The sequence below is a fragment of the Oryx dammah genome, unplaced genomic scaffold (genome assembly GCF_014754425.2).
Source record: "Oryx dammah isolate SB20612 unplaced genomic scaffold, SCBI_Odam_1.1 HiC_scaffold_26, whole genome shotgun sequence".
Lineage (NCBI taxonomy): Eukaryota > Metazoa > Chordata > Mammalia > Artiodactyla > Bovidae > Oryx > Oryx dammah.
The window spans coordinates 92,552,848-92,697,026 of record NW_024070210.1 but is presented as its reverse complement, the minus strand read 5'-3'; the positions used below and the strand labels follow the sequence as shown (position 1 = coordinate 92,697,026).

Here is a 144,179-nt window from a genome sequence, read left to right as displayed (position 1 = left end):
TTTTGTTTTTCGATGGACATTGAAACTATCATTTTTGTTTTACCATGGTAAATAATAGTCTACTAAATAGTCTTGTACATACTCTATTTTTGTGTACTTTAGCTAGTATACATGCAGAACAAATTCCTAGCAGTAAATCAGTGGGCCATAGGGCAAGCACACTTAAAATTTTTGATATTTTGCCAAATTGCCCTTCGAATAGATTACACCAGTTTACACGCCTCTGAAAAAGCAATCCAAATGACATAGAAGGGTATAAAGGTAAAAAAAGTAAAGTTCTCCCCTCCCCACCCATTTCACTCTAGAAATAGCCAGAGTTTATGGTGTAGTGGGTGTTTTCCTAGACTTCAGATTTGTTGACAAATTATGATTTTGTTATATAGACGGAAGCATATTATTCCACCAGTTGCTTTTTCAGTTGACACTGTATTGTGACTGTCATTGTATTTCAGTGTTTATTAAGTAGTTCATCTTCACCCTGTAAAATAGAAATGATGTTGTCTGGTTTACGGATGGGTTAGAAGCTGGGACGGCATCCGTTCTAGACAAGTTCTGTGAGTTGAGGACACTGTGTGAGGTAGAGGCCTGTGCCCTGTGTTGGAAGGGCTTCAGGGCACCTTGAGCAGCAGCTCGACATTTACCAGTGTTAGTACTGAGTAGTTCTAGCACTGCTCGGTTATACCAAGTGGCATGCTGGTTGTGTGCTCTGCCACTGGGTCGATGGACACAGCTAATGTGAATGGTATTTTAGAGTGCAGTCATTCAGGGTTCTATGTGCAAATATTCTCAGGAAATCTTTCTTCCTCACTCTTTGAATCCTTCCCTACCTTTTTGTAGTATTTCTGGCTCCTTCCCCCTGCCCCTCTTTATTTTAGTATCCTTACATAAAATAGTTTTTTATCTCTTTGCATGAACTTTTGTGACCTGGTGTATGTTTGTTTTTATGGAAAATTCTAAACACATGAAGATAGAATGTTGCAGTGAGTTCCTGGTACCGCTCAGTCAGCTTTAGTAATGACACCTCAGCCTACTTCCTGCCTTCCATCAGATGTCATTCTTTAACAGGTTTATTAAGATGTAACCTGCAAACCATACAGTTCACCTGTTCAAAGTCTACAATTCAGTGCCTTTTAGACCATTCACAGATAATCTATCCATCACCACAATCAACTTTAGAGTATTTTTTTACCCTATAAGAACACTCCACCCTATTCCTTAGCCATCATCCCCCAGTTTGCCCCATTCCCCAGCTCCTGGCAACCACTCATCTGTTTTTGGTCTGTGGATTTGCCTCTTCAGAACATTTATTATAAACGGACTCCTACAATACATACTCCTGAGGCTTCCTTCAAAAGCACAACTTTTTCAAGCTTCGCCTGTGTTGTAGCACGTATCAGTACTCTGTTTCCTTTCATTGCTGAGTCATGCTCCATTGTAGGCATAGACCACGTTTTGTTTATCCATTCATCAGCTGATGGACATCTGGGTTATTTCTCCTTTGGGGCTCTAATGAGCAATGCTGTTCTGTACGTTCCTGTACAGGTTTCCGTGCTTTCCTGTGTCCTGGGTATATCCTTAGGAGTAGGAATTGCTGGGTTGTACAGCAATTCTATGGTGAACCCCTCGAGGAACTGCCAGATGGTTTTGCACAGTGACTGTACCACTTTACCTTCCCACCAGCTGTGTCTTAGGTAGAGGAAAAAATGATGACAACACATACAAGTTATCAGATAAGCTTGTGAGTAGGTTGAACATCCTCCCTGGTACAAACGTGCCATGGTGAAGGGCTGCTCTTCCCAGAAATAAAGTCAGGGCCTTCTATGTCCTTACATTGCCCCTCACTTTGTTCCGCAGGTCGATGGACACTTGGTTGGGGCAGGATGTAGGCTGGCCATGCCATTCATTTGTAATTTCGGAAGTTTAATTCATAATATGGGGATGAAAGTGGAAGTTGTTAAAGCTTAGCGTATTACTTGCTTAAATGTCAGAATACAAATTTGTCTGAACAGAAATCGTGCACCCAGCTGCCCGGTAACCTTGAGGTCAGAAGGTTGCTGCCCGCTCTTCTCCTCGGGCAGGTCTCCAGAAAGCCCTCAGGGAAGTGGGAGACCCCTGCCCTGGCTGAGGCTGTCCTTGTGTCTAGAGAGACAGTGTGTCTGAGCTCCTGGGACCCTCACTGTGTTGGACTTTGGGCTAAGGAGTGATGGGCCAGGCTGAGTTGTCTTGCAGCACAAATGAGATAGATGGCCATTATGAGAACAGTTTGGAAACTAATGAGTGTGGACAGTTTGTAGAACTAAATGATATACTGTCAGTTTTTCCCAGGATTCACAGAAGTCATTGTTATGTTGTACACATACTTCAGAACCCTCCCATTAAAAAGAAATACCCATTGTAAAAATACACACACGCACACACACACACACACACACACACACACACACAGCAGGGGGACTTCCCTAGTGGTCCAAAAGTTCAGACTTCATCTTTCAAAGCAGGTGGTGCAGGCTCGATTCCTGGTCAGGTAGCGAAGATCCCACGTGCCACATGGCCAAAAACCCGAAACATAAAATAGAAGCAATATTGTAACAAATTCAGTAAAGACTTAAAAAATAGAAAATTAGGATTTAAAAAAAATAACAACAAAAATAACACAGCAGACACATAAATCCAGACCATAGAAATCCTAGTAATCCCGCCACCCATCAGAAGCCCCTGGAAGCATTCTGGGTGCCCCTCCTGTCTTCTTTCTCTTCCTTCACACAGTGCGGGAAACTTTCTCCATCTACACTGCCCTGGAGAAAGGCAGGCTCGCCTAACGCTGTCCTCTCCGGCTTCTGCTGTGCTGTCTCAGTCCATGTCACTGCTTCTTTCTCTCCTCAGCTGCTGTCCTCCTATTCTCCTCTGCCTGAGCTTTCAGGTGGTAGCTGGAGTGCTGGGCACCATCTTGCCCGTGCCCTTCCCACCAGCCGTTCTTTCTCTGAAGCGCTTGTATTTGGACAAACCAGCATCTCTGCGGAAACACGGATTTCTGTAATGACCCTTGTCCGCCTTGCCTTTCTTGTGCAGGAGACAAGAGACTGTCTAAAGGAAGAAGCCTCATTGGTAGCGTGGATAAGTCACCTGTGGTCACTGGCAGAGGCGTGACAGTGAAACCAGGCTTTTCCGTGGATGAGTTTTCTACCTCCGTCCTCACTGGAAAGCTGACCACTGTCTTTCTTCCTGTTGTCTACACGATTGTATTCGTGGTTGGTTTGCCAAGCAATGGCATGGCCCTGTGGGTCTTTCTTTTCCGAACAAAGAAGAAGCACCCCGCTGTGATTTACATGGCCAACCTGGCCTTGGCCGACCTCCTCTCGGTTACCTGGTTCCCTTTGAAGATCGCCTATCACATCCATGGCAACAACTGGATTTACGGGGAGTCTCTTTGCAAGGTGCTCATTGGCTTTTTCTTTGGCAACATGTACTGCTCCATCCTCTTCATGACCTGCCTCAGCGTGCAGAGGTACTGGGTCATCGTGAACCCCATGGTGCACCCCAAGAAGCAGGCAAACATTGCCTTTGGCGTTTCCCTGGGAATATGGCTGCTCATTCTGCTGCTTACCATCCCCTTGTACGTCGTGAAGCAGACCTCCTACATCCCGGCCCTTAACATCACGACCTGTCACGACGTTTTGCCGGAGGAGGTGCTGGTGGGAGACATGTTCAACTACTTCCTGTCTCTGGCCATTGGAGTCTTTCTGTTTCCAGCCTTCCTCACGGCCTCGGCCTACGTGCTCATGATCCGGACCCTCCAGTCTTCTGCCATGGATGAGAGCTCAGGAAAGAAGAGGCGGAGGGCCATCAAGCTCATTGTCACCGTCCTGGCCATGTACCTGATCTGCTTCACTCCCAGTAACCTTCTGCTCGTGGTGCACTACTTCCTGATTAAGACCTGGGGCCAGAGTCACGTCTACGCCCTGTACATCGTGGCCCTCTGCCTCTCCACCCTCAACAGCTGCATCGACCCCTTTGTCTATTACTTCATTTCACAGGACTTCCGGGATCACGCCAAGAACGCTCTTCTCTGCCGGAGCGTCCGTACTGTAAAGCGGATGCAGGTATCCCTCTCGTCAAAGAAATTCTCGGGGAAATCCAGCTCTTACTCTTCAAGTTCAACCAGTGTCAAAGGCTCCTACTGAGTGGTCCGGTTCCTCAATGCAAGTTCTGCTGGAGGCTTTGGGGCCTGCTTACCATTCCGGAGATGCTTCTGTTGTTTCCTAACCAAGTAGGTTTCACCACATACCAAGTATATGCAGCACCTCTCAGGGTTGCTGGAAGCTTCCCTGTTTGCATGAGGAAAGTCCCCCAAATTCACGTGGAATGTCAGTTTCAGAATTCCTCTACTCAGGGGCTCCCAGAAATGGAACTGATCGAATCAGACTTTTCAGACAGTGCAGAAAAGACGGAAACCCCATGATGTGCAAAGACTAGTCTTGGTGTGAAGGCTTAAGTTTTTAGCTGCAACTACGTCTCTTTTACATCTGGGGTCGGTCCAGCTGCATTAGGGCTTCAGGGCCCTCAGAGAAGATCAGTACAGTTGACTGGCTATACAGATGAGAAAACTAAAGAGGTCAGGGAGCTGCCCCAAGTCAGGTTTCCAGCCAATGGCAACAAGTTTGAATGGTGGGGTTCTTGCACCACTTTGTCAAAATCATTGTGCATCTTGTTTGAAAATGTAGATTTATCGTACTCAGGAATCAGAGCTCAGAGTTTGGGGCAGGGCCCAGGAACCTGCATTTTAACAAGTCTTTCTTACACTCCAGTGTTTGGGAACCTTTGGTCTGGGTACTGCTTCCACTTGACAAGGAGCCATGGCAATTTTTGAAAAATGAAGCAAAACAGAACGTTTTGTGTCTCTTTCCCATCCAGCTCAGAACAAAGTCTGTTCATTGACTTATTGGGACTTTCAGTCATTTCTTTATTAATGCTTTGAGCTTTTGTATGTATCATCACGTCTAGGAAAATACGACGAGCATTTTAAATGTGGAAAAGCTAATTTTGTGTCTTTACTGACTTGAGTGAAATCTTCAGGTTGTCTGAATAGTAGATTTTTTTCACAACTAAGAATAGTGTTTACCACTTAGTATTTTTAAAAATTATTGTTGGACTATTTATTGCCAGTTTTGTTGACTTTTTATCAAATATGAAATGATAAAGCCGTCTCTTGAGTTTGAACCACATCTGTCTGGAAAAGAACACTAAAATAGAGATGATTTGCAGTGTATTTAAAGAGGTACTTGACTCCAAGCTGACTTTATGCAACTGTTGTATTTGTGACCTTTTAAAATAATTATTTTACTGTATGATTGGTTTATAAATAACACACGGCTTTTATTTTTTATGACTTGTCTCTGAATTGTGTGGTTTTTGCTTTCATTTTTGTTTTTGAGGAAGGGAGAGTAGGGAAACAAAGGCATCACTCTTCTAAGAAAAAAGAAAGTGATTCTCACATCTTATTTTTTATGTAAAGAGGGTCATATTGTACACATTGCCCTGTAATAATTATTTTTCTTTTAACTACATTTTAGAATTCACATGTCTGCATCTATGGATTGACCTACATTTTTAAAGGATACAAGCTACTTAATATTTGGGGTATATTGTGAGGTTTTAGTCATCTGGTCATTTCCATACCTATGGCTCCTGGAGTTGTTTCTGTCTCCCTCTCTTTTTTTCTCTGTTAAAACAGTGCCACACTAAACATCTGTATGTAGACATCTTCGTGAGTATTTCTGTAGGATGAGGGCTTCCCTTGTGGGTCAGCAGATAATCTGCCTGCAATGTGGGAGACTTGGGTTTGATCCCTGGGTTGGGAAGATCCCCTGGAGAAGGGAACAGCTACCCACTCCAGTATTCTGGCCTGGAGAATTACATGGACTGTATAGTCCATGGGGTCGCAAAGAGTCAGACACGACTGACTGACTTTCACTTTCATTGTAGGATGAGTTCCAGGAAGTACAATGGCCAGGTCAAAAGTTGGGTGCTCATTTTAAATTTTGGTAACACTTGCCAAACGGCCTTCAGTAATGTATACTTCTACCAAAAAGTGTGTTTGCACTTATTTCCTGAAATGCTCATCCATCAGTCTTCTGAAATGTTTGGCAAACAACTGTTGCATTAGTTTGTGTTGAAGCAGCACAGCCTCCCGCCAGGCAAGGCTGAATTCTCACTCCATCATTTCTTTGTTTTGGGTTCCTGAGGAAGATGCTTCTCTGTGCCTCAGTTTCTTGTTTGTAAAATGCGGCTTAGGATGAAATGTTTGGCACGTACTCATAAGTTTAATGTGGCATTATTACTGTTCGTCTCTGATGACTGGTGTGGTCTCATTTCTGGCCTGCTGCTTTTCGCTTCTTGGCCAGATACACCCTGCCTTCCTCGCCGGCTCAGCTTTCAGGCTCCTAGCAGGCTTCCTCGTGGTGGGCTTGCTTCCATTTTACAGGTGGGAAAGCAAAAGATGTTCTACCCAGGGTAAAAGCGAGCAGAAACAAGGGGCTCACAGGCTGATCCAGTGGAAAGCATTTTTTTTGGTCTTTGCTGTTTCTTTATTAGTCATTTTTATAATACATGCTGATAGTAAAAAAAAATCAAACAGTAAAAATATATAAAATGAAAAATGTACTTCTTTGCCACTCATGTCCATTCTTGTCTCACAAAGGGAACTAATTTTTATAATTGTTTATAGAAAAAAATATATTTTGTATGTAATACTCTTAAAATAAAATGAATGTGTTTGTGTATGTAAATACATATATGTACATGTATATGGCAACTTCTAAATCAATTCACATGGATTTTCCTCATTTTTTTCAGTGACTAGGTAGTATTCTGTACCTGAGTGATCATAATTTAATCCCTACCCTATGGAAGAAGTGTTTTTCTTGGTTCATTTTCACCAAATCTGTGAATTTATGTGAAGAAGTGTACAAGAAATAATGTGGGAAATAGAATCCTAAGAGTGTCTGTTTGCTGAATCAAATGCTCCTCTAATCGTGTTTGTTTCCCTTTCCTTTGAGGAGCAGCTCACAAAGGCCCTGCCCTGCCTGAATTGGGCCCCTGCCAGCGGGGAGGGGCAGGCGGGCAGAGGAACTCTGGCCCTGGGCTCCGGAGTGCCCTGGGTGTGCCTGTCTTCCCTCTGTGTTCCCTATCTTGCTGGGCTCTGATTCTGCTAAACTATCTGACAATTTGAATGTTGCCCTCTACTGGCTCTAGTGACTAAAGGAGGGCTCTCAGTTTGAAAGCGAATATGCATTTGTGTCCCCTTGTGCAGGACACATGCTCAACTGAAGTTGTTTGGGCATTTCTCTGTGTGTCATTTCAGTTGTTTGCAGCCTTCAGTTGTTTGAGTTTCAGAGGTAATTAATTTCCCTGTTAGCAAGATTTCATCAGTCCTGGGGCTATAATCTTATCACTATGCATAGTTTAGTGATTGCAACTTTGTTCCTGTAACTTTTCCCTTCTGGAGATGCTCAAGAGGACTGGAATTTATCACCAAATCAAAGGTACAGTTTGCTACACTGTTCCCTGGTCTCATCAATTAAAACTGTGGGTCTGGGCTGCAGAGTTTGGTTGTCATCTTAAAAAGCAAAGTTTCTGATTTTACACTAGTCAAAGGCATGTGTTTAGTCCACCCCCACCGCTAATTCTGAAGAGGGAAAACCAAACTCAGGGCTAGGTCCTCCATTTTACCCAAGCCTTGGAAAGTCACTGAGATGGTGGTTCTGTTTAAATGTAAATCACTGGAGTCCCTCTGGTCACACTCTGGAAAATGTCTTTATTGAGGGAGAGCGTGACGAATTCTGTGGTTTGAGTGTGAGCCGCCTTTGCCTTTACCTGTTAGTCACCCTGTGGAATATTCCCAGAGTTCGTCTTTACTGATGTGAAACTAGGCGTGACCAGCTGTGGCTCACCACCTACAGAAACCGCAGCCCTAGCCTGTGGGCTCCTCGAACTCTAGTTAAGTCATCAGCACACCGAAAGTGTGAGTGGCTCATACATTCACCTCGAAGTTATTTTCATCTTTTTCTTTATTTGTTTTTAATTAGAGGATTATTACTTTATTGTGACGGCTTTTGCCATACATCAGCATGAATCAGCCACAGGTATCCTTAGGTATCCTAAGGTGGTATCCTTAGGTGGTATCCTTAGGTATCCCAAGGTGGTATCCTTAGCTATCCTAAGGTGGTATCCTCCCTCCTCCCTCCCCTTCCTGCCCTTCTAGGTTGTCACAGAGCACCAGCTTTGCATCCCACAGTTACTGTAACATTGTTACCTTATTAAATGCAACTAATTAAATCAGGATCCCAATTTTAGCAGCATTCTGATTGTAGGATTAATGTTCTCCGTGAAATTAATCTTAAAAAAAAAAAACAAAAAAACACCCTCCAGTGTTTGGGTTACTGGATAAAGAAGAGACTGTTCTAAAGCCAGGTCCTGAGAGTGGGAGGAAGTCAAGGAAAACAGAAGGTAAGAAGCCTTAGGAAGGGCCATTACTGTGGCTTCTCTCTCAATATTGTGCTAATAGCCTTTAAAAAAAATAAAAATTATGAGTAATAAGTGGTTGTTGTAAATAAATCTGAGAATATCGGAGCATATACTGAAAAGTGGACATAGTCCCTCCCTACCCACCTATCCCTTTGTGCCTCCTTTGAGGTATTTTCTGTGCATGAATAAATGTAAGTGCCCATATGCTTTTTTTAAAAAACAGTAAAAGAGTTATACTACCTATGTCTTTTATGCATAATCAATTTCCTCAAAACTTAGTGGTTTAAAATAACAGTCAACATTTACTGACTTGCACAGTTTCTGTGAGTCATGAACTGGGGAGCCGTTGAGGCAAGTGGTTCTGGCACGGGGGTCTCAGGAGGTTGCAGTCCTCTGAAGGCTTGATGAACTGGAGGATCCACTTCCCGTGTGGCTTCCTCACAGGGCTGGCGTGTTGGTGCTGGCTGTTGGCGGGAATCCTTGGTTCCTCTGTGCAAGGGCTTGTCCACAGTCCTGCTCAAGTGACCTCAACGTGAAGGTTGCCTTTCCCCAAAGTGAGTGATCCAGGAGAAAATGGAGGAGCTGCCCTGCCCTTTCCAGCCTGGCCTCAGATGTCATCCACCGTCGTCTCCACCTTACTCTACGGGTCATGTATGTAGATAGCTTCTGTTCACTTTGGGAGGAGGCTACATAAAAGCGGAAATACTAGGACTCAAGAATCACGGGGGGCCGTATTGGAGGCTGGGTACCACACTGTTTGTACAAACACATCTCGGAATTGTTTCCTTACCAGCATTTATAGATTGACCTCATTCATTATTATAAATGGCTGTACCCACTGTATGGATATACTTAAAGGAATCCTCTAGCTTTGAAGTCATTCCCAATTTTTTTTTTTTTTTTTGCTATACTTGTATTGCTATTCAAGCAATCTTTGGGTGAATATCTTTCTGTATCTTTACATACTTGTTCACTCAGTATTCTCCCACCAGGTACTATGTGCCAAGTCATGCTCAAGACACTGAGGAAGATTGTGGAGGACAAAATAGACAAGATCCCTGTTGTCACTGCTAATGGAGCAGAGACCAGAAATAAGGAAAACATCTAATAGTAGTAAATTCTAAGAGAGGGTAAATGCTAGGAGTCTTTCGTACTATGGTGTCAGGGTAGGTTTCTAAGAAGGTGAAATTTAAGTTGCAATATATAAGGACAAGAAAGCCAGCTCTGGGAGGATCCTAAGCAAGGGCTTCATGGGAGTGGGTGAGGGGGAAAAAGTATGAGCGAATAGATGGGGGAGAGAGGCAGGTGCTGGGTAGCTGAAGGGGCTTACTTGTAAGGGAATAAGAAGCTTGACTACTGGTAGTCACTGGCTGCTACAGGCTATAGATTATAGAAGGGCAAGAGGGAAGCAAGAACAATTAGGGAATTCCAGCAATGCAGGCAAGAGATGATGCTGTCTTGAACTGGGATGATAGAGATGGAGAGAAGGGAACTAATTTGGGCTGTTTTGAAGGTGAAGTCAACAGACGTAAGGAAAAGAGAAATCTAGGAATCGAAGATAATACCTAGATTTTATTTTTTTCAGTGGATGATAGTGAAATAATTAGGAGTGAAAGTTTGGAGGTTGAAAGTCAAGAGTTCTGTCTTGGCCATGACATCTTGAGTTTGCGATGCCTGTCAGACATCCATGGAGAACGGTTGAGTAGGACATTTGGATATCTGAGTCTGGAATTTTTTTAGAGTGATTAGGGCCAGAGATCCAGACTTCAGTCATTGGCCACGTCACTAACACTTTTAAAGTAAAGGACTTGGATATTCTAGGCAAGAGAAGAGATGAAGAGAAGGGCACCTGGGACAAAGGCCTTTGGCACTTAAAACTTTCTGAGCAGAAAAGGAACCAGTGAAAGAGACTTAGAAGGACTGGCTACTGAGGCAGAAAGGAAGTCCAGAGAATCTGTTCTGGGCACATGCCAAGGGCGTAAAGGAGAGGGGTCAATCATAGGAAATATTACCAGAGGTCAAGAGAGAGAAGAATAGAGAAGTGACTGTTGGATCTTATCAATGGAGAACATTGGTGACCTTGACAAAACCTCTAGTCTTTTCAGAAGGGCAGGTGTTCAAGAGAGAATAAGGAAGTGAATTCAGAGATGATAGACAATCCTGTCCAGCAGGTTTACTTGTGAAAGGGAACAGGGGAATGTAGGGCAAAGAGAGGCGCTGAGAGTGGCTGTTATCTTTAGAATGTGTTAATGGGGGTGATCCAGTAGACAGTAGGGAGATATTGATGGTGGGAGAGAGAGACTATATTTCTAGAAGTAGAGTTTCTGGGTCAAAAGGTATATGTCATGTTGATCATGATTAATTGCCCTCTTGAGATGGTGCACCAGTGTCTATGACCCACACTGTTATAAACACAGTTTTCACAGTCTTCAATATTTACCAGTCTAAACGTCATGCATTGAGTGTATTGATCACGCAGAGCTATGGGCATGTTGGGAGAAATGAAACCGTGTCTTACCTCATTTATTTACTTCGTTCTTGGGGCATATTCTTCTCCTGCCACTCTTTACTCCAGCAGGGCCACTTAAAAGGTGCTGGCCTGGGGGAGACTTGGTCTCGTTTCTCTCTGTATTATCTCTGAAAGGAAACCTCAGTTATTCTTCTGGGTGAGTTGCAGAAATCTTCTGTTTCATTTGGAACCTCCTTTGTTCTAGAAAGTCCTTCATTGTTCTGTAGAGAATAGGAGGGCATGGCTGCAGCCCCTCCAGCTGGTACCTCATAGCTTGGAGTCTGAGCACTGGGCCCCAGCCAGCTCACCTGCAGATGAGAGATTAATTCTGTGTCATTGTTTTTGGCTCTTTGTCTGAGTGCCTTACTCCAGCTTCACGGCGTAGCCTGGGGTAGATGACTTCAGTTGGTACAAGAGTTTAATTAGAGCTTCTTTGTAGCACCGGCTAGCTAGACTTAATTACCTAATCCTGAAAGAGCAGTTTTAGCCAAGTTTTGCATTCTGAGCTCAGGCACTTGGAGGGGACTGTATCTAGTTCTTATTGGTGACAGACAAAGTTTCCCTCCAACTAAAGACATTTTGTAGATGAGGGATTTTGTTGAAAGTATAGCTGATTCATCAGAATTTATGGTTTAAAAAGAATTGCGGGGCAAGGAGGAAAATGATAATATGTATTCCAATGATATATTTCAATTAATTTAAATGATTTTTTTTCTTTTTTAAAAATTTAATAATTGTGGAGAATTGTGTACCCACCCAGAAGCTGAAAGAATTGTATAAGGAAGCTCCAGGCCCAGGTATCCACTCAGCCCCAACAACCGTCAATCCTTCAATTCTGCCCCATTCACTTCCCTATCCCACTTATTCTGAAGCAAACCTCAGAAATCATATTATCTCACTTGTAAATGTTTCAGTGACTCTAAAAGAAAGACTACACCAGGTCTTAGTAGCAGCATGCAGGATCTTTATTTGCAGCATGGGGGATCTAGGTCCCTGACCAGGGATCGAACCCAGGTCCCCTACGCTGGGAGCATAGAGTCTTAGCCACTGGACCACCAGGGAAGTCCTGGAAAGGAATTTCAAAGTCATACCTTAAAAATAAATAATTTTTAATATCAACTATCCTGTCAGTGTTCACATTTTTATTCATCTCAAATGTCATATTGGGGTTTTTAGTTAAAAAATAAAGACTCCAAATAAAGCTCACACATTGCGATTGATTCATTTTTTTTAAGCCTCTTATCTTTTTTTGTTTTCTTTTTGCAATTTGTTGAAGAAACAGGTTATTTGTTGGGAGATTTTCCCATAGTCTGGATTTTGCTAACTCTAGTCCCCTGACAATTTATTTTTTAAAAAAGCTAGTTGTAAATTTAAAAAATTAATTTATTTTGCTTTTGGCTGTGCTGGGTCTTCCTTGCTGCACACGGGCTTTCTCTCGTTGCAGCAGTAGGGGCCACTCTCTAGTTGCCACGCGTGGGCTCCTCATTGCAGGCGCTTCTCCTGTGCCGACAGGCTCTAGTGCCAGCAGGCTTGTTGCCTCACTGCATGTGGGATCTTCCCAGACCAGCGATCGAATGAGTGTCCCCTGCATTGGAAGGTGTATTCTTAACCACTGCACTGCCAGGGAAGTCCTTCCACTGGCAATTTAAAAACCCTATGGCAGGAAAGAAAAGGCTCTGTTAACCCAAGAGCTCTGATTATACATCTGTTCATTTTACACTTTATGGGAAGCAGCGGGAATTCAAAAACCCTTATCACTTTGCTCTTATCACTCTCTCTTCTCTGTGTGGCTCTGAATGTGCTCTTTTAAGGACAGGGAGGACACCCAGGCCCTGGCCGCCTCTGGCTGGCTGTGCCTGGGAACTCCCCTCTGACAGCACCATCATTAACTGTGTGGGCATTTCACATCGACCTTCTGCGGCCACGCGCTCATTCCGGCCTCCCCAGAATGTCCAACATTCTTTAAATCCACAGTTTGGAGCCTTTCATCTTCTTTTTTCAGGTGGGCTGGAATAGTTATTTTAGAAAGAGCGGTGTTTTGGTCCTCAGAACCTATCCTGGAGTTTTTTCTTCCAGGATCCTCCTGTGTGTGTTAGACTCCTTCCACCCCTCCATCTGTGCCTCCCTTTGCTTTGAGTGGCGATTCTCCAGGCCAGGAGCGATCTCAGGTCCAGTGCTGATGGCCACGTTGCCCTGGGCTGGCTGCTGTGAGGCAGAGCCTGAACGACTCCTATGTCTGCTTGGGAGTGGTCTTCGGCTGGCGTCTGGAAAGACGCTAGCAAAACTGAGTCAAATCTCCTGAGCAGATCTAGGGAGGCCAAGCCACACCTTGAAGGTCCTTCTGGATCTTTCAGCTTGGACAGGAATACGACACCTGAGTTTCTCCCAGTGAGACGGGAATGAAGCAGGAGGCCAGGGTGGTCCCAAGAGCCCGAAGGGAACCAGCTGTGCCGGACAGGGGGCCTGCCGGAAGCCCAGGTCTCTGAGCCACTGTCCGCTCCTGCCTCTCTCTCCCTCTCTTTTTCTTCCTCCTTGTGATCAAGGTAATGAGGATGCCTTTTACACAGGAAGCCTCATGGCAACCACCCTGTGACCTTTGCTGTCGTCCCCAGCCCCCACCCAGGGACTCTCCACTCAGCCGTCTGGTTTCTAACTCTAGTTAGAAACCAGAATAATCTACTTTTTGTTTTTTTATCCGTTAAAGCTGCCTTCCAGGGGGATGAGGTAAGAAGAACGCTCTTATCTTGATTTCAGGCGGGTGGAGAAGACAAGCTTCCTGCAGAAACCTAATTCTGGAGCCCTGGCTGGGAATCACCTAGGTCTGAGGAAGCCTTTGCGGCTATGGAATCCAGACTCAGGGCAGGGCAGATACGGTGTTTGTTATCAGGGGAGCACGCAGACAGAGCTGCAGTTTATGACTTGGAGCCTGTAAATCTGAGTAAACAGAATGGGCAGGAGAAACAGGTTGAGACAGACCCTGGGACCACCAGCGCCTCCTGGTGGTGAAGAGCAAGTACTCTGGAGCCAAATGAACCGGGTTCTCATTCACCAGCAACGACTTGAGGGCAGCTACTGATTTCTTTGTGCTTCAGCTTAATAACCTATAAACCTGGGCTAATACTTCTGCATACGGTTTTTGAGGATGAAACAAACGAATACATTTGAACCGCCTAGAATGGTGCTTGGCCAGTGTGCGTGCTGATTGCTATTAACCACTGTCGTGAAGTGAAAATAGCTCAGTCGTGTCCGACTCTTTGAGACCGCATGAACTATACAGTCCATGAAATTCTCCAGAGTAGAATACTGGAGAGGGTTGCCTTTCCCTTCTCCAGGGGATCTTCCCAACCCAGGGATCGAACCCAGGTCTCACACATTACATGTGGACTCTTTACCAGCTGAGCTGCAGGAGAAACCCAGCTACTATTAACTACTATTATTTTCTTTTAGTCTAGTTCCTGTGCAGGGACAGAGGAAAGCATGAGGTGATGGGGGAGCACTAGGAGGTCTCTGATATTCTGGGGAGCTTTGGGGTGTCAGGGAGGCTTCCTGGGAGGACCAGTGCCTGAACTGAGTATCTGAGTGTCCCTGGAGCAGTGTGTTTTGTGGGGCAGAGGGGGCTGGTGAGACACTGAGCTGGGACTTACCCAGGAGACGGTGGGGACCCTCCATGAGGTTAAGGGAGGCAGAGGGTCAGGCATGCATCCCAGCAGCTGGCAGAGGCTGAGTTTGAAGAAAAGCAGAGAGGGTGCAGGAGGTGAGTCTAGTCTCTTAGAGTAATTCAGGCCAGAAATGGCCAGGGTCTGAATCACCATGCTAGGGTCCGAGAGGAGGGGATGGGACTTCAGGAGGTAAAGCCTGACCATGATTGAATGAGCGGAGGAGGGATCAAAAATAGTGTAACACTCAGGCTCCTGGTGGAGAAGCCAATGGCACCCCACTCCAGTACTCTTGCCTGAAAAATCCCATGGACAGAGGAGCCTGGTAGGCTGCAGTCTTCACTTTCACTTTTCACTTTCATGCACTGGAGAAGGAAATGGCAACCCGCTCCAGTGTTCTTGCCTGGAGAATCCCAGGGACGGGGGAGCCTGGTGGGCTGCTGTCTATGGGGTCGCACAGAGTCGGATGTGACTGAAGCGACTTAGCAGCAGTTGGATGAGCAGGGGCGTTGCTGCTGGTTGAGATAGCACACAAAGAGGGGCCCCGTCTGGATCCTCCAGAGGAGGAGTGACGGAGTCGGGAAGGAAAGGGGCCAGTTCAGTCTGGTGTGACTCAGGTATTTGATAAGCCAATATGCTGTCTAAGGGGAGACGTCCTGCAGTCAGTACATTTATCTTCTTCTCTGTCCCACATAGGGGGCTTCCCTGGTGGGTCAGTGGTAAAGAATCTGCCCCAGTGGGTTGGTCCCTGGGTCAGAGCAATCCCCTTGAGAAGGAAATGGCAACCCTCTCCAGTATTCTTGCCTGGGAAATCCCATGGAGAGAGGAGCCTGACAGGACAACCATCCCAGGTAGAATTTAAAGTGATATGCAAGGTTACATAAAGTAGAGGAAAATATTAATTGAGTAGAAGCAAAAGAAAGAAAAATAAGAATGGAATGTAAAACTGAGGAAGGTGATACAGAATACGCAGCAGAAAGCAGAAGTCACAAGGCGACTAGAGTTGTCTGACCTGTATTGTTTGCACTTGCCTGTACTTTAATGTTTGTTTATTTTTGGTTGGGCTTTTAGTTTGTTGCTTTTTTGGAGTATAGTCTTAAAATCCAGGAGTCTTCAAAAATTAGGACTTCTGGCTTTGTTTTAAACATATTGGAAGTTCTGGGAGTCCTGAGCCATATTCTACTCTGGCAACAATTATCTGGATCTGAGGAGCAGACATTGTTCTTAAGAGGGCGTGGGTTCTCCAATTTACCACAGTCCCCACCACTCCCTATTGTCTCCCCCACACTGAGGTAGAGTGTCAGGCCCGTTTATCATCATGGACTATCTCTATCAAATGTGAAAAAAAAATAGATTGAGACTTCTTTTTTAATTCTCACTCTAGTTTGCCCGTTTCACTCTGTAGCTGCCTGGCTGTCAATGAAGGCTGCTGCTCATGGTTTACAACAGTTGCGCATTCTGATTGGTGCCTTTGTTGTACCTGCTGTTGAATAGTTTGGATCCTGCTGTAGGAATTTGAGTTTATGACAGGTGGTAAATTCATGTATTTGGCCTAGGTGGCCCACAGACTTGGTGCTGGGTTTTCAAGCAGTCAAAGAAAAAGAGGGCATCTTACCAGCCAGGCAATTCATCTTGTCCGTAAGATGATTGCTTAAGCAAATCAGGGCTCTTTTTAGCACAAGACCACACAGAAATTTCTCCTGAGAGTCTTCATAGAGAAGGAATGATATGTTCCATCTCCAGAGTGTATACGAATCTAAGGCTCATTCTAGAAGCTTCCCTCAACTTAGTCAAGTGCCATTTCCCCAGGCACAACTGCTTAGCAGTTCTAGGGGAAGCCATTCTGATATAGTTCAGGAACTGAATTCTCTACCAGACTGACCTATTATAGGGATAATTTTAGAAAATATACAAAATCTGGAGAAATGGATGGACTCCAAGTAATCTTTCATAGATGATCCAAAGATGTGATGTCTGGACTTGCAGCAGCCACCTTGTAAGCATGAGGGGTGAGAGCCAGCATACAGAAGATGATAAGGAGGAAAGACAAAAGGTTTCAGGTTTTTAATGACATTGTTAAAACACTGAAAGAACCAACCCTTGTTGTTTGAAATAAATGTCCTTATTAAACTACTTTTATTTGGTTACTTTAATTTGCTGACACACACCATATCTAGTAAAACCAATTACCAATTCAAGTCCAAGAGCAATGAAACCCATTCAGTTCAGTTCAGTCACTCATTTGTGTCTGACTCTCTGCGACCCCATGAATCGCAGCATGCCAGGCCTCCATATCCATCACCAACTCCTGGAGTTCACTCAGATTCATGTCCATCGAGTCAGTGATGCCATCCAGCCATCTCATCCTCTGTTGTCCCCTTCTCCTCCGGCCCCCAATCCCTCCCAGCATCAAAGTCTTCTCCAATGAGTCAATTCTTCGCATGAGATAGCCAAAGTACTGGACTTTCAGCTTCATTCCTTCCAAAGAAATCCCAGGGCTGATCTCCTTCAGAATGGACTGGTTGGATCTCCTTGCAGTCCAAGGGACTCTCAGGAGCCTTCTCCAACACCACAGTTCAAAAGCATCAATTCTTCGGTGCTCAGCCTTCACAGTCCAACTCTCACATCCATACATGACTACTGGAAAAACCATAGCCTTGACTAGACAGACCTTAGTCGGCAAAGTAATGTCTCTGCTTTTGAATATGCTATCTAGGTTGGTCATAACTTTGCTTCCAAGAAGTAAGCGTCTTTTAATTTCATGGCTGCAGTCACCATCTGCATGATTTTGGAGCCCAAAAAACTAGTCTGACACTGTTTCCACTGTTTCCCCATCTATTTCCCATGAAGTGATGGGACTGGATGCCATGATCTTCATTTTCTGAATGTTGAGCTTTAAGCCAACTTTTTCACTCTCTTCTTTCACGTTCATCAAGAGGCTTTTTAGTTCCTCTTCACTTTCTGCCATAAGCGTGGTGTCATCTGCATATCTGAGGTTATGGATATTTCTCCTGGAAATCTTGATTCCAGCTTGTGTTTCTTCCAGTCCATAGACAATCTAATTTTTCTTCCAGGGAGTATAAGTACTGAAGAGGCAAGTAGATGAGTTGTGAACAACATTGATAAGTCACAAGAAGTTGTAGATCTATATTCTAGATGAGTAGAAATAAAACCATACTGGTATGATTCTCAAGGGCTTCCCAGGTGGTGCTAGTGGTAAAGAACTGACCTGCCAGTGCAGGAGACTCAGGTTCGATCCCTGGGTCAGGAAGATCCCCTGGAGAAGGGAATGGCAACCCACTCCAGTATTCTTGCCTGGAGAATCCCATGGACAGAGGACATAGCTTTCCCTACGGTAAGCTACAGTCCATAGGGTCACACAGAGCTGCACACAACTGAAGCAATGGAGCACACACTCATGACTCTCAAGGGTTTCAGATGTCAGGTCGGAACTGGGGAAACAGACTTGGAAATTGGAATCATATAGTTTGTAGGTAAAACCGTCACAGTAGATGGAAATGCCTAGGTTGACCACATAAAGCAATGGAGAACATCCACATTCAAAGGGCGGGCATTAAAGGTTCCTGCGAGGAAAGAACATAGAGGAAGAAGAGAGAGGTTGTAAGAAAGTCAGCATGGCAAGAGGTGATGGAAACCAAGAGAAAAGAATCTTTAGAAAGGTAGGAATTGGAAACAATGTCAAGTACAGACCAGTAATATAAGGACTTGCATATGAAATCTGGGTTTAATATAAGGACTTGTGGATGAAACTCTTAAGAAATCTGGACCTCTACACAGTCCTTCTGAGATGTCATTCTGCAGAGAAAAGTTGCCCTGGTCTATCCCATTCTTGTTTTTCCTAAAGTCTTCCATAGAAACTTTCTAGTCTAAGATTTTGAGGGAATCATAAAAAAAATTCTGTAACACAACATACCCCCATGAGCTCTTAGGAACTTACATTCTTTAATTTCCCTGTCCCTCAGTCACTCGGTCATGTCTGACTCTGTTGCGACTCCATGAACTATAGCCCGCTAGGCTCCTCTTTGCATGGGATATTCTAGGCAAGAGTACTGGAGTGGGTTGCCGTTTCCTTCTCCAGGGGGCGATTTCCCTAGCCAGTTTTTAAAAATGGCTTTCTGGAAGTTGTTGTCTACCCAGAAATTGAGGCAATAACATCTTTGCTTGCTAAAAGATGGACCTGTCAGGACCAGTTTCAGTTTGTCGTTTATCTTTTGAAAGGTCCAATGGATAGAGCCTCTCTTGTTGTTGATCAGTCCCTCAGTCATGTAGGACTCTTTTTGACCCCATGAACTGCAGCACACCAGGCTTCCTTGTCCTTTGCCATCTCCCCGCGCTTACTCAAACTCATGTTCGTTGAGTCAGTCATGCCATCCAGACATCCCATTTTCTGTTGTCCCCTTCTCCTCCTGCCTTCTATGTTTCCAAGCATCGGAGTCTTTTCCAAAGAGTTGGCTCTTCGCATCAGGTGGTCAAAGTACTGGAGCTTCAGCTTCAGCATCAGTCCTTCCAGTGAATATTCAGGTTTGATTTCCCTTAGGATTGATTGATTTGATCTCCTTGCAGTCCAAGAGACTCTCAAGAGTCTTCTCCAGCACCACAGTTCAAAAGCATCAATTCTTTGGCTCTCAGTCTTCTTTATGGTTTAACTCTCATATCCATACATGACTACTGGAAAAAACATAGCTTTGACTAGACAGAGCTTTGTTGACAAAGTAATGTCTCTGCTTTTGAATATGCTGTCTAGGTTGGTCATAGCTTTTCTTCCAAGAAGCAAACCTTTTAATTTCATGGCTGCAGTCACCATCTGCAGTGATTTTGGAGCACAAGAAAATAAAATTTTCACTGTTTCCATTGTTTCCCTATCTACTGGCCATGAAGTGAAGGGACCAAATGCCATGATCTTCATTTTTGAATGTTGAATTTTAAGCCAGCTTTTTCACTTTCCTCTTTCACCTTCATCAAGAGGCTCTTTAGTTTCTCTTCACTTTCTGCCATAAGGGTGGTGTCATCTGCATATCGGAGGTTATTGATTTTTCTTCCCAGCAATCTTGATTCCAGCTTGTGCTTCTTCCAGCCCAGCATTTCACATGATGTACTCTGCATTCAAGTTAAATAAGCAGGGTGACAATATACACCCTTGACCTACTCCTTTCCCAATTTGGAACCAGCCCATTATTCCACGTCTGGTTCTAGTTGTTGCTTCCTGACCTGCATACAGGTTTCTCAGGAGGCAGGTACGATGGTCTGGTAGTCCCATCTCTTTAAGAATTTTCCACAGTTCATTGTGATCTGCACAGTCAAAGGCTTTAGTATAGTCAGTGAAGCAGAAGTAGATGTTTTTCTTGAATTCTCTAGGTTTTTCTCTGTTCTAACAGATGTTAGCAGTTTGATTTCTGGTTCCTCGGCCTTTTCTAAATCCACCTGTACGTCTGGAAGTTCTCGGTTTACGTACTGTTGAAGCCTGGCTTGGAGCCTCTCTGGAGGCAATCAAAACAGAGTTCCAGAAGTATGTGAAACTCAAGGCATTTCTGACAGTCAGTCATTCCTTCTCAGTTTTCTGCCATCTGTTCCCAGGCTTGGCACAAACTATGTTAGTTATCTGCTGTCGCGTAACAGTTAACCCCAATTTAGCTTAAAACAACATTTATTGTCTCTCATACTTTCCAATGGTCAGTAATTCGGGAGCTGTGTAGCTGTTGTTGTGGCTTGGGGTTTCCCTAGAGGTCATGATGCAGACATCTGGAGGCTTGCCATGGCTGGAGGGCCCGCTTCTAAGGGGGCCCATCACACATTGGACAGACTGGTGCCGGCTCTTGGTCAGTTCTCTGCCACATGGGTTTCTCCAGAAGGCTTCTTGAGTATCCTCCCAACATGGCGGCTGACTTTCCCCGGAGCCTGTGATCCAAGAGGAAGCAAAGCTGAAGCCATGGTGCCTTTTATGCCCTTGCCTTGTCAGTCACACACAATATCCTATTGCTAACACAGGTCTGCTCTATTCACTGTGGGCAGCATCTACACAGAGGTGTGAGTACCAGGGTTAAGGATCCTTGGGGGCCATTCTGAGGGCGGGTCACCACTGAAACTTTGCAGAGAGGGGCTGTGGTTTTAGCTGACAAGGGAAGTGTAATTGCTGGACTTGCTAATAGCTAGTCCTAACAACAGACACAGGAATGCGGTTCAGGCCTGTGGCATGGATACACACCACTGTCCAAACACATTCTACCTGCTTGCTTTCGGTCTAGCCATCATGGCTGTCTAAGTTCAGACTGCCTTGTTTGGCCCCAGAATAAATTTGGGCAACTAACAAGCATTCGTGTTTTCCTTCTTCACTATCAATATGAATAACTCAGTTTCACGTTCTATTTTCAGTGAAAGAATTTCCTTAGCTATCTTCTCCTATGATTTATCTCAGTGTTTAACAGCCTTCAGGATTAGGTTTTTAAAATAGTCTTTTAATATTGGTTAAGTTGCTCTTCTTCAGTTGATGGCATCAGTGGCAGAAAGCAAGTGGCCGCTTCTCCTGTCAGAACTCCTCCATATACACAATGCCGTTAAGTTACTTCCTCTCTTCTGACAGACAGTTCCAATTTGGTTTACCTTTGCCTCGTGCTGACTGGGATGGGGATTGCCTGTATGTATGTGAATGTGTACTTTTTTTTCAGGAGGACTTCAAATGTACAGAAAATCAGAATGTAGAGTTCTCTGAAGAGCTCTCACGTCCCCAGTACTCACCTTCAACAGTTCCCTGACTCATGGCCAACCTGGTTTAGTGTCTTTTCTGCCCACTTCCCACCATATCACCTACCTCTCCCCAGCTGGATTATTTTGAAGCAAAGGGCAGAAATCTTCTCATTTTGGCCAAGAAAAATAGATGTTTTAATTGTGTTAAAGAAATTCTTGCCTTTAGGATTCCTCTTTTTGATTCTCAGCTGTCTGTGGGTAAAAGGCAAGATAAATGCCTTTAATTCAGCAAGGAACTCAGGGGCTTAGGGACATGATTGAAGGCAGAGAGAGGGGAAAATCCCCTTTCTGCAATTGCTAAGGCAGAAACATATGACTTGTGTGGCAGGAATGTGTGGCTGGGCCTCTAAACCTGTTTTTCTGGATTGTGAGGGTAGAAATATCAATAACCTCAGATATGCAGACTACACCTTATGGCAGAAAGTGAAGAAGAACTAAAGAACCTCTTGATTAAGGGGAAAGAGGAGAGTGAAAAAGTTGGCTTAAAATTCAACATTCAAGAAAACTAAGATCATGGCATCCGGTCCCATCATTGCATGGCAGATAGATGGGGAAACAATGCAAACAGCAACAGACTTTATTTCCTTGGGCTCCAAAATCACTGCAGATGGTGACTGCAGCCATGAAATTAAAAGACGCTTGCTCCTTGGAAGAAAAGCTATGACCAAACAAACAGCATATTAAAAAGCAGACACATTACTTTGCCAACAAATGTCCATCTAGTCAAACCTATGGTTTTTCCAGTAGTCATGTATGAATGTGAGAGTTGGACTATAAAGACAGCTGAGCACCAAAGAATTGATGCTTTTGAACTGTGGTGCTGGAGAAGACTCTTGAGAGTCCCTTGGACTGCAAAGAGATCCAACCAGTCCATCCTAAAGGAGATCAGTCCTGGGTGTTCATTGGAAGGACTGATGCTGAAGCTGAAACTCCAATACTATGGCCACCTGATATGAAGAACAGACTCGTTGGAAAAGACCCTGATGCTGGGAAAGATTGAGGGCAGAAGGAGAAGGGGAAGACAGAGGATGAGATGGTTGGATGGCATAACCAATTCGATGGACATGAGTTTGAGCCAGCTCCAGGGGATGGTGAAGGGCAGGGAAGTTTGGCGTGCTGAGGTCCATGGGATTGTAGAGAGTCAGACACGACTGAGTGGACTGAACACCACCCCCACAGATCAGTCCCTGAAGAAGGGCCATGGTTTACAATTTCAAGCACACTCTGGAAATTAGGGGGCTTTCCAGGTGGCACTAGTGATAAAGAATTTGCTTGCCAATGCAGGAGACGCAAGAGATGTGGGTTGCTGCTAAGTCGCTTCAGTCGTGTCCGACTCTGTGCGACCCCACAGACGGCAGCCCACCAGGCTCCCCCGTCCCTGGGATTGTCCAAGCAAGAACACTGGAGTGGGTTGCCATTTCCTTCTCCAATGCATGAAAGTACAAAGTGAAAGTGAAGTCGCTCAGTCGTGTCCGACTCCCTGCGACCCCATGGACTGCAGCCCACCAGGCTCCTCCATCCATGGGATTTTCCAGGCAAGAGTACTGGAGTGGGGTGCCATTGCCTTCTCCAAGAGATGTGGGTTAGATCCCTGAATTGGGAAGAGGAGGAAGTAGCGTCTCTCTCCAGTGTTCTTCCTGGGAAAATCCCATGAACAGAAGAGCCTGGTGGGCTACAGTCTGTAGGGTCACAAAGAGCCGGACCCGATTGAGCATACAAACAATGCCAAGGCCATCTGGGAATTAGAGCTTCCGGATGCAGTGCTGCAGCGTGACACTAGAGGGCACCATATACCAAAGGAAACATCTGGCTCTGCTAAAGCCAAGCAGAAATCACCTTGCTTTTAAACCCTAAGAGCAAAGCACACCAAGGTCATATGTATTTTGCATCTCTAGAATCAGATTACAATTACAACATTATAATTTTCAATATTAAAAATTTTCCCTGCCAATTGAATTTTCCAAGTAAATTATTTTGGGTTGAATATGATTTAGATATAATATTGCTGAGACCCACATATTTTGTAAGACTTACCCATTTTAGTACATTTAAAACTTCAGCAGTTTAACCTGAAAATAGTTCCAAATTCAAACTCTTTATATTCTCAGAAATAACTGTTGTCTGTCTCTTCGATGAAACAAATTTTGTATGTGGAATAAATGCAAATCAAATACTTCTTTGGACAATTAAACCCGACAAGGCTCAACTCTTTGAGGAGCTTAGTTTCCCTTTCTGAGGCATTTGTTCATTAATCCATCCATCAGCACAGATTTCTTTTTATAATCTATAATGAATAAATTTATTGTCCTACAAAAATCATTGTCTAGAAATATTGGAATACAAGAAAAGATATTTGCAGTCAGGTGTCTGGTGGTCAACAGCCAGGTTTCCAAGCTTTTCCTTCATATGCTTGACGCTGTGCTAAATAATGTGGAGTGCAAGGATGAACCAACTATCAATTCTGCCCATTCAGTCTGGAGAGTGAGGAGTATGTGGGCAGACCCAAAAAGAAAAAGTGATAAAAAAAGAAAAGGAGGTGCTCTAGGGGACAAGTGAGAGCAGAGGTGGGCACCTGTCAGAGGAAAGGGTGAGCAGCTGGGAAGCTTGCAAGAAAACTTCTAAGAGGAGATATTTGAACGGAGCCTCGAGGAGTGACAGAATTAGCTTTCCAGGTGCTGGGCCCCGAACAGCTAAGGCAGGGAAGAAGGAGAGAGCACAGCATTTTGGTCAGTTTGTAGGCAGGTCAGATGGATGAATGGCCAGGAAATTGGGTGTTGATTTGTGTTTTAGATTAACTACTCTTGAGAGCAGAATGAAAGAGAATAGTGAGTAGAGAGAGCAGTAAGGAAGCTATCACAGTAACGAGACTCCAGATCACCAAGTCCTGTAGGTGGTGAAGGATGGAGAGAAATGGATGAATTCAACTGATATTTACAAATGGTGCCAGATGCTGGGTGACGGGAGCAGAAGGAGCAAGTGGGTGGGGAGACGGTGTGGGTTTGGCTTTGGTCCTCACTGAGTGTGAGAAGCTTGTGTGACACTCTTAGGAATGGGGTCCAACAGGCGGTTGGATAGTGGTTTTGGAGATTAGTAGAGAACTCTGGGCCAAAAGATATGATTTGGGGAGTGACTGAAATTTTAAGTGTTAGTCACTCAGTCACGTCCGACTCATTTTGACCCCATGGACAGGCTCTGCTGTCCATGGGATTCTCCAGGCACAAATACTGGAGTGGGTTACTATTCACTCCTCCAGGGGACCTTCCCAACCCAGGGATCAAACGTGGGTCTCCTATATTGCAGGCAGATTCTCCACTGTCTGAACCACCAGGGAAATGATCAGCTCAGTTCAGTCGCTCAGTCGTGTCCAACTCTTTGCGACCCCACGAATCGCAGCCTGCCAGGCCTCCCTGTCCATCACCAACTCCTGGAGTTCACTCAGACTCACGTCCATCAAGTCAGTGATGCCATCCAGCCATCTCATCCTCCGTCATCCCCTTCTCCTCCTCCCCCAATCCCTACCAGCATCAGAGTCTTTTCCAAAGAGTCAACTCTTCGCATCAGGTGGCCAAAGTACTGGAATTTCAGCTTTAGCATCATTCCTTCCAAAGAAATCCCAGGGCTGATCTCCTTCAGAATGGACTGGTTGGATCTCCTTGCAGTCCAAGGGACTCTCAAGAGTCTTCTCCAACACCACAGTTCAAAAGCATCAATTCTTCAGTGTTCAGCTTTCTTCACAGTCCAACTCTCACATCCATACGTGACCACTGGAAAAACCATAGCCTTGACTAGACGGACCTTTGTTGGCAAAGTAATATCTCTGCTTTTGAATATGCTATCTAGGTTGGTCATAACTTTTCTTCCAAGGAGTAAGCATCTTTTAATTTCATGGCTGCAGTCACCATCTGCAGTGATTTTGGAGCCCAAAAAAATAAAGTCTGACACTGTTTCCACTGTTTCCCCATCTATTTCCCATGAAGTGATGGGACCAGATGCCATGATCTTCATTTTCTGAATGTTGAGCTTTAAGCCAACTTTTTCACTCTCTTCTTTCACGTTCATCAAGAGGCTTTTTAGTTCCTCTTCACTTTCTGCCATAAGGGTGGTGTCATCTGCATATCTGAGGTTATTCATATTTCTCCCGGCAATCTTGATTCCAGCTTGTGCTTCTTCCAGCCCAGCGTTTCTCATGATGTACTCTGCATAGAAGTTAAATAAGCAGGATGACAATATACAGCCTTGATATACTCCTTTTCCTATTTGGAACCAGTCTGTTGTTCCATGTCCAGTTCTAACTGTTGCTTCCTGACCTGCATACAGATTTCTCAAGAGGCAGGTCAGGTGGTCTGGTATTCCTATCTCTTTCAGAATTTTCCACAGTTTATTGTGATCCACACAGTCAAAGGCTTTGGCATAGTCAATAAAGCATAAATAAATGTTTTTCTGGAATTCTCTTGCTTTTTCCATGATCCAGCGGATGTTGGCAATTTGATCTCTGGTTCCTCTGCCTTTTCTAAAACCAGCTTGAACATCTGGACGTTCATGGTTCACGTATTGCTGAAGCCTGGCTTGGAGAATTTTGAGCATTACTTTACTACTGTGTGAGATGAGTGCAATTGTGTGGTAGTTTGAGCATTCTTTGGCATTGCCTCTCTTTGGGATTGGAATGAAAACTAACCTTTTCCAGTCCTGTGGCCACTGCTGAGTTTTCCAAATTTGCTGGCATATTGAGTGCAGCACTTTCACAGCATCATCTTTCAGGATTTGAAATAGCTCAACTGGAATTTCATCACCTCCACTAGCTTTGTTCATAGTGATGCTTTCTAAGGCCCACTTGACTTCACATTCCAGGATGTCTGGCTCTAGATGAGTGATCACACCATCGTGATTATCTGGGTCATGAAGACCTTTTTTGTACAGTTCTGTGTATTCTTGCCCCCTCTTCTTAATATCTTCTGCTTCTGTTAGGTCCAGACCATTTCTGTCCTTTGTCAAGCCCATCTTTGCATGAAATGTTCCCTTGGTATCTCTAATTTTCTTGAAGAGATCTCTTGTCTTTCCCATTCTGTTGTAAATGATAGGAGTGGCTAAAATTGCCAACATTTAGGAGTCAAAGAAATTGCATTCGGAAATGAGCAGATCAGGAGAGTATAGTCACAAAGCCATAGGGGAGTTCTTGGTTAGAAGACCCAACATGAAAAAGACACAGTGTTTCCTGCATTCTCTCTACTTAACACAACCCCAGTACAAAAAGCAATCAGATTTGCTGGGCAAGGTTCTTCCCCTGTATTGACCCAGGGCCTAGCATAACATTAGTACCTGACAAATATTTCCTGATTATATGTAGGGATATGCATCCAATGGAATAATACATGATCTCAGCGAAGAATGGGGTAGATCTATCTGTGTTGATATAGTAAGGTTTATTTTTAATTTTTATTTTTTACTTTACAATACTGTATTGGTTTTGCCATACATTGACATGAATCCGCCACGGGTGTACATGAGTTCCCAGTCCTGAACCCCCCTCCCACCTCCCTAAGATTTATATTAATTAAAAAAACAAAGTGCACATGTGTTAATGCTTTCATGTGTGTGCATGCTAAGTTGCTTCAGTGGTATCTGACTCTCTGTAACTCTTCAGACTGTAGCCCACAAAGTTCCTCTGTCTATAGGATTCTCCAGGAGTGAGTTGCCATGCCCCCTTCCAGGGGATCTTCCCTACTCAAGAACCAAACCTGAGTCCCTTAGGTCTCCTGCATTGGCAGGTGGGTTCTTTACCATTAGTGCCACCTGGGAAGCCAATAATATTACATATAATTATATAAATGATAAATGTATCTTTTTTTCTATAAGGATAATAATAGCTGATACAAAAAGCACTCAGTATGTTCCAGGCACCTGTTTAATCCTTTCTGTTGGGTAGGCAGTACTGTGATCCTGTTTAAACAGATTGGGAAATGGGGACACAGTGGAGGCGACTAGCCCAGGATCCCACAGCTAATCGGGGACAGAGGTGAGAGCTGGAGATGGGCAGTCCACGCTTTCCACGATCCTGCTTCTCACGCAGGTAAGTGTTACCTGGGAAGAACTTGGGTGGGACATGGTGGAGAGAAGTTTACTTTTATTTCACACTCCTGAGTATTCAGAACACTATTTTACCACAAGCATTATTACTTTCATCATAAAAAAAGCTAATTTAAAATTATTTTTTTGAGAACTGAGCTTTAGGTACAAGGTGACAGAGTCTCTGGGGACCTCTCAGGAGGTCCTGTGGGCTGCCTGATGACGAGAGGGATGGGCGTGGGCTGGCTGAGGACACAGCCCAACTGGCTTGTGAAAGGAGATACAAGGGGATAACTGGTTACTTTCCATATAACCCAAGTTGAGCACAGGCAGCATTGAAAGCACAGTGGCCAGTCTCTGGCTTTGGTTTTTCCAGTAACTTTTGCTTTGGTAAGTTTCTCTCACTTGGAAATTCCCCGCCGTGGATTCCTGCATACATGGCTTCAAGGGCTTCATCCCATTGATTTTTCTGTCTTTCCTTTTTAAATTAGGCAATATAGTACAATAACTGAAAAAGTTAAAATCAGTTTGAAAGGGGTAAATGAGAAATCCTACTCCCAACTTCTCTGTTTCCATCTTGACCCTTGTAGCTACTACTTTTTTCTTTCTTTCTTTTGTAAACTTTCAGTGATTGCTTAGGCACATTCAAGTATATATGCACATATATATTCTTTTTTTTTTTTGACTGTGCCTCTCCGCATGTGGGAGATCTTTGTTCCCTGATCAGGGAACACATATATATCCTTATTTTTATTTTTTTCCTACATACTCAGAGTCACTGTTTTTTCCCTTTCTAAACTGGCACGCACAGAGCTTTCTCACTGCCACCTCCTTTTTTTAGAGTTAAATAAGTCCCTGTCTATTGCATGGGTTTAACGGGTGTTCTCTGAGTGTGTTCCCTTGACTTCACTGTTGGCCTTGCTGAGGAGTCTCCAGGTTTGAACCAGTGTTTCTTCTCTGCTTCTCTATATTTAGATTTCTTTCCAATCAGCAACTTCCTAGCAACTGACTGCATTTGTACCCACATTCCCCTTAATGAAGGGTAACTGGAGGCTTTACTTCTTCGCCTTCTCCTCCAGGGCACACAGTGAGGGCCAGCCCTTTCTGGATGGCCCTTGGGGTAGCAGCTCACACCTGTTCCTTTTCCTGGTTAAAAAACAAGCTCGGAGTTATTTCCACTTGAATCTCTTGTCACTGGCAGTTTTCATCTTCTTGGAAACAGGTGTGCTGAGGCAGAACCCCCCCGCCACCTCCCCGGGTATAAATGGTTAGAGTTTAATTGTATAAACACCTGTTGATGGAGCCCTGCGTTGGCTGAACAGTTATGAAGTTACATGTTTCCTTTCTCTTTTTGTTTATTTTTTAACCTGTGTTTTATCATGGCTCTGAATTTGTTGTCTGATTGCTAACTTCCAAACACTCTGAACCAGCTCCATCATGGAGGAGAGGGGATTAGGGGAAGAGGAAAAAACTCACCCGCAGAGATCTCTGGAGCTTGCCCTAGAGAGGCAGAACACTTGGTTAATTGAGGATTATCCTGCTTTAACAGTCATCCCTTGGGGTGTGAGCTGAGCAGGGGATGGCAATATTTCGTTTTAATGAAGGTGTTGGTGTTTCTCCACCGGCTTATCCTTCACAAGCGTTTTCTCCCTGGCTTTGGTGGCCCACCCTGGAGTGCTCCCCTCTGCTGCCAGCATGCCCACCCAGCTGGAGACTGCCATGGACATCATGATTAGAACCTTCCACCGCTACTCCTGCAGGGAAGGAGACAGGTTCAAGCTCAACAAGGAGGAGCTGAAGATGCTCCTGCAGCAAGAGCTCACGGAATTCCTCTCGGTGAGTCCGGTTGTCCTCCCCGTTCAGGTGAGGGTGGAAGCCGTGCCCATCCAGGGACAGCCTCTGTGCCCACCGTCTCCTGGGTTCTGTCCACACCATGTAATTCCTATCGAGATTCTAAATCCCGGGGAGCAAACACTAGGACCTTTGCTGTGTCTGTGGGCACATATCCCTTTCCATGGTGTCTGGGGTGGGGGGTGGGGGAGGCGGGTAGGGTTTCCAGGTGTTGGAAATTATATTTGAGGCTTTTGTCAATTATTCAATGTCGTAGTGCAGCAAAAGTACAGCCAGTTATACTTGGTTGGAGCTATAGTTACACCAGTGACATAACCTGGAGCTCTATCCAGCCGTCTGTAAATGAGTAAATATAATGTTTGGGGCCAGAAATGAAGCCAGGGGTACTGCACGCTGTGGTAGCAAATTTCCTAGTGAATGATAAACACTAGCAAGTTTGTCAGCCAAGAACAAGCTGATTGGGACTGAGGCAAGAGATGTGTGGCCTGTGAACAGCAAACAGATTTACATCTCAAAACAGGCAGGAGTTGAATAAATCCACAGGTGAAACCTTACAATGGAGTGTTTGGAGCCTACCCTGAGGAAAATGCTCACTCTGGTGTTTTTGGAGCTTTGGAGTTTTAGTACACGTTGTAGCCTGGCATGATGTTATTCTGTCCAAACGCTGTGTTAAAACAGTAGTAATTATGACAATCCCTTATCCCCACCCTCTATGGGAAAAAATTTAAGAAATTTAACATACAATACCTTTTTAGTGATTTTAGGAGTCCCCAAGAACATTTTTATTTTTCAAATTCAATTTGGCAACTGTCATGTAACATTTAGAATAAAAGACTTAGCAAGTGAAACTTGGCACATTGATTTATTCAAGTGAAATTTGTGATTGTTTTTGATTGAATTGATCAGTTTAGTTTAAATGTCCAGCCATTTAGTGGTTGGCAGCTAATAAGAGGACAATGGGGAATTCTTGGAGGAAATGAACTATACTTTGGGAAACATTTCTCATCAACCTCTAATTATAGGAAAAGTGGGTGCTGCATAGCCGCATACTTTCTGAACCTTGTGTTCCTCAATGGGCTCCTTGCTTTCCTTTCCACCAATAAAATAGAGTCATTCTTATAAGATCTACCCTTTATTGGGTGCCTCTGTTTTGTTTTGTGATACACAAAACAGGCTGTCGGATAATATATAATATGATATGCCTTATTGGGGACAATACTTATACCAAAAAAGTATTCATTGTTCATCTGAACTCCACGTTTGATTGAGTGTCCTGAATTGTTATTTGCTAAATCTAACAACCTCGTGCTAAGTGCTCATAAAAGTGTATTGAGATATCCCCTCAATTTGTAGGAGATATTATTCTACTCATTTGATGAAAAAGGAAATATTAACACGTTAAGTGATTTGCTGCAAGTCTTGTTGTTGGTAAATGGCAGAGTCACTCACGCTCCCTGGTTGGCTTCAAAGCTCCCTTCTTTTCATGTCCCCCCACGCCCCCCGACCACTGCTGCCTCCCCCCCGTTCTGGCCCTCCACCTGTGCTATCTGGTAAATGCATTATTCAGCAGCAGCAGCTCACTTTGATGTGTTGCTGTTTGCTCCTCTTGGTGTTTAGGTCTGAGGACTATATGGACTGGGGGCGGAGGCCCAGACTCATTTAGAATGTGTGCCCGGGTTCACACTCACCTGCAAACAGGCTCTTGGAAATTGCTTTTGATGCTATAAATGGAAATGGAGACTTTAACGTAAAGGGAAGGGGTGATTTCAGTTGTCATGAACCTCAAAACCTGGGAGTTAGAAGCTTTCTTTTTCCTTTTAGTGCCAGAAGGATCCCGAGCTCGTTGATAAGATGATGCAGGACCTGGATGTCAACAAGGACAAACAAGTGGATTTTAATGAATTCGTGGTCATGGTGGCAGCGCTGATGGCCACTTGTAATAACTACTTTGTAGAACAACTGAAGAAGAAAGGAAAGGAAAGACAAGTAGTAAGCTAATACAAAGGCAGAAATATATCCACAGTTACTGTTCGTCTGTTCCTTCCAGAGCCATAGTCACAGTAATGCCATTTATAGGTATGATATACATGTATTATAATCAGTTGCTAGGATTATTAGGTGATGTATACGTTAATAAATTGATTTAATAAATATTCCAAATCTTGTATGCCCTACTTGGAATTTTCCTATGTGTATGGAATTTTCCTATTTTTATTGAAGTGTAGTTGGTTTTCAATGTTGTGTTAGTTTGAGGTCTATATCAAAGTCATTCAGCTATATATATATGTGTGTGTGTATATATATTCATTTATATATATATATCTTATATATCTTTTTTCAATTTTTTCCAATAAAGGTTTTACAAGATATTGAATATAGTTCCTGGTGCTATTCAGCAGGTCCTTTTTATTTACCTATTTTTTATATAGTAGTATGTATCTATTAATCTCAGTTAAAAATGTTATATGGTTTTTTTGTCTGTTAAAGAGAGAGCATCACAAAAATTAGCTCTTTCAAGTGAGACTAGAACTTAGCAGATTTCTCACAGATGTTCATCACCCTTCAGTTGTACTTTGAATTTATCCTATCAAAGAAATAAATTGGTTCTTGCATCCTCTTGTGATTCAGCTTCAAGAGGAAGAAGCTGTGGGTCTGGAAGCAGAAAAACCGAGAAGTGGGAAGAAGCGCTGGCTTTCGCAGTGAGTTAGCTCAGGACCTCTGGAGAAGGAAATGGCAACCCACTCCAGTATTGCCTGGAGATTCCCATGGATAGAGGAGCCTGGTGGGCTACAGTCCACGGGGTCGCAAAGAGTCCGACATGACTGAGTGACTTAACTTTCAACTTTCAACTTAGCTCAGGGAAGGGCTAAGTCCAGGGCTAAGGCGTTCGGTCACCCTTGGGGGCTGGTGGAGAATTACTGACTTGCCCCTGCTGCTGCTGCTGCTGCTAAGTCGCTTCAGTCGTGTCCGATTCTGTGAGACCCCATAGATGGCAGCTCACCAGGCTCCCCCGTCCCTGGGATTCTCCAGGCAAGAACACTGGAGTGGGTTGCCATTTCCTTCTCCAATGCATGAAAGTGAAAAGTGAAAGTGAAGTCGCTCAGTCCTGTCCGACTCTTAGCGACCCCAAGGACTGCAGCCCACCAGGCTCCTCCGCCCGTGGGATTTTCCAGGTAAGAGTGCTGGAGTGGGGTGCCATGCCCCTGGGGTCACGTAATTCTGAGGCAAGCGTCTTGCGGTTTCCATTGGGCTGAGTTTCCGTGGCCAGTGGGGAGGAGGGCTTCCTGCACCTGCTCTGGGCTCCCGTCCCTTCCCGGTCCTCTGCAAAGCCCCTCCCATGTGTCCTGCGCCTCTCAAATAAACTACGACTCAGGGTCTGCTTGGAGGAGACTCCAACTGTGATGGATCCTTTGGAGAATTTAAGAAAGGGAATGGTGTGATTCTATTTTTAAGTCCTTGTCCCAGCTGTGGTGTGAAGAAAGAGCTAGAAAGAGGGCAAGTGTGGAAGAGGCCGTGGGCTGTCTTCTGAGGGAGAAACAATGGCATCTCAGGCTGGAATCGGAGCAGGGAAGATGAAAAGCAGCAGCTGAATTTGCTATCTTTCGGAGGAGAGAGTGATAGGGCTTTCGGAGGGATTGGTAACGAGGCATAGAAAAGAGAGCAGTCCAAGACCGTAGGGTGGGCACTCTATTGCCTATCTGATATCCACTCCCCCTGTCTTCCACATACTAAAGCCCTGGTTTGTGCAGGGTAGCAATGTGCTGAGCTAAAAAGTCTTATTCCCCAGCCTCTCTTACATCTGAAGTGGAGCTTGTAACACAGTTCTGGACAATGAGAAATAAGCAGAAATCTACTAGGAGTTTTGGGGAATTTTTGCTATTTCCGTACAGGCTCCGTGCCTTACCTTGTTAATTCCTTCCTTTTCTTTCCATTGGCATGTAGCTGTGAGGCTGGAGGTGGGGCTGCCATCTTGCGACCATGAGGACAGGGAAGAAAAAAGGAGCCGGGACACTGTTGGCTGAGAGGAAACAATAACTGCACTGCTCTGGCCTGCCTGCCTCTGGTCCTCTCGTTATGTGAAAGCAAACAAAAACTGCTCCTTGGTTAAGCTGGATTCCGTTATACACAGGTGAATGTAATCCCTAATATTTAGATTTTGGCTCAAGCAGATGATGTACTTTACGGAATGGGAAAGACTAGGGTAGGAGCAGCTTTGTGTGGGGACATATGGGAAATAGCTCTGTTTGAGATTCCTGTTGGACATCCAAGTGGAGGTATCACATGAGTGGTTGGATATAGGACCTAGTCCAGATCTCAGATTAAACAAGAGACTGGGAATACAGATTTGGGAGCCATTAGCATCTAGACGGTGTTTAGCCACAAGACTAGAGAAAATCATTTAGGAGGAGAATGTGGATAGAGAAGAAGAAAGGTCCAATGGTTAGCTCTCAGGAAAAAGGGAAGCCAGCAAATGATACAGCAAAGTTGTGGTCAGGGAGTAGAAGGAAAACCAGGTGAGTGTGGGGCTTCAGGAGCCTAGGGAAAAAAATGTCTGGAGAAAGAAAGAGGGTGAAATCCGCTGAGAGGAGGAATAAGTTGAGAACAGAGACATGCCCTTTATGTTTGCCAAGACAGGGGTCATCAGTGAATCAATGACCCTGACCAGAGTGATTCTTTACAGAGGTGCCTGTCTCCCTAGTTCAGGCTTCCCTGGTGGCTCAGACAAGAAAGAATCCACCTGCAATGCAGGAGACCTGGGTTCAATCCCTGGGTCAGAGAGACCCCATGGAGGGCATGGCAGTCCACTCCAGTATCCTTTCTTGGAAAATCCCATGGACAGAAGAGCCTGGTGGGCTATAGTCCATGGAAATGCAAAGAGTCGGACATGACTGAGCAACTAACACTTTTATCTCCCTATCTGGCTGCTGCTGCTACTGCTAAGTCACTTCAGTTGTGTCCAACTCTGTGCAACCCCATAGACAGCAGCCTACCAGGCTTCCCCGTCCCTGGGTTTCTCCAGGCAAAAACATTGGAGTGGGTTGCCATTTCCTTCTCCAATGCATGAAAGTGAAAAGTGAAAGTGAAGTCACTCAGTCATGTCTGACTCTTAGCGACCCCATGGACTGCAGCCTACCAGGCTCCTCTGCCCATGGGATTTTCCAGGCAAGAGTACTGGAGTGGGGTGCCATTGCCTTCTCCGATAGTAGGTGCTTAATAAATATTTAATAAGCAAATAAAAGAATCTGCCAATTGTTGATTTTCTAGTGCTAAGTAAGACTTGTAATTTTTTCTTTAAATAGGATAGTATTTTTTATTTCCTGTAAGCCAATTCTGAACAGATAGGACAGAATTTAGAAGTCAGAACATTCTAGAAAAGAAGTATTTATTTCTTCTATCCCTCAAAAGGTTGGAAGAAAAAAATTGAACACTTATTTCAGGGATATTTAGGATTTTTTTCTTACAAGAAGGTATATTGCTTATGCAAGAGAAAATCTGACTATTCCTCAGGGGTCTTTAAACTTTTCATTTAATTTGGTCCCCAGGTTTACATATTCTTAAATGAGCCACTAATTTATGAGAAGTAAATCCAAAAATTTCCCACATTTTATTCAAGAAAGGACATTCTCAACAGGGAGAAATAAATGGAAAAACAATGTTCATTTCATGGTGTTTCTAAAAATCGATCAAAAGTGAGGAAAAGTAATTTATGTGTCAAATTAGATTTCAAATGAGTAAAAATTACATGATGTACCAAAAGCTCTTTTCTAGTATAGACTTTGTTTTATATGTCTGTGAGGTATTTACAATAAGTTTGCAGGAGGAAAAATTGATTATTTCTTCTGCTCAGAGGCACTGACCTTGCATTTCTGGAGCTCAAATCAACTTTAAACAACATTCAAGGATCATCTCTAAATTAGTACATTCTGATGTTTAACATTTTCTCAATGTGGTTACTGGAAGACAAGGCTTATGGAAGGCAACAGCCTACATTTGCTTGGGGCCCTAGCCTGGATATGTGACTGACAATACAGACAGCTAGAAAGCATTAACAAAGCCCCCAGACCTTGAGTTTTAATTTTAAGAGCAGATTTTGTATTTGCTTAAGAATCAGGGGCTGAAAGAAAGCTTTCCGGAAGCAAAGAAATGGGGAAAGGATGTTAGAACATGGGCCAAATCGTGCAGTTCTGAAGTCCCAGGACATGTTGTTATTTGGGGTCTCCTAGGGTGTGGGAGAGCAGGGAATGGGGCTGGAGAGGTAGGGCTTGGAATCAGAAAGGGCCTTGAGTATTAATGTGAGAAATTTGAAACTTATCCTGAATGTAATGATACATCATTTTTTCTTATTACTTAAAGCAGTTTTTATGTTTCTAAATGTCCCCCTAAAATATCTGAATCTTTAAAGCAGTGTTTGGTGTGTTTTAAAAATTACTAATTTTACTTTTTGGCTGTGCTGGGTCTTCGTCGCTGCGCAGGCTTCCTCTGGTTGTGGTGAGCAGGGGTACTCCTCCTGCGGTACCTGGGCTTCTCCTCGCAGTGGCTTCTTGAGCGGAACGCAGGCCCTAGGTGCATGGGCTCCTGTGGTTCCAGCTCTAATGGAACGCAGGCCCTAGGTGCATGGGCTCCTGTGGTTCCAGCTCATGTGGAACACAGGCCCTAGGTGCATGGGCTCCGGTGGTCCCAGCTCTGGTGGGACGCAGGCCCTAGGTGCATGGGCCCCTGTGGTCCCAGCTCTGGTGGGACGCAGGCCCTAGGTGCATGGGCCCCCGTGGTCCCAGCTCTGGTGGGACGCAGGCCCTAGGTGCATGGGCCCCCGTGGTTCCAGCATGAGGGCCCAGTGGTTGTGGTGCATGAGCTTTAGTTGCTCCACAGAACACGGAATCTTCCTGGACCAGGGATCAAACCTGAGTCCTCTGCACTGGGAGGCAGATTCCTGTCCCCTGTACCACCAGGGAAGTTCCTAAAGCAGTGGTTTTCAATTCCAACTTCACATTATATTCAGCCAAGGTGTTGCCTAACAATAGAGATGAATATGAGCCCCCTCCCACTCAGATGCTGATTCAGTTGTTCCGGGCGCAGGTGAAGATGGTGGTAATGGGGCAGCCTGAGCACCTCTGGTCCAGCCTGGATTCTGCAGCTCATGGTTTTTATCCAACCTACTTTCTCAGGTTGGTGCCACTGGCTGCCTGCCACCTGGAGAGGCTATTTTTCCCCTTGACTTCTCCACCTTTCTCAGTTTCTTATCAAGAAAGGGAATGCTATGAGGTCATTATGTATGTGTTTTCAAAGACTGTTGACTACGGTGAAAAGTGTCTACTGTATATTAACTTTAAACAAAGGAGGTTTGATATGGTCCCAATTTGGTTTTTAAAAAGTGCTATAACATGAGTTTTTAAGATACTATCTTGTTTCTACTTGCAGTTTTTCACTTTCTTTATCCCAGTCAAGAAAAGTAAGGCTTCCTTACAAAGTGAAGGGCTATGCAAGTTGCCTGAAAACCACTTGTCTTCCTAGCTGTTGTTTTCCAGAGCTAAAGCCATTAAGGTAATTACGTGAGAAGCATCCAAGGAAAGTGTCAACAGAAACAGAATTATTCTTGAAGAAAGGGTTTCCCCAGAGCTTTGGAGGAGAGACATTTCTGGTCCTTAGAGGAGTGCAGGCCTCAATGTCTGAATGACCTCTCCCTGAAATCCTCTTCTAGGATTCCCATCTCCCCATCTTCTTTGATGTAGATCACCTACTACATGGGGTTGGTGATCAGTTAAGGGTATACTCTGGGTTTCTACCATTGGCTTTTGTAAGTTTAATGTTGTTTTCTCCAACTTTCCTGTAGAATATAGTGCCTATTGTCTTGAGGCTGCAGCCAAAATTCTAAATTCTAGAAAAGAGCCTGGAAAGGAACCCCTCTAAATATTCACCATGGATAGTGGCTTTGTAGGTGATCTTCATGTTTTCTTTATACTTTCATCTGATTTCTGATGCTTCTGGTGTTTCAGCAATGAACAATAATCAGAAGAAAGTATCCTGTTATTTATTTTTATTAGAGAATTGCCATACTTTAGCTTTACATGTCTTTATTCCTTCCTTACCCGCCTCTTACCAACTAAAATGTCTTTTGGTCTGAAACCACTTTGTCACACTTGCCTTTCACCATATTCATTTGGGTCATGTTATAGATTCCACATATAAGTCATATTACATGGTCTCTTACGGGAGTTTGTTTTTTTGACTTGCTTCACTTATTATGATAATCTCTAGATCCATACCTGTTGCTGCCAATGGCATCATTTCATTCCTTTTTGTGGCTGAATAGTATTCCATTGGGTTTATATACTCTGTCTTATTTATTCATCTGTTGATGGATATTTAGGCTGTTTCCATGTCTTGGCTATTGTAAATAGTGCTGTAAGAACATTAGGATGCGTGTGTCTTTTCAAATTACAGTTTTCTCCAGATATATGTCCAGGAGTGGGATTAGTTTTTTGAGGAACCTCCATACTGTTCTCCACTGTGGTTGCACCAGCTTACATTCCCACAAACAGTGTAGGAGGGTTCCCTTTTCTCCACACCCTCGCCAGTGTTTGTTATTTGTTGACTTTTAAATCACAGCCATTCTGACTGTCATGAGTTAGTACCTCATTATAATTTTGATTTGCATTCCTCTGATAATCAGCAATGTTGACTTTCTTTTCCTGTGCCTATTGGCCATTTGTATGTCATCTTTGGAGAAATGTCTATTTAGGTCTTCTGCCCACTTCTCAGTTGGGTTGTCATTTGTTTTGTTACTGAGTTGTATGAGCTGTTTATATATTTTGGAAATTAAGCTCTTGTCGGTTGCATCACTTGCAAGTATTTTCTCCCAGTCTGTAGGCTGTCTTTTCGTTTTGCCTATGGTTTCCTGTGCTGTACAAAAGTTTGTAAATTTGATTAGGTCCCATTTATTTATTTTTGTCTTTATGTCTATTTCCTTGGGAGGCTGACCCAAGAAAACATTGGTCAGAAAGTTTATGTCAGAGAGTGTTTTGCCTGTTCTCCTCTAAGAGTTTTATGGTAGCGTGTCTTACATTTAAGTCTTTAAGCCATTTTGAGTTTATTTTTGTGTATTGTGTGAAGGTGTATTCTAGCTTTGTTGATTTACACGCAGCTGTCCTACTTTCCCAGCACCATTTGCTGAAGAGACTATCTATTGTCCATTATACATTCTTGCCTCCTTTGTTGAAGATTAATTGACTGTAGGTGTGTGGGTTTATTTCTGAACTATTTTGCTCCATTTATCCATATGTCTGCGTTTGTCCTCAAAGTATTTTTAAATTAAGCTGGGTACTTGGTTTTTTTTAAAGCCATAATGCTATTGCACAGGTAGCTACAGTATAGTGTAAGCATAATGCACTTTTATGTATACTGGGAAACCAAGAAGTTTGTGTGACTTGCTTTATTGGGTAGTCACTTTATTGCAGTGGCCTGGAACTGAACCTGCAGTATCTGAGGCATGCCTATATTTATGTATAAAAAATAATTCCTGTTTCACCCATCTAATAATGTTTTAGAACATATGACACCTGAGATTCGTAGCTTGACTTTTATCCAGCATGGTCCCATATGCTCTTCATAGACAGTCCCAATAATTCTGACTGACAGGCTTTGGTATTATTGATATTGTCAGGCTGTCTAGGTTTGAGGTGGTGACAAACACAATCTCACAATCACACAAAATCAGGAATGAGGTACGTAATCATTTGGCCATTCTGTCTTCCAGAGGTCAAGGGGAATGTTAGGTCTGAAAAATCAGAAATTGACTGTATAGCAAGGCTAGAATTGAGACTTAGTGCACCTCAGTACCCAGTACTTCCATTGTGTTAAAGTTCTAGTTTCCTGTTGGTGGGCATTTAGGTTGCCTCCCATTATTTTCCTGTTACAAACAGCGCTGCAGTGACAATTCTGAAGCATGTATCTGTGCTAACTTAGGGAGGCTGTACCAGTCTGCTCTTGCTGTCATAACACGATGCCACAGACTGGGTGGCTTGAACAGTAGGAGCTTATCTTCTCACAGTCCTGTGGGCTGAGAAGCCCAGGACAAGGTCCAGTCACTTCCATTTCCGGTGAGGGCTCACTCCCCGTCTTGTCCACAGCTACCTTCTCACTGTGTCCTTACCCCTCTCTTTCTCTTCTTTTTTTCCTTTTTCCTCTTTTTAAAAGGCTAAAGTCCCATCAGATTAGGGCCCTCCTTTGAGACCTCACTGAACTTTAATTACCTCCTAGGAATGTGAAGTCAACTGGGCCTTAGAAAGCATCACTACGAACAAAGCTAGTGGAGGCGATGAAATTCCAGTTGAGCTATTTCAAATCCTGAAAGATGATGCTGTGAAAGTGCTGCACTCAATATGCCAGCAAATTTGGAAAACTCAGCAGTGGCCACAGGACTGAAAAAAGGTGAGTTTTCATTCCAATCCCAAAGAAAGGCAATGCCAAAAAATGCTCAAACTACCGCACAATTGCACTCATCTCACATGCTAGTAAAGTAATGCTCAAAATTCTCCAAGCCAGGCTTCAGCAATACATGAACCATGAACTTCCAGATGTTCAAGCTGGTTTTAGAAAAGGCAGAGGAACCAGAGATCAAATTGCCAACATCCGCTGGATCATGGAAAAAGCAAGAGATTTCCAGAAAGACATCTATTTCTGCTTTATTGACTATGCCAAAGCCTTTGACTGTGTGGATCACAATAAACTGTGGAAATTCTGAAAGAGATGGGAATACCAGACCACCTGACCTGCCTCTTGAGAAACCTATATGCAGGTCAGAAAGCAACAGTTAGAACTGGACATGGAACAACAGACTGGTTCCAAATAGGAAAAGGAGTACGTCAAGGCTGTATATTGTCATCCTGCTTATTTAACTTCTATGCAGAGTACATCATGAGAAACGCTGGGCTGGAAGAAGCACAAGCTGGAATCAAGATTGCCAGGAGAAGTATCAATAACCTCAGATATGCAGATGACACCACCCTTATGGCAGAAAGTGAAGAGGAGCTAAAAAGCCTCTTGATGAAAGTGAAAGAGGAGAGTGAAAAAGTTGGCTTAAAGCTCAGCATTCAGAAAACTAAGATCATGGCATCCGGTCCCATCACTTAATAGGAAATAGATGGGGAAACAGTGGAAACAGTGTCAGACTTTATTTTTTGGGGCTCCAAAATCACTGCAGATGGTGATTGCAGCCATGAAATTAAAAGTCACTTACTCCTTGGAAGAAAAGTTATGACCAACCTAGATAGTATATTCCGGAGAAGGCAATGGCAACCCACTCCAGTACTCTTGCCTGGAAAATCCCATGGATGGAGGAGCCTGTTAGGCTGCAGTCCATGGGGTCTCAAAGTCGGACACGACTGAGCGACTTCACTTTCACTTTTCACTTTCATGCATTGGAGAAGGAAATGGCAACCCACTCCAGTGTTCTTGCCTGGAGAATCCCAGGGACGGGGGAGCCTGGTGGGCTGCCGTCTATGGGGTCGCACAGAGTTGGACACGACTGAAGCGACTTAGAAGCAGCAGCAGCAGATAGTATATTCAAAAGGAGACACATTACTTTGCCAACAAAGGTCCATCTAGTCAGAGTTATGGTTTTTCCAGTGGTCATGTATGGATGTGAGAGTTAGACTATAAAGAAAACTGAGCACCAAAGAATTGATGCTTTTGAACTGTGGTGTTGGAGAAGACTCTTGAGAGTCCCTTGGACTGCAAGGAGATCCAACCAGTCCATTCTAAAGGAAATCAGTCCTGGGTGTTCTTTGGAAGGACTGGTGCTAAAGCTGAAACTCCAATACTTTGGCCACCTCATGCGAAGAGTTGACTCATTGGAAAAGACTCTGATGCTGGTAGAGATTGGGGGCAGGAGGAGAAGGGGACGACAGAGGATGAGATGGCTGGATGGCATCACGGACTCGATGGACATGAGTTTGAGTGAACTCTGGGAGTTGGTGATGGACAGGGAGGCGTGGCGTGCTGCAGTTCATGGGGTCACAAAGAGTCGGACATGACTGAGCAATTGAACTGAACTGAACTGAAAGCCCCTATCTTTGAAGATGGTCACAAAGGGACTAGGGCTTCACCATATGGATTTTGAGGGGACACAAGGCAGTCCACAGTAGAGTCAATCTGTAGGATTAACTCCTAAGACTGAAATTGACTTGTTGTGTCAAAGGTAAATACATTTAAAATGTTATTTTACAGTGTTGAGTTTCCATCCAAAAACCTTACACCAATTATAGTCCCAGATCTCTATGTGAGTTGTTTTTCCCCATCTTCACTAATTCTGGATATTATCCAACTTTATTTTTTGCCAGTATAATAGCCTTTAAAATTTGCATTTAAAGACTTATGGATGTTTTGGAGTGTCTTGCTATATGGTTGCTGGCCATTTGTGGTTCTTCTTCTGAAACACATACTTGACTTCAGTTGGCATTGGGAGCTGAGTCCACTGCTGAGACTTCTTCCCATGCAGTGTTCACACGTGATGTCCTGATGCACACAGGGCTCTCTTTCATTGGACTTTGCCTAACTTAGGAAGGACACGTCTATCCAGCTCCTATGAAAGGTTATTTGTTGTTTAGTCACTAAGTCGTGTCTGATCCTTTTGCGACCCCATGGACTGTAGTCTGCCAGGCCCCTCTATCCATGTTACTTCCCAGGAAAGAATACTGGAGTGGGTTGCCATTTCCTTCTCCAGGGGACCTTCCTGACCCAAGGATCAATTCTGAATATAATGTAATGCTACTTACTTCTTCAACATAGAGCACATTTACCCAGAGTGATACGTAAACTTCCAGTAAATGCACCTAGTTTCAACATTATAATAATCAGCAAGAAATATACTCCACAACCATCTGCTGGATTTCCATCGACCATGGGGACACATGATGTCAGGAAGTTCCTGAGTGCTCATCTAGGGCTAAAGAAAGTGGAAAACGTCCTTGAAAAGTGTTTCTCTCAGGAGGGGTCTGTCTGGAATAGTGCTGACTGTCTTGAGCAGTGCCTAGCATTTAGGGCAAAGCACTCACTTGATACTTGGGCAGAGAGTAGTGAGGATGAGTCCACAGCAACATCAGCCATCAGAGTGTGGCTTTACCCTAAAACTTGCAACTTCCACAGTAAGAGAAAAATCTGTCACCTCTTCTTATTGTAACAGTAATAAACGTTAACTGTTGGGTGAAAATATGGACATATTCTTTTAAAAATGCCCTGACACACGTGGTAACAATAATCACTCAGTGGTATCGTCCAATACAAAGTTCACAATCTAGTTCTGTGGTGGTCTCCAAATGTCTCTTCTTGCCCTTGGTTTGTCTGAATTAGAAACTAAACAAGATCCACACATTACATTTGATTGTTAAGTCTCTCGAATATCGTTTAACCCTCAACAAGCCCTCTCTCATTTTCCCACTATGCCCATGCTGCAGAATTCAGGTAATCCTGTGGAAAGGCTGACAATAAGGAAACTCAAAAGGAGTTCAACTTCCCCCGACATTCAGGTAATAGATTTGGGGGAAAAGATGAAAGTGGTAGTTCAGTGATGGAGCGAGGAAGGGCTGAGGGAGTGAGTAGGGCTGCAGTTCAGCCCCTGCCACGCTGTCTGCATGGCTTTCTCTGTTTGGCCACACTGTGTGGGATCTCATTCCCTGACCAGGGACCAAACCTGCGCCTCCTGCATTAGGAGGCAGAGTCCTAACCACTGGACCACCAGGGAGGTCCCTGCTGCCTGGATTTGAGGAAGAGGCTAAATGTCTAAGATGGGGAAAGGACAAAGTAGGCCCTAGGACAGGAGAAAGATGAGAACGCAGAGAAAGATAGGATGAGGGGACTGGAGAGAGAAGAGGCTGATGAAACCAGATTGACATTCTCGTCATATCAAAGCAGTCGAGTCATCTTCTCAGAGCAGAACAGATTCCCCCTGAAGAGTTACACATTTATCTGGTTTATGTTTTTCCTTATACATTTCCATGGTATGTATGAAGGTTAGGTTTTGTCTCTCCCAGCTTCCTGCCTTTGATTTCCTGTTGTGGTTCCTCTGGATGTTTTATTATCGATTTTGTTGTCTATGAGTTAAGACAGCGTCTTGACCACTTAGTGGCTGAGGCCACTGCCCCATTCAGTCTATTTGTGGTTCTCTTAGGAGTGTATGGCTTTAAGACTTCTGCTTCCTTCTTACACTGATAGTAAGAGCAAGGCAATAGGACCCAAAGTAAAGATTCTGACCCACAAGAAATGAAATGTGCAAATACCTGTCCTTTTTCAGGGATGTTTGACTCCTTCAGGTCTTTTCTGAAGTTCTGGGTGAGATGTATTCTAAAGCCCAGGTTCCTTGTCCTGGCCTGCAAAACACAGGGTTTTGCATCCCACAACCTCAGCTCACACTGTGTTCTCCCAAGCTCTAGCCCACTGGCCCCTTTCCGGGGTTCAGGTGTGCAGTCAAGGCTGCCACATTGCTCTCCCTCCGCCCCAGATCCTCTTGGAGTTGGCTTCTTCTCATCTTTCTTGTCTCTGCTCACGTGTCCTCAGGATGGCTCCTCTGATCTCTTATCTAAAGGACTCCCCCCCACCCCACACAGTGATTCTTGGTTCTTTTTCCTTGCTTTATCTTCATTGCACTTCTAGTGTTATCTGGTCTGTGGGTTTGATCGTTAAGTGTCTTCTATGGATTAAATGTTTGTGTCCTCTCAAAATTCATATTGTGAAGGTCTACTCTCATATCACGTGATGGTATTTGGAGATGGGCTCTTTGGGAGGTAAGTTGGTTGTGAGGGTGGAGCCCTCGTGAATGGGATTAGGGCCCTTGTTAGAAGAAACAGGAGCGAGCTCATCTCTCTTTCTCTATGCTATCTGAGGACATGGCAAAAAGGCAGCTGTCTGTAAACCAGAAGGAGGGCCCTCACCAGAACCCAACCATGCTGGCACCATGACCTCAGATTTCCCAGCCTCCAGAGCTGTGAGAAACAAATATTTGTTGTGTAGGCCCCCAAATCTATGGAACTTCTTATAGCCCAAACTGACTACAAGGGCCTGTGCTCACCAGTTCATGAGATCCAGGAGAGCAGACCTGAGTAGGCCTTGTTTACTGCCATTTCTCCAGCCTCTAGAACGATGTCTGGAAGGCAGTAAATACTCAGACATGACTTATTGAATGTATTGTAAGTGGAGAAAAGTTCCAAGTCTCAGAAGGTCAGACTGCCCCATTGTTCCTCTTACATTTTGGTCCTTCCTGGTGATAAACTAGGTGTCCACAACTCCTTTCAGTCACAGCCAGCTGCCTGCACAATCATTCACCTCAAAGCCTTGAGAAGTTAATGACCCTCCCAACGGTGGCTTAGGTTCTTGAAGAAAACTGCTGGAAAACTGGAAGAAATTCCAAAGAGCATTTTGGAGATGTGAGAGAAGGATTTGAATTTCGACATGTGAAATGGCAGGTGTAGAAAGGAGGGACTGGGGGATGAGGACTGGCATTCTTTCAGGTCAGGCCTTGTCCCCATGTCTTAACCCATGTCGTGACCCTGAAGCTGCTCAACAAGCTTACAAAGTAAGAATTAGTATCCCCGTTTTACATATGAGGAAACTGAGGCTCAAAATGATAAAGCAAAATTTTCAGGATCAAATAGCTAATACGTGGCAAAGCCAGGGTTCAAGCTAAGATCATGCTGACTCCAGCTTCTGTGTGCGTATGTGTGTTTCTTATCCCCCACCTCTGCCATCTCTGCTCTGAAGACATGGGCGGGGGGTGGGGATGGAGCAAAGAGGGTGCTGACATTACACAGATATTAAAAGACCCATGAAAACTGGATTGAAGAACACTTCCCGTGTTCTAACCATCTATATTGATTTCAAATATGCTTTAGAAGCACCTGCGGCAGAACAGGCTCTGCTGTCTTGAAACAAAGGGTCTAATTCACTGTCATTTTAAAAATAATATAAACAGACATGTGGTTTAGTATCCACATGGTTTATTTCTCACCATTCTCCTGACAAATGAAAATTATTTAAGATCACACTGTGTACACAGATAAGAAGAAACAAAATGTTTTAAATGACGCACAACAAAATCCAGCAGTATAGAAGAGTGCACATGAGCTCTTGCTCACTGCACAGGCTAAATCCAATCCCTTATTTAAACAGTAATAAAAATACAACCTTTTACGGATCTTGTACAGACTACAAAAGAGGGAAATTATTACCATATGTGATTTTTTTATTAGGCAGTTTTCTTCAGTGAGCGGATATAGAAGCAGAAGGCTGTGTTTTTTAAAGGAATTAATGTTGTGAGTTAGAGACTACACTGTATTACCACTGGCATTTTCCATCATGGTTTGTGCACACCGCATGATCATCTTATATAACATTACATTAAAAAACTATATCTAAGTGACAGTTTTATCACATTCACACACCATGAGCTGGTTAAGGAGGCAATGCTGCAGTGGCCTCCTGGAGTGCTTTGCTGTTGGTAACAAGGATGGTACATTGTGGTTAAAAGAAATTAGACATCAATATGGTTAAGTTGTTCCAATTCATTAAAGGCCATCGGTGGCCACCACTGGAACAGTGAGTTCTTTTGCAGTGTATATATCCTAGAGCCGAACACCATCATTGGTTAAAATTTTGTCTAAAAAGTCAGTTTCTGTGATGAAAACTATTTTCACAAAACTGAAAGCTACTAAGCTGTTTTAATGTACTTTCCCTCCTCATTAGCATATTTATGACCAAGGTCTCTGAAACCTTTGGAATTTACTCTCTTTTTAATATGTGCTCTTATTTAGATCTCACCCATTTAAGATTACCACCTAATAGGCTTTAAAGTGGTGGTAAGAATTTCACCAGGGAAACCCTTTGCTCGTTGGGAATGCTCAGCTGCTGAGCAGTGCTCTGAAGCCACCGCAGCGCAGAGCTGGACTCGACAAGAACACTCAGGAAGCTATTGTGCGGTGAGCGTCATTTCAGAGAATCTTCCCTAACTGTGCACATAGTTCACAGTTATGTGGGTGGCACAGTGGCACTATTGCTATGTGTTGAAGAAGACTAGTGTATGGTGTTCTCTTCCCTGTTATCTGTTTGCTAGAAAGTACTTTGGGTCAAGGTCATTATAACTAGTGCCCCGGGACACCCTGTAGTCTCTAAGAATGTCGCTGGCCTGTAAACAGATTCTAGTTGGTGATCTTCCATGTGAATATCTGTTTCATGAAGGCAGTCTGAGCAAGAATCACAGAAATCCAAAGACATTTCTGGAGGACAATCCTGGCAGCGCCACCAAACACCCTGGGTAGGTTCTGTTCCCACAGTTATCACACTTGAAACCCGCATGTTGCACAAATCCACTTTCAGCTTGCATTTGCTGAAGTTTTCCTGTGTTGTTGTTTTTTAACTTTAATAACTCCAATATTCCTTACATTCAGGGAAATTCCCATGTTGTTGTTTAGTGGCTAAGGCATGTCTGACTGTGACCCCAGGGCCTGTAGCCCACCAGGCTCCTCTGTTCATGGGATTTCCCAGGGAAGAATACTGCAGTGGGTCTGTTTCCTCCTCCAGGGGCTCTTCTCGACCCATTGATCGAACCCACGTTTCCTGCACTGGCAGGTGGATTCTTTACTGCTGGGCCACCCTGGAAGCCCCCACTTCCTATATATGGTAGGAATATTGTCTTCATCTGATGCCTCCTCAGTAGCAGGGTTCATGGGGCTGTGGAGACGGGGTCAGTCATCGTCTTTGCCCACATACACTGGTGGCTCGTGGGAAGTCATGAAATGGAAGGCTTAAAGAGATGCTTTTCAAGGCTTGCTGTTGTCGGCTTGCGGAAGACTCTTTGGAGAATGTATGTACTTCGGTGTTCTGCCTGGGACTGGAAGGCCAGCTTTAGTTAGCTTCATGAAATCCTTCTGCACTCGGCTGGCAACCTGTCTTGCTGTCCTGTTACCCAGTTCATCTGCTCTCTCCTGCTAGCGTCGAGACTCTACTTCTTCAGGAGGGTATTTCAGGAGTAGTCGTTCAAGCGTCTTCTGGTCTTCAACAGTCCACAGTTGGTTAAATGTATCATCACACAGGGGTCCTCTTATCATCCGAGGATGACTGTTTGGACCTTCTGGACCATCACTCAAAGGCAATATAGAGTATGAGAGGGACTCCCCAGCCTTCCTAGGATCCAAAGGACTTTTTGGTCTAGCAGGTAAACCTACTTTATCAAAAACTAGTTTAACTCTCCTCATATGTCTTTTATGATTTTAAAATTCTCTTTCAAAGTTCCCAAGGCTATTGGTTAATTGGTCCCATACAATCTGAGGTACCTGAATAACTCTCTGGGGACATGGAAGCCCTATACCAGCCTTCCTCTGGAGTTTTCCCGCACATCCAATGGGATTTTTAAGTGTTTCTCTCTGAAGTCTGCCCAAACTTTCAAGGTCCTGAACTGCTTGAGCATGCTGCACCTTGAGAACAGCAATCGTCTGTAACAATCTCTGATAATTTTCGTGCGGGGCCGAGCACTGCAGGCCTCTCTGGCCACCGTGACTGCCCTCCGGCCCCACCTGGCACCAGCTTGGGAAGCCACCTCGGGGGAGCTCAACAGAGGCTCCAGGGCACCTTCCTTGGTATTTTTACACAGTAGGGACCTCTATAAATTATAGCGTTTTGGCCCTTCAACTGCAAAGGAACCAAAGACTGTCACTGGGCCATCAGGAATCTCCCCCGTGTAGAGGAGGTGGACGTGCACGCAGCAGAAAGATGCCTGAAATTTTAGAATTTCATTGTTTCTCGAGTAATCTTTTTACTTGACAGAAATAAGTGTTGTTGTGCTTACATTGTCTCAGCCTATTTTGAAAATGAGATAATGCATCTTCAGGGTGGGAGAGAGAATCATCCCTCCTGACACATTTTGCACACTGATAACAGGATGAACCAGGAGGGAGAAGCTACTTAGAGCGGCTGCTTTCTTTCCAAATTGCGCTGCAGAGTAGTAAACTATCAAAGCCACACTCAGCTTCCCCTTCCATCAGCACGATAGAAGATGACTTCAAGGCCAAAGCAGCCCGCACTCCGTCACAAAGGAGGGCCCCTTTCATATCCAGATGCAGCTCTGTAATCCTCTGCAGACTCCCAGCATCACTTACTGGGTTGGAAGTTGACTATTTGGCTGGGTCTTGTGTTTCCTTCACTATTAGAGTCCAAGCCGCAGCAGGAAGAACGTACCATCCACCTTGTTGATGGACGCTACAGAGAGAAAATTAAAAGGGGTTGGCTGTGGAATGAAAGCTCCTGGTTGACCAATGTTCCCAACACATAGGAAAAAAGTTGGTCTTTGAGTGATAGATCCATTCTAGGTTTTTACGTGGCAGAGAGAAGTTAGGTGCATATTGTGCTGTTCTTTGCTGAGAAAAGTTCACAAGTGAGGCGTGTGTGTGTGTGTGTGTGTGTGTGTGTGATAGCTTATGGTGAACAATGATCTCCAAATGTGAGTGTGTGTGTGATAGCTTATGGTGAACAGGGATCTCCAAATGTGTATGTGTGTGTGATAGCTTATGGTGAACAGTGATCTCCAAAGAAGAATATTTAGCGGGACCAGGGACCAGGCTTGATCAGTCAAGAGCTTTTGTGTAGCAGAGTTTTATTAAAATGGAAAAGGGACAGAGAAAGCTTCTGACACAGACATCAGAAGGGGGCGGAGAGTGCCCCCCTTGCTAGTTTTAGCAAGCTGTTTTATGTCTGTTAGAAAGCTATTAATCAGATAAGAGAGACACCTCAAGGCTGGAGGAGTTTCACCAGGCCCCTCTCCCACAGTATGTGTTTTTGAGATAGGATGGCATGAAGTGTGTCATCCCCTAGACATAAAACAATTGACATGAATACTGGTTTGTTGAGCTATTATCACCCCAAGTTTTGAGAAAAAGAAAAAAAGTTAGTTTTAGGTGGAACCATTTTGAAGAAAGGCAGATTCCAAAGCAAATATATAGTTTCATTAACACAGCTTAAGAAAACCATTTCCATGGAAAGTTTGTTTCTTCCTGCTACTTAGGGGAGGGATAAAAAAAAATGTCTGACCCTTGCAGCCTGTTTCCTCTGTTTGGAGACCCCTGGCCTTCCTGCCTGTTACCCTCTCCTGTGTGTGAGTCCAGCTCCCCTGGAAGCCTCATTACTAATTCAGGGAGAAGGATGCCAAGCCCCACCCCGCCCCTGCCTCCCCACTGAAGGAAGGATGAGCATGGTGTTAATGAGAGCTATCAGGACAGAAGAAAGGAGACACTTGTGCACCTTCATGTGAAGAGGCCAACAGTAATAAAACTATCTTGGGTGTCAGCATCCTGAGATGCTCCTGGTACCCATTGCTGGCCTGCTCTTCCTATAACGTGGTAAAGACATCTTAACATGTTAAAGAAAAACTACTCCTAGCCAGAGTAGTTTTATGTCTTTAAATCAGAAATCTGAGAACCAGGGAAGACAAAGTAAGCTCCAAATCCAGTGTTTCCTAAACTCTGGGCAGAGCAAAGCCATCTGTGAGGCCTGTGCTGGACTCTGCCTTCACTGGCTGGGATCTCTCTGTTGAACAGTCTCTCTGCTGGGTCTTGAACTTGGGCAGATGCGGGGCCCTGACTAATGCAAATATGCATTTTACAGAGGAGGAAATTGAGATCCACAGAAGGGACCCGAGAGCCTCTAGGCACAGCAGAACCAGAACTGAACTCAGCTCCAGAGCACATCAAAACCCAATCAAGCCACGTTTCCTTTGTCAGTATGCACAGATCTTGCATTGTGGGCTTTAGCGCCACGGATCTGAAGATTCGGTTGTTCAGAGCAGAAGGCAATTTGGATCAATTGTCCTGTTCAGTCTGCACCAGGAAGCTCTTTACTGAGCTCCTGACACCCTAGGAAAAATAGCATCACCCAGCTCTGCTAGTGCCTGATTAGCACGTCAGCTGGGGCTGCTTCAACTTTACCTTTAGGTTATCTCTCTATTTAATACCTCGGGGCTCTGTTCTATTGATCACTGAGTCTGACTCACTGCTGATGTTTTTGAGCAATTGACCATTACTTCAGGTAAATGGGGGATCCAGAGGGAAGAAGGTGTTTGTGGTCCTGCAATTTCCTGGCATATTACCCATCTGGGAGATGGTTTAGGAGTCTACTGGAGAAGACTTTTTAAAAAACACAGCTCAGCACCACACTTTTTGTGGAAATTGACACCCAACTTAATTCAGGAGAAATCCAGAAGAGCTAGAATGTGGAGCTTCCTTGCCTGAAGTTGTGGAGCCAGTATGAGTGGGTTTGACCTTGGCAAAAAAGCAAAGAAAGTCTGATCTTGTCTCAAAGGGGCCCCTTTGTGTCAACTCATGATTATTTGCAACCTGTGTTGGAGAAACATCTGTAGACTCAGTTCTATTAATGTTTTTCTGCCTCAGATGTTAAATTTAAGGTAGAGACACTCATTCCTTTTGGTTGTTGTTTAAACCTATGGTGTTAGTGTTTATCCTCAATCAAGTCATAAAAGAATCTCCAAACTTACAAAACTCGGCTGATATTAACGTATTTTTGCACGTAGATACATGCCATTTGTTTTGAGGTGGGGTTAAGAGACTCTTCTGAAGTCGAAGTTTAAAAACATGTGGGTTTGAAACCTATAGACCTGCTAGTAGTAAATAAAGAGTAAAGTAATAGAGTCGATCAGGTCTCCTGTTTACACAGTACTTTTGCTTCTCACAGGGACAACGGCATTTCTTAAAGAGTGATTTGCTGGGTGGGGTGGAAGGGTGGGCCTTAAAAAGCACACCCCACACACTGACACTTTAAACTCAGACAAAATGATCTGTTCTCTTTATGGTTAATTGTTGAGGCTTTCCTTGGCAGTTAATTCCTGAGAGAGGGAACACACAGACTTTAACTACATTGGGTCTATTTCTCCAGGTGGAGAATGCGTGGAGGCGGGAGGTTGTGTTCAGTTCTATTTTGTTCCTGGTAGAGATATAAAGCCTCTGGCATATGATCTCAGTTAATCCTCTAACAACTCAAAAGCTAGGTAGGATTATCACTGCTTCACAGATTAACCCCATGCATGGGGACGTGAACAAATTGCTGAGTTGCACAGGTAGAATCTGGATTTGTCTTAGCCCAGGTTGTATAACAAAACATGACAAGCTGGGTGGCTTAATCAACAGACATTTATTTCTCACAGACCTGGAGGCTGGGCACCCAAAACCAAGGTGGCAGTAGATTGGGTTCCTGATGTGGGCCTTCTTCCTGGTTCCTAGACATCTGTCTTCCAACTGTGTCCTTACATGCCTGGGAAAGAGAGAGAGTTCTGGTCTCTCTCCTTCTTATATGAACACTAATCCCATCATGTGGGCCCCTCCTCATTACCTTATTACACTTAATTATCTCCCTAATGCCCCACCTCCCAGTGCCAACACATTGGGAGTTACAGCTTCAATATATAAACTTAGAAGGGAGACAGTCAGTCCTCAGTAGGAGATGTCCTCACTTCCTGCCCCCTTGCTGAGCCTTGGCAGGGATTGAAGAAGTACTGTAAAAAGGACCAGATGGGTAGGGATCTGAGAACCCTGGTGGCCACTAATATTGGGAGGCGTTTCCAGGGGCAAGATGTAGCCTTGAGAATGAGAGAGCATCTATAGGGAAGAAAGAGCATTTCTTTTTTCTTTTTTCTTTTGTAACCCTAACTTGTAGCATATAAATTTGTTGCCAGTATGTACACACTCACACAGTACGTACATTCACACTCGTATATCTATGGAGAGCAATACAGAGGAATAGAATAGGGTTAGCGTCTATAACATTAGTTAATTCTGGAAGGTGAAATTCTAAGTTATTTGATCTTTTTTTCATTTATCTGTAGTTTTTACTTCTCTAAAATGACCTGTTTATTATTTGTGTATATATAAAATTGATATTCCAAATCCTCCCAATACATCTTTTCATGATTTGAGTTCTTTTTCAAAGGTCACTTGTGTTGTGTCTGTGTATTTCAAAACAATAGGTTGTAAATTCAGGTGTTTAGTGTTAACTCTTATTTTTCTTCCCAACATACTGATGTATTTGCTGTTGGTGGTGGTTTGCTTTTGTGTAAGACTGACCAGTTGTCTTGATATCCTATAGCTGCAGTCTAAGTGAGTAAGTGTTTTTCTGAGCTCTCCTCGAGGCTTTCAACAGCATGAGATTTTGTGCCCTTACAGTTATGAGACAGAAGTGAAGACCATTTGTTGTTATTCATTTGCCAAGTCGTGTCTAACTCTTCATGACTCCCTGGACTACAGTTCGCCAGGTTTCCCTGTTCCTCACCATCTCCCAGAGCTTGCTCAAACTCATGTCCATCATATCGGTGATGCCATCCAACCATCTCATCTTCTGTCGTCCCCTTCTCCTCCTGCCATCAGTCTTTCCCAGCATTAGCGTCTTTTCCAATGAGTCAGTTCTTCGCATCAGGTGGCCTAAGTATTGCAGCTTTAGCTTCAGCATCAGTCCTTCTATTGAGTATTCAGGATTGATTTCCTTTAAGATTAACTGGTTTGATCTCCTTGCAGTCCAAGGGACTCTCAAGAGTCTTCTCCAGGACCACAGTTTAAAGGCCTTTTATGAAATGGAAAAAGGTGAAGTTAGGAAAACTGAGCCCACTGGGGTGCCCAGCAATCCCCGTCCCACAGATGAATGACTTTGTTACCTTTTCAAAGAACAGTCAATTTTTGATTCATGAAAATTTAAAAAATAAATATTAAATGAAGCTAGTCTTATTTTTTTGCTAGTACTGTTTGGGAACAAAGATTAAAATAAACCAATAGGAAAAGGAAAGCCTTTAGTTATTCTTTGTAACATTTAAAGCTTAAACAAAGTGGCTTAGTGGGAGCTAAAATTAATTAGAAATCAAAATTGTATTTGCTTCATCAATATTAAAATAAATCCAAGGGAAAACAAAGAGGCTCTTTTGTCATTAAGTTTAATTTGATGTAACGGTCTTAGTTGTTACTGTTTGCAACTGTGGGGGTTTTCTTTAAAAGAATGTCTGAGCATGTATTTTGCAAAACATCAACAATTTGTTGAGTTATCTATAGAAGGTAGATGATTCAAAGGGGAAGAAGGAAGAGAAGGCTTCAGAACAGGCAGGTGAGGTGAGGTCTTAATAGCAGCTCAAGACCTGCATGGTGGGTGGGGTGGCTGAGAAGCCGGGGAGGAGCCAGATGTCCACAGGGGCCCCGGGGGCAAGGTTCCTCTCTCCTGTCCTCCACCGTGTTGGTGGGTAGCGTTCTCAACTCCCTCAGGGACGGCTTCGAGAGGGCAATGCTGTGTGGAGCTATGTTTCCTCTGGCAAGAGCAGGGAGCAGGGAGAATCCTATAGAGTGTGAGACAGCCTCTTTTAGAAGAACTGGGGCAAGTGGAGTGGCCACTGGACAGCTGGAAGGCACCCTGTGAGAACTGAGACAATCGAGTCTGGGTCACACAAGTCTGAGCCTTGGCATATAATGAGTTAGGGTTAGGGTTAGGATTAACACGCCCTGTGACCCGCTGCTGTGTACAGGAAGGAGCCCTTGGGTAGAGCCATCCTCTGCTGACAGTTTGGTCCATGCCAGGCCCTGTATTAAGTCAGAGGTATTCATGCATTTTCTCATGCAAGATTCACAACAACCTTCAGGAGAAGAAATGAGTCCGCCTGGTTTTTAATAATACAACATCAATTTATTTATCTCATTCTCTGATGGCTGTACCTTTCTTTTCATTGTGCAGAAACACATATAAAGTTTTTCACTTTTAATCATTTTTAAGTATACAGTTTAATAAATCACATACATTCACATTGTTATGCCACCACCATCCTCCCAAACTGAAATGGTACCCATGAGAGAAAATCTTCCCCTCTCTCTCCCCATAGCCCCTGGCAGCCACTGTTCAACTTTTTCTCTATCCTCTCCATATTCTAGGACTCTCATATAAGTGGAATGATACAATGCTTGTCTTTTTGTGTCTGACTTATTTCACTTAGCATCGTGTTTTCAAGTTTTACCCATATTGTGGTATTCTTATTTTATTTTTAATTTTATTATTTTTTATTGCAATATCATTGACATAACATTGTATAAATCTAAAGTGTACAATGTGATAAACAGTATCCCCATTTTATGGACTGGGTATCTGACATTTACATTGAATAACTTGCCCAGGGCCGTAAGGGGAATAAGTGCAGAGTTCAGTTCAGTCGCTTAGTCATGTCCAACTCTTTGCGACCCCATGGACTGCAGCACGCCAGGCTTCCCTGTCCATCACCAACTCCCGGAGCCTACTCAAACTCATGTCCATTGAGTCAGTGATGCCATCCAACCATCTCATCCTCTGTTGTCCCCTTTCCCTCCAGCCTTCAATCTTTCCCAGCGTCAGGATCTTTTCCAATGAGTCAGCTTTTCGCATCAGGTGGCCAAAGTATTGGAGTTTCAGCTTCAGCATCAGTCCTTCCAATGAATATTCAGGACTGATCTCCTTTAGGATGGACTGGTTGGATCTCCTTGCAGTCCAAGGGACTCTCAAGAGTCTTCTCCAACACCACAGTTCAAAAGCATCAATTCTTCAGCACTCAGCTTTCTTTATGGTCCAACTCTCACATCCATACATGACTACTGGAAAAGCCATAGCTTTGACTAGATGGACCTTGGTTGGCAAAGTAATGTCTCTGCTTTTTAGTATGCTGTCTAGGTTGGTCATAACTTTTCTTCCGAGGAGCAAGCATCTTTTAATTTCATGGCTGCAGAGGAAGAATTCAAATCTGATGTCGCATGCGGGGATTCCTGCTCTTAACCATCCTTGACACAAGTGTCTTCCAAATGCAGACCATAGACTGTTACATCAGAGTCACCTTGCACACCTCAAAAGTGTAGCTTTCTGGGCCCCACCCCGGTCCTGTCCTGTGCTTAGTCACTCAGTTGTGTCTCTTTGTAGCCCTCCAGGCTCCTCTGTAGGTGGGATTCTCCAGGCAAGAATCCTGGAGCAGGGTGCATGTCCTCCTTCAGCAACCCAGTCCTACTAAATGATAATCTTTGTATTTTCAACTAGCTCCTGGGAGTTGGTGATGGACAGGGAGGCCTGGCGTGCTGCGATTCATGGGGTCGCAAAGAGTCGGACACGACTGAGCGACTGAAATGAACTGAACTGAACTGAGTTGGTTCTTATGTAAACCTAAAATTTGAGAATCCCTTCATTCCTTTTTTACTGAAAACACAGCTTAGAAATGATGGTGGTGGAGAGAAAGAAGGCATAATAATGAACTCAACGCTAGGTGATTTCACTAGAAAGAACAAATGAGTGAGCAAGACTCCTGGAGCTCTTAAGCCTATATTTTCTGTGGGGTCTCCTGGAACGGTTTCCAGTGTCCACTCCTATCTCCTTTGTGGCCTCATAACTTCTCCTTTCATGAAGCAAAAAGATAAATCTCTTGTACTTATGCTATGCTTTTCATTCCCATTTTTATGGATCATGTCAACATGTATTATGTATGAAAAACAAGCCAGCTTATCATCAGTGCAGTGAAAATGTAGCATCCTGGTGAATGGCATAAGAAAGGAAAGATACCAATGACGAGCTGAGAGGCTGGCAAACCAATGCGCAGTGTAGCCAGAAGAGGCATCATGTTCAGTGTGGGCCTGAAAGCTCACCTTCAGAAAGACTTTCACCTTGAAATCTGGTGATGTGTGCAACAGATGTTTTAATTTACCTAAGATAATTTGCATAATCAATTTAACATGTGGCTTATCAAACCTGCCAAAGAGCAGGTGACGATATGGAATTAATATAATTACTAATTTGACACATCATTGAGATTAATTTGACCTTTCTTGCTCTCAGAATACCCAGAGGTCTTTACAGTCAGGGATAATGTGCTGTGAGCTGCCATGTTTAGCAACCTGAAATCCACTGCCCAGCCTCAGAAATAAAGCAACCACTTGGCCCAGTCTGGCTTCATGCTTCCGCTCCTTTTCTTTCAGAGTCTCTTCTAAGTTGAAAAGAAGGTAATGAGTGAGTGTTGTAGGATTCATCTGACTCTGAGTGCTCATGACTTTATGAAAATAAATTGATTCATCTTCCCTCTAATACCCTAAATGGTACTACCTTCTCCCTGGTATGTGGATTTATCCTTGGTTCCAGACTTAAAGACATGTCACCTTTGAGAATCCATGGTAAGGATACATTTAAGTCTTTAAGTCTAGAGAATCAAAATAAGGAATTAAAATGATTCATTGGTTTGGTTGCTATAGTAAATTATTGGAAACAATAGAAAAGTTTATCAATAGAGTATTGGTTAAATAAAATATGCCAATAGAATGTATACAACCATTCAAGTGATGTGGGAAAAGTATATTTAATAACACAAAAACATAGTATGTAAGATGTGAACAGATCATTTTGTCATTTTATTTCTGTAAGGAAAATTATATATATATATTCTGAAAATATAAATACCAATATGTAAACCCTGGTTATATCTGTCCATGGTTATGTCAATACATGGTAGGATACAGTGTTAATATCTTAGGCTGTCTTTTTTGTATTTAACCCTTTTTTCTATATTCCGTTCTGTGACAGTGATTTCTACCATTCTGTCTTCCAGGTCACTTATCTGTTCTTCTGCCTCAGTTACTCTGCTTTTGATTCCTTCTAGTGTACGGTTCATCTCTGTTTGTTTGTTCTTTAGGTCTTCTAGGTCTTCAGTAAACATTTCTTGCAACTTCATCCTGGATCATCGTCACTATCATTATTCTGAATTCTGGAAGGTTGCCTATCTCCACTTCATATAGTTGCTTTTCTGGGATTTTGTCTTGTCCCTTCCTCTGGGACATAATCTTTCATTAGGGGACATAGGTTTTCCTTTTGATTAACTTTCTGTGATGTGATTTTCGTTCTGGTGGCTGCAGGATTGTAGTTCTTGCTTCTTCTGTCTGCCCTCTGGTGGAGGAGGCTAAGAGACTTGTATAAGCTTCCTGATGGGAGGGACTGATGCTGGGTAGAACTGGGTCTTGCTCTGGTGGGCAGAGCCCTGCTCCAGTAAAACTTTAATCTGATTGTCCTCTGATGAATGAGGCTGTGCTCCCTCTCTGTTCGTTTTTTGGCCTGAAGCGACCCAGCCCTGGAGTCTGCAGGCTCTATGGTAAGACTAACGGTGACCTCCAAGAGGACTCACACCAAGGAGCACCTCCCAGGACTGGTGCTGCCAGTGCCCCCAGCCCCGCGACTAGCCACTACAGACCTACACCTCCACAGGAGAACCTCCAACATGAGCAGGTAGGTCTGTTTCAGTCTCCTGTGAGGTCACTGCTCCTTTCCTCTGGGCCCTGGTGCATGCAAGACTTTGTTTGTGCCCTCTAAGAGTGCAGCCTCTGTTTCCCCCAGGCCTGTGGAAGTCCTGTAATCAAAGCTTACTGGCCTTCAAGGTCAGATTCCCTGGGGATTCCTAGTCACTTTGTTGGATCTCTAGGCTGGGAAGCCTGATATGGGGCTCAGAACCTTCACAGCAGTGGGAGACCGTCTTTGATATCATTGGTCTCCAGTTTGTGGGTTGCCCACCTAGCAAGTATGGGATTTGATTTTATCGTGATTGGGCTCCTCCTACCATCTTGTTGCAGCTTCTCCTTTGTCTTTGGATGTGGGGGTCTCTTTTTGGTGGGCTCCAGTACCCTTCCTCCTGTCAATGATTGGTGAACAGCTAGTTGGGAGTTTGGTGCTCTTGTAGGAGATGGGTACATTCCTTCTACTCCATCATCTTGAACCTGTTTCAAAATAGAATTGTTTTCTTTGTATTACTGGTTTGTCAGATATCTTAGTTAACAATACTTATCGCATTCTGTGGCTTGTCTTTGCATTTTCTTCATGATATCTTTTGATGAGCAGAAATGTTTAATTTTAATGAAGTTCAATTTATCAGTTTTTCTTTTATGATTAGTTCTCTCTGTAACCGAAGAATTATTTATCTCAAGGTTTCATGTTTTCTTCTATATGCTTTAGAGTTTTAGCTTCCATGTCTATGTCCAGGATCCATCTCAAATGAATTTTTGTGTACGTATGGTATGAGGTAGGAATCAAATTCTTTTTTTTTTAATGCAGTTGTTTCAGCAACTCACATCTTTAAACTGATAGAATGTGCCTTTATCCCTTTCTTTGTTTATCATATAAAAAGCATTCTAATTCAAGCCTGAAATCTTGTGATATTTCTTCTTTACATACAAAGAAACTGTATGTGGGGTATATAAGAACAGTTTCTTTTTCTCCCACATCCTGCTGCCACACAACTAATACCTTTAAGTGCAAATGATTAGGATCATCTATTTCAGGTTTAGGGAGAAGAAAAGATTTTTTAAGGAAAAAAACTTTTAAGCTTTTCTTTGACTCTGCCTTTCTGATTAAGATCCAAGGCAAATCAACTGTTGAGGCTGGTGCTTCAAATTTGTATCTATCATATAAAGGGTACATGTACACAGGCTCAGCTGCTTCAGTCACGTCCAACTCTTTGTGACCCTGTGGACCATAGCCTGCCAGGCTCCTCTGTCCATGGGATTCTCCAGTGAGTTGCCATGCCCTCCTCCAGGGGATCTTCCTGACCCAGGGATGGAACCTGTGTCTCTTAGTCTTGTTGGCAGGTGGGCTCTTTACCACTAGTGTCACCTGGGAAAGCCATATAAAAGGTGAAGTAATATGAAACAACACTGGGGCTTAACTCATTTTTTCAATGTCTTCAAATTTGGTATATGTCTGACTCATAAAAATCAAGGTTATCTAAAAGCAAAAGAATAAGAATTCCAAAAAGAAAAAAAAGGAGAAAGTGTCAAATAATGCAAAGATGTCAAAGATCAATGGAAGTGACCCTTGGATATAAAAATTAGGAGTGACCTAAATAAGAGGATTGAAGGCGGGAGGAGAAGGGGATGACAGAGGATGAGATGGTTGGATGGCATCACCAACTCAATGGACATGAGTTTGAGCAAGCTCTGGGAGATGGTAAAGGACTGGGAAGCCTGGTATGCTGCAGTCCATGGGGTCACAAAGAGTCACACAAGACTCAGAGATCGAACAACAACAAAATGAGAGGAGTTTCTGCAGGATGGTGGAGGTGCGAACAAGAGGAGCAAGGGAAGCTGAGGGAAAAGCAAGACTTCACAGGAATGAATAGAATTAAGAGACTATCCTTTTTAAGAGACAGAGGAGAAGAGCCAACAAATTTTGGAGATAAAATCTCTTTGGGTCTTGCCTGGTAAATATCAAATATATTCTGATGCTAGAAAGTCCATATAGGAATGTTTACGTTCTAAAAAGAAATTCTATTTTATTATAAATATGCAATATTTTAAGAACATTTTGGATTTACAGAAAAGTTGAGCAGGTAATACAGAGTTCTCATATACCCCACATACAGTTTCTTATATTTACATTACACTAGTATGATACCTTTGTTAAAATCAATGAGCCAATTTTGATACATTGTTATTAACTGAAACCCATCATTTTTTTCAGATTTCCTTGGTTTTTGCCTAATGACTTTTTTCTGTTCCTGGATCCCACCTAAGATACCATATTACGTTTAACTGTCTTCTCTCCTTAGACTCCTCTTGGCTGTGACAGTTTCTCAGACTTTCCTTACTTTGAGAGTTGTGAAGAATGCTGATCAGCTATATCAAAGGATGCTCATCTATTGAAATTTGCCTGATATTTTACTCATGATTAGACTTGGTTATGGGTTTATGAGAGGAAGGTCACAGAGGTAAAGTGCCATTTTCATCACATCATATCAAGGGTATGTATTAGCAATGTGATTTATGAGATGACTCTTGATGTTGACCTTGAACTGGCTGAGATAGTGTTTATCAGGTGTCTATGCTTTAAAGTTACTTTCCATTCATCTTCTTCCTACACTGTACTCTTGGGAAGGACGTTACTGTGAACAGCCCAGACCTGTTCAGTAGGGAGCTATGTTTCCTCTCCTTGATACTAAGATAAACTATCTGGAATTCTTCTGCATGGAAGATTTTTCTCTTCTTCCCATTTACTAATGTATTCAATCATTTATTTATATCATTGTGGACTCAAGGAACTTTATACACTGGGTTATAATCCAATAATACCTTGTTTTGCCGCTGAGATTGTTCTAGTTCTGGCTACTGAAAGCTCTTCCAGTTAACTCTGCAGGTTTACTTTCTAACCTAAAGTTATTTAGTATTCTGCTCAGTTTTTATACCATGAGATTCAAAAGCAGGAACGAGACCTAAAATATAATTATTATATTGGCTAAAACCCTTTTCTTCAATATTAGATGGCTTTCTGGGGCTTCCCTTGTGGCTCATTCAGTAAAGAATCTGCCTGTAGTGCAGGAGACCTGAGTTCAACCCTGGGTGGGGAAGATCCCCTGGAGAAGATAATGGCTACCCACTCCAGTATTCTTGCCTGGAAAATTCCATGGACAGAGGAGCCTGGCGGGCTACAGTCCATGGGATCACAAAGAGTCAGACACGACTGAGTGACTAACACTTCCCTTTAAATGCCTTAGAGCAATCTTGTTCTGTTTGCACATTTGTAATGATTAAAAATGGAGACGGTCAGCGTTTTAAAGGGAGCAGTGTTTATTGATCTTTTACACGTCATTCCCTCAGCCAGCTGGTTGCAGGGCTGAGGTACAGGGTTCAGTTTCTCCAGGGCTGATTAACATCTACGGTCCAGCCACTAACTATACCCCACAAACTAAGCTTGGCACCAGCCAGCTTGTTTATACAGATGTTGATATAGCTGTCTGGGCCCAAAGGCATGCCTTGAAGGTGGTGATTCAGCTCAAGGGCTTCACAGACAAAGGCTGTGTCACAGAGTGTGGGCATCTGGGGATCCTAAGTTAAAGCATCAAAGAATGTGGATTATACATGGAAAGGGCCTTGCTGTAAACTGAATGTTAAGGTCCCCACAAAATCAGTATGTTGAAACCTAATCCTCAGTGTGATGGTGTTTGGAGGTGGGGCCTTTGGGAGGTGATTAGGTCATAGGAGTGAAACCCTTATAAGTGGGATTAGTGCCTTTACAAAAGAAACAGCAGAGAGCTCTCTTTCTGCTATGTGAGGACAGAGGAAGAAGACAGCTGTCTACAAACTAGAAAGTGGGTCCTCACCAGACACCGAGTCTCGCCAACACCTTCATCTTGGGCTTCCGGAAGTAAACCTGTTGTTTACAAGCTTCCCGATCTATGGTATTCTACTATAGCAGTCAGAACGAACAAAGACAGGCCAGTATTGGTTATGTTTCCTTTATAATACATCACTCCCAAACTTGTGACTTAACAGTTCTTTATGATCTCTCAGGGTTCCTATGCATTGGGTATTTGGGAACTACTCAGTGGGGTGGTTCTAGCGTAGAGTGTCTCGTGATTTGCAGTCAGACGGTGGTTGAGAACATGTCTGGGACCTGGGCTGGGATGATCAAAACATCTGGGGACTGAAACTGCTGGGGCTCCCAGCTCTCTCCCACTCTCGCTGTGTGCTCTCTCCACATAACTCCTCCAGCACGGCAGCTTCATGGGAGCTGGACTTCTTACAATGTAGCTTAGGCCACCAGAGGCACGAGTCCCAAGAGAGGGGGAGGACATGCTGGAGGTATGTTGCTTTTTTCTAACTTAGCCTCAGATTACAGGATCACGTTGTCAATTAGAAGCTTGTCATTAATATCATGCAGTATTCTAGGGGAAAGGAATTGGGCTCCCTCTTTTTGGGGGAAGAGTGTCAAAGAATTGCAGGTGAGTTTTATAGCCATCGCGGATCCTCGGAGACCTGATAGCCCCCGAGGGCTGGATGGCTTCCAGGCTTCCACTAACCACTCTTGTTCCTCCTCACCCTCCTGTCTCAGTCCTGTGGCCCAGGAAGCGGGTGACAGGTCCTCTCTGCTATTAGTCCTGGGACTCTGTGCCCTCATGATTTCCCTGCGCACTGCCCACACCTTTGTACCATCCTTGTATTATACGCTCCATCAACTACCCCCTTGAGAGGGCCATCTGTTTCCTGCTCTGACATTGGCTATTATATCCATCTCCCTCTCAGAGATCAGGTGATGGCTTGCCCAAGCTCCCAGTCAGTGATCTGGGGCTTGGGACACCTAATCCAGAGCCCTTTTGTTTTCACCCTATAGTTGGTGTACATGGAAACCTGAATAAAACCCTGGAAATTCTTGATTACTCCTACAGGGTGTTGCTTCACAGAGCTGCTTCACAGTGCTAAGCCTGAGGCAAAAGGAAGTCACTAAGAGCACTGGTGTCTTTATCTAAAACTTTGGTATTTTGTTCATCCTGGATCTTCTGCACTAATTTGCCTTTAAGTTTTATTGCATTATACTGTTCAGCATGATAATTCTTTGCCCTAACTGCCATGCCTGAGTCCCAGCTGCGTCTCCTCATTTTCCCCGACTCTTCTCACTGCCACCCCACGCAGCTGGCTGTGGTCTTCAGAGCTGACTCCAGAACTGTTTTAGCTCCTCCTTCCCCTTTCTCCAGGCTTCACATTTGATTCTCATTACCTGGCTGATGGCACATCTTTGGATGTTGTCAGCTAGTATTTGAGTGGTGACAATTCTTTAATTTGTATCTAGGTGGAAAAAGCAGAAGGCCCTTTTACAATTTGTTTTCAGGTACCAGCCAGGAGTGCTCTGTGTGTGTGTGTGTGTGTGTGTGTCTGTGTGTCTGTGTGTCTGTGTGTGTGTACCAGATGCAGAGGATAGTGATGAACGAGATGCAGGGGCAGACCTCCAGGGGTCTACCTTTACGGTTGAATACAGACATGTTAAAAGTCATGACAAAATATGGTAAAGGCTTTCAGGCATATATATAAAACACTATGAGTCTAGAGCAGCCAAGTCTGTTGCTCAGAGTGTGTAGAAGGAAGGACACAGGGGAAGGAGGAAAAGAAGGGAGAAGGGGAGGGAGGAGAGGGGATGAAAGAGTTGGCAGAAGAGAGCAGGCTGGCCACTGGCAGGGGTCCCGCTGACGAAAGTCAGCTAAGAAGGCACAGCAGACAGCTCACCACCGCTGTGCTTGCTTGCATTTTTCTCCGCTGCTTTCCTTATTTAGAGCCTCTGGTGTCACTCCACATAACTGGCAGACTTGTCTCCTTTAGATCTATTCTAAGGCACTAGGCAATGAGCCTCTGTACACTTGATTTGTCTGCCGTCAGAGAAGAAGCTGATGTTACGTGCCCATGCGCGTCACCACGACTGTGTGAGAAGCACACCAGTTCTGGACCCGGCTGTACTTTTCCCTTTGATGCAGGCAGTGAGGGATTACTAAATGGCATCTCATTATGATCTACGGGCTAGATGTTAGTCACGGCATATTTTAGAGTAAGCCTGAGATAACAATGTCACGCCAAAGTCAAGGAAGCTATTGCACAAACATAAACCACCCCCATCTCCTTTGTAGTTATCGATCTGCTGGTGTCTCGCTTTGGCTGGTGCCATCTCTCTTTTGCTGTTAGTAATTTTAAAACCTAAAATATAATTTGGGGGATGAATGTCCAGGGTTGTTGTCTTTGAAGCAGGATTGATTACCTGGCTGGATAGAGATCTTCTTAGCCTAGACTTTGTTTCTGACTCATGGTGATAATCTGGGCAGATCATTTAATCTTTCTTCTTTCCTCACATCATCACTGTTTGTTTGGAGCCGTGTTGCCAAATCATTGCTTTCTTATTCCCACTATCCCCAAGGCTTAAAAGATGATGTCATTCAGTAATCTCTGATATGGAATCAAAGTATTATTCTGTTTGGGTAGTTTCTAGTTATTTTATTTTCTGTTTCTGCTTTATGACTTAGATTTCCCCTTTCCTCAATCTTATCAATTTCTCTGTTCCCTGCATTTCAGTTTTTCTCTCTGATACAGGTAAGCCACTATCCCTTATAAGGCATCATCTTTACTGGGACCCATTCCTAACTAGTATTTTTTAAAATTTTTTTATTGGAATATAGTTGTTTTACAATGGTTGTGTTAGTTTCCACTGCACAACAAAGTGAATCAGCTATATGTTTACGTATATCCCCTTAGCTAGTCTTTTGAAATGCAGTTCTGTAATATGTTTCAATTTAGTTCTCTGTTTTTCTAACTATGGCTTTTAATAACTGTTAATGTTCTAATAGGACTTCCCTCATAGCTCAGCTGGTAAAGAATCTGCCTGCAGTGCAGGAGACCCCAGTTCCTTTCCTGGGTCGGGAAGGTCCCCTGGAGAAAGGGATAGGCTCCCACTCCAGTATTCTTGGGCTTCCCTGGTGGCTCAGCTGGTAAAGAATCTGCCTGCAATGTAGGAGACCTGGGTTTGATATGAAGTCATTCATTCTAATGTAATAATAATATGAAAAACATATCTTACAATGTACTCTTATAAAATTATCCTTAGAAGGAAAAACCTACTGATAAAGATATATAATATCATTGGTATAGGCTCCAGGAGTTGGTGATGGACAGGGAGGCCTAGCATGCTGCAGTCCATGGGGTCGCAAAGTGTTGGACATGACTGAGCGACTGAACTGAACTGAGGTCTTAGTTGTGGCACAAGGCGCCTTTGTTGCACCCTGCAGGATCTCTCACTGCAGCACGCGGACGGTCTAGTTGTGGTGTATGGACTCGGTAGTTCCAGCTGGCATGCTCCTGAGCGCTCGGACTTCAGTGGTGCTATGGGTGGTCTCCGTAGTTGGTCGCATGGGCTTAGTTGCTCTGGGGGATGTGTAACCTTAGCTCCCTGACCAGGGACTGAGCCTGCATTCGCTGCATTGCTGGTGGGTTCTTAACCACTGGACCACCAGGGAAGGCCCTATTGGTATAATTTAATAATAGCTATCATTTCAGGCCATTCTCTCTGAAGGGTATATGTTATATTAAAATTTAATTCTTATACACGCGTACCTCGAAGATGTTGTGGGTTTGGTTCCGGGCCGCTGGAATAAAGTGGATATTACAGTAAATCAAGTGAATTTTTTTGGCTTCCCAGTGCATATAAATGCTATGTTTATACTATACTGTAGTCTATTAAGTATGCAATAGCTCTGTATCTTAAAATTTTAATGTACAGATCTTAGTTTAAAAATCCTTTACTGCTAAAGAAGGCCAATCACTGACTATGTGGGGTTTTCACAAACCTTTGATTTGTAAAAGACACAGTATCTGTGAAGTGCAATAAAATGAGGTATGCCTGTGATAAGCCTAGCGTAGATCACCATTTAATAGGGGAGAAAACTTATGATGAACGAAGGCACTGAAACAGGGTTTTTGTTTTGGTTGTTTCTCTCTTTTGAAGACACCTATTATTTTGAGAAACGCTGGGCTGGATGAAGCACAAGTTGGAGTCAAGATTGCCGGGAGAAATATCAATAACCTCAGATATGCAGATGACACCATCCTTAAGGCAGAAAGTGAAGAAGAACAAAAAAGCCTCTTGATGAAAGTGAAAGAGGAGAGTGAAAAAGTTGGCTTAAAGCTCAACATTCGGAAAACTAAGATCATGGCATCTGGTCTCATCACTTCATGGGAAATAGATGGGGAAACAGTGGAATTATTTTATTATTTTAATTATTTTGTGAGTCCAGTAGCCACCCCCTCCCCACCCCCACCCTCGCTTTTTTTTTCCTGGAAACTGCCTCCCCTTCTCCACCCATATGGCTGTCATGAGGATAGTCATGTTTTGACCAGATCCTATCCTTTGGCCTCTGAGCCTTTTCTCACATAGTTTGTGGGCTGGGAATTATGAGTACTCTGGTTCAGAATATTTTACTTGTCTACTGGTAACACGTAAAGCTTAGGAGCTGTTGGTGGCTGGCACCACAGATGTTGGGCGTAGGCAGTTTGAGACAGAGAGACTGGAGACAGCATTTGCCCCCCACTCCTGTTTTCTGCCCTTCCTTTCTGCAAGCCAGTGTTCGCATAATAACTTCCCTTTGCCCTTCGGTTCCAGCTTGCTATCAGTCACTTGCAGCCTCCCAGAGTCCTAACCTCTATTAACAGCTGGTCATCATAATCGCAACAAAGGGAGATCACAGATCTGAGTTGAAAATCACTGAAGTGTGATGGTTTCACTCAAAGGCCAATTTACATTAGGTCCCCCAAGGAACTAGTTTAGTCTCTTCCTTCCTGACCTCAAACACATCTGAGAAAGAAACCTTGCTAAGTCGCTTCAACCTTACCTATTAAAAATATCTGTTAAAAAATAGTCAAATTCATTCAAACAGCAAATTATCTTGAAAGAAACTGAAAGCTAGTTTTCGCTGGTGGTGGTTAGTCCACCTGCAGTGTGGGAGACCTGGGCTCGATCCCTGGGTTGGGAAGATCCCCTGAGAAAGGAACGGGTACCCACTCCAGTATTCTTGGGCTTCCCTGGTGGTTTAGCTGGTAAAGAATCCTCCTGCAATGCGAGAGACCTGGGTTTGATCTCTGTGTTGGAAGATCCCCTGGAGAAGGGAACGGCTACCCACTCCAGTATTCTGGCCTGCAGAGTGCCATGGACTGTATAGTCCATGGGGTCACAAGGAGTCAGACACAACTGAGCGACTTTCACTATACTATACTATACTATACTATACTATAACTACAATGAGCTCAATCCAGTCATCTTTATTTCTTAAGGAAGTCAATCACAGGGCTTCCCTAGTGGCTCAGTGATAAAGAACCTGCCTGCCAGTGTAAAAGACATGGGTTGGATCCCTGACCCAGGAAGATCCCAGGTGCCTTGGAGCAACTAGGCCCATGCACCACAACTGCTGAGCCTGTGCTTTAGAGCCTGGGAAGCGCAGCTACTGAAGGCCGAGTTCCCTAGAGCCCGTGCTCTGCAGTAGGAGAAGCCACTGCAACGAGAAACCCACATACCGCAATGAAGAACAGCCCCCACTCACTGCAGCTAGAGAAAAGCCCGGGCGGCAACAAAGACCCACCACAGCCCGAGTAAATAAATAAATGAAATTATTTTTAAAAGTTTTTAAAAAGAAGTCAATCATAGTTCCCAGTCTCAATATTTCATGTCCCACTTAGGAACGAGAAAAGGAAGATCTTTAGAGCGGATGTTCGTGACGTTGTCTGTTCAAGTGATCAATAAAAGAAAACGGGTACTATTATGTGTGCATGCTAAGTCACTTCAGTCGTGTCTGACTCTTTGCAACCCTATGAACCGTACCCTGCTAGGCTCCTCTGTCCATGAGATTCTCCAGGCGAAGAATACTGGAGTGGCTTGCCATTCCCTTCTCCAGGGGATCTTCCTGACCCAGGGATCGAATCTGCATCTACTGCCTTGCAGGTGGATTCTTTACTACTGAGCCACTGGGGAAGCCCTCTATTATGTATAGGGAATACTTAAGGGCGTCTTGGACCAACCCCAGAGTAGAGAGACTTGGGGTTACGTTGTTCCCTTTTGCTGCTTCTGACACCACAGTGCATAAGCCTTGGCAGTCTCCAGCAACAAGCATTTGGCTATCACAGTCATGTCATAGGCCCCATGAGTGACAAGAGTTCCTCTCCATGCTGCTTAGAAGTTGGCTATGTGCACCTCTTCAGCCTCAGTACTGTTTTAAAACCTCACCCCTGCCACGTTCATAGATTGAATATGGTTCTATACCATGTGGTCACCTGGACCTTCAGGCTTTACATGGTGACAGTCTTCTCTGGGGATTTGTGAAAGAAAATATCTCTTACCTAATGAAAAGGATGTCTTAACCCTGCCAAACAATAATTTAAGATCTAAAAAACACTGACCGGGGATTGTATTAACATCAGCATGGGAGAGGTTGTCTAGAAAAATATGGAGAGAAACTAAAATGTGGGCCGAGAATGGAGGTAAACATACCAATAATTTCCAACCAGGGTGCATGGGGACTCAGTTTACTTCGAACGTACAACAAAATAATCAAATTTGGTTAAACAAATATTAAGCTAGTTGAATGACTGAATCGGACCACAAAAACAATTCCTCTTCACAGACCTAGTTACTGTCCAGGAAGTTTTCTGTCTAACCCAGCTGACCCCCTCTGTCGCTCTCCCCCATTTTTAATGCTTTTGTTCGTAGAGAATGGCCAACTGCTTCTCTTTGCCCTCGAACTCCATCTTCTTGACATTCCCCTGTAGGTTCTAGTTTCATCCTTTAGTTACTCTTATTTAAATAAAAACAAAATCAAACATGGTCTCCACTGTCTTAGCAGATATTTGTCAAACTGGTGAAAATTACACTTGAATTTCCCCATGTAGGCTTTGGCAGGAATGAAATCCATCTTCTATAATACTACAGTTTGTAGATTCTTCCATAAAGTAGGATGTTGCCCGTCTGTCATCGAGTTTCACCTCATTCACTCCAGCTCCCCCTAGGTGTGCTTTCTGAGGAGGAGCACCCACGAATGCCTTCTAGGACCATCACGGTGGTCCATGAGCTTGTGTGTGTGTGTAAAGGACTGATCTGAAGCAGAATGTCTCTGTGACAATGCTAATAAAACCAGACCCACAGGGGTCTCCAAGCTGAGCGCTGGGCTGCATACTGGAGTATGAAAGTAATCCAGGTATTCGAAGGTGTGAAATGAAAGGACTCCATCTCTCAGTGGTTCAAGGCAGGGCTGGGTTGACTAGAAAGGAGGATGGGCCTGTGAGTGGCCATAGCCTCCCTCCAGGCACAGCCAGGGTGGGAGACAGGCCTAGCATGTTGGGCCAGGCAAGTTGGGATTAGGCGGTGTGTTTTTCACTTTAAAAAAAAAAAATTCCTTTCAGGTTTCTTTATACCCTCTCTAAAATTCAGACATCTGAACAACCCCAGAATGGGTAGAAGGACATGATGGCCAGTGTTTATGACCTTTGGGTGCCCTTTCCTCCCAGGCTCTCTGTGGTCTGAGGTCTGTTTACAGAATTGGACAATGGTAGGAAGGCCCACAGGTTAAACAATAAAGAGGTGGCTCCTTCAGAGCTCAGAATTGTCTTAAATAAGGACATATAAAATGAAAAAAACAAGAAAATATCAAATTCTGAACCAGTGGGCAGATTACTGCTTCATAATATTTATATACTAAATATGCAACCATTTTCTTGAGTTAAAACACTATGACAGTCTTATTATCTGTAGTAATTTTCATAGCAAAGAAAGCTGTGGGTGGAAACCAAGTTTTCTGTCAGGCAGAGGTAAAAATGTGAAGTTTTCTAGAATTTGTAGTTGTCTTGAATCACAGACATTGGAGAGGGGTGGAAAGACCAGAAGTGAAGACATTCATATTTCCTACAATTTTGGACATAAGGAGAAGCAATTTTCTCATCTAATCAGCAAAGATAAGCTTAACTTATTCCTGCATCTCTAAGTCATTTGTTTAGCCCTGAAAATTTGCTAATGAGCCGTTTTAATAAAACGGCTCATTAGAAAGAACTTCTCAGCAGTTCTTTCTACTGGAGTATGAAAGTAATCCAGGTATTTGAAGGCATGAAATGGAAGGACTCCATCTCTCAGGGGTTCAGATGGATGTTAAGATCCTGGAGTGCGTCCATCCTCTCTATACATTCAGGCCATATGACATAGTTTGGCTGAAATCCAGATGTCCATGGACTCCAGAGTTAGCTTTCTCTTAAGGAAATGCTTACATGAAACTGGACCAGGATACAGCAAAGACCAAGGGAAGAAAGAAAACTTGAATTACATGACTGAAATATTCTGCAAAATCACACTTCAGCTTCTCCTTGGAGCTGAAAATTCCTCAAGTTTCGTCCTGAGAGGCAACTGCGTGAATACTATATTTTCTGACAATTTCCAACACAATTCCATTTAAGGTTATCAGATAAGGCTGTGTGTGGGGGTGGGCATTTTATGCCTGTGTGTAACATTGTCACTTGGCTTTGCAAAGTCAGAAATTCCCTGCATATCCATTGAAGAGGATAATCCAGCATGTGGCAGGTCAAGTAAATGCCATCCCTTAGTCTATATTCCTGCCTCATTCTTTCTCCCACACTTTAGTTCTCTAAGTTGTAAGTGTCTGAAATCATTCTTGATGAATAATGCTGGACCACTCTGAAAATTTGTGGCTGAGGGCTGGACCCTCGTCATCGCCGCGCACTTTGTCGCCGAGACAGGTAACCCATGGTTACTGAGCTCAGATCAGTTAAGGGGCAGAGAGCCTCCGCTCCTCACTGCTCTATAAAAGGGACCCAGCAAAGGGACCCTACCAGCTTCTAGCTCTCAGCCTGGCTGAGCCTGGGAAGCAAAGCCTGAGACCTCCGGAGCAGGAAGCACCAGCAGCAGAGGCAGGGCCAGCATGGCCCCCACTTTCAAACTTCAGTGTCACTTCATTCTGATCTGCCTGCTGGCTCTAAGAGGAGAGAGCCGGTACCTGGAGGTGAGCGATTCCCTGGGGCTGACCCATCTCACCTTCCAGCCCTGAGTGTCCAGCCTTGGGGATGGGCAGGCTGCCTCTGCTCTCAGATTATGTCGGGGTTAGCTCCTTCTTCCTCATTCACTGTGCCCCCTCTTTCCCGGGGTATCCCCTAGGTCTTCCTGCCTACTTCTTCCCCCTTTGCCTTTGGCCCCTCGGGTATACCCCGATCTGATGGAAAAGGTCTAAACCTTCCCATCTTCTCCGGATCCCCCTGGAGACATTGATCTGCTCACTTGCTTCTCTGTGCCGTGGGCAGGGAGGGTACCCCGCTTCTGATCCCCTCTTCCCCTCCCTGAACTGTTCCGGACTGACTAATTTTCCCGGCCAGCTGCGGGAAGCAGTGGATCACGACCCTTTTCCACACCTCGCCGGTGGCGCCAGCCTGAAGCGGGAGCTGGAGGGGGAGCCGCTGTACCGCCGCGCTCTGAGTGAGTGCGGGCTGCCGTGGGGAGGTGGGGGCTGGCCGGACCCCTGGGAGGGAGCTCGAGGCCCAGATTCCCATCGCAAAGGGTCGTCCGAGGAGGTGCCCCTGGGCGAGATGGGGTGACGCTCCGGGAGCCGGGCGCTGAGGCTGGGAGTCGCGGGAGGCGGAGAGAGGGCTGCCCCGGGCGGCGCAGCGCGGGCTGCAGCCAACCCCGCTGCCCTCCCCCAGGGTGCGTGGACATGCTGAGCCTCCAGGGCCAGTTCACCTTCACCGCCGACCGGCCGCAGCTACACTGCGCCACATTCTTCATCGCAGAGCCGGAGGAGTTCGTCACCATCCACTACGATCTGGTCTCCATCGACTGTCTGAGGGGGGACGTCCTGCAGGTGAGGCGCCCCCGGGCCAGGTGAGCAAGGGACGGGTCCCAGCTACCCAGCAGGGAGAGCCGGTAACTAGACGCTCAGCTGGTGCCGGAGCGGGATCCCTAGGCAAAAGGAACCTCCCCTCACTCCCTGAAGGGCTGGTGCCTCCTGCAGTGGTTTAAGTTGCCCTCTGTGAGCTCTCGTCCTGCGCTTGTTGCATCCTGGGGCAGATGAAAAGTGGTACAAGCCCATTGAGCAGGAGCGCTCAGGTCCGCGAGCCCGTGGCCCTGGTTAGAAGGCGACCTCACACGTCTGAGATCTGAGCCCGCCTTGGTCCTGCGGGTCCCTCTCTCTGTGGAATCGTTCCAGGCTTCCAAAGGCTGTCTTCAACGCCTGGGTGACCCGATTTTGGAGCAGAAGGGCACGGGCCACTGGGAGGCATGCTGAGAAGGAATCTAGTCTGAGGCAGGGATGAGGTGTGGACAAGTCCTCCAGTCTCACAGCATCCCCACTCGAGTTCCCTGTGAGCCTTAGGGGTCAGCTCGGGATGGTTGCTGGACTTTTCCAGTCCAGTGAAAGTGAACATGATTAAAATTCTTAAGTGGAATTATTTTGGAAACTGTCAAATGCAGTGGAAGAGAACTGACCTGATGAAGGAATTTGTAGCTGGTAATGTTACTAACTCGAACTAGGTTGAACTCATTAAATTGGAGACTTGTGATTTTAAGAATAAAGTCAGTAGACTTTGACCTTTTGTCCCGCCAAACTACAAACTTCAACAACTGAAGGAAAAAACTCCTAATTTGCATACCAGACATTATTGTCTAAGTGTTAAAGTAGTTCTTGATATTTTAATAAGTGTGATAAGTTTAAAGATGGGGGAAATGGGTATGTATAACCATCGGCAGGTAGGTAAAGTTCTTGCTCCAGTTTGTCCTTTTGCTGTCTATTTTTGAGATATTTTGTTCATATTTTAATGAGGAAAGAGAAAAGCTGAAGCCCAGATTATGCTCCTGTGGAATTCTTCTGAAGGTAGGATGTGTGAAAAATAATGACCAATACAAAAATGTGTATCATCTGTAGTTTTATTTACTAAGGTGGCTGAAATGATAAAGTATAAGAAAGTATTTGCTTTGGACACATTGGAGTTTATAAAGGGGGGGGAAAAAGCAATAATTAATTAATTAATCATATGACTTGCAAACAATACAGTCAAAATATACACAAATAGAAAGCAAGTGTGCAGGGGGGTGCAGTCTGTCTATTCCCTACTTATAATTGGAAGGTCCATTGCTGGGTAAGCTTTTCCCCCTTTTCAACACATTTATGATTTCAGGAGCTGATGGAAGTGATCATCTTTGTGTTTTTGTTGGAAGGTATTTGATGGTTGGATTCTCAAGGGGGAGAAATTCCCCAGTTCCCAGGATCACCCTCTCCCCACGACTGAGAGGTACATAGATTTCTGTGAGAGTGGTCTGAGCAGAAGGAGCATCAGATCCTCCCAGAACGTGGCCATGATCTTCTTCCGGGTCCATGAGCCAGGAAATGGATTCACAATAACCATGAAGACAGAGCCTAACCTCTTCCGTAAGTGGACTTCCTGACTTCTCAGTTAAAAGGCAGGAACTGAGGGGAGAGAGCGTCCATTCTACTTTTCAAAAGTAGTATCATTGCACAGACTTAAGAAATTTGAAGTGAGGAAGGATTTGAACGGAAATTCTTTTGTAATTAGAAATGACCTAAAGGATATTTGTGATTCATTATTATGAAAATCAAATCAGTTTTTAATTTATTTACCAGGCTAAATAAGATACTAACTTATGGTGGCTAGAATTCTATTTTTCCCCTGGTCTTATTTCTGATCTCCTGAATTACTACAATGTATTCAGTGACAAACTTTAATCCCTCCAGTCATTCCTTTGACCTGGATTCAGATATGAAGTCTTTGAGATACTTAGGTAAATGCTGAAAGACTGCATATCTGGGATGTGTAGACAGATTTCACGCCTGAGCAGAGGGTTGGACCAGAGAACTTCAGTGTTGCCTTCTGAGTCTGAACCCATTGCTCTAATTTAATTGGTTTCTGATGGATACATGAAAAGATGCTATAAAGCTAAATAACCCAGGCCTAAAACACATTATCTTAATCAGAATGACTTCATTCATCTATTTACTATTTTTCCCCATTAAGAGAAAAATGTTTTGTAAAAAATCAGGTAAAGAAAACATAATCATTTTTGGTTGCATACAATAGTGTTAATATTAACACTTCATGTGACTGAAAAATGGTGCCTACCTAATCTGCCAAAAAATAATGTACTGACTGATCTCCCAGTTTTTATTTTTAAAAAACAAAGTAACTTTTTATGGAAGAAGCACCCAGAAGGGCTATTTCTGAGGACTGGAAAAGAATAATACTAGAGGACAGCTATTTCTCCTATATCTTGTTTGGCTAGAAATCAGAAATCTAGAATCATCAAGGAATTTCAGTTCACTTTGAAATTAAGTGTGATTAAAAATATAAGGAGGCAAAGGCAATTCTGACATCAGAAACTTTTGTCCAGTAATTGGCCAAAAACAGCACAAACTCTGATGCTTCTAGTTTCATAGCTAAAAGAATATTTATTGTAAGTCTAGACCTGAGATACAGAAAAAATTTTCAGAAAATTTTGGGAATAAATAAACATTAAAGATTTACCTTTTAGTCAACTTACCACTTAACACCCAGTAAATATTTATCAGATATAAGCCTGGTTTCTGATTTTCTCAGCCTATTTTGTAATGAGTTCAATATTTCTTTACTTTATTATCTAAAAAGTAACATATATCTCCAAGTTCAGTTAATAAAGGTTTCAGACCACCGGGGTTTGAATTCTGATCTCCTCTTTAAGCCTTGATTTTTCCAGACTTCCAGATTGAACTAAGACCCTAGTTAATGAAGTATTCCTAGAACTTATACCAGCTAGTATTGATTGGTTGGCTATTAATTTATGTCTTGTGAGTGTTATAAATAAGGTGACCCCCTGAGATTACAATTAGAAGCCCCTTACAGCCCAGGGCTTCCTAACCATGTGGATATATCCCTGGTGGTTTTTCTTCCCCAGGTCCTTCCATCTCCAAAATCACCTTTGTGATATGTATTCTCTTCTGGGCCCCAAGCCCCTAGACCATTAACAGAAGCTTAGAGTAGGATAAGATAAATTTCCACAAAAGCCCAGCACACAAGATAGTGAAAACGTGATTTTGCTTTTCTATAAAGCCTGCAATATCATCTCCCAGACCCCAAATGGAAGGTTTACTCTGGTCGTGCCACGTCAGCATCGCAACTGCAGCTTCTCCATCATTTATCCTGTAGCGATCAAAATATCCGATCTCACCCTGGGACACTTAAATGGTCTGCAGTTAAAGGTGAGTTGCTTATTGCTTCCCAGTCACTTCCTAAGGCCCCAGCAAACTTTTGAGAGCAAAAGTAATCACACAGGGTGAACGTGGATGAATGGGAGTGGCCGGTCCTTCTGTCTGACCATTTCATCTCACACGAGCCCGCCGTCGCTGCCTGAACACGCTCCTCTTCTATTTCCATTATGCTGCAAGCTGCATACTCAGGTGCCCCTTCTGCCTACTTGAATACTTTTTTCATGATGTAAGAAATGTTTCCAACTGGCAAAGTTGTGGCATATAATTACAATTGAACTCTCTTGTACTCGCCTCTTTTACAGAAATTCTCTCCTAGCAGAACCTAGTGTGAGTCATCTACACAGCTGTTTTTCTGATTATTGGAATTTTCTTTTGACATGAAGGAAGTGTCTTCATTGACAGAACTGTGTGATGAAGGAATGCCAAGTGTAGCAGAAAATGTGAAATTGGATTTTTATATTGCAAAATACAGTAAAGTTTTGAAGCTTTTTTTTTTTTTTTTTTGCATTACATTTCATGCCATACATTTTGCAACAAAACATTAGCTGAGACTCTTCATCTACTTTCCCCCCGTGAACTGCTGTATGGACTTTGCAGTTGTGCTGACCTTGACCACATTTACTTGCACCGGCAGCTCGTTTCCTCTGAGTCATCCTCAACTCCTTTTATGTTCTCATATGCCTAGGTTAAGATAACTGATATATTCATCGGCATCGAACAAAGTCGTCAAAGAAAGTTCCTAATCAGACAGATTTATTTGGTTTCAGTGAAATCAAATAAATAAGACTAGGGCTGAGAAAAGCAGTATGTACAACTTCCTTTAAGCCCTAAACTCATAGGCCAGTGCTTATATTTTTTTAAGTTGAACCTTTGTGGAAGAATAATCCTTTGATAAAGACCGGGATAAGTGGATGTCTCTGGCATAACCTTACTGGCTTGAGACTGTATGTCATTCTTGATGTTTAATATAGAAGTATGGTAGATTGAGAGATCTGCATTTTAGCTATTTTTGGCTATGAGGAGTAATCTTGGTGCTTACCATTTAAAACAGTGTGAAGTCTGCAGTGTTCTAAGTATTTGTTGCTTTACAAAAAAGAATTTTTAGGGTGCTTACTATGTGCAAGGCCTTATTCTAAATGCTGGAAATTAGCAATGAACAAAACAGGTCCGGCTCACATGGAACTTACATGCTAGGGGATGAGACAGGCAAAAGAATAATATGTTTCAAATAGTGATGAGTACCTACAGAAAATGAAGCAGAGTGGCCGCGGGGGCAAACGTGGGAGAGAGAGGGCAGGCAACTACTTGAGCTAAGATGGTCAGGAGAGAAACCTTTTGAAAAGGAGACATTTAAAGTGAGATTTCAGTGATAGGTAAGAAGGAGTCGGCAGCCCCCGGAGCGCTGGGAACAGGGTAACAGTGGTGCAGAGGCTCGGAGGCAGGATGGGCTTCCTGAGCTCCAGAAACAGAAAGAAGCAAAGGTAGGGGCCCTGTGCTATGGTACAGCACCAGGGAGACAGGCAGGGCTGGGGTGGAGAGCCCAGCAAGAGTCTATTCTGAGTGCAGTGGCAAATCACTGAAGGGGGTCGGGCATAATCCATCTGATCGTGATCTGGTGGGTGAGGGGGGCTGGGATTGCTGGCTTCATGACCAAATTAAATCACAGAGTCCATGATGGGAAGGAGACGATTGCCCTAATGTTATTCTGGCTTCCATGAATGATGATGAATGAGCTGTAGCGGCCCGAGTGGTACAGGAGTGCACCTAAAAGGCCATCCGTCATAGTCTAGGCAAGAGGTGAGAATAACTTAGTCCAGGGAGGTGGAACCTCCACAGAGAAATCTAGAGGTCCCTACGCAACCCAGCTCCTGCCATTGTTTACTGAGGATAGCTGAGAGGTTTGGGAAGAGGACAGAAAAGTCACCAAATGCCGAGGAGTGTGTGCTCCCCACCTCTTTGTTTCTGGGTTTTGTTCCCCTCATTTTTTTTTGTTTGTTGTTGTTGTTGGCTGCCCCGCACAGCATTTGGGGTCCTAGCTCCCTGACCTTGCATTGGAAGCATGGAGTCTTAACCACTGGGTCACCAGGGAAATCCCTATTGCCCTCATTTTAGTTTCTATTTCTTCCCAACTTCCTATTTCCCGTTTCTCTCTCCTGAGTCTGCCTTTTGCCCTTCACCTCCTCCTGTGAAATTTGGAACCTATAGAACCAGCTGGAATGTTTAGTCTTAAGTCATGTTCTCCCTGGACACCCTCTACTCAAGGGAAAGGCAATTACATTTTTTTCCCTTTACTTCTAAATGGCTTATTCAACTCTTCATACAAGAACATGAGCCCTGTACACAGTGGGGCTGACTAATCCTGTATTTTATGGTTTGATGAAATGTGTAAAATGCATAGAGCACATAGTGGGTGCTCTAAATATGTATACCTCCCATCACCACTTGCTTCCTTTCACTGGACAAATAAATGCTGTTATATTATTTTCTATTTGTTGCTTAGTTCCAGTTACATTTCAAAATCTTCCTAATGTTAGACTGTGTGTGTTTATGTACGTGTGTATTCAGCACTGTTTTAGATTTTGGTTCCTATGTAGTATGGTCTATCTGGTTAACTTCTAAGCATCTTGCCACACTCAGCTAGGTCTCTTGAGTGTACCTCAATGAAGAAGAGGATCACAGGCAAACTGGTGGTGTAATTTGTGGGGGGCAGCACAAAATGAAAACACAAGGACTTTATTTTAAAATTATTAAGAATTTCAAGATAGTGACAACAGAGCATTAAGCCGAGCTCTAGGCCTCGTAAGTGTGAGCAATGTGGATGTGAGCCATGTGATCGCGAGGCCAGCCCTGATCACAGGAGCGGGCAGAGAGGGGTGGCTTTGTTTGCCTGGGAAACTGAAGCCCAGGGAGTTCTGTAGACAGAGTGGAAAGGATGAAGGGAAGCAGAAAAAGATGGTTCTAGTGGACCACACAGAGTTTTAGACTAGATATTTATTTTGAATAGCTTGAAATAAATTTACTTTAGTTGGACAGAGAAAGTTAATGGTAACTCTAGCTAATCTGAGCCCAAATGAGGGTTTTTTTTCTTTAATATTCTTATAACTAATCTAAATCCTTATCAGTAGAAAGGGTAAGAATTGTCTCCATAGCAAAAAAAAAAAAAAAAAAGTCTTTTATAAAGAAGAGGAAAAGAGGTAAGTTGAAGGAAAAAACTGATATGGAGGTCCTATTTATAAAAACGCTGACTGCATGCATTAAGAAATTCAAATAATTCAATATATATGTCCAAATGATTTAAAAATCAAACCACTTTTAGATGCAATTTTTATACACCGTATATGGAGTTTAAAGATTCTGATTTCATCATTTTAGTCCTTGCACTTGTAAAAAAATGTTTTTTAAATGCACACACATTTTAAAAAATGATTACTTAACCAATTTAGAAAAGCAATTCCTTTTTTTTCTTTAAAAAGTCCTAATTTCCGGAGCCTTGGATGTTAAACGGCACTTCCAGGATGTCTGGGCCTAAAGGAGTGAATTCACTAATTTGCCATTGGTTTGACTTTGGTAGGTGATTTAAATACGTCTTCCTCTGCCGCTTTGTTCTCTTAGAAGTCCTCCGCAGGCTGTGGGGGAATAGGAGACTTTGTGGAGCTGCTGGGAGGAACTGGTTTGGACCCTTCCAAGATGCTGCTTTTAGCTGATCTCTGCTACCCTTTATCTGGCCCAGGTAAGATGGTTCTTTGATTATTATTTATGTGCCTATGAAGTTTTACCCTGATGCTGGGAAAGACTGAGGGCGTGAGTTTGAGCGAACGCCAGGAGACAGTGAAGGACAGGGAAGCCTGGGGTATTGCAGTCTGGTGGGGTCGCAGAGAGTGACCGAACAACAAGATTTCGGCCTTAAATAAAACACTTCAAATTATTTATACGTGAAAGGGCAAGTTCCACCAAAAAAAGTTTGATTTTGCCATTGAACCAACGTGAGGATTTTGCATTTGAGCCTATACACAGCATCAAGAATGCATGACCACAATATCTGACATTGGAGAGAAACTTATGAAGTAACAAACTTGCATGTTTAAGGTTGGCCCTAGGTAAAACTGAAAATGGCAGAGAACTGTGCTTGTTCTACCTTTTTGAAAGTCCCTGCCTTCATCCTCTCGTGACTAAAGAGTTTGCTGACTGAAAACCATGGTTCACATAGTGTATGTATCATCAATTAGTAATACTATAATGATAAAGTAATATCTAAGTCATTTTTACCATATATATGTATATGTGTGTGTGTATTACTCGTAGTAAATACATCAAAAGGTGATTCACTTTATTAGAAATTCTCAGAACTGCTAGAATATCCCCAAGTTCTAACAGCAAAACCAGCCTCTGAAAGACTACTGCCAAAAGAGAAGTAAATTCTGAAGTCTAAAAGTGGTCGCTGGTAATAAAAGACCAGGTTAGCTCATGGTGCAGCACCAAACAGAATCAGGTCTTCTTTACTATGAATCAGTGAGGAGTTTCGATTTGATCAGGCTCAGGTGGGGTGGGGCGAAGGTGGAATTGCTGACTCATGACCAAATTAATTAATGAAGTCCAAGTGAGGGGAGAGACGGTTATGTGAAACCTTTCTATAAAGGTCTCCCCTTTCTGTCCTTCAGACGCAGGAACCAGTGATCATCGATTAAGAGACACAAGTCAAAGAGAAGAACAATCTTTCATCCCTTATCATAGCCCCCTTCCTCTCTTGTAAGCACACATCACACACCAACTAAATAATGAAACTGCAAATCAGATCTCCTTTGATCAGCTGTTACCTGTTTTAATTAAACCCAGATCTGCCCACCAGTATTTTCACTCTCTGAGCTAATGCTGGGATCTTAAGCAAAAACTCTGGAATAGAATTAATATACATAGATAAAGGGAAAATATTTCTAAAAACTCACTTTGCTAAAAATCTGGCGCTAGTTTATGCTAATTTACACTTGAGCCCTGGTTTAAACCAGTGGCTTCTCTCCGTTGGCATTCTCAAAGGCACTGGATCCTTCCATGCTGATGCAGGGTACCTGTGAGGAGATGTGGTTGAGCTGGATAAAAAGACTGGATTAAGAACTGATCTAACACTCATCCCTTAAAATTTAGATCACTGAAGCTATAGCAATTTTGGTGCATGAATTATATAATTTGGTTTAGGTAAACGTGTGTGTGTGTGTGTGTGTGTGTGTGTTAGTCCCGCTCTTTGTGACCCCATGGACTGTAGCCCGCCAGGCTCCTCTGTCCATGAAATTTTCCAGGCAAGAATACTGGAGTGGGTTGCCATTTCCTTCTCCAAAAGGGTGTGATCAAGGCCAAATATTTTGCCTGTTTTATCTAAATGATTGAAACCAGTCTTATGATAATTTGAAGGCTTGAATTATCTGACTCATTGGTTCATTTTAGACTTCACTTTTTTCTTTCATTCATCATGTTTCCATGAGCCCTTCCTAAATTGTTCATACAATGAACTCTTAGGTATCTTGCCCTTTAGATTGAATTAGAAATATGTCAAATAATAAATAAATGATATGCACATTAACTAAAGGAAATAAGGCGCATTATGTAGATTAAAGTTCAGAGTAAGATCAGAAAAGAATGACCTTCCCAATCATTTAAAGAAAATTAACTTTGGACCTCGTCATAGAAGCTTAGCCTAGACTCCCTGGTGCCTATAGTAAAATAATTACAGGATTTATATTTTATTATCTCTCCAAATTGACTTTTACCTAAATAACTCTATCTGGCTGTTTTACTTCATTTAAACCCAGGTGCATGTTTTTGAAGTAGCTGTTATACAAGGATAATAATGTTTCTCAGAATCTAGTCCTTATAGAGACAAAGAGGGGGAAAAAGATTGAGAAAGTTAAAATAGCAGGAAGGATTATTGTAGGGTAGATAAATCTTGCCTCAGGAACCAGCTTGAGTTGAAGAAATAAACTAAAAATTTTAATAATTATTTAATAATTACTGAGTTTCACAGAACAGAAACTCATGTAGGTACAAACAGTTGATTGTCAGAAGGGAAGGGAGTGGGAAATGAAAAGAAAAAAATGTAATTCTGTGAGGTAATGAATGCCTCCATTATTCTTGCCTGGAAAATCCCATGGACAGAGGAACCACAGGAAAACATTAGGAAAAGTACAGGTGAACAATAGAACGAAAATTAGTACATTTAGTGTATGTCTCGGAGAAGGCAATGGCACCCCACTCCAGTACTCTTGCCTGGAGAATCCCATGGACAGAGGAGCCTGGTGGGCTGCACTCCACGGGGTCTCGAAGAGTCGGACTTCATTGAGCGACTTCACTTTCACCTTTCACTTTCATGCATTGGAGAAGGAAATAGCAACCCACTCCAGTGTTCTTGCCTGGAGAATCCCAGGGACGGGGAGCCTGGTGGGCTGCTGTCTTTGGGGTCGCACAGAGTCGGACACGACTTGTGCGACTTAGCAGCAGCAGTGTATGTCTAAACCATGCAAATGCTATTTTTATTTATACATAAAACAGAATCATTATCTAGGCTAGAAAACAATCAACAGGTGATATTTTTGGTCTACAGAACTGTCTGGCAGTACGGTCCATCCTTGCCGTTCAGTTCAGTTCAGTCCAGTCGCTCAGTCGTGTCCGACTCTTTGCGACCCCATGAATCACAGCACGCCAGGCCTCCCTGTCCATCACCAACTCCCGCAGTTCACTCAGATTCACGTCCATCGAGTCAGTGATGCCACCCAGCCATCTCATCCTCTGTCATCCCCTTCTCCTCCTGCCCCCAATCCCTCCCAGCATCAGAGTCTTTTCCAATGAGTCAACTCTTCGCATGAGGTGGCCAAAGTACTGGAGCTTCAGCTTTAGCATCATTCCTTCCAAAGAAATCCCAGGGCTGATCTCCTTCAGAATGGACTGGTTGGATCTCCTTGCACTCCAAGGGACTCTCAAGAGTCTTCTCCAACACCACAGTTCAAAAGCATCAATTCTTGCGCTCAGCCTTCTTCACAGTCCAACTCTCACATCCATACATGAACACTGGAAAAACCATAGCCTTGACTAGACTGACCTTAGTCGGCAAAGTAATGTCTCTGCTTTTGAATATACTATCTAGATTGGTCATAACTTTTCTTCCAAGGAGTAAGCGTCTTTTAATTTCATGGCTGCAATCACCATCAGCAGTGATTTTGGAGCCCCCCAAAATAAAGTCTGACACTGTTTCCACTGTTTCCCCATCTGTTTCTGATGGAGTGATGGGACCGGATGCCATGACCTTCATTTTCTGAATGTTGAGCTTTAAGCCAACTTTTTCACTCTCTTCTTTTACTTTCATCAAGGGGCTTTTTAGTTCTTCTTCAATTTCTGCCATAAGGGTGGTGTCATCTGCATTTCTGAGGTTATTCATATTTCTCCTGGCAATCTTGATTCCAGCTTATGTTTCTTCCAGTCCAGCGTTTCTCATGATGTCCTCTGCATATAAGTTAAATAAGCAGGGTGACAATATACAGCCTTGACGTACTCCTTTTCCTATTTGGAACAAGTCTGCTGTTCCATGTACAGTTCTAATTGTTGCTTCCTGACCTGCATACAGATTTCTCAAGAGGCAGGTCAGGTGGTCTGGTATTCCCATCTCTTTCAGAATTTTCCACAGTTTCTTGTGATCCATACAGTCAAAGGCTTTGGCATAGTCAATAAAGCAGAAATAGATGTTTTTCTGGAACTCTCCTTTAGCCCTGACCAATAAATGCTACGTGCGCCTGCAAATAGAAGGGAAAAAAAACAGCCCCTGCAAATTTCCAACCTGTCCCAAGGGGGAAGCACTATCCCCACTGAGAATACAGCTAGAGGAAAGGTGTGGCAGGACAGACGCTTGCTTTCCTCTGCCTTCACCACCAAGCTTTGGAGGCGGGAGAATATAAAAAGCACAAGGAGCAATCGTCTTACTTCTTTATAGTTAGTTTTACTTGACAGTGTTCTTGCACGTGAGGAGAAAGGCTGAGTTCCGTTTCACTACTCAACAATTACACAGTTGACTCTTGAACAGCACGAGTTTGCACTTCTCAGGTCCACTCACACGAGGGTTGTTTTCAGTAGTAGATACTGCAGAACTACACCCTCCTGGGTTGATTGAACCCGAAAACGTGGAACCTCCGATCTGGAGGAACTATGGATGTGGAGGAGAGATGATAAATTATATGCAGATTTTCACCTGTGGGGAGGGTCCTCGGCCCTAACATGCAGGTTGTTCATGGGTCAGCTGTATATTATAATGAAAATGAAAACAAAACTGTTTCACCTGATGGTAGATGCTTGGTTTGAGTACGTGAGAAGAAGCTACATCTCCTTGCTTTTGCCCTGTTTGAATGATCTTGTGGACAGAAATGGCTTGGCTCTGTGGTTTCTAACCTACTGGGAAACTTACTTTTTCCTGAATTATAGCCCAGATGAAAGTTGGCTGTGACCACACGGTGCTGCGCATGGTCTCCAGTGGAAAACATATAAATCGTGTGACTTTTGAGTATCGTCAGCTGGAACCATACGAACTGGAAAACCCGAGTGGAAACAGTATCCAGGAATTCTGTTTGTCTACTCTTTGAATAAACAAGTCAATGATTTTCATGCTGCTAGCTAAGGGAGTTTTTAATGGCTATTATATATGATTTTGATGAGCAGCTAGTTAAGAACCTTTCATACCAGTCAGTATTCCCAACTTTGAGCACATTTCACACACACTAATTTTTGTACCTTGCTTCTTTTTCATTTGTTATATAAATGACCACATGGCAGAAAATAAGCCCCTCTCCCTTGGTAGAAATAGTTTCCTGTAATTCTTTTATATGTTTTCAACCTGAACTGGTAAGACAAGTGCAAAGAAATGTGCAATAAAAACTTGTATCACAAGGGAAAATACTACAAAGAAATAAAAATGATGGTGTTATCAGTTTTATAACAAAATGCATGTCTGTGTATACCAAAGTAGTAGCATTTGTTTATTTTCTGCTTATTCTGTTTATAGTAGACAGTAGTTGTAGCTAGTATTATTTATTGATTTGTAACAGCTTGTTTTTAACAAACATTTGTAGTATGGAAAACATTTTGCAATCGTAAATACAAGCATGAATAAACATATTCAGAATGTTGGCACCTCAGCGTCCTGCTTTGTTTACCTGAGTAGTTACTTACCTTACTACCATCAGAAAATAATGTTCTCAGGTGAGAACCTAATGCTGAGCTAAATCATTTTAGACTTCTTAGAGCTCAGAGAGCTCTGAGTTGGTAAGTAGAATTATTAGGTGCAAAAGGTAAAATTTCAGCATTTGCACAAACACTAACTGATTGGTCCTGATAGGGAAGCAGGATGTGGGAATCACTTTCCCACTCTTCTCCAAGAAAACTGAGAATACATGTCTTTGCCACAGTGAAGAGTGTACTTTTCAACAAGGTCAACAAAGGCCTTAAGCAGAAATCTGAGTACTTTTTTGGTACTGAAGACGGTTTATCGTTGACTGAGACTTGTCCACAATCAGCTTGAGACCAAGCATGCGGGCCTGTAAAAAGACACCTTGAGGTCAGAAATAAAGTCTTGAGAAACAAAGGAAATACTCCAGAGTGAACAAGTCCTCTTTGGATTAATGGATGAACACTGCAAACTCTGCCATAACTAATGGCTTGATTCTGGGTCCCCAAACATACTTAATATAAAGTTAATTTTATAATAGAATGTACTGGAATCCCATATACTGTGATTGTTAACGAAATCTGGCAACCTGGCAGAAAGAAAAATAGTGACTGAAAATACTAAAAATACCCAGGTTTGAGCCTAAATTTTGTCTCAGTAGATATTCTGGAAATAGCAAATGGATGAATAAATGCCTAAATGGATAGATGGATAAATGCTGGGATGAATGAATAAATGTCTAAACAGATGGCTATATAATTCCTGATTAGTTATATAAGATGCTGGGTTTCTTATTTTATAGAAAATAAATTCCATGGAGTTGAATCCTTTTATCTTTTTCACCGTCCCTCTAGCGGCCAAAGAATTAATGCAGTTGCTTATATCACCATCAGAAGTTTCTGGCTCTTAACACTCATGATCCCCTTAGACTCAGTAGGGAAAATAAATGGTCCGCGGTCAGGAGGCAAGTGGTTTTATCATGGAAGTGGGACAGGTTGTTTCTGTCCCTGAGGGACATCTTGCAAACTACTTAGCCTCTCTGCACTAAAGTGGGTGGGACTGTGGTCCCTGAGGTCTCTTCAAATCTTGACACTCTGCAGTCATTTAGTTGTGACATGTGACTTCAGAGCTTGTTACTGCATATTAGAGTACACTCTTTGAGAGGACTGTCACTCCAGTGAATGGTCTGTGACTTTTTATTTGGATAACCATGATTTAGTCTTCATTCCAAAAGGATGGGATGGCTTTCTAGAAACAAAATTGCAGATGAGCTCTCAGGGGAGGGGGAAAGTGCAAATCTTTACCTGCACTGCCATTAAGAAAGTAATATGTTAGAAATTCTGGCCAAATTTGACTTTCTAAATAAAAAAGGCCGTATGCATAGTGGCTAAGGTTGTCAACTCTAGAGCCAGAGCTCTTTGAATCCCAGCCCTGCCACTTACTTGAGCAAGTCATTCATAAGTCTCAATTTTAAATCCGTAAAATTGGGTAAATATATATATATATATATATATATAGCTCTAGCACTGTGTCTTGTACATGTTAACTGTCATTTTTATTATTCTCACTTGTAAGCAAATATGCTGTCCCAGGTCCTCCATATTCTCAGTGGGCCATTTGCTTTATGCTCTGAAGGGCACGTGCTGATTCAGTTGTCTTGTTTCATCCCAGGACACTTGTCAGGAAGTTAGGATTAGTTAGGGCTGGTTTCTGGGACCAAGAAGCAGAGTAAAGTTACCGATAACATTTGAGGGTAGATGATGGCAGGTCTTACCAGTTTCCCCTGTGCCTCTCCTCTCCCAGCTGACCCTGTCTGTAGGCCCTGAACGGCTATAGCACCAATGCTGACCTCAAATAGGAGGGATTGGCATAGCTGTTGTCCACCATGCTGGTTAAGAAGGAGTCAAGTCACATATGGTCTGCCTTGACTCCCTACCATTGTGCCCAGGCCACATCTCTATAATCTTCCTAGCTCTTGGTTATTTCATCCTAGCGCTTGTCTGACTCTAATCTTATCCTCCACTCCAAACCGCATCTCCTAAATACTAAATGAGTCACTCTGGCTCTACTACTGACTAAGGAAATTCCAAATTCCTGCTGCCTCTGCGTCTGAAATTCTGAATGGTTTGCTCATAGGTTTTGTGTCACTGTGCACACCCCGCCCTCTAGACCCTTCTCTGTCTCCTCTGCCTCCTCTGCCTCTGTCTTCCAGCCCATTACGTGTGGAATACATTGGTCTGGCTGTGATACTGGACTTGCTCCCAGTATCTGAAGGATTATGTCTTCTTCTTCTCCAAACTCTTCCTGGCACTGCTATTTTCACTTACGAGAACAGGGCAGAAATGTGCTTTGTTCACCATAAGTTATATTTCTACCTCCTGAGTATGCAGCTAGACTACATTTTCTAACCTCCCTTACAGTTAGATTTGGTTCTGTGACTGAATTTTGACTGAAGGAGTATGGACATCAGTCCAACCCTCATGTGATCGTCCATACCTTCTTTCTCTTCCCTTATCTATTGGCAAGATACTTAAGTTATAAGAGAGGACTCCAAGGCCATGCAAGAAGACAGAGTCGTAAGACGCAAGGAGCCTGGATCCTAGAATGATCTCATGGAAGGCTGCCTGTTGACCAGGAATTGGATTTTATGTGAATCTCTGCAACAAAAGTCTGTATAGTTAAAGCTATGATTTTTCTAGTAGTCATGTATGGATGTGAGAGTTAGACCATAAAGAAGGCTGAGTGCCAAAGAATTGATGCTTTTGATCTGTGGTGTTGGAGAAGACTCTTGAGAGTCTCTTGGACTGCAGGGAGATCAAACCAGTCAATCCTAAAGGAAATAAATCCTGAGTATTCATTGAAAGGACTGATGCTGAAGCTGAAGCTTCAGTAGTTTGGCCACCTGATGCAAAGAGCTGGCTCATTAGAAAAGACCCTGATGCTGGGAAAGATTGAAGAGAGGAGGAGAAGGGGGAGACAGAGGATGAGATGGTTGGGTGGCATCACCGACTCAATGGACCTGAGTTTAAGCAAGCTTTTGGAGATGGGGATGGATAGGGAGGCCGGGCTTGCTGCAGTTCATGGGGTCGCAAAGAGTCTGACACGACTGAGCCACTAAACAACAACAAGGAGGAAAAAAATATTTTTCTGGTTTAGCTGCTGAAATGGTGATAATGATGATTTTGGTGTAGCATTAAATGTTACTGTGGGCCTGTCTAAATCCAGTTCTCAGCTGTTCTCTAATTTCTCTGGTTTTGCTGCAACTGTCCAGATAGTCTTCATCTGATTGTCTTCCAAAGAAACATACCTCAAATGCACATCTTTGATCTCATGAACACTGGACTTGAACTGATATGGTTGCATTCAACTTTCCCATCTGTTTTAAAAAATCTTCTAAGAACAAATGATTCTTAGATTAGACTTCTTTGAAAATTGGCCAGTAACTACAGATCATCTCCCAGAAAAAAAATAAAAGGAAAGCCTGTATACACAAGAACAGCTCCAAATTTCTAAGAATTCACAAATCCCTGAAGCCCATAAAGACTTCAAAATAAAAATCCCTGCTCTAGGAGAAAATAATGGGTAAAAGTAAATTCTATACCGGTCTTCTGAAACCGCACTGCCGTCTCTTAAATATTAGTTTAAAACATTCTTTGCTTCATTTGGCAGTGAAGTAAGTCCATGATAGCAACTTAACATTTCTGGTTTTATATTTAAATATTTAACTTTGCCTTTTATTCCATGGGTTTTTCTGCCCTGCTTTGTAGTTTTTTTCTCAGGGAGCAAATATATTTGACGTGGGACAAACTTTTGTGACAAAGATTGTTCCAGATCTCTCCCAACTTCAAACTTTCCTTTCTTGCTGTTTTAATAGAGTGGCAACATTATCAGGACCTTCACTCAGGATTCAGTGGTAAAGAATCTGCCTGCCAAAGCGGGGGACTCGGGTTTGATCCCTGGGTCAGAAATATCCTTGGAGAAGGAAATGGCAACCCATTCCACTATTCTTGCCTGGAAAATCTCATGGACAGAGAAGCCTGACGGGCTACTGTTCATGGGGTTGCAAAAGAGCTGGATACGATTTAGTGACTAAACAACAACAGCAGTATTATAAAAGTTGGCCAGCAAAGTAGAATCTTCACGGACCAAAAATAAAAATTTGACGCCTAGGATTTACTTGAAGGTAGTTTGCGTGTGTGCTTACCAGACCTGATAGAGAGTTGTGGATAAGGGCTCTTATTAGGGGGTAATCATATGAAATTATATCTGAAAACACTTCTCTCAGTGCCATGGGGTATTTCAGAAGAAACACTTTTGTATGCTGAAATAAGTGAACTGAATGGCCTCACTTCCAATAAGTCATTTCTCATGATCACCGTCCATTTTCCTCTTTGTATTTAAAAGTGCTTTCTTCATGTGTTAAGACAAATTATGTAGAGAAAGAAGCAGAGAAGCAAGGGAAAAAATATGGGTAAGAGAAAGAAGGCTTGATTAGAGGATTTGAAAGTATTATGAAAATCAAGGTCTCCAAATTGGACTCAGGGTTTTGCTCTTGGTTACAACGGTGTACTCAATCCCTCTGTGCTGAAAAATTGAAAATGTGAAGAGTTTTGTGCTTTATGGAGAAGACATTATCAATACTAGGTCATACAACTGTGTGAGTTGAACAGAACCATGATCTTTGTAACTAGATGAGTTATCAGACATTTGGGTTTCCTAGTAAGAAGAAGGACTCCCTGCTCCCCAACTCCCCGCCCCTCTCCAGTTTTCTGAAGTCTAAAAAATGGATCCTGTTCTATTAGTGATTCAGAGGTAATCAACCCAGTCAAGCCAAGCAAAGTAGATGGCTACCCGTGTGGTGTGATTTGAGGGACAGTGAAAGACGTACTTTATGGAAAACGTCACCAAAATTCACACCTTCATAATCCTTGTTCTTTTTTTCCCCTTAAGATGTATTTTTATAATAATTAAGCAAGTAGTTTGTGAGTGCTTAATTGTATTAAAACATTCAAACCATACAGAGGTAACTAGTTAGTGAAGTCATCTCATCAGTAATTAATTTAACTGTATGCTACTGCTAAGTCACTTTAGTCGTATCCGACTCTGTGTGACCCCCATAGATGGCAGCCCACTAGGCTCCTCTGTCCCTGGGATTCTCCAGGCAAGAATACTGGAGTGGGTTGCCATTTCCTTCTCCAATGCATGAAAGTGAAAAGTGAAAGTGAAGTCGCTCAGTCGTGCCCGACTCTTAGTGACCCCATGGACTGCAGCCCACTAGGCTCCTCCGTCCATGGGATTCTCCAGGCAAGAGTACTGGAGTGGGGGGCCATTGCCTTCTCTGATTTAACTGTGTACAGTTTTGCTAATCATTATTAGGGCTTCCCCTATGGCTCAATGGTAAAGAAACTGTCTATAATGCAGGAGACACAGGAGACTCTGGTTCAATCCCTGGGTGGGGAAGATCTCCTGGGAGAGGAAATGGCAACCTGCTCCAGTATTCTTGCTTGAAAAATTCATGGACAGAGAAGCTTTTTGACAATTGGTGTGTGGGTTTATTTCTGGGCTCTCTACTCAGTTCCGTCGATCCATATGTCTGTCTTTGTGCCAATACCTTGCTGTTTTGATTACTGTCACTTTGTAGTATTGTCTAGAGTCTGTGAAGGTTATGCCTCCTGCTTTGTTCTTTTCCTTCAGGATTGCTTTGGCAATTCTGGGTCTTTTATGGTTCTATATGAATTTTAGGATTATTTGTTCTAGTTCTGTGAAAAATGTCATAGATAATGTGATAGGGATTAAATCTGTAGTCTGCTTTGGGTAGTATGACCATTTGTTGTTGTTCAGTCACTTACTTGCGTCTGATTCTTTGCAACTCCATGGACTACAGCACACCATGCTTCCCTGTCCTTCACTCTCTCCTGGAGTTTGCTCAAACTCATGTCCATCGAGTCAGTGATGCCATCCAACCATCTCATTCTCTGTCATCCTTTTCTCCTCTTGCCCTCAATCTTTTCCAGCACCAGGGTCTTTTCCAATGAGTTGGCTCTTCACATCAGGTGGCCAAAGTACTGGAGCTTCAGCTTCAGCTTCAGCCCTTCCAATGAATATTCAGGGTTGATTTCCTTTAGAACTGACTGGTTTGATCTCCTTGCAGTCCAAGGGACTATCGAGAGTCTTCTCCAACACCACAGCTCAAAAGCATCTATTCTTTGGCACTCAGTCTTCTGAATGGTCCAACTCTCACATTCGTACATGACTCCTGGAAAAACCATAGCTTTAACTATGCGATCTTTGTCAGCAAAGTGATGTCATAGTTTAATACACTGTTTCACTTGTCACAGATTTCCTTTCAAAGAGCAAATGTCTTAATTTCATAGCTGCAGTCACTGACTGCAGTGATATTGGAGCCCAAGAAAATAAAATCTGTCACTGTTTCTACTTTTTCCTCATCTATTTGTCAAGAAGAGATGGGACCGGATGCTATGATCTTAGTTTTTTGAATGTTGAGTTTTAAACCAGTTTTTTCGCTCTCCTCTCTCTCCCTCATCAAGAGGCTCTTTAGTTCCTCTTTGCTTTCTGCCATTAGAGTGGTATCATCTGCATAACTGAAGTTGTTGATATTTCTCCCAGCAATCTTGATTTCAGTTTGTGATTCATCCAGCCCAGCATTTTGCATGATGTACTCTGCAATGACCATTTAAATGATATTAATTCTTCCAATCCAAGAGCATGGGATATCTTTCCATTTCTTTGAAGCATATTGAATTTCCTTTGTTCGTGTCTTAGAGTTCTCATCATATAATCTTTCACCTCCTTCGTCAGGTTTATTACTAAGGATTTTATTTTAGGGGATACAATTTTTAAAGTTACTTTTTTAACTCCTTCCTTCTGGTATTTCATTGTTGGTGTAAAGAAATACCACCAGTTTCTGTATGTTAATCTTGTATCTCTGATAGCTCAGATGGTAAAGAATCCCCCTGCAATGCAGGAGGCCCCGGTTCGATTCCTGGGTTGGAAAGATCCACTGGAGAAGGGAAAAACTACCCACTGGAGTAGTTTCTGGCCTGGAGAATTCTATGGACTCTATAGTCCGCAGGGTTGCAAAGAGTCGGACATGACTGAGTGAATTTCACTTGATATTGCATCCTGCTACTTTGTTGAATTTATTTATCAACCAATAACCTTCTGCAAACCCTTGAGCAAGTCAGCGCACCTCTTTGAGAATTATCTTCTTCACATGCAAAATGTAAACAGGAGCATGCATGCCCAGTTGTGTCCGACTGTTTGTGACATCGTGGACTGTAGCCCACCGGCCTCCTCTGTCTATGAAATTTTTCCAGGCAAGAATACTGGAGTGGATTGCCATTTCCTACTCCAAGGAATCTTCCTGACCCAGGGATAGAAACTGCATCTCTTGCATCTCCCCACATTGGCAGGCAGGTTCTTTACCACCATGCCACCTGGGAAGCACCGTAAACAGGAGCACCTCCCTCTTTAATGTGATAGCTCCCATGAAGTGCCAAGTATCAATCTAGGTACATGGAAGATCTTATAAATATGAGCATCCATTTCCTGGAAAAGTTGTTTATTGGTCAAGGCTTTGGTAATAACTCCAGAAAGAATGAAGGGATGGAGCCAAAGCAAAAACAACACCCAGCTGTGGAGGTGACTAGTGATAGACCCAAGGTCCAATGCTATAAGAGTAATATTGCGTAGGAACCATGAATCAAGGCAAATTGGAAGTGGTCAAACAAGAGATGGCAAGAGTGAACGTCGACATTCTAGAAATCAGTGAACTAAAATGGACTGGAATGGGTGAATTTAACTCAGATGACCATTATATCTACTACTGCAGGCAGGAATCCCTCAGAAGAAATGGAGTAGCCATCATGGTCAACAAAAGAGTCTGAAATGCAGTACTTGGATGCAATCTCAAAAACGACAGAATGATCTCTGTTCATTTCCAAGGCAAACCATTCAATATCACAGTAATCCAAGTATATGCCCCAACCAGTAACACTGAAGAAGCTGAAGTTGAATGGTTCTATGAAGACCTACGAGACCTTTTAGAACTAACACCCCCAAAAGATGTCCTTTTCATTATAGGGGACTGGAATGCAAAAGTAGGAAATCAAGAAACACCTGGAGTAACAGGCCTTGGAATGAAGCAGGGCAAAGACTAATAGAGTTTTGCCAAGAAAATGCACTGGTCATAGCAAACACCCTCTTCCAACAACATAAGAGAAGACTCTGCACATGGACATCACCATTGATTATATTCTTTGTGGCCAAAGATGGAGAAGCTCTATACAGTCAACAAAAACAAGACCAGGAGCTGACTGTGGCTCACATCATGAACTCCTCATTACCAAATTCAGACTGAAATTGAAGAAAGTAGGGAAAACCGCTAGACCATTCAGGTATGACCTAAATCAAATCCCTTATGATTATACAGTGGAAGTGAGAAATAGATTTAAGGGTCTAGATCTGATAGATAGAGTGCCTGATGGACTATGGAATGAGGTTCATGACATAGTACAGGAGACAGGGAGCAAGACCATCCCCATGGAAAAGAAATGCAAAAAAGCAAAATGGCTGTCTGGGGAGGCCTTACAAATAGCTGTGAAAAGAAGAGAGGTGAAAAGCAAAGGAGAAAAGGAAAGATATAAGCATCTGAATGCAAAGTTCCAGAGAATAGCAAGAAGAGATAAGAAAGCCTTCTTCAGCAATCAATGCAAAGAAATAGAGGAAAAGAACAGAATGGGAAAGACTAAAGATCTCTTCAAGAAAATTAGAGATACCAAGGGAGCATTTCATGCAAAGATGGGCTTGATAAAGGACAGAAATGGTATGGACCTAACAGAAGCAGAAGATATTAAAAAGAGATGGCAAGAATATACAGAACTGTACAAAAAAGATCTTCATGACCCAGATAATCACGATGGTGTGATCACTCATGTAGAGCCAGACATCTTGGAATGTGAAGTCAAGTGGGCCTTAGAAAGCATCACTATGAACAAAGCTAGTGGAGGTGATGGAATTCCAGTTGAGCTATTTCAAATCCTGAAAGATGATGCTGTGAAAGTGCTGCACTCAATATGTCAGCAAATTTGGAAAACTCAGCAGTGGCCACAGGACTGGAAAAGGTCAGTTTTCATTCCAATCCCAAAGAAAGGCAATGCCAAAGAATGCTCAAACTACCACACAATTGCACTCATCTCACATGCTAGTAAAGTAATGCTCAAAATTCTCCAAGCCAGGCTTCAGCAATATGTGAACTTCCAGATGTTCAAGCTGGTTTTAGAAAAGGCAGAGGAACCAGAGATCAAATTGCCAACATCCGCTGGATCATGGAAAAAGCAAGAGAGTTCCAGAAAAACATCTATTTATGCTTTATTGACTATGCCAAAGCCTTTGACTGTGTGGATCACAATAAACTGTGGAAAATTCTGAAAGAGATGGGAATACTAGACCACCTGACCTGCCTGTTGAGAAACCTGTATGCAGCTCAGGAAGCAACAGTTAGAACTAGACATGGAACAACAGACTGGTTCCAAATAGGAAAAGGAGTACGTCAAGGCTGTATATTGTCACCCTGCTTGTTTAACTTCTATGCAGAGTACATTATGAGAAACGCTGGGCTGGAAGAAACACAAGCTGGAATCAAGATTGCCGGGAGAAATAAGAATAACCTCAGAAATGCAGATGACACCACCCTTATGGCAGAAAGTGAAGAGGAGCTAAAAAGCCTCTTGATGAAAGTGAAAGAGGAGAGTGAAAAAGTTAGCTTAAAGCTCAACATTCAGAAAACGAAGATCATGGCATCTGGTCCCATCACTTCATGGGAAATAGATGGGGAAACAGTGTCAGACTTTATTTTTTGGGGCTCCAAAATCACTGCAGATGGTGACTGCAGCCATGAAATTAAAAGATGCTTACTCTTGGAAGAAAAGTTATGACCAACCTAGATAGCATATTCAAAAGCAGAGACATTACTTTGCCGACTAAGGTCCATCTAGTCAAGGCTATGGTTTTTCCTGTGGTCATGTATGGATGTGAGAGTTGGACTGTGAAGAAGGCTGAGCGCAGAAGAATTGATGCTTTTGAACTGTGGTGTTGGAGAAGACTCTTGAGAGTCCCTTGGACTGCAAGGAGATCCAACCAGTCCATTCTGAAGGAGATCAGCCCTGGGATTTCTTTGGAGGGAATGATGCTGAAGCTGAAACTCCAATATTTTGGCCACCTGATGCGAAGAGTTGACTCATTGGAAAAGACTCTGATGCTGGGAGGGATTGGGGGCAGGAGGAGAAGGGGACGACAGAGGATGAGATGGCTGGATGGCATCACGGACTCGATGGACGTGAGTTTGAGTGAACTCCGGGAGTTGGTGATGGACAGGGAGGCCTGGCGTGGTGTGATTCATGGGGTCACAAACAGTTGGACATGACTGAGCGACTGAAATGAAATAAATAATTGGTAATAAAATTCCATCTTAAATGTTGTAAAGAAGTGCTATTTAAAGGAACTAAGAGATGGTTCTTTTAAGTGATGTGAATTTGCTGGTTGTTTTTGTAACATCAAATTCTTACATATTTTTTCCTTAGGCTAGCCTTACTGCTGTAGTATTTACTAATCAGTTTATTGCAGTGGGGTGGTTCACTTTTAAGTTTCATAGAATCATAGCACCTTCTTGCCATCTGCTCACTGAAGAACCAATCTTCTACCCATCGTGTCCAGGGTTTAAAAACAAAGCAAGTAAGCCAAAACCAAAAAAAAACCCCTGTCTCTAAGATGGGCAAATGTTAAGAAAATGTTTGACTTTCTTTTTAATACAGGTAGTAATAAACGCTAAGATTTATTGAAGACTTAACATGTTCCTTGCACTGTTCTACACATTTCCTGTGATTTAGTATGTTCAAACCCATCTCCGTTTCCCGGATGAAGGGAGAAGCTGAAGCAGAGAGGAATAAAAGGGTCAAACCGCACAGAAAGCAGTGGAGTCAGGATGCAGACTCCAGTGATCTGACACCAGAGCCTGCCCACTTGATTACGGCTCCACCCTGCGGGAGCCTGTACTGAAATAAAGCACGAAGCACTGCTTTCACAGTTTCCGCCAGCACAGCAGTGACATTGAAAGCTTCTTGGCCCTTATTCCTCTATCAAAACACACCATTCAAAGTGATTTGAAGGCATTTGTCTGAGGATATTATAGCAAATCAATCCCAGTTCCAACTCTCAGAATAGCTAAATGTGATGGCTAATTTTATGTGTCAGTTTGGCTAGGCCATGGTACCCTGATATTTGGTTAAATGCATGTCAGGATGTAGCTGGTGGAGGTGTTTTTTAGATGAGATTAACTGTTAAATCAGTGAATTTTGAAGAAAGTAGATTATCTTCTGTAATACAGATGGGCCTCATCCAATCAGCTGAAGTTGCTTCCCTGGTGGCTCAGACCTTAAAGAATCCTCCCGCAGTGCGGGAGAACCGGGTTCGATCCCTGGGTTGAAAAGATCCCCTGGAGAAGGGAACAGCTACACTCCATTATTCTGGCCTGGAGAATTCTATGGACAGAGGAGCCTGGCAGGCTATAGTCCATGGGGCCGCAAAGAGTCGGACATGACTGAGCAACTTTCACTTCACTATTTCTTACAAGGAAAAGATGCGGGACCCCTCAGGGAGGTGGAACATCTGTTGGTTCTATTTTTCTGGAGATCCCTGACTAAGAAGTTAAATACTCCTTTTTTCATTTATCTTATTTAAATTTTTAAAAAAATTTTATTGAGTATATTGATTTACAATGTTGCATTAGTTTCACGTATACAGAAAAGTGATTCAGTTATACACATACCTATCTTTTTTTCAGATTCTTTTCCCATTTAGGTTATTACAGAATGTTGAGTAGAATTCCCTGTTCTATATTGCAGTTCTTTGGTGATTATTTTATGTGCAACAGTGTATATATGTTAATCCCAAGCTCCTCATTTATCCCTTCCCCTTTCTTTTCCCGTTTGGTAACCATAAGTTTGTCTTCTAAGTCTGTGAGTCTTGTTTCTGTATTGTAAATAAGTTTGTTTATTTTTTAGATTCCACATATAAGTGATGTCATACGGTGTTTGTCTTTCTCTGGCCTACTTTACTCAGTTTGATAATCTCCAGGTCCATCCATGTTGCTGCCCTTGACATGATTTCATTCTTTTTTATGGCTGAGTAGTAGTCCAGTGTGTGTGTATACATGCAGGCATGTGTGTGGAGTTGCTAGATTGTGTCTGCCTCTTTATGACTCCATGGACTGTAGCCCACCAGGATCTTCTGTTCATGGGATTTTCCAGGCAAGAATACTGGAGTGGGTTGCCACTTCCTTCTCCAGGAATCTTCCCAACCCAGGGTTTGAACCTTTGTCTCCTGCACTGGCAGGCGAGTTCTTTACCACTGAGCCTCCAGAGAAGCCCATATACGTACATACGTACATATATACACACACATACACATACTACGCCTTCTTTTTTTTTTAACGTTTATTTATATATTTATTTTTGGGCTGTGCGGGGTCTTTGTTGCTGTGCATGGGCTTTCTCTCGTTGCTATGAGCAGGAGCTACTTTCTAGTGTGAGAAAGTGTGAGAGCTTCTCCTTGTGGCTTCTCTGTTTGCAGAGCAGGGCCCCGGGGCCTGCAGGCTTCAGTACTTGTGCTGTGTGGGATTTTCCCAGACCAGGGATCTGAACCCATGCCCCTGCACTGGCAGGCGGATTCTTAACTACTGGACCACCAGGGAAGTGCGTAGAACGTATCTTCTTTATCTGGATGGACACTTTGATTACTTCCATGTCTTCTCTATTGAGTACAGTGCTGCAGTGAACACTGGGGTGCATGTGTGTTTTCAAATTGTAGTTTCCTCTAAATACTACTTTTTTTTCCCCCTGAAAATCTTTTGCTTATATCCAACCTTAATGTACTATAAACAAAGCTGTAGCTAAATCCCTGTTTGCTAATGAAGGATCTGAGGTGCTTCGATGTTTTCTCTCTCTGCATAGTCCTCTGTGACCTCGTGATCACAGTCACACTGACTTCATATACAGGAACACAAAAGGCAAAGGAGTGGATGCCCGTAGATTCATCAGCTCCTTCTCCACCTCACTCTGGTCTACTTACCTGAGAACCAGCTGTTGAAGATGGCAAGGGCCAAAATAAAACCCAGCTCTCACCCAAATAAACTATCTCTGAAAGTCCAAAATAAGAAAGGCTGCTAGATGTCACTGTCCCATTTTTAGAAGGAACTGTAGAAAGAACAGTCAACAGAAACTTTAAGATTGTGCCTACATAAATTCCAAGCTATATTCTGTTTATGTGTGTGTATGCTCACTTGTGTCTGACTCTTTGCAACCCCATGGGCTTTAGTCCTCCAGGCTCCCCCGTCCATGGGATTTCCCAGGCAAGAACACTGGAGTGGGTTGCCATTCCCTTCTCCAGGGGATCTTTCTGACGCAGTGACTGAATCTGTCTCCCCTGCATTGGCAGGCAGATTCTTTACCACTGAGCCCCGTGGGAAGCCCTATATTCTATTTATAACTAGTGCTAATTAAATGTTGTCACCTAACCTTCATGATTAGCAAAGGTTTTCCAGATATGGTCAAATTGCAAGTGAAAGGCTTTTAGCCTCCTTTTTTTTTCCCCCCTCAATGAAACCAATTTGGAAGACTCTTTCAAAGCGATATCTTTAATTGGAAAGCACTCCCTTGTGCAGGGATGAATAATGTGTTTCCTCAGATCATTGATAACATGTGCTCTACCCAAGGCTGCAGAAACATCTGCAATGTAACCGTGTGACAAGAGCAGAACATTATGGGGAAAACCTCAGAAGATTCAGTTTTTAAAAATATAATATATTTAAAGAATGAAGAAAAGTCGGTAAAATATAAAGCTCAGTGGATGGGTTCAAAAAATGGGCCAAGCTGAGAAAAATCAGTTCTCAAAGAAGTTAGGAAGCATGAAGGGCAGAATGAGAAGCACTGATGAACATCTGATGGGATCACTGGATGATAGGTAGGCCTTTTGTTTCTCCTCATGATAAATGATTAAGCTTCTCATAGACTTTGCAGATTTTGGGGGGCTTTTAAAAATCACTTTTAATTGAAGTAGAGTTGATTTACAATGTTGTGCTAATTTCTGCTGTACAGCAAAGTGGTTCAGTTATACGTGTGTACAAATTCTTTTTTATATTTTCTTCCATCATGGTTTCTCATAAGATATTGAACATAGTTCTCTATACTATAAAGTAGGACTTTGCTGTTTACCCATTCTATATACACAAGCTTCCATCTGCTGACCCCACCCTCCCACTCCACCCCTGCCCAGTCCCCCTTGGGGACCACAGGTCTGTCCTCTGTATCCGTAAGTCTGTTTCTGTTTCATAGATAGATTCATCTGTGTCATGGTTTAGCTTCCACATCTAAGTGATACCATATGACATTTATCTTTTTCTTCCTGACTCACCTTGCTTAGGATCATTTCTAGGTCCATCCCTGTTGCTGCATAGGCATTATTTCATTCTCTTGTATGGCTAAGTAGTAGTCCACTGTGTATATGTAAGAAGAGACATGTATCTGTTTTTATCCATTCATCTGTAGATAGACATTTAAGCTATTTCCATGTTTGGGCTATTGTGAATAGTGCTGCTATGAACATAGGGGGTGTCTGCATCATTTTGAATTGTAGTTTTGTCAGATATATGCCGGCAAGTGGGATGGCTGGATTTTATGGTAATTCTATCTTCACTTTGCTGAGGAACCTCCACAATGTTTCCCATAGTGGCTGTTCCAAGCTCCTTTCCCACCAGTAGTTTAGGAGGATTCCCTTTTCTCCACACCTTCTGCAGCATTTGCTATTTGCAGACTTTAATCATGGGCATTCTAACCAGTGTGATGTGGTACTTCACTGTAGTTTTGATTTGCATTTCTCTGATGATTAGAGAAAAGTTCCGTCTAGTCAAGGCTATGGTTTTTCCAGTGGTCATGTATGGATGTGAGAGTTGGACTGTGAAGAAGGCTGAGTGCCGAAGAATTGATGCTTTTGAACTGTGGTGTTGGAGAATACTCTTGAGAGTCCCTTGGACTGCAAGGAGATCCAGCCAGTCCATTCTGAAGGAGATCAGCCCCTGGGATTTCTTTAGAAGGAAGAATGCTGAAGCTGAAACTCCAGTACTTTGACCACCTCATGCGAAGAGTTGACTCACTGGAAAAGATTCTGATGCTGGGAGGGATTGGGGGCAGGAGGAGAAGGGGACGACAGAGGATGAGATGGCTGGATGGCATCACGGACTCGATGGACGTGAGTCTGAGTGAACTCCAGGAGTTGGTGATGGACAAGAAGGCCTGGCATGCTGCAATTCATGGGGTCACAAAGAGTTGGACACGACTGAGTGACTGAATTGAACTGAACTGAACTGAATGATTAGCAATGTCGAACATCTTTTCTGGTGCCTATTAATCATCTGTGTCTTCTCTGGAGAGATGTCTGTCTAGGTCTTTTGCCCACTTTTGACTGAGTTGTTTGTTTTGCTGTTGAGTTGTATGAGCTATTTGTATATTTTGGAAATTAAGCCATGTTGGTCACATCGTTTGCAAATATTTTCTCCCATTTCTCGAATTGTCTTTTCTTTTGGCTTAAGTTTCCTCTGCTGTGCAAAAAGGTTTGATTTGTTTCCATTTATTTATTTTTGCTTTTATTTCTATTTCCTTGGGATATTGACTTAAGAAAACAATGGTACAGTTTATGTCAGAGAATGTTTTGTCCATGATGTCTTCTAAGAAGTTTATAGTATCTTGTTTTATATTTAAGTCTTTAAGCCATTTTGAGTTTATTTTTGTGTGTGGTGAGAAGGTGTGTTCTGACTTCATTGATTTACATATAGCTGTCCAACTTTTCCAGAACCACTTGCTAAAAAGATTATCTTTTCCCCATGGTATATTCTTGCTTCCTTTGTTGAAGATTAATTGACCATAGGTTTGTGGGTTTATTTCTGGGCTCTCTGTTTCATTGATTCATAGGTCTGTTTTTGTGCCCATACCATGCTGTTTTTTTTTTTTTAAATGGAGGATTGCTCCTTTATAAATATATTTATTTATTTATTTGGCTGTGTCAGGTTTCAGGGCTTCCCTGGTGGATCAGACAGTAAAGAATCTGCCTGCAGTGTAGGAGACCTGGATTCCATCCCTGGGTTGGAAAGATCCCCTTAGAAGGAAATGACTACCCATTCCAGTATTCTTGCCTGGAGAATCCATGGACAGGGGACCTAGCAGGCTGCAGTCTGTGGGAGTGCAGAGAGTCAGACATAGCAGGTGTCGGCTGTGGCCTGTGGGATCTTCCTTGCGGCCTGTGGACATCGCTAGTTGCAGCGCAAGGGCTTCATCATCCCACAGCATGTGGGATCTTAGTGTCCCTGCATGGTCTGGTGCAGATTCTTAAAAACTGGACCCCAGGGAAGTCCGCATCCTCCTTTGATTACTGTAGTGTTGTAGAATTCTCTGAAGTCTGGGAGGATTATGCCTTCTGCTTTGTCCTTTTTCCTTAAGATTGCTTTGGCAATTCTGGTGTTTTTATAGTTTCATATAAATTTGAAGATTACTTGTTCTGGTTCTGTAAAAAGTGCCATGGGTAATTTGTTCCGTTCAGTTCAGTTACTCAGTCGTGTCTGACTCTTTGTGACCCTATGGATTGCAGCACGCCAGGCCTCCCTGTCCATCACCAGTTCCCAGAGCTTACTTAAACTCATGTCCATTGGTGATGCCATTGAACCGTCTCATCCTCTGTCATCCCCTTCTCCTCCTGCCTTCGATTTTTCCCAGCATCAGGGTCTTTTCCAATGAGGCAGTTCTTCACATCAGGTGGCCAAAGTTTTGGAGCTTCAGCTTCAGCATCAGTCCTTCCAATGAATATTCAGGACTGATTTCCTTTAGGATGGACTGGTTAGATCTCCTTGTAGTCCAAGGGACTCTCAAGAGTATTCTCCAACACCACAGTTCAAAAGCATCAATTCTTCGGCACTCAGCTTTCTTTATAGTCCAACTCTCATATCCATACATGACTACTGGAAAAGCCATAGCTTTGACTAGATGGACCTTTGCTGGCAAAGTAATGGCTCTGCTTTTTAATACGCTCTCTAGGTTGGTCATAGCTTTTCTTCCAAGGAGCAAGCGTCTTTTAATTTCATGGCTGCAGTCACCATCTGTAGTGATTTTGGAGCCTCCCCCCGCCAAATAAAGTCTTGTCAGTTTCCATTGTTTCCCCATCTATTTGCCATGAAGTGATGGGACCAGATGCCATGATCTTCGTTTTCTGAATGTTGAGCTTTAAGCCAACTTTTTCACTCTCTTCTTTCACTTTCATCAAGAGGCTCTTTAGTTCTTCTTTGCTTTCTGCCATAAGGGTGGTGTCATCTGTGTATCTGAGCATATTCTCCCGGTAATCTTGATTCCTGCTTGTGCTTCATCCAGCCCAGCATTTCTCATGATGTACTCTGCATATAAGTTAAATAAGCAGGGTGACAACATATAGCTTTGACCTACCCATTTCCCGATTTGGAACCAGTCTGTTGTTCCATGTCCAGTTCTAACTGTTCCTTCTTGCCTGCATACAGATTTCTCAGGAGCAGGTCAAGTGGTCTGGTAGTCCCATCTCTTTAAGAATTGCGTTAAATCTGTAGATTGCTTTGGGTATATTGCCATTTAAACAATATTAATTCTTGAAGAGCGTGGGATATGTTTCCATTTCTTTGAATCATGTTTACTTTTCTTTATTCATGTTTATAGTTCTGTCTGCAATGCAGGAGACCCAGGTTTCACCCCTGGGTTGGAAAGATCCCCTGGAGAAGGGAATGGCTACCCACTCCAGTGTTCTTGCTTGGAGAACTGCATGGACAGAGGAGCCTGGTGGGCTGTGGTCCATGGGGTTGCAAAGAGTAGGACACAACTGAGTCACAAAAGCTTTCACTTTCATATAAGTCCTTGACCACCTTGGTCTGGTTTATTCCTAAGTAGCTTTTCTTTTTTTTGGTGAGATTTTGAGAGATTTTTTTTCACACTCCCTTCCTATTCATTAAGAATGTAAAGAAATGCAACCAATTTCTATAAATCTTATACCTTGCTAAATTCATTTATCAGTTCTAGTATTTTGGTGTGTGGAAGCTTTAGGGTTTTCTCTATATATAATCATGTCAACTTCACAGGTTTTTAAAATAATTCTCTTGAATATTACTGTTTCATAAAGATGCTATGAATAACTGATCACTTCTAATAAATGAATGTAGGAGAACGAAATTGGTAATTTACAGTGACTCGTGCTATGGATTGAATGCTTGTGCTGCCTCCAAATTCGTATGATGAAATATGAATCCCCTGTGTGATGGTTCTTTGAGGTCAGGCCTTTCAGTGATGACTGGGATTAGTGCCTTCATAGAAGAGAACCAAAAAGCCCCCCCTGTCCTTTATGCCATCTGAGGTTACAGAGAAAAGATGGCCATCTGGAAAGTGGCACCTCACCAAGCACCGAGTCCACTGGAGTTCCCAGACCACAGAACAGTGAGATAAATGCTCGCTGTTTCTAAGCCACCTCCTCTCTGGTCCTTCTGTTATAGTGACCCAAACAGATTGAGTCACTCTCCCAGTCCTGATTCATCTGCTAACTCCCATTGTAGTCATTTTGTTTTGTTTTTTTCTTAAGTAATCTGGTGCTGCTGCTGCTGCTAAGTCACTTCAGTTGTGTCCAACTCTGTGCGACCCCATAGACGGCAGCCCACCAGGCTCCCCTGTCCCTGGGATTCTCCAGGCAAGAACACTGGAGTGGGTCGCCATTTCCTTCTCCAATGCATGAAAGTGAAAAGTGAAAGTGAAGTCCCTCAGTCGTGTCTGACTCTTAGTGACCCCATGGACTGCAGCCTACCAGGCTCCTCCGCCCATGGGATTTTCCAGGCAGGAGTACTGGAGTGGGGTGCCATTGCCTTCTCCGAAGTAATTTGGTGAAGTACCTCAATTCCTCATTTTACTTCTTTGTGTATACAGATTTTAATTTAACTGATACTCCAATTTTTGTAATAACACATTCTTTTAGTCCCAGTATTGACCTCAGACTAAATTCGCAGTCCCAAAATTGATCTCTCTACGATAGTAAATCTAACATTTATTCAGTGTTTATTACCTACTACTAACCATTGTGACAGAGAAGGCAAAGGCACCCCACTCCAGTACTCTTGCCTGGAAAATCCCATGGACGGAGGAGCCTGGTAGGCTGTCCATGGGGTCACTAAGAGTCAGACACGACTGAGCGACTTCTCTTTCACTTTTCACTTTCATGCACTGGAGAAGGAAATGGCAACCCACTCCAGTGTTCTTGCCTGGAGAATCCCAGGGACGGGGGAGCCTGGTAGGCTGCCATCGATGGGGTCGCACAGAGTCGGACACGACTGAAGCGACTTAGCAGCAACCATTGTGAAATGGTTTACATTTATTATCTAACTTAACCTTATAACAATCTAAAGAGGTAGGTAGTATTATCTTTATTTCACAAATTAAGGAACTGAGGAGGCAAGAGGTTAAGACATTCACCCAAGGTCATACAGCTATTCATCCATAATGGAAAGAAGTTCACATTCCTGGGTCAAGATTAATTCTTGGTTACAGTGACTCATCTCATTCTTAATTATCGATCATTTTTTGAGAGTACCATCTGTTTTACAGTCTCATCTCACTCTTCTATCACAACCCATCCTCTTCTATCCCCTCCGCCCCTTCCAGATAGGAATGTCCAAAGCTTAGGGAACAATATATAGATAATTCAATGGATTTATTATTTGCTTTTTGATGGAAATACTGGGTCATTTCTTCATTTTTCATTTCATTATGCATAAGATCTGACTTGTATTTCATATGTCAGGAATGAAGGAAAGCCCTTCACACATGGTGTTCTAGCTATCCAAACATTTTCATAATGATCCTTAGGTCAAGGTTTAGACAACGAATTCATTGCTGTGATGAATAGGAAACAACAGCACAGTCTTGTGTCCTGGCAAGAAGAGACAAAGCTTGCTTTTGAGCTTTTCTTTGGCACTGTTGCAAGACCAGAAGCCTCCTGAATTTGCAGCTTCTGGGACATGGCTCCCGATTCACAGACTGCAGTCTCTGATCTGACTAGGTGAGCTCAGAGTCTGTGGGGCAGGTCTCCTAATCCAGACAGGGCACCAGAGAAGCCCAGGGACAAAATACACGGTTCAGCCTGCAAACATTTTCTTATGATCAACTTAGCCTAAATTGCCAAGCCTTATTCTTACTGAGAAAACAGTGAGTCTTTTCCACTTGTTTTTTGTGAAATCTTATCAGGCCAACAAGGCCAGTTAAAAAAAGAAAAACATATTGCCTTAAAAGAGAAATGCCTTGCACACAGCTGCTGGCTGTGTTACTATTTAAAAGGAAGTTAAATTTGGCAGCGCTTCTCGAACCCTAACATGAAACTTGTGGGGATCAAAGATTAAATTCTGATTCCAGGGTAGGATCTGAGAATCTGCATTTCCCACAGCCACCTGATGCAAAGAACTGACTCATTGGAAAAGACCCTGATGCTGGGAAAGATTGAAGGTGGGAGGAGAAGGGGACGACAGAGGGTGAGATGGTTGGATGGCATCACCGACTCGATGGACTTGAGTTTGAGCAAGCTCCAAGAGTTGGTGATGGACAGGGAAGCCTGGTGTGCTGCAGCCCATGGGTTCTGATGCTGATGCTACTGGTCCATGAGTTATGAAGGTATAGGGACCTGTATGGGGGAAGGAGATTACCTTTCAATATAGCTAGCCAGCAGTTGGTTGATTGTTTTTGCTTTTCTTGAAGGCTTGTTCTAAATAATAAAGTCTACCTCCCTTTTCTTCCAGCTTGTCAGTTGTGTTTGGAGAAACACAACAGAAAGGGCAAGCTGTAACTTGTGAAGAGCAGACACATTAATAAAAGAAAACCCCAGAGAGAGAATCCCTGACTGGCTTGTTGCCATGACACCGGGTTAATAACACTGCACAGGGAAAGTGATTCTCCCTGGAGTAGGTATCAAGTGACACCATCTTAATTACTCGTGGAAAAGACTACCCTGCTTCCAGCAAACAATTATTTTCTGATCAATACCCCTGTCTTGGTTAAAGATGCTTTCTGACCATTTATAACTAAACATCTGATATACTTTCCCTGAAAGGGAGAACCACCTTCTCAGTTATCTCAGCTCATCAGCAGCCCCAACCCAGACGGTACACCAAAGTGTCTGCATTTAGTTCTTCTGAATCATTTGAAACTCCTCATTATTCGTTACGCTTCTGTGATTTTTGACTATCGATGGAAAAATAAGAAGGGCCCATAACTTCCCTTTCAGCAGCTTGTCTTATGCTTGTGGGTACAGCCCCAGTGGTGGGGAAGGGAGGCGGGTTGTCTCAAGGCTTCTCTGAGGCATCTTCTTGACCTTGGCTGCCCCCCACCCCCGCCCAGCTCCCCTCGTTGCATGCCTGCTCACTTCACTTTTGGCTGTGGCCCAGGGGACTAATGGCCTGCTGTCTCATCTACCACCTGAGGGTGTGTGGGTGAGGAGGGCCATGCAGCTCTCACTTCCCCTCTTGGTTCTCTTTTACTTCCCTCCATAACATCACCACACTGAGCCGAACATTTTTCTGAGCGTTGTTGTTAGTCGCCCAGTTGTGTCCGACTCTTTGTGACTCCATGGCCTGCGTGACGCCAGGCTTCCCTGTCCATCACCAAATCCTGGAATTTGCTCAAACTCATGTCCATGGAGTCGGTGATGCCATCCAACCGTCTCACCCTCTGTCACTGCCTTCTCCTGCTGCCTTCAGTCTTCCCCAGCATCAGAGTCTTCTCCAATGAGTCAGCCCTTCGCATCAGGCGGCCAGAGAATTGGAGCTTCAGCTTCAGTGTAGTGTAGTGGGCAGGTGGGTTGGATAGTGTCCCCTGTGGTCATGTCTACCAGGAACTTCAGAATGGAATCTTACTTGGGAATGGAGCCTTTGCAGATGTAATTAGTTAAGACAAGGTCAAACTGGGTTAGGCTGAGCCCTAAATTCAGTCGTCAGTGTCCTTGTAAGAGCAAAGGACACATAGATGCTCAGAGGAGACACGCAGGGGAGAAACCCACATGAAAAAGGAGGCGGAGAATGGAGTGATGCCATCACAAGCCAAAGAATTCCAAAGATGGCTGGCAATCACCAGAAGCTGGGAGAAGATAGGGAAGGGCTCCCCTCCTCAGTCAGTTCAGTTGCTCAGCCTTGTCCAGCTCTTAAACCCCATGGGCTGCAGCATGCCAGGCTTCCCTGTCCATCACCAACTCCCGGAGCCTACTCAAACTCATGTCCATCTGTGATGCCATCCAACCATCTCATTCTCTGTCGTCCCTTTCTCCTCCTGCCTTCAATCTTTCCCAGCATCAGGGTCTTTTCCAGTGAGTCAGTTCTTTGCATCAGGTGGCCAAATATTGGAGTTTCAGCTTCAGCATCAGTCCTTCCAAGGAATATTCAGGACTGATTTCCTTTAGGATGGACTGGTTGGATCTCCTTGTAGTACAAGGGACTCTCAAGAGTCTTCTCCAACACCACAGTTCAAAAGCATCAATTCTTCAGCACTCAGCTTTCTTTATGGTCCAAATCTCACATCTGTACATGACTACTGGAAAAACCATAACTTTGACTAGATGGACCTTTGTTGGCAAAGTAATGGCTCTGCTTTCTAATATGCTGTCTAGGTTGGTCATAGCTTTTCTTCCAAGGAGCAAGTGTCTTTTAATTTCTTGGCTGCAGTCACCATCTGCAGTGATTTTGAGCTCCCCAAAATAAAGTCTGTCACTGTTTCCACTGTTTTTCCATCTATTTGCCATGAAGTGATGGGATTTGATGCCATGACCCTAGTTTTCTGAATGTTGAGCTTTAAGCCAACTTTTTCACTCTTCTCTTTCTTTTTAAGCCAACATTTTCATTCCCCTCCTGCTGCTGCTGCCGCTAAGTCAACTCTGTGCAACCCCATAGACAGCAGCCCACCAGGCTCTCCCGTCCCTGGGATTCTCCAGGCAATAACAGCATGGCCTTGCGAATACCTCAGTTTCAGGGTTCTGGCCTCTGGAACTCTGAGAAAATAAATGTCTATTGTTTGAAGCCATCCAGTTTGTGGTACTTCCTTATGGCTGCCCTAGCCAACTAGCCCAGTGAGTGAGGGAAATGAAAGGAATTTGAAGCTGCGTGGAAAAGAATTTAAAACTGTGGAAAGTATGACTTCTCTTACACTCTAAAGAAAAATCTCTGCGAAGTAAGCCCTTCATAGTGCTCCAGCACTTCCCCACCTTACTCAAATTCAGGTCCCCACCCAGCTCTTGGGAAATCTCATTCGCTATATCAGGGATTGGTTTCCTTCCAGGACTGATCTCCCTTCCCCCACAGTTTATGATAACAGCCATAGCTATGTGTTTTCTTAACTCTGAATTATCCAGCCCGGAAGTATCCTGCAGATGAAGGACTTCTCCAGGATCATCTAGAATGAGCCACAGTACATTAAACGTATTCAAGTGCTGCTTCATGGAAGCTGCGGACCTGCCCCTGCATTCTTTTGAGTGTTCATTGGGTAACTCTAGGATTGCAAATGCATGCAGGCACACACACACACAGACACACACACAGAAACACAGACACACACACAGACGCAGACACAGACACAGACACACACACACAGACACACACACACACAGACACACACACACACAGACACACACACACACCCACCCCTCTCAGGGACAAACACCCATTCTCAGATCCAATCCAATCCAATGGAAGAAAGATTTACAAGGGCTCCCTATTTAGCAAGGCCACCCCTGTCTGTAGTGGGCTTAGACCTTTATGTGATGGAACCATTACTATTACTGTGTAGATGGAGATAATGGAGCGGGCAGAGGATGAAAATATGATCTCACTGGGCATTGTTGTCACTGAAAGAAAAGAGACAAAAAAATCCCTGTGGCCATTCTCTGTCTCAAAAAATCATAACATTTACATTTTCTTGCAATTGAAGCGACAGCAGTAACAGAAGAGATTTCTGGCACCCAGAATGAAACCAGCACCAATTTTGGCTGATCATAAAATAAGAAAAAAAGGAATTGAATGGAACAGAAGAGAGTATAAAGGAAAGAAAAAGTCGATATCTGAGCTGTGAGCTGCAGAAATTGAATATTAATGATAAAGAACGCCTACTTGCTCACCCTCTCTCCTCTCTCTCTTTGGAACTCTGACACTGTAGCTGGGTTTCCTTGCTTCCAGAAAAAAATGAATGGCTTCTGACAAGAGCAGTTTTTGGAAGACAGACCCACTGTTGGTGTTGAGGAAGACAGATTCTCCTAATTTATAATCAGGATTTTTTGTGTGTGTTGTCTGAGCTCAAAATTCATTTAAATAGACTTTCAGGGTTTTCAGATGATTCAAGTGATTCAGAAAAAACAATTTCGAGTGTGTCTTTTCACTGTGCTAATCTTAAGCCACTTAAAAAATTTTTTCTTTATTAGCATAAATAATGCAAGTTGACTATGGATAGATAAGAAAAATCAGTGAGCAAAATAAAGGAAAATAAAAAGCATATAACAGTATCAATGCAGGAATAACTGAATATTTTTGCTGATATTGCTAATATTCTCCCAGACCTTTTCTCTATTTAAAAGTATTATACGTTAAAGATGAGATCATACCATATTTTCTGTTTTTTCATCTGCTTTTGCTCCTGAACTGTATTTTGTAAATATCTTCCTTGTCAATAAGTGTGCTTCCATATTAATTCAGTTGACCCTACAGTTCCATGTATTATGTCAAGTGAGCTGAAACTATATTTCCCAGAATTCCCTTCCCCATATGGCACTGGTTAGAGCTGGTCACAGGAGAAATTTATGTGAGTGGAGATGGGTGGATGGTGGAGAGGCAGCTGTGGCCGTTGTGTTACTGGGACCCAGGACCAGGCGTTGCTGCAGCTTCCCACACTGTCACCTGGTTTTCTTTAGGGGGGAGCGACCACAGTCTCTAGCAACGTTGGCTCCCTTATCGACCGAATCCCCAGGCAGTTGTACGTGCAGTGCTGTGTTGAAGGGCAGAAACTTATCCTGCAGGTTCTCTGCATCTTTAAGGTTGAGACACAGATGTGGGGTTCAGTTTGTCATCTTTGAATCTGGGGCTATTTTCACAGGTTCTAGTTTGTCTATCCTCCTTTCTCAGGTGCTGGGTCTGCCAGTTTCAAGCCCAACACCAGAAGCGGAAGCTGCAGCCTTATGTAGACTGCTTAACCACCTGCCGCGATTGCCTCATGTCTAATCCGTATGGTGGTTCTGCTTTTCCTACTGAACAGCAGTCAATCTAGAATTTGGTACCAGAAATGGGGTGTCTTTGTTATCTATTGCTGTGTAACAAAACACCCCAATGTTTACTAGCTTAAAACAGTAGTAATAATCTCATTGTAAACCCTCCTGGCTGTGGGTTGGGCATTTAGGAAGCGCTCAGTGGAGTGGTTCTGGTTTGGTTCTCGCTTTCAGATCTCTGCTAATGTTTTTCCCAAGGCCCTTCTGGTTCCATACACCACCCTCTCCCAAAGCCGGTGACACTTGCTTTAGGGTTTTGTTATGGCAGCACTCAATTTCCAGGCACTGAATTCTCTATCACAGGCTTAAAAATCGCCCCATGCAATAGTAATAATCATTTATTACCATGGCTACCCACTCCAGCATTCTTGCCTGGAGAATTCCTTGGAGAGAGAAGCCAGACAGGCTACAATCCATGCGGTTGCAAAGAGTTGGACATGACTGAGTGACTAACACACATTATAATAATAATCAACATAATAATCATTTTATTATCTCCCACAGCTTCTGTGTCGAAGAGATTTGGGGAGGACTCAACTCCCAGCTTGTAGCCCATTATCTTTCTGTGGTTGCAGATAACGGCTGGTGCTAGAACAGCAGAGGAAAGCAGCGGCCAAGGGCTGGCCAGGCATGTCTCTCTCCACTTGTCCCAGGGCCTCTTGCCGTGGTCTGTCTGTGTGGCCCCCTCACAGCATGGTGTCCTTGGGGCGGTGAGACCATTCTGTTGTGGCTGAAGGCTTTAACAAGGAGCCTAGAGAATAAGGTGCAGCCTCAGTTCTCGAGTTTACTTGTATTTCTCATCACCTTCCATAGTTTGTTTTCCTTCAGATTTTTTGTTGTTCTCTTTCATAAGTCTCATTGTTTTAATTTGCTTCTATTTCGTTATTAATAAGGTCAACCTTTAAAAGCTGCTGGTTGCTCACATGCATTTTTTTTTTCCTTTTTGAATTGCCTGTTCATTTCCTTTGCCCATTTTCTATGCTGCTGCTAAGTCACTTCAGTCATGTCTGACTCTGTGTGACCCCATAGAGGGCAGCCCACCAGGCTCCCCCATCCCTGTGATTCTCCAGGCAAGAATAATGGAGTGGGTTGCCATTTCCTTTTCCAAAGCATGAAAGTGAAAAGTCAAAGTTAAGTCGCTCAGTCGTGTCCGACCCTCAGCGACCCCATGGACTGCAGCCTAACAGGCTCCTCTGTCCATGGGATTTTCCAGACAAGAGTACTGGAGTAGGGTGCCATTGCCTTCTCCGATTTTCTGTGCAGTGATGATCTTTTTCTAAGGTTTTAAAGGAAGCTTTATATTCCAGTGACACTAAATGTTTGCCATCTATATTGCAAATATTACTCCTCCATATAGTTGTCATATTTTCCAAACTAAAAACTAGGATAGATGCTATGTAAAAGGATGTTTACCTGATTTACAAATGTATGTATATAAAAAGGTTTACTGAAATCTATAAAAATAACTTAGTTATAATAATGTGTCTTTAAAGAAAATAATAAAAATTCCTGAAATATCTGGTCTGAAAACCCGTACCTGTAAGATGATGGTTCTCAATCCTGGATGCACATTAGAATCATTTGGGGGAACTTTCAAAAGTACTGATATCTGGGTCCTGCCCCCACTTTGAAAGACTGCTTTGGAGATGCTACAACCAGGGTTGGAAACCTTTGATGTATATGATCCGTCCTGTTGATCAAGGCAGACTTCCTGCAGGTACTGATTCCCTCCTAGAGAAATTGGAGCAGAGGGGTGCATGTGGGCCTTGCCCTTCCTGGGCTTCTTCTGAGCCAACCCTCTTATTGAAAGGTTATAAAAGGTCCGTTTGTTTATACATATCTTCTCCTCCCCTGCCACCGTCAGCTGCCTTAAATTCTGAATATTACTGTAAGTCCTTAAGGGTTCTTAAGAAGTTGAGCATTTTTATTGTCACGTGGCTTGGGAGGTTGGCTTCCTAATTCCTTTCTAGGACGAGCAGGCCTCCCCCCAGGCCCAGTGAATTAGAATTTGTATTTGTATCAAAAGCTCAGATAACTCGTATGCACATTCAAGCCTGAGAAAGATGAGGAATTGTCCACTGGGATGTGAGCCCCAGAAGAAGAAGGACTTTGTTTATTTTGTCACCAGAAAGACTTGTGGTAATATATGTTGAATTATGGACTTGATTATTAAAGGAAGTTAAACATGTTATAGGAGTCATATAATATGGGTCACAGGGCTTTCTTTGGGTGCCATTATGACAAGTAGAATCATATTCTGGATATATTTTGTTTAATGTAGCATGATATTTATACATGTTGTATTAGTGTGATTTAGGTTGCTTGGCATGCATTCTGTGCTCTAATAGATATAGTAATTTATTACTACTATTTGTATTTTTTCTAACACTTCATCAGGGGCTCTCATGTGTCTTATTTCACTTAATCTCTGCAGTGTATGAGGACTTGGCTCTATGAATCAGGGGAATATGGATATCTCCACTTATATATGAGCAAACACAATATTGAGAGGTTTATAGAAGTACTGATAGGGAGTGAATACCAAACTAGAATTTATACTAAAAAATCCCAGGTTTCTAGACTACTGGCTAACCACTGAAGGCTTGTATTTACAATTCAGCATCGTGTAATACTAACACTGCGGGATGAAAATGAAAAAAATTATAATGCGAGGTAATACAAGTTTTTCATTTAAAGGCATTTCCCCTAGTTTTATACATCGCTACTTTTGGTTTCCAGTTAACTAATTCAGTTAATTTTCAGTTAACTAATACAGTAAAACTCCCAAGTGAATATTGACAATTCAGACCTTTAAAGATTTCTTGAAATAAAATTGAAAATAAAATCTTACTAGGTATTCATCAGAGAGCTTACATGAAATTGCTCTTCCTTTTACAGTTCTATATCTTTGTGATCTTGGAAGGAAGAGTGTATTCTATTTTATGGAACTGTCACTTTACTCTTTTGCATCAGAAAATAAACCTTCATTTCTCTTAGATGGCATTCAGAATAATCTCTGATCATGTAATTTACTTCTCAGTTCACCAGAGGATATTTGCAGCAAAGCAAACCTCAGAGATGGATGTTTAGGATAATGTTATGACATTAGAGGTGAAGTTGAAAAGAGGCGTTTGGAGGGAATTAAGGACAATGCGAAAAACTCTTATAAAAGATCCCTTTCTCACCTGTTTTTAGACAGGAATGTCATTAGATGCATTCAGCTACTCTGTTCAACAGGAGTGAGAACTGTTTCATAGTTATCTTTACATCCTTCAAAATTCTGTACATGATGCTTTGCATTTGATATCAGTTCCAAAAATAGTTGTTTAATTGAATTACTCATGTGTATTGTGAGACCCCATGTTTACATTCTTGATATAAAGACTTCCCCCAGAAAACCCAAAACAATCACGTTAAACACTAAACTGAACCCAGGTTCTTTAAATGATCCTCAAATAGATTAAAATGGGAGCATTATGGAACAGTAAATTTAATGTCTACAAAGTCTGCCCTTGGAGTAAACAGCATATGTAGCGTCCCAGCCCCATTTCCTCTCTGGAGTTTTCCTCATCTTTCTCCTCTTGGCCCAAGTAGAAAGACAGTATATTTGTACATGGTGAGTAGGTCATGCGCCACAGATCTGGATGTGTTTTATGCTAGAAATAAGTAGCAAACATAAGCAAAGTTTTACCTGAAGAGACATGGAGAGAGAAAAAACAATGGTTTCTATATCCTGAGAACTTGTAGGTATAAGGTGCTGTCCTGAATTCTTTGTACTTAACTAGCTCTACTATCGGAGAAGGCAGTGGCACCCCACTCCAGTACTCTTGCCTGGAAAATCCCATGGACGGAGGAGCCTGGTGGGCTGCAGTCCATGGGGTTGCTGAGAGTTGGACAGGACTGAGCGACTTCACTTTCACTTTTCACTTTCATCCACTGGAGAAGGAAATGGCAACCCACTTCAGTGTTCTTGCCTGGAGAATCCCAGGGACAGAGGAGCCTGGTGGGCTGCCGTTTATGGGGTCGCACAGAGTCAGACACGACTGAAGCGACTTAGCAGCAGCTCTACTATCACCGCCTCCCATTTACAGATAAGGACAGATGGGGAGACTGACAAGGATCTACTGAGTAGCTCTCCGAAGCTAGCGAGTGGCAGGGCCGGGGCGAGCTCAGGCTAGCCAACTCCAAAGTCATTACTCTCTGTGCTGTGCTGCCTCTGCGAGATGGTGGTTCACCTTTCCTTTTTTATTCAGTGAATTGAGACCTTTTCCACCCCCCACTTTGAACCGATTTGTCTTGCATCCCAATAAGTTTATGAGTAAAGTTATTCATAAAACCTATCATGAAAACCCCACCATAAAGTTATCATGAAAAGCAAAGAGCTTAAGGGATTTCAGTAGCAATTAGTTTTCCCAAATAGCATATTTTTGCTTTAGGTGGGACTCTGGAAGGCCAAAGGGTAATGCTAAATCGCCGTGATATTAGTGGGCCAAGGTGTTTCTGAACAAGTGAGTTGCTGCCTGGTGCCCAGGCAGATGATTTTTCTTTTCTGGATCTCAGCGTCCCTTTTTGTATAACAAGGATTTGGGACTATGTGTTGGTCAGCATTCCTTCAGACCTATACCACCTACCTCAGCATATTACCGTTTCCTGGCATGTGAATGGAGCACCTGACTCCCCAGGACTCCATGACATTCATCTGCAGTTATGAGCAGTTTTTACCATGAGTATGAAGAATAAAAATGCTAGTAAATAAAGCAGGTATGAAGGTGAAAGGGGAAAGGAAAGTCGCTCAGTCGTGTCCGACTCTTTGCGACCCCATGGACTGTAGCCTACCAGGCTCCTCCCTCCATGGGATTGTCCAGGCAAGAGTACTGGAGTGGGGTGCCATTTCTTTCTCCAGGGGATCTTCCCAGCCCAGGGATCGGACCCGGGTCTCCCGCATTCCAGGCAGACGCTTTAACCTCTGAGCCACCGGGGAAGCCAGTGACAAAAGCATGACACAATCGAAAATAGTGCAAGGAAATCTCATGAGACTCAAGCATACAGGTGAGCAATGTGAATGTTTGTTGGTCCTCCTTGGTGGGAAAAATGAAATGAGTGTAAATATGGTAGGACAAAGTCCATCGTAGCCCTTTGTCAATGACCTTGAGGAGTGCTGGCTTCTACTCCTTACCAGGGTATCCCCCTTTTCTACATAATAAATACCTATAGAGCACCGACTGTGTGTCAGGAACTGTTCTAGGCACTGAGGATGGTGTGGGTCTGAGTTCATTTGGGCTCCTAGCACAAAAATATCATAAGCTTATATGCTTAGAAACAATAGAAGTCTATTTCTCACAGTTCTGGAAGCTGGAAGTCCAAGATGTAATATTGGCAGATTCCGTGTCTGATGAGATCCTCCTCCCTTGTTCACAGATGACCTTATTTGTCAGAATAACCTCACATGGCAGAAAGGGAGAGCTAGGCCTCCTTTCTAGGGGCATTAATTCTGATTATGAGGAAGTCTGCCCTTACAACCTACTTACCTCCCAAAGGCCCCACCTCCTATTACCTTAGCGGGTAGGATTTCCATATATGAATTTGGGGGGGCACAAACATTCGGTCCACGGCAGCGTAAGAAACAAAACGAAAATCCTAGTCCTCAAGGAGTTTATGTTCATTTTAGAAGGAGCCACCCTTTGTTCTTTTTGTTCAGATGCTTTTTCATATTCTCAATCCTCTTGGGGGTAAAATGTGGGAAGCCTCATGGAATGAGGCAACAAAAGCATTACCAATACCATCTGACAGCCCTGGAGAAACCTGAGATGGAATGAGCCTGGGCTGAGGCCTTGAGGCATCTCACAAGTGAACCTCTGCAATGGTGTGGCTCCATGTTCAACTCAGGAGCTTTCTTCCTCCTACAACAAAGTGGCCCAGAAATAACAAATTAAAAAACACACAACAATAGTCTAAGATATCTGAAGTCTGAAACACCAGCTCACTGCAGCAGATGGAGGCTGAGATTCCTCTTGGTTTTCCTCCTCCTGAAGTGATCATACATCAGCTGCCTCCTCCCCACCAGGGATCCTCAGAGCCATTACATTTTCGCCCTGTCCTGCCTTCCACAGTACATCTTTCCCCCGCTTTCTGTTCTTAAATGGAGCTGACTGTACTAGAATGTGCAGAGGAAAATAGGCCTCCAGACTTTCAGCTGCAGAGTGGTGGTCAGCAGTGCAATGAAAACAAAAACACTGGTGACAATTGCTGTTCAGAAACATTGGCTGAGTTTAACAACTGTGGATCCTTCTCCTGCTACAGCAATGCTCGTAAGTGCCTATGTTTGTCAAGGACTATAGTCTTGTCCTTGGACACTCTCTTGTCACATACTCCAGACCAGCAAGCTGTGGTCTGATTTCTTCAGCGTAGTTGACCTTGGGGCAAAACTACTGCGGACTTTGATTGTTATAGAATGGATAGGAGGGATAAAATTATTCTGTAAATGATTACTGTCTCCATTTTTCTGAATATGCTATTTTCTAACCATTTGGATTGGGTTGGCCCTGGTTGAGCATTGCTTGTATTCAATCGTGTAAGATTCTTTGCGACCCCATGGACTGTAGCCCGCCAGGCTTCTCTGTCCATGGGATTCTCCAGGCAAGAACACTGGAGTGGGTTGCCATTGCCTCCTCCAAGGCATCTTCCCGACCCAGGGATCAAACCTGGATCTCCTGCGTCTCCTCCTGCATTGCGGGCACACTCTTTACCCACTGGGCCACTGGGGAGGTCTACCTCTGAGCTTGTGGCTGAGCCCACTCACTGCACCCACCTCTTGGATGAGTTTGACTCCCTGGGGGCTTCGTCATCCTCTCCCCGCTGCTTTCCTACGGAAGCACCAGCCCTTAGGGCTTTGCCAGGGAAAGAGCTCCAATGAATGGTGCTTACCCAGTTCTAGAGCTTCCCCCACGGCTCAGATGGTAAAGAATCTGCCTGCATTGCACGAGACCCAGGTTTGATCCCTGAGTTAGGAAGAACCCCTGGAGAAGAATATTGGAGAAGAACTCCAGTATTCTTGCCTAGGAAATCCAATGGACAGAGGAGTCTGGCAGGCTACAGTCCATGGGGTCACAGAGTTGGACACGACTGAGTGACTAACACTTTACCCAGTTCTAAGATGTCGAAAACGTGCACCCAGCCACACTTCCCCGTGCCTGTGCCCCATCGTAGAGCAGGGGGTGAGGAGCTTGGGATGGAGGACTGGGCATGAGAAAGTTCTCTTCTTTTTAAATCAGCTGAAGAGTGATGCAACCACTCAACCACCTGCAGGATATGACTCAATGCAGGAAATTGAGACTCTTGCCAGGCTTCTCTCCTCAGAGCTGTCTGCTGTTATCCAGGGCAACAGGCAACACCTTGTTTTTAAATCCCGCCTTTGTGTAAACTCCTCGCCTCAGGTCTCATTTCTTAAGCCCCTCTCTGTGTGACAACAGTGAGGAACACACTGAGTTCGCCTCTGAGTTTATTTATGGGAGTGGGCATGAGCAAAATACAGGATCTGTACTTCCTGATTCTGATTACTGTCGAATTAGAATTGTGAGATGTAGACCACTGTGCAGCTGGGAGTCAGAAATGCCAAATGTGTTCTGGAAGAGGTTGGTATTCATTAGAGTTTGAAAGAATCTTGTTTGAGCTGTAGGGTCAGCCTGGATGTTTGCTCTTGAGAGAAAGAAACATCTGATATATTCAGAGAGGAAGGTGGATTTGTTTTACTAACATCATGCAGCTGGTAAAGCAGCTTAAAGCCCTCCCTTTAAGTCAGGATCTCAGTTGTCCCTGGAAGTAAATTCCAAGGCTTCTCCATGGAATATTTAGATTCAGTGAGTCTGAGGTGGCACTGGGTGTATGCATTTTTCACAAGTTTCCCACCTCCTTGCCCCCTGACTCCAGGAAAGTGGAGAAAAAGTTCTTTTTTTTTTTTTTTGTATATTTGTTTGTTCAAGTAGAGTTGACTTACAACATTGTGTTGATTTCTGCTGTACAGCTAAGTGATTCAGTTATTCACATATATATATTCTTTTCATATTCTTTTCCATTATAGTTTACCATAAGATACTGAACATGGTTCCCTGTGTTGTAGGACAGGACATGTTGTTTATCCATTCTGGACATAATAGCTTGCATCTGCTAGTCCCAAACTCCCAACCCAATCTCCCTTTCTGTTGGCAATCATTAAGTCTGTTCTCTATGTCTGTGAGTCTGTTCCTGTTTTGTAGACAAGTTCATTTGTGTCTTATTTTAGATCCTACATATAAGTGACGTCATATGACATCTGTCTTTTTCTTTCTGACTTAATTCGCTTAGTATGATCATCTCTAGGTCCAAGAGAAAATGGTGAGTTAAACCAGTGGTTCTCAAACTGTGGCCTGCACCAGAAGGGTGAAGGGCTTGTTAGAAAACACTCCTACTCCCAGGATTTCTGATTTGGGAGGTCTGGGAGGGGCCTGAGAATCTGTACTTCCAAGTTCCCTGGTGATGTTGATGCTGCTGATCCAGGGACCCCACTTTGGAAGCACGAATGTAAACAACCTATTTTCTCTGTGCAGATCCTTTGCATTGGAAACCCTTTTAGATTGGGGTGGAAAGAGGCTGGAGTTGGGCTTGGTGGCCCCGGAGGTCAGGAATTGTGTTGTAGTCCAAAGATGCACTTGGCAACAATTTCTGGTCTTCATGGCCCCCTTGCCACAGCCCCTCCCCTGAAGACTGTGAACCAAGCAAGGCCAGGTGGGCTGAGCATTTACTATTTCTGAGTATTTCCATTACTCCACTGACATCCGTGAGGGGCACTCTTTGCCACCTGTTACCAACGTCATTACATTTGTGTTGCCTGCAGTTGTCAAGCTCCAGTACTCTTGCCTGGAAAATCCCATGGACGGAGGAGCCTGGTAGGGTGCAGTCCATGGGGTCGCTAAGAGTCGGACACGACTGAGCGACTTCAATTTCACTTTTCACTTCCATGCATTGGAGAAGGAAATGGCAACCCACTCCAGCATTCTTGCCTGGAGAATCCCAGGGACGGGGAAGCCTGGTGGGCTGCCATCTATGGGGTCGCACAGAGTCGGGCAAGACTGAAGTGACTTAGCAGCAGCAGCAGCAGCAGCAGTTGTCAGGAGCTCACAACAGCATCTCATTTGCAAAATAAGAAAAGATGGTGTAATGAAAGAGTTAGCTTTTCATAAGAGTCCTGACTTGCTAAAACCACAGTTGCATAATCCTGCTTGAAATTATATCAATAAATACGTTTTAAAATTCTATATATCCAAAAACTCCCATTGTGTTCAAGAACCTTTTAAACATTGGTTGGCTGATTGAAGGGGAACTCTGTAGCTACGGTGGGGAGGACATTTGTCATGATATACTCTTTTTTTACCATTTGAATTCTGACCTTGAGTGAACTCTTAAGAAAATAACATCTCAAAAAAAAAACAACAGAAACAAAAACCTCCCTCCAACATTGTACCATAGCCCTGACTGGCATAAACAACAGTAACATGGCTCCTTGTTTTCCTTTAAATTTTTCATTTATTTTTTGAATATGGAATCCATTCCCGTGGTTCGACATTTTAAAAGTAATATAAAAACAGATACAGTAAAAAAAAAAGTCCCTCCCACTACCCTTTTGACTGAATTCATATTCTCCATCTTCATGGGTAACCATTCTTATTAGTTTCTAGTAGATCATTGTAGAATTTTTCAGTGGCAATACAAGTACGTATATGTTTTTGTTTTTCTCCATTTTATATTTTAATAATACATCATAGGGGTCCTTTCATATAAGATTAGGAAACTTCCCCATTATTTCTTCAGTTGCAGAGCATCCATATTTATGGGTATTCTATACTTTGTTTAGCCATAACAGTTAACAGTTGGGTTGTTTCCAGACTTTTGTAATTATCTGCTCTTTCTTGAAACATTTTTCAAAATAGTTTTAGGTTGTATCAGTTGTCTAATTCATTTGCTGCTGAATGAGGCCTTCCCATGGCAGGCATGGTCCGGGGTATTCCTGGGGAGAGCCAGATTAACAGGATCCCTGAAGGACCCCATCCAATACACTTCATTCATTCATCTTCTATCCCTGCAACCACCTTAGGCAGTAGGTACTTCATATCTCTCCATTTTGCAAATGAGAAAACTGAGGCCTACGAAAAGTCAAATAACTCATCCAGACTTCTCCATGCATCTGGAGGATAGAATAATTGGAGTTTAAATCCTAGTTATCTGACTCCAGAGTAAGATCCTGTGATTTAATAAATGTTAGTTAAGATCTTACAGTACTTTTTCTCCATTGGTTTTTCCAGGAGAAAACAACTGCTAATTCATTATGACTGTAATTTCTAAATGTTAGCTAGGTTATAAATATAGCATTCATCCCACGATCATTAACTTTGCTTAATTTCAAACATAAGCAGTGTGTAAATTCCATGGGTTAGGGATTGATTTACTCTTTGCTTCTGCTTTGTCTCAGCCAGCACCTCGCAGGACAGGCACTTAATGGGTGACATGGTCTCTTTCCTGTTGATTACCCAGAAGTATTCATCTCCCTGCTGCCTCACAATGGGACCTGTTTGTCCAGCACTTGGAACACTTTAGAGGACAATGTGGGGGTGTCTAGCCATCTTCACTTTCCCAAGATTTTTCTGAAGACTGGTGGTGTGATTTTTTTTTTTAAATAACATTTTACTCACTCTGAATAGTAGTTGTGTTTGGATGGAGAAAAATAGTGGTGATATTTTTCCCCGCAAATCTAAAATTTTCTTCAAAAATATGTTTTCTTTTATTTTTGAATTTTTATCATTGGTACCATTTATTGTTAGTTGTTTTCAATACATTGTACTTGAAAATAGAGATTATACAAAATAAGTGCTTTAACTGGTTCATCAGTGACTTTTTCTCATTTTTTAAAACCATTTTATTTTGTATTAGAGTACAGCTGACTAGCAATGTTGTGATAGTTTGGTGAACGGTGATGGGACTCAGCCATACCTAAACATGTATCCATTCTCCCCTAATATCCTCTCCCATCCAGTCCTTTTAAATCAAAGTTATTATGCTAGTTTTTTTTTTAATTTTAAAAGAATGCATTGATATGGTTAGAGCTCAATAATTGAAAAGCATAAAATGTAAATAGTTAAGGTTTCCTTTCCATCCATTGACAGTTTCTTGGGCATCCTTTCAGAAATGTTTTACATGTATTCAGTATATATATTAATAGGTGCAAAAATTACAGGTTCTGCTCTCCCAGAAATGAAATGTTATCCAGTCAATCTGGAATTGTCCAATCGACAGTAGTTAGGCCATCAGCTTGATAGACCTCTACCATCCCCTAAGATACTATCCTTGCAACAACCAAACTTATTTTTTGCCTAGTATAACTTCCTTATTCCTGCCCCTGCCCGTCAAAGTCTTTCATTTTCTACAGCTCCTGGGAGCTCCTTTCTAGCTGTTCAATTGGATGCTGCCCAATTCATGGATTATTGAATAAAACCCATAAGATCTTTAAAATGTACTCAGTTGAATTTTTCTTTTTAACGGTGTGTTAAGAGGATCTGTATGAAATTGAAGCATGGGATGGATTAAAGTGAAGGAGAAACTCCTGTAAGGAGACCAGTTAGCATGTTATGCTGCAAACCCAAGTCCAAGGATAAGAAGTCCTAGACTAAAACTATGGGAGTGGAAAGAAAGTGATTAGAGAAAAAGAACTGGTGCTTTATGCGACAAGAGAGACTTTGCAGATGTGATTAAGGTTAAGGACTTTGAGATGGGAGAATATCCCGGGTTGTCCTGGTGGGCCCAATGTAGTTAACAAGTTCTTAAAAACAGAGATGCTTTCCTGGCTGTACAGTGAGGAAGACATAAATATGAACCGTGAACTCCCTGATGTTCAAGCTGGTTTTAGAGAGGGAAAAGGAACCAGAGATCAAATTGCCAACATCCGCTGGATCATGGAAAAAGCAAGAGAGTTCCAGAAAAACATCTATTTCTGCTTTATTGACTATGCCAAAGCCTTTGACTGTGTGGATCACAGTCAACTGTGGAAAATTCTGAAAGAGATGGGAATACCAGACCACCTGACCTGCCTCTTGAGAAATCTGTATGCAGGTCAGGAAGTAACAGAACTGGACATGAAACAACAGACTGGTTCCAAATAGGAAAAGGAGTACGTCAAGGCTGTATATTGTTACCCTGCTTATTTAACTTCTATGCAGAGTACATCATGAGAAATGCTGGACTGGAAGAAACACAAGCTGGAATCAAGACTGCCGGGAGAAATATCAATAACCGCAGATATGCAGATGACACCACCCTTATGGTAGAAAGTGAAGAGGAGCTAAAATGCTCTTGATGAACGTGAAAGTGGAGAGTGAAAAAGTTGGCTTAAAGCTCAACATTCAGAAAACGAAGATCATGGCATCTGGTCCCATCACTTCATGGGAAATAGATGGGGAAACAGTGGAAACAGTGTCAGACTTTATTTTTGGGGGCTCCAAAATCACTGCAGATGGTGACTGCAGCCATGAAATTAAAAGATGCTTACTCCTTGGAAGAAAAGTTATGACCAACCTAGATAGCATATTCAAAAGCAGAGACATTACTTTGCCGACTAAGGTCCATCTAGTCAAGGCTATGGTTTTTCCAGTGGTCATGTATGGATGTGAGAGTTGGACTGTGAAGAAGGCTGAGTGCCAAAGAATTGATGCTTTTGAACTGTGGTGTTGGAGAAGACTCTTGAGAGTCCCTTGGACTGCAAGGAGATCCAACCAGTCCATTCTGAAGGAGATCAGCCCTGGGATTTCTTTGGAAGGAAGGATGCTGAAGCTGAAACTCCAGTACTTTGGCCACCTGATGCGAAGAGTTGACTCATTGGAAAAGACTCTGATGCTGGGAGGGATTGGGGGCAGGAGGAGAAGGGGACGACTGAGGATGAGATGGCTGGATGGCATCACGGACTCGATGGACGTGAGTCTGAGTGAACTCCGGGAGATGGTGATGGACAGGGAGGCCTGGCGTGCTGCGATTCATGGGGTGGCAAAGAGTCAGACACAACTGAGCGACTGGACTGAAGTGGTCAGAGAGATGCAATCTTTCAATCTTACAGGCTTTGAAGATGGAGTAAGGGGGCTACAAGCCAAGGAATGAAGCTGAAAATGTCAAGGAGACAGACTGCAGGGGTGAACTCTGGAAAGGAACTAGCCTGTCGACCCCTTGATTTTAGTAAGACTTGCGCTGGACTTCTACAGAACTGTAAGACAGTACAATTGTATGTTTTTCAAACTGAGGTGTAACTGTCATGCAACATTATATTCATTTCAGGTGTACAACATAATGATTCAACATTTGTATAGACTATGAAATAATCAGGCTTTCCAGGTGGCACAGAAGTAAAGAATCTGCCTGCCCATGTAAGATGTGCGGGAGACGCAAGTTCACTCCCTGGGTCGGGAAATCCCCTGGAGAAGGAAATGGCCACCCACGCCAGTGTTCTTGCCTGGACAATCCCCTGTTCAGAGGAGCCTGGTGGGCTACAGTCCCTGGGGTCGCAGAGTCAGACGCGGCTGAGCGTGCATGCAGTCAAACAAGACACATGAAATGATCACCACAGTAAGTCTGGGCGACACCCATACATCGTTACAGAATGTTTTTTCTTGTGCAGAGAACTTTTGAGATTCCTCTTAGCAACTCTCAAATGTGTAGTACAGTATTAATAACTATAGTTGCCATGATGTACAATACATTCCTGTGACTTATTTTATAACTGGAAGTTTGTACCCTTTGACCTCCTTCACCCGTTTCACCCACCATCATCTCCCCATCCTCCGACTGCCACCTCTGGCAACCAGCCTGATCTCTGCATTTAAGAGCTCGGTCTTTGTTTCTAAAGATTCTGCATATAAGTGAGACCATATGATTAGTATTGTGTGAAGCCAATAACTTTGTAGTAATTTGTTAAAACAGAAATTGAAAACTAATCTATGAGGTCAGTCAGTACATACATTGCAAGATATTTCTGTTTTTTAAATTGACGTATAATTCTTTTGCAATGTTGTGTTAATTTCTGTTGTACCGTAAAGTGATTCAATTATACATGTGTATATATATGCATACACACACACATTCTTTTTCATATTCTTTTCCATTATGGTTTATCATAGGATATTGAACATATTAATTGTTTTCTGTCCTATACAGAAGAATCTTGTTGTTTATCCATTCTGTATATAGTAGTTACATTATAAGATATTTCTATTTGTTAAACAGTCCTACCATCTCAATATAATCCAGGTTCAGTAGTGACACCAGATATTTTCCCAGACTAGCTCACTGCCTAAAATGCCCTACCTGGTCCATTTCATTTATTTAAATAGCTCCAGTTGGAGACCTATTTCTTTCAGATCACCCAAATCTCTTCTTTTTAAACTATTGTCTGTCTTAATCATCACTTTATTAACTTGTCTATTAATTGTTTGAATTCTCTATGCCTTCCATGATTGTATTTTAGGCTATTGAAGGACAGGGACTATACTTTACATGTTCTGTGTCCTTCCCAGTAATGAGAAAACTCCATATACACACATCAGCCCTTAATAAATAGTTGTTAGAAAAAATTCAAATTAAAAATTTAAAAACCAAGTTGTTTTCAATTGAAAAATAGTCGTTAAACTCATTGATAATATTATAATGCAGTTCAGTGAGGAAACAATCCAATTGTCAAATAACTTTGCTTTAGAAAATACCCTATCTAAAGGAAGGCATGTCTGTGCATATCTTACAGCTTAGGTAAGTTAAGCTGTAATAGAAATAGATGAGCTAGCTCTACTTTTAAGAGTTATATTAACTACAGGTGAATAGCAATATAGCACTTTCTCACCAGCTTGGGAAAGAGATCAGCTTGCTTGCTAAGTTGAATGGACAGGTTTATTGTTAGTGACTGAAAAAGAGTCGACACCATGGAATAAACCCTAGGTGTGCAGCGTTCACAACTCTTAGCTGCTCTTTTGTTCACACCTTCATTCTATTTAGCATCATTCCTTTGAGCAGAAAAATTCAACCTTTAATAAATTGCCATTAATACAGTTGCCATCCTACTCAGGATTACATGTATCAGAAAATGATGCCAGTCCTGAGGTTTTGCCACAAAATTCGTATGCATTTAGCACTGGCAAACGGAAAAGAGGGTTATTGCACCTCTTAACCGAGGAGAGCAGGATGAGCAACGAAGCAAGCACGGAGTGAGACAAGGTTGTCATTACTGGATATTTCTATAGCACTGTGGCTATTCTGACATACTCGTCTGCTAATCCCTATAGCTGTTTATTTGTAAGAGAATATTATCACAATGCTTTGGACTCTGATGATTTTGGTAATTATCTATTCCATTTGCATCTTCTTTTTAACCATACAGTTGAGCTCCAGGACAGAGGAAAGTTGGTAGCAGAGTGTCCAATTGAGTAGAAAAGGTTTATCTCCATACGAAACTGGGATAAGCCGGGGAAAGAAGGCAGGGTGCATGTCACCTAGTAACAACTAGTTCACCAATGCAATGTCTGGCTATGGTTTGGTAGATCCACGTCTCCCCAGCAGTCTCTGGCCTTTTATTGTCCCTGCCCCTTTCTCGCAGTCTATTGGGCACCTAAGCACTTCATCCCAGATGGAGTCCCCAGAATGAAAAAATTTATCTTCCCTCCACCCTGTCTCGTCCCTGAATTAGTCTTCTCTGCATCTATGCAGCTTGTTTACTAGCCATTGTCCCTCTGTTTGTGAAAAGTTGGGCACATTGGTTCAAGTGATGAGAAATATATTTCATCCATCAGATGAAAATGCATCCATATATTTCCTGGTGAATGCATCATACCAGACATCTGCAATGCAACAGCTCTTGCTTGAGTGATAAATTTACATCTAAAACTATTAAGTTGGAGCATAAAGTGGTAGATTTTCGTAGAAGACAGGACTTAGCTCTGTTATTGGAGATCCTTAGCCTGGCTTGCAAGCGGTGCTGAAGCCCAGCTCCGAAGCATCTCCTAACAGGTGAACCTGGAAGCCTCTCGTTCTGGTGCTGTGTCGCGGCTGTCAGCGTCTTGTCAGCGCTCACTCCTCTCTCCTCTCTTCGCACAGCACCTTGTCTGTTCTTTTCCTGTATCTTCCATTTTGCCTCTAAGTTAATTTTAGTTGCTTCTGTGTCCGCCACTACTAAAATTGTCTTCAATGGTGGAGAAGCAGTAGTACACATTTAAATTTCCCTCAGGACATAGCAATGATTTGTGCATATAGTAGAAGGATAATCAATACTTGCTAAGTGTTTTTTGAGTTAGTAATGATAAGTGAATTAAATGTTAGTTTTCAGATTCCTATACTACTAGCTACTTGTTCTTCTCATTTCTCTCTTGAAAGTTTTATTAACTAATATCAGCTAATTTAAAAACCTAGGACATATACTCAAGTGGAAATAAAAAGGAAAATTATCCATTATCTCTCAACCATATGCTATGCTAAGTCACTTCAGTCGTGTCCGACTCTGTGCGACCCCAGAGACGGCAGCCCACTGGCCTCCTCTGTCCCTGGGATTCTCCAGGCAAGAACACTGGAGTGGGTTGCCACTTCCTTCTCCAATGCATGAAAGTGAAAAGTGAAAGTGAAGTCACTCAGTCGTGACTGATTCTTAGCAACCCCATGGACTGCAGCCTACCAGGCTCCTCCGTCCATGGGAATTTCCAGGCAAGAGTACTGGAGATGGGTGCCATTGCCTTCTCCATCTCAACCATATAGAACACCCATTTAAATGATGCTGTTTATCTATCCAGGCTATTTTCTATACATATGTAAACATATATAGAAATGGGATCATACTACATAGTATTTTTAACTAAAAAGTTATATTTCAAACTAAAAATATATAGTCTATATGCATTTAAATACAATCACTATACCCCCTGTTTTTCCATTTGACAACTGCAGAGCATTTCGTGGTGTAGATGTACTTTGTAGTTTTACATCTGTATTACTTCCTGATTTTTGTCTTCACAAAGCCGGCTAAGATCGTGTTTCCTGGCTTCTGCTCACTGTCTTGTAAGATTGGGGCCCACATATCAAATGTCTTGTGTGTGTGCAGCAACCCTTAACCCCGTCTTGAGCTGCAAGCATTGCCTGGTGGCTGGTTGCACAGGACCTTTTTTGTATCCTTAACAAAATGTGTGGGATACAATAGAGAAAACCGTACTTATTCAACCTGCTTCATTCTTTTGACGTACAGATGAAAATGTGTCTGAGAAAATATTCGAAACTTTACAATGAGCAAGCACATTTGGGATTTGAGTAGAATTAAAGTCTAGGTTAATTGTAAAGAAACACTAAATGGTGAACACCAGTAAAGAAACACTGATGAAACTGAAATCAGTCCCAATGAGTAAGACAAAAAATGAAGATAATCTTGTTAGCTGGGAGTTCCGTAGAATGCTCAAAGAATGTTAGTGGCTCCATACTAGCTTTTCTTTCCTTTCCCCCCTACTTTGAAAGTGATATTCAGTTAACCCGCGTAGCATCTTATATAGAAAACCATACAGCAAAACTCTCAAAATCTTATTTTAAGCCATTGGTTGATGAAATCAAACTCTGGTTTTCCTCGCTGCAGGTAGGGGGCCAGGCCAGGGTGGAGCTGGTGATGGTCATAATCAACAAGCCCTCACTCACAGTGAGGATCCTCGACCCTGATCCCCGCCTCCCTGTTACAGACCATCTGCCCTCTAGAGACAGTTTAGGGTCAGGAATTGAGGGTTATGGCAATTCTTGTACTGAGCTGGGCACGTCACCCTCTCCTCCTGTCTGTTGATCTAGTCAGATCACAGTGTCACATCACACTGAAACATGGCTTGCCCCGGGCCTTCTGGATTTTGATATCCAATTATTGAGTCCCATAAGACCAGGCCACACTAAACCAAATACAAGAAATAGCCAAAGGTAAAACGTAATTGAGAACGTTTAGAGAATGACACAAAACATTTGGTAAAACTGTGGAGGTCACTGACTTATACTTTATGAATTAATTCTGTAGGCACATAATATATTCAGGAAAAGCACTGGGTCTATGATTACCTTGTATTTCTGACATTTTCCAAACACTGAGATCAGATGTGAGCACTCGATTGGTCCTGTGCTCTATGCTGCCGCTGTAATTAAGACTAAATGAAGTGAAAAGGCGTCTAACAAGTGTGTCATGGAAAACGCTATGATTCATCTACCGACGATGGAATTAGAGTTCTGGAAATATGTTGACAGTTTCTTCGCCATTAGAAAGGACTGAGCTGTATAAAATAAACGTATTATCTGTTATTTATGACTCAGGTCTAAAATTTCTCTTGGTAGATGAAGAAAATCTTTGTACAGCTGTTAGTCTAGTGTCTGGTGTTTTACAATAGTAAAAAAAAGAAAAACGAGTGTTGACATTTTAGAATTTCTTGCTGAAAGAAGTCCATAAAATATGTCGTCATTTCATTGTTTCTTGGCATGGACCCATCCCAATGCCTATACTTTTAACTGTGTGAAGTTGAACTCTAAAGCACTGTAATGTATTTGAATTTATTTACATATTTTCAGACCATATTGGAACCTAGGACATTCTGTGAGTAGCAGGAATTATTCTCTTATATGAGGATTATCTCTATTGAAGGGAATATAGCTGATAATTGCATCAGCTCTGCGTCAGAATTCCACGCTCTGTCACTTACTAACTGAATGATCTTAGGCAGGTTACTTAACCTTTCCAAGCCTCAGTTTCCTCATGTATAAAATAGGAGTAATAACAGTATTAGCCTCAAAGACTTTTAACTTTTTAATTGAAATAATTGCATATTCACAAGAAGTTATACAAATAGTACTGTGAGGTCCTTTATATCCATCACCTAGCTTTACCCTAGTGGTGGCATCTTAGATAGATAGTGCATTATCAAAACCAGGAAACTGATTGCCACATACAATTAACTAGACATTCTTATTCAAATTTCACTAAATTTGCATGCATTATTATTATTTGGTTAGGACTTTGTGTATAATTCTATGGTATTTTATCACATGTACAGATCTGTATATAATCACCACTATAATCAAGATACAAATATGTGAACTAGATAGAATTACACATTTAAAATACTTAGCTCAAGGGGTAGCATATAGAAGAAACTAATTAAATATTATCTTATGGTGATTATTAGTTAATGGAAATCAGATAATCTTGTCAGTTCAGTGCTTTCTCATTTGATGAGGTGATTGGTTGGTTGACATAAGTGGTACTTAAAAGCTAGAAGCAAAGCACTTTGTATTAATCATACTTTAAAATTTTTTTTCCATTTTTTATAATGCCTTAACAACTTAGGGCCTCATAGACCTAGGAACGGGCTGGTTTTCCCAGGGTAAGGAAATTCCTAAAGATAACAACTTGCCTGTGAGGTTGTTTTTGGTATGCAAGCCATGCACCCATCTGCCTCTTTTCATCAGACTCCTCAAATAATTTTCCATCCAGCCCCTCTACCCCCACCTCACCCCCACACCTATTCCTTGTTTTTGTATCTGGAGTTGAGTCCAATCTTTTCCCCCGATTGCAATAGTCTTGGCAGCTATACCTGTGGCCGTAGTGCTGTATAAAGTCTTCCTTACAAGTGACAGAATAATTAGAAAACAAATCCCAGGCTCTCTAGACTATTCTAGGCAATGCTAATGTGTACTTCCCAGAATAAAGGGAGCCTTGTCAGTGTCTTCATGATTGTTTGGGGTGAACAATGAGGGGACCAAATTCAAGGGTGTCCAGTGTCTCCCAGTATATCATTGCCATTGCTTAGATGAAGAGAAGAAAGTACATTCTTAGATGCAGTAAAATTGGTACATGGAAAACATCAAAGAGTTAAAAATAATGACCCTAATACCCCAATAATCGTTTCACTCATATAATAAAGTTAAATGAGAATTCTAAGATGGGTCATACTTTTCAGATCAGTGACCTTGCCCCTGGAGCCCTGTGCTTTTCCAATGGCAACGCTTAGAGCACTGTGCTCCCACCACGTCTTGTCTGAGCCTGGGGGTCCTCCAGGGCAGGGACGGGTGAGGAGTAGCCCATAGAATCTGGATGATCAGAAGCTGTAGACAATATTCTGGCTCCTTGGATGTACAAGGATATACAAAACCTACTAGTCCTTACTCCAGGAACCTTTTGAAAGGATTGATGCTTTATTGCCACCTTCTGGTCAAAATGTGCTCTATGTTATTTCTGCAAGTCGTTAGATTTCAGCAGAAAGGATTTGACAGAAGTTAAGTCCTGATCAGCTCACTTTTCCAGTGGCAACCAACATGGACAGAATATCATGTAACTCGTGAGAAACTTTTCAAGAATGTCCATATATATTCTATGTTTATTTATATCACACAAATGAATACTCTTCTGTATATGTACAAATATAAAGGCAGATAATTATAGTTTTTTTTTTTTTTTTAAGTTTACCAGGTGCTTTCACATTTGGTCATTCTATTAAGAAGCAAGTAGGAATGGAATTATTTTTATCCCATAAGAAGATAGGAAATTATTGATGAGTCCTTAAATTTCCTTACAAATGTTTGTCTTATAAATCTTTTTAACCTTTCTAGAATGATTCCATGTATATTTTTTCATTACCAAGCCTCCTTTGGTACTTAAAATATAATTCTATTTATTAAAGTGACATATAAATGTTATGAAAACATAAAATTTATGAAAATTTTATGAAAACATAAAAACACAAAACAGAAAAACCTTTAATAATCAGTTACTAAATGCATATACATTAATGTCTCATGTATCACCCTAGATTGATAATGATGCTAACACGTGGAGAACAGGTGGCACATGGTTACGAGCATTGCCTCTGGAAGCAGATGGTCTGAATTTGAATCCCGGCTCTGACTCTTACTGGCTGTTACCTTTAAGCAAGTTGCTTAATCTCCGGCCTTCAGTGTCCTTATCCGTCAAATGTAGGTAATGTGCCTATCCCACAGGATTGCAATGAGAACTAAACTGCTTAATATCCGTACAGTGCTTAAAACAGTGCTTAGCACATAGATGAATTATTATTTTGCAAAGTAATTAGAACAGTGTCTGGTACACTGTGTAAGTATTCATTAAATAAAACAGTAATAGAACATGATCATTATTCACTCCAGACTTATTGTATGCTAGGGTCTCAATTTGGCACTTTCCACCCCTTGTTGCTTTTCATCTTCCACCATCCTGTGTGAATGATTCTATTATTTAGCCTCCATTTTAGAGAAGAGGAAACTGAAAAAACACAAAGTGCTTAAGCAACTTGCTCCAAGTCACACAGCTAATATGTGGCAGAGCTGAGATTCAGCTAACCTACCTCCATCTAAACATTGTTATTTAACTATGCCATGTATATCCCCATTGCATTTAAACCATTTCACTGATTTATCAAATTATTTCTATACTATTTGTCTTCTGGAACCCTAATAAGCTACATAAACAACCAATTTTGTCTTTCTCTTCTAAGTTTTTGGCATATATTCAGATGAGCCTTAATTTGATTATAACTGTTTTATATCTAGATAAATTTACTGTCAAACAGAATACCGTGGCTATGCTTAATAAACATTTGATGATAATAACAAGATCTTTAGGCTCACAAACATTCTGTCTTTTGTATTTAGGAGACTGTTTCAACAAATTAAAACCATTACTTTGGTGATTAAATATTCATTCATTGTGGTCTCACATTAAATCCTCGTGAACAAAGCAAGGTAAGAAGTAGATATATTTCAATTAACAATAGGATCATGGTTGAGCAAGAAGGCAAATATGTATTTCTGGCATTCTAATGTTTCCTTTGGTTAACTTTAGTTTCCTTCCCTTACTCATAAATTTTTAATTGTTACAAGAGAATTGTCAATAACTATTACTCTATCTTGGAGGAAAAAAGGCAGGGAGGGAAGGTAAAGGCTCCTCCAGCACCAAGATGGATTCATTCAGAGCCCCCACCCAAGCATAAGATGTTTCTCATGTCTACTCTACAGGTTGGGTCCAGTCTAGACCCCAGCAGTCCTCTTTTCTTTCTGTGGGTTCGTGAGTTCAAGGGTGTCTTGGGACTGTTGTATGCATTGGCGGCAAATAGGGGAGAAGTGGTTGTCAGCCAGTCTTCCTAGACAATCGGAGGGGAGGATGCTAGAGAAATGAAGTCCTCATGGACCCCAAGGGAGGACAGTTATCAGAGTCCCCTAGTACAGGTGGTGGAGACATTCCCTTCAGTTAAAACAGGACAAACCAGAGATGATGGCTCAGTTTCTAACCAGGTCCTGGGCTCTGAATCAACATCTGCCCAGCTCTTCCCTGGAGAAGGCGATGGCACCCACTCCAGCACTCTTGCCTAGAAAACCCCATGGACGGAGGAGCCTGGTGGGCCACAGTCCATGGGGTCACTAAGAGTCAGACACGACTGAGCGACTTCACTTTCACTTTTCACTTTCATGCATTGGAGAAGGAGATGGCAACCCACTCCAGTGTTCTTGCCTGGAGAATCCCAGGGACGGGGGAGCCTCGTGCGCTGCCATCTATGGGGTCGCACAGAGTTGGACACGACTGAAGCGACTTAGCAGCAGCTCTTCCAGGGCAATGCCCTTTCTCTCCTTAAGCTATATTTCCTGACTCCCCTCCCAGCCCCTGCCCCTTGCTTCCCCTTTCCTCTACCCTCTTGTTTCCTTTTGGTTAGGAAAAACCTGTCCTTCCATTAGCTTCTTGCCTTCTCTAAGAATACTCCTTTCTTTCTTTCTCCCAGTTCTAGTCTTGTGTTCCTTTATGACAGATTTATGTGCATTAGCTCAGAACCCATTCCTTTCCCTTAACCTTCACTGATCTTCAGGCTTTTCTAAGAACCTTGGGGGAAATCATACTATATTATTATATCATTTATAATTGTTCTAACATGTTGACAAATATTAAAATATAAATTAGTAAGATAAGCAATGAAAGTATAAAATGTTAACTTTATATATTGTTAGATAAGGATAATGATATTAAAATGGTCTAAACATTCCTATCTTGTTACACTATCTTTAATTCAGTTTTTTTTAACTGAAGTACAGTTGATATACAATGTTGCACGGATCTTGAGTGAAATTAACTGCTCTAGGGAGAATGCCAGAGTGTGGAAGAATTGGGAGAAAAGTTCTAACTATGTTTTTGTTCCCTAACAGGGAAAAAATGTTTATTCTGTCCCAGTGGTCTGGTTTGATTCTCTAGAAGAGAATTTGCTTTGCTTATTTTAAAAAATCTAATTAGAGGAACTAAAGACCTTGCTGCAAGACTTTCCTTACTCTATTTTTTTTGACAGTCTTTATCATTTTTTTAAAAAGATAACTTCCATTACATATTAAGACTTGTAGTTCTACAAAATAATTTGTGTTCAGTGGATGTTATGGTTCTGTGCTGCCAATCTCATTTTATGAGAAACATGTTAAACTATGCCTTCTGAAAGTTTTCAAGTCCTTTTGTCTTAAGCACACTTAGTTAACATAAATATCCCACAAAAGAAAAAGTGAAAGTCGCTCAGTCCGACTCTCTGCAACCCCATGGACTATAGAGTCCATGGAATTCTCCAGGCCAGAATACTGGAGTGGGTAGCCTTTTCCTTCTCCAGGGGATCTTCCCAACCCAGAGATTGAACCCAGGTCTCCCGCACTGCAGGCAGATTCTTTACCAGCTGAGCCACAAGGGAAATATCACATAAGAATTCAGAAATGCTAGAACTACCAGTGATTTTTTGATTAGTGTCTGTCTCCTTAACTAGACTGTAAATGACAGTGAACTGAATCTATTTTCACTTACCATTGATGCTGGGAAAGATTGAAGGTGGGAGAAGGGGACGACAGAGGATGAGATGGTAGGATGGCGTCACCGACTCAATGGACATGAGTTTGAGTAAACTCTGCAAGTTGGTGATGGACAGGGAGGCCTGGCATGCCACGGTTCATGGGGTTGCAAAGAGTCGGACATGACTGAGCGACTGGACTGAACTGAACTGAACTGAACTGATTGTATGCACAGAGTCCACTACCATGCTTGGCACAAGTCAAACAAATAGATGGTACCCTATATTCCTTTGAAAGCCTTTCCCTTTAAAGATTTTATGCATATTTTATAAATAAGGATGAAGAAGAATATTGGCAGAACCATATTAAGGACATAGGCCTCCTGTGCCCCCAGTTCACTGGTTCTTACCCAGATGATTTAATTTTATTACACATGTTGGTTTTATAAGTTGGTTGTGACCAACGGGAACAGTTGTGCTGAGGATCATGAAGGATCGGGAGAGTAACAAGAAAGTGAAGAGTTGGGGATTACGGAGTCAAGCTTGGATTCAGTGGGAAGAACCAAGTGCAGAGTGGCTGCATCTTTGCCAAGTATGTGCTGATCACATCTCATGCTGGGAGGCAATGAGACCATGAAAAAATCACATATCACCAATGTTTCACAAAACTTTCTTCAGCTTGTAAACTCTGTAAGTTCCACAGTTCTGCACAACTCCAGCCATCTGTCTGTAAATTACTAGGGTTTTCTCATGCCCCTAATGCTCTTACCATTCAATTCAGCAAGCATATACTGAACACGTGCTATCTTGGGTGTGTGTGCAAAGCCTCAGTACACAGGTATTCTGCTTACTACTCATTTTAATAGCTTTTATTGTTTTAGAGCATTTTAGGTTCACAACTCATTTGTAAAAGCCTGAATCGAAGTTATCTGCGAATGTAACAAATTCTAATTTCCAAATGAACCCAGGTAGCAAATATATGTGGCTTCCTTGGTGGCTCAGATAGTAAAGAATCTGCCTGCAATGTGGGAGACCTGGGTTCAATCCCTGGGTCGGGAAGATCGCGGAAATGCAACCCACTCCAGTATTCTTGCCCGGAGAATTCCAGGGACAGAGAAGCCTGGTGGGCTACAGTCCATGGGGTCTCAAACATACATACACACACACACACACACACACACACACACACGTGCGTGCACGCATGCACAGAGTCAATCTCCCCTTTCCACCATGGACACAACGTCTTCTATACACCACTTCTTGGCTAATATTTGCCAAAGGGAAAGGAGAAAGGTCAGAAACTTCAACACACACCAGGAATATTTTCTGTCAAATTGATCAGAAAAGAATCCATTACAATTTCTTTGCCAAATCCTAGTAAGTTAAATCTCTGTACACTTGTCAATTAATTAATCCTTGGCTTCTAGAGAACAGGTTGGAGGGTATAAAACTTTCATATCTGAGCCAATTGAAATGTTTCTTAACTGGAAGTTTTCCTAGGCCAGTCACAGAGAGGAAAAACAAAAGATGGTCAAGAAAAAAATTATATATCTTCAAATCTTCCATTGCAAACCAAACCAAGAATTCAGAAGTTCTTAGCTTTGGTGTTATTTTATTAGCAATCATTTCATGAGGTAAAACTCTTATAGAGTATTGTGTTGGCCAGAAAGTTTGTTTGGGTTTTCTGTAACATCATACAGATGAATGTTTCTGTACGATGTTACCCAAACTTTTTGGCCAACCCAATATGTCTAGTGTAGTAAATGCTCTATTCATTTAAAAGTTAGGTTATTAAAACTACTGAGACATCTAGCAAAGTATATGAACTACATAAAAATACTCTGTATAAAAATAACTGTCATTTAGGAACTACATTTGGCTCAGTGAACTAGAAATCCAACAGTGGTAACTTAATCAAAAGGATTTATGTTTCTCTTCAAAGAAGTCTGCTGCTGCTGCTGCTGCTGCTGCTGCTAAGTCACTTCAGTTGTGTCCGACTCTGCGACCCCATAGATGGCAGCCCACCAGGCTCCCCCGTCCCTGGGACTCTCTAGGCAAGAACGCTGGAGTGGGTTGCCATTTCCTTCTCCAATGCATGAAAGTGAAAAGTGAAAGTCAAGTCACTCAGTCGTGTCCGACTCTTTGCAACCCCATGGACTGCAGCCTACCAGGCCTCTCGGCCCATGGGATTTTCCAGGCAAGAGTACTGGAGTGGGGTGCCATTGTCTTCTCTGTCAAAGAAGTCTAGAGACTGACAATTCACAGTGTCATTCACTAACATCCCAGGATCCTTCTTTCTGGTTTGTTTTCATTTGAATGTGGTGTTCATTTTCATGATTGCCTCACGGTCACAATAACGCTGCTCCACCTTTAGCATAACATCCACTTCCCCGGTAGGGAGAATAATAAAGAGGAAGATAAAGGCAAAAGTCTGCATCTGTGCTTCTCTGTTGGAAAGCAATAGCTTTCCGAGGAGACTTGCCTCTAGACTTCTACTTAAACTTCTTTGGCCATAGTTATGTCACGTGGTCACCCAGCTATAACGAAGGGTGAGAAGTACATACTTTTAGTTAGGTGTATTGATACCCTGTGCAAAATTTGGGTTCTCTTGTAAGGAAGAAGGGTGAATGGCTGTTGGATTGACAACTAGCTGTGTCTGCCATAAAAACACTTATAAACACTGAATGCAGAAAGTGTTTGAGTCCCAGGAATTTTGGAGACAGTGAGAAAATGAATGAATTTAACATTAGGAATAAAAGTTTCTTGCAAGCTCAAGCTCAAGACGAGGATATACCCATGTTTCCACCAATGGACGATTAGACATAGTTCAGCATAGGCTAGCTTGAGTGATTTTTAAAGAAGTACTTAGGTACCTTCCCACTTATGCTGTAGGATTCCTGAAAAGCACCCACTAGCAATGAACACCCTCAAAAGAATTGAACAATGATGGCTAATTGCAAATTTTTGTATCTTGTATCCCATCTTAATGCTAACTTAATGATGGTCAGTGGAAGTCAAAGTATAGTTTAAATAGCCAAGTAATTTTTTTAAATCCAAACTTTAACTTGTGTCTCTTAAACTATTGAGGGGTAATCATCAGTGGCACAGTGGTCAAGAACCTGCCTGTAATGCAGGAGATGTAGGTTTGATCCCTGGGTTGGGAAGATCCCCTGAAGGAGGATATAGCAACCCACTCCAGCATTCTTGTCTGGAAATTTCACAGACAGAGGAGCCTGGTGTGCTACAGTCCTTGGGGCTGTAAAAAGTCAGACGCGGCTGAGCGTACATGCACCCATTTCATACTACTCAGAAGCCTCTTGCATCCCTTACTCTTCCCTCTCCTACTTATGCACACATTTTGCTATATTTTACAAAAGTATCAATCCACAATAGACTAGAACTTTTTATTTTTATTTTATTTTTATTTATTTATTTATTTTTTATTTTACTTTACAATTCTGTATTGGTTTTGCCATACATTGACATAACAGACTTTACAACTCTGTATGGTTTTGCCATACATTGCCATACATTGACATAGCGGACTTTTGGATTCAGAGGGAGAGGGAGAGGGTGAGATGATTTGGGAGAATGGCATTGAAACATGTATAATATCATGTAAGAATCGAATCGCCAGTCTAAGTCCGATGCAGGATATGGCATTCTTGGGGCTGGTACATGGGGATGACCCAGAGAGATGTTGTGGGGAGGGGTGCGGGAGGGGGGTTCATGTTTGGGAACGCATGTACACCCGTGGTAGAACTTTTTATAAATCGTCCTTCACCACCGAGTTTGAGAAAGTACTGCTGTAGTTGAAAGCATTGATTTTTGCAAGATGTAGAATCAGTCCAGTGAAGACGGATTCTCCTTGGAGAGTTAGCATTCACCACATTAGACATGTGTGCCTTGGGGCGGGGGCGGGGGTGGGGGGAAAATTTACAATATAGTACTTTAAAAATTCATTATACAGTTATACAATGAAGACGCAGTGTAAGTATTTCATTTGAGGGATGGACAAGATGGGCCTGCCTAGTTTCCTTTTGGCTTCCTTCCTTTACCATCACTCCAGGGGTTACACCCGCCCATTCTTTTCTTAGGTCTCCAAGGGGAGAAAACAGGTAATGGTCAATTGACTAAAAGTAATATAGAGCAATAAATCAGAACTACTGAAATACTATGGCTCCCTAGATATTTTTGTGTGCTATCAACTAGTAGGATCAGATAGGAGAGTTGTCTACCCACCAGATTCAACATAAATTATGACAGGTGAGCATTCATGAGACATAGAATTGATGATACTCTAGAAGAAACTGGGTATAAATCAGGTTTTAGTTAATTGATAGGATTCCTCTGCTGTGGAATACTGGTTTCCCTCACTATCTGAAAGAAGAGCAGGCCTAGGAAGCCTTTCATAAACCCAAACTATGTAAAGCAAAGAAACAATGACCATTATTTTAAATGGAAAAGCGTTTGAGCATTCCCAGACCCAATAAATAACCTAACAAATCATACCAAATAACATATAAACCTAAAATAACTGGAACATATAGTAAAAACTAGAGTGACATGATAAATACACAGGCCAGATGAAGTAGAAATAAGTGTGGTTTCACTTATCAGAATCAGGAAGACAGCAAGCACACTGGAAGGCCAAGAGGTAGTGATGACGGTGTATTAGGCTGAGTCATGAGAAGCTGGGATGTTGGCTAGAGAACAGGCTGGAGGGAGAGGAAGAGGGTCAGCTATTAACATCTCATCATCATCTAGACTCATCAGGACAGATAGGTCACTAACATCTACATCTTCTGTGTCTGCCTGCCTAGATGTTTGCATGGCTGATGTAGAAGGCTTGAAATATGACAGTATGCTTGACTACTTAGCCTCATGCAACACTCTGTCATAGAAGTCTTCGTAGGTCCTCAGATCATCCTGCAAAACTGCCCTAAACCTTCGTGCACTTTCCAAATTAAAGTCACGCTTTTCTGCAGTCACAGTGAAAGCTCACAGGAGAGCTTCATGGCCAGCTCCTAGATAACTCTTCACCTTGGTCATAGAATGCCAGAACCTCTTCCACCTCGTTTTTGCCAACTTCCACCAACACAAAGTCACTTTTGCTGTATTTATTGTTGTTGGTTCACTGCTGCGGGACATGGTTTCCTCCAAATGCCATTTCTCATTGAGATTGTTAGTTGATCAAGAGCATCTCTAAGGTTGATGATTGTTAATTTTATACTGTAGTCTTTCCAGATCTCTGATAAAGATGCTTTGGAGTTTCCCTTTCTGGCAATAGCATTTATAATAAAACAGATCACATTTTGTGTTACGTAAGCCTTAATTTTAGCTATCAGGCTGGAACATACGTTGCAGCAATGATGTTATATTCAGCACTAAGGACACAACGCAAATGTTACCACCATCCTCAATAATGCCAGGTGGATAAGCAGCACAATTACTGACAACCAAAAAGGTGCCTGTTATCATGGTTATTTTCTGTACAGTATTTTTCAACTAAAGGACTAATATATCCACTTATGTACTTAGAAAAAAATCACTTGGGTACTCCAACCACTGAACGAAACACAACAGGAAGTGTGTTCTTAACAATGTCCTTACAGACATGGAAGCAACCTAGATGTCCAACAGCAGATGAATAGATAAGAAAGCTGTGGTACATATACACAATGGAGTATTACTCAGCCATTAAAAAGAATACATTTGAATCAGTTCTAATGAGGTGGATGAAACTGGAGCCAATTATACAGAGTGAAGTAAGCCAGAAAGAAAAACACCAATACAGTATACTGACGCATATATATGGAATTTAGAAAGATGGTAATGATAACCCTGTATGCGAGATAGCAAAAGAGACACAGACGTATAGAATAGTCTTTTGGACTCTGTGGGAGAGGGAGAGGGTGGGATGATTTGGGAGAATGGCATTGAAACATGTATAATATCATATAAGAAACGAATCACCAGTCTAGGTTCGATGCAGGATACAGGATACTCGGGACTGGTGCACTGGGATGACCCAGAGGGATGATACGGGGAGGGAGGCGGGAGGGGGGTTTAGTATGGGGAACACGTGTACACCCATGGCGGATTCATGTTGATGTATGGCAAAACGAATACAATATTGTAAAGTAATTAGCCTCCAATTAAAATAAATAAATTTAAATTAAAACAAAAACAAACAAAAAAAACCAATGTCCTTACATGCCCTTGGGTTTCCTGAATGTGCCTTAGTAAAGGCCTAAGGATAGCCTTACCAGAGGTTTTAATAATAGGACAGGGTTAGCCTGTCCTTCAATGCTTTACATCTCTTAGCCCGCCTTTCTTCTATTGAAATTAATGATTTTTCTTGGCAATTTTTTTCCCAATAAATTGCTGTTTCCTTGCAATTAGACACTTGCTTATACAAGTAAGCAACTTCTATAATTATTTTCTTCAGTTCTGGAAACTTTTTGGCAGCCTCAGTATCAGCCAAAACACTCTCTGCAGTAACCATTAAGCAATGAAATTCCCCTCACCTCAAAAACTGATCAAAACACCGTGATGTCCTTTATTTATTTTTTTCACATTTCAGGTCATTTTATTTTATTTTTAAATTAATTTATTTATTTTAATTGGAGGCTAATTACTTTACAGTATTGTAGTGGTTTTTGCCATACATCAACATGAATCCACCATGGGTGTAATGTGTTCCCCATCCTGACCCTCCCTCCCACCTCCCTCCCCATCCTATCCCTCAGGGTCATCCCAGTGCACCAGCCCTGAGCCCCCTGTCTCATGCATTGAACCTGGACCTGCAATTCACTTCACATATGATAATATACACATTTCAATGCTACCCTCTCAAATCATCCCACCCTCGCCTTCTCCCAGAGTCTCTTTACATCTGTGTCTCTTTTGGTGTCTCGTGTATAGGGTCATCATTACCATCTTTCTAAATTCCATATATATGTGTTAGTATACTGTATTGGTGTTTTTCTTTCTGGCTTACTTCACTCTGTATAATCAGCTCCAGTTTCATCCACCTCATTAGAACTGATTCAAATGCATTCTTTTTAATGGCTGAGTAATATGACATTGTGTATATGTACCAAGCTTTCTTATCCATTTGTCTTCCAGTGGACATCTAGGTTGCTTTCATGTCTTGGCTATTATAAACAGTGCTGTGATGAACATTGGGGTACACGTGTCTCTTTCAATTCTGGTTTCCTCGGTGTGTATGCCCAGCAGTGGGATTGCTGGGTCATAAGGCAGTTCTATTTGCAGTTTTTTAAGGAATCTCCACACTGTTCTCCACAGTGGCTGTATTAGTTTGCATTCCCACCAACAGTGTAAGAGTTCCTTTTTCTCCACACCCTCTCCAGCATTTATTGCTTTTAGACTTTTTGATAGCAGTCATTTAGACTGCTGTGAGAGCGTACCTCATTGTGGTTTTGATTTGTATTTCTCTGATAATGAGTAATGTTGAGTATCTTTTCATGTGTTTGTTAGCCATCTGTGTCTTTGGAGAAATGTCTGTTTGGTTCTTTGGCCCATGTTTTGATTGGGTCACTTGTTTTTATGGAATTGAGCTGCTGGAGCTGCTTGTTTATTTTTGAGATTAATTCTTTGTCAGTTGTTTCATTTGCTATTATTTTCTTCCATTCTGAAGGCTGTCTTTTCACCTTGCTTATAGTTTCCTTCATTGTGCAAAAGCTTTTAAGTTTAATTAGGTCTCATTTGTTTATTTTTGCTTTTATTTCCATTACTCTGGGAGGTGGGTCATAGAGGATCCTGCTGTGATTTATGTCGGAGAGTGTTTTGCCTATGTTTTCCTCTAGGAGTTTTATAGTTTCTGGTCTTACATTTAGATCTTTAATCCATTTTGGCTTTATTTTTGTGTAGGGTGTTAGAAAATGTTCTAGTCTCATTCTTTTACAAGTGGTTGACCAGTTTTCCCAGCACCACTTGTTAAAGAGATTGTCTTTTCTCCATTGTATATTCTTGCCTCCCTTGTCAAACATAAGGTGTCCATAGGTGCAAGGATTTATCCCTGGGCTTTCTATTTTGTTCCATTGATCTATATTTCTCTCTTTGTGCCAGTACCATACTGTCTTGATTGCCGGGAGCTAGCATGAGGAACTCTGCCGTGGCAAAGGTCATGAGAAAGGAGGCTCAGCATTATGCAAAGGCGGGATCGAGCCTCAGGAGACCCTCTGTTCCCGAGCGTCTACCTCCAAAACCAGAGTCTGCCTACTTTACTGTGTTATGCTCTCACCTACACCTCTGACTTTACGGGGGGCTGTCCCCCACCACCTCTCTCGGAGAAGGAGTTAACTTGCAGCTCCAGTCAATAAAAATTCCTGGGAGTGACAAGAGTGTTTCAACTTCCAAACTCCTCTGAAGGTTCTATAGCCTGCCTGAGCAGGTTCATCCGGCCACATGTGATTGTTTACAGCCTCCCAACCGTGAGAGGCACGAGATGCTTTAAACTTTCTAAATACAGATTCTTTTGAGAAGTTAGAAAATTATTAGTATAGTATAATGGGTTGATTAGAAATTATATTGGTGAAGGGTTTTTCATTTGTTGAGCCAATAGTTGCTGCTAAATCTCCATATTCCCTGCCCTTATAATGAATATAACTAGCATATGGGAGAAATAAGTATTAACCTTTGATATTAATGATGTTAAACCTTAGGCTAAGTAAATTCCTTTCTTGATTATAACCCCCTGCACCCTCACCCTATAGGAATGCAACTTTACCTGGTGCCTTCAGAGGGTGGTGCCTGGTTTAAGAAAAAATCACCCCTGGAAAAAATAAGTTTTCTGGTTGACTGACCGTTATCAGAAAGGGCCATAAAATGTCAGCAGGCCTCATGGCCAGAAGATGATGTAAAACCCCTAAGACCTTTGTATACATTTATATGAAGCACCTGATTTTGATAAAGGTCAGGTCTGCTGACCCCATGTGACTCTGTATTCATCCCTATGAATAACAAAAAGTATATAAGCTGATTCCCCTGTGTCGTTCTTTCTTCCCCCTTCTGGCTGAATTCCCATCTGGAGCATGGATGGTTGCCAAGCCTGCTAATTTTGCCCTGGCTTCTAAGACCCACGCGAGAGGGAGCCCAAGGTGGGGCACCCTCCGCTAGTCAAGTGGGCGCCGGTGGCCTACATAGGTGGTGCAAACTCCTTGTCTTGGAGTTTTATCGGTATTTCACGTAAACCAAGTTATTCAGCATCCTTTTCTCCACTAATTTTCCTACTACACTATTCTTTTTCTAATCTCTCTTTATATTTCTAATTAAATAGCTTTTTCCTAGGACGCCGATTCTGTCTCCCCTTCGAATTACCCTGGTTCCACTGGGGCTGGACCCTGGTACTTGATGACTGTAGCTTTGTAGTATAGTGTGAAGTCAGGCAGGTTGAGTCCTCCACCTTGATTGATTTGTGAATATTGAAGAATCCTTGCATCCCTGGGATAAAGCCCACTTGGTCATGATGTATGATCTTTTAAATATGTTGTTGGATTCTATTTGCTATAATTTTGTTAAGAATTTTTGCATCTGTGTTCATCAGTGATATTGGCCTGTAGTTTTCTTTTTTTGTGACATCTTTGTCTGATTTTGGTATTAGGGTGATGGTGGCCTCATAGAATGAGTTTGGAAGTTTACCTTCCTCTGCAATTTTCTGGAAGAGTTTGAGTAGGATAGGTGTTAGCTCTTCTCTGGTAGAATTCTGGTAACTCTCTGGTAGCTCTTCTTGGGTAGAATTCAGCTGTGAAGCTGTCTGTTCCTGGGCTTTTGCTTGCTGGAAGATTTCTGATTAGTTTCGATTTCCATGCTTGTGATGGGCATGACCTCCTTTAAATTCCACTGTTGCCGCACTTGAACAACCATCATTCTGTTTCAGTTTATTGAAAAGATGAACTGATTTCTCTGTAAACATAGGATAACTTAACACTGAACCTTGTCCATCTATGAGTCCACTCAAGCAACAGACTTTCCATTTTGTCAATTACTGGATGCCGACCAAAGGAGACCACTTTGCTACTAGCAGAAATAATAGTAACTTTGGCAGCTTTGAAGAACCTCTCCTGTGTGCACTTGGGACAAACGGTGGATGCAGTCAAGTTCACTGCACGCACAGTGTCTATTGTTCACCATGATCAAAATTCTTAATTATCAATGCATCCAGTTTTATGCTAAGTACAACATTCTTGTGATCTCTCTTTGACCTTTCTGATAACTTTTAGATACATCTTGCTAATGGGTGTACACAAAATAAATGGAGATTAAAGCACAAATGTTCACAGATACAGTTCATAGCCATGGAAGCTGGTGTTGAGACACTGAGATAGTTCTTTTGCAAGGAGCTGGGTGGTGCCATTCTCACCACTCTGGGTGCTGCAAAACAGATGCTGAACACTATTTTCAGATTTTGCCTTTTTTCATCAAAGTGGAAATCCCTCTGGATTTATTTTAGTTAGCAAAAACAGGTACCGGTGCAGGTCTTCTGTAGAGGTGAAGTGGTATAACAACAAGCTATAGAGAAGTGGGGAACTTTCTCCAGATATATGCTCAGGAGTGGGATTGCTGGATTATATGGTAGTTCTATTTTTTGTTTTTTAAGGACCCTCCATACTGTTCTCCATAATGCTTGTACCAATTTACATTCCCACTAACAGTGTAGAAAGATTCACTTTTTTCCACACTGTCTTCAACATTTATTGTTTGTAAATTTTTTGATAATGGCCATTCTGAT

At 42.7% G+C, this 144,179-nt stretch overlaps 3 protein-coding genes, 1 long non-coding RNA gene and 1 pseudogene across 4 annotated transcripts in view; 4 read left to right on the top strand and 1 right to left on the bottom strand.

Annotated features, from left to right (window-relative positions):
* The window catches only part of LOC120852596 (proteinase-activated receptor 2), an 11,106-nt gene extending 4,093 nt beyond the window's left edge, over positions 1-7,013 (top strand). The window contains exon 2 of the mRNA XM_040225927.1: positions 3,070-7,013. Coding sequence (XP_040081861.1) covers positions 3,070-4,181 — 1,112 coding nt within the window. The 3' untranslated portion in view covers positions 4,182-7,013. The remainder of the gene's footprint in view (positions 1-3,069) is intronic.
* A 21,270-nt stretch (positions 7,014-28,283) lies between these two features.
* LOC120852597 (protein S100-Z-like) lies at positions 28,284-31,969 on the top strand. The gene is made up of 2 exons (XM_040225928.1): positions 28,284-29,349; positions 31,186-31,969. The coding sequence occupies exons 1-2, from the start codon at positions 29,209-29,211 to the stop codon at positions 31,360-31,362; spliced, it is 318 nt and encodes a 105-aa protein (XP_040081862.1). The 5' UTR covers positions 28,284-29,208; the 3' UTR covers positions 31,363-31,969.
* A 14,478-nt stretch (positions 31,970-46,447) lies between these two features.
* On the bottom strand, positions 46,448-48,455 carry LOC120853751 (annotated as a pseudogene).
* Positions 48,456-70,503: 22,048 nt separating this feature from the next.
* On the top strand, positions 70,504-84,122 carry LOC120852595 (corticotropin releasing hormone binding protein). The gene is made up of 7 exons (XM_040225926.1): positions 70,504-70,714; positions 71,082-71,181; positions 71,406-71,563; positions 72,916-73,126; positions 74,799-74,947; positions 78,569-78,686; positions 83,411-84,122. The coding sequence occupies exons 1-7, from the start codon at positions 70,634-70,636 to the stop codon at positions 83,566-83,568; spliced, it is 975 nt and encodes a 324-aa protein (XP_040081860.1). The 5' UTR covers positions 70,504-70,633; the 3' UTR covers positions 83,569-84,122.
* Positions 84,123-121,072: 36,950 nt separating this feature from the next.
* On the top strand, positions 121,073-122,811 carry LOC120852594. Its single transcript, XR_005718592.1, has 3 exons — positions 121,073-121,454; positions 121,694-121,696; positions 122,653-122,811. It is a non-coding gene; the product is annotated as an uncharacterized LOC120852594 (long non-coding RNA).
* Positions 122,812-144,179: the final 21,368 nt, after the last annotated feature.

What these genes read in the sequence shown, in the direction of transcription:
- LOC120852597 (XM_040225928.1), top strand. Translation starts at nt 29,209, where the DNA reads ATGCCCACCCAGCTGGAGACTGCCATGGACATCATGATTAGAACCTTC. An exon ending in AGCTCACGGAATTCCTCTCG is followed by an intron (nt 29,350 to 31,185) that starts GTGAGTCCGGTT and finishes TTTTCCTTTTAG; the next exon opens with TGCCAGAAGGATCCCGAGCT.
- LOC120852595 (XM_040225926.1), top strand. Translation starts at nt 70,634, where the DNA reads ATGGCCCCCACTTTCAAACTTCAGTGTCACTTCATTCTGATCTGCCTG. An exon ending in GAGAGAGCCGGTACCTGGAG is followed by an intron (nt 70,715 to 71,081) that starts GTGAGCGATTCC and finishes TTTCCCGGCCAG; the next exon opens with CTGCGGGAAGCAGTGGATCA. An exon ending in CTACCCTTTATCTGGCCCAG is followed by an intron (nt 78,687 to 83,410) that starts GTAAGATGGTTC and finishes CCTGAATTATAG; the next exon opens with CCCAGATGAAAGTTGGCTGT.